Below are 116,927 nucleotides of genomic sequence, written 5' to 3' on the forward strand. Positions count from 1 at the left end.
ATGTGTGTGGTAGATGAAGGGAGTGTTTCAGGGCATGGCTACACTACACTGCAGCTACAGAGGGGGCTTTTCCATTGCTATAGTAAATCCAGCCCCTGGAGAAGCAGTAACTAGAGCAATGGAAGAATTCTTCTGTCTGTCTAGCTGCCTCTAGGGTAGGAGTTAGGTGGACCTAATCATCCTGCCCAGCTGTGGTGTGACATTTTTCACACCCCCTGAGCAATTTAGCTAGGTCGACCTAAATTTTAATGTAGACCAACCCTCTTTGCAGCAGCCAGAGGGAAGGGCTCCCAACCCAGTCCAGCCCCCACACTGATTGGCATGGCTGAAAGGTGGCCAAGCCCCGAAGGCAGGGCTGGGGAGAGACTGGACTCAAGCAGGGGAAGCGTGTGTGTCAGAGAGCGGGGGGTTGCCTCTTGCCCGTATTCCCAGGCTCTGAGGGGCCCCATAGGGCTGAGGGAGGCAACGACCGCCCCCGAACTACAACTCCCATGATGCTCCTGCGTCCTGTGTCAGCAGCTGCGTGGTTCCCATGGTGACCAGGAGTTGGGCCCGAGGTCAGAGCGCCCCCAGACCCCCGGCGGCCCCTGAGCAGCGATGCCCAAACCCAGGTAACTAGGCGGCGGCGGCGGCCGCGTTACTCCCCCCAGGACCCCCGGTACAGGCTGGGGGCTCGGCGCCTCTGTATCCATTCAGCCGCTGCCTCCCCTTCCGTCCAGCACCTTCTGCCCCGCGCTGTGAGGGGCTGGGTCCTCGCCGCCAGCCTCCCCCCCGCGCTATTCCTGCCCGCGGCAGAGCCGGGAGGCTCGCACCGCTCGGGGTGGGGGGCTGGTTGCAGGGAGACCCCCTCTGCGCCCGTCCCCTCTGGGCGCCCAGCTGGCACCCCCCGGGCAGGTTGGTGCTTTGCAGGTACAGAGATGGAGCCGCCGCCGGGCCCCTCCCGTCCGGCGAGAGGGGCTGTGACAGCGGTGGGATGGAGGGAGGCTTCTGGGAGCTTGTTTTCTCCGCCAGCAGGCTCAGGAAGACACAGCGGGCCAGTGAAATCCGAGTGAAGAGGCTCTGCCCTCACGGCCCACATTTTCAAAGCGAACAGCGTGGGGGTCCCGGCGTGGGACGGGTACTCAGCACTTCCTGAAACGCAGGCTGCTTTAGGGCAGTTTAGGACAGACCCTCAGAAATCGTTAATCTTTTGAAAATGTAGGCCCGTGAGCCTTTCACAGATGTTAAGGTCACCATCATCACCCTGTGCGGCCAGCTTCCATGTAAAGGCCCAATGGGGAAGTGCCCTGACCCCAGACTTCATACTTTGTGGTAGGAACTGCTGGAACACCTGGAGGACTTTGAGGAAACCCAAACTTCAGCATTATATGTAGACAGACTGCCACAGTTGCTTTTGGAAGTGTCTTCAATTACTTAGTGTAGGGATATGTCTGCACAGCTGTGACCAGGCTAGCTTTCTTGAGCTACCTTGAATCCAGCTAGTGCAGGGAGCTGACTGTGCAGCACAGGCTTCAGAGTGGGCTAGCAAACTTGGGCTTATACTGCCTATGTTGCACTGTCTTCACTGCTGTTGTTACATTAGCTTGATTCAAGCTAGCGTGGGTAGACGGGCCTGTGCACAACTTGTCCTGTTGGGATCCAGGAAGTGGACGGGGGTCCAGGAAGTTTCTGCCGACCCACTGCTAAAGGACCTCCCCCCAGCCTAAGGGGAGGATCCACAGGTCCGGGATACCAAATAAGTGCGTGGGAAAACTAAGGCGATAACAGGAACGGGAGTGTGGTCACAGGGCTAAACGAAGGGAACTAGACGGGGACACCGAGCAGAGAACCCCGGACAGTGCCCTCGGAGGTGACAAGGGAGCCAGCGGACGCTGCCCAGAGAAACTCTGCCTGGATGCGTGAACGGATTGAGGAACGGAAATAGGCCCCACAGTTGCAGGAAACCCCGTCGACTAACCTCCTCTCCCTGGTTTTGTAGATGGCCATTTTGGCCAGGGCTAGAAGGAGGCTGACAAGGAGGTCCCACGACTTCGTGGGGCCATGGATAGGGAGTGCATAGATGAGAAGGTGAGGGGAAAAGTGCAACCAAAAATGTAATAGTATATCCAAGAGGAGCCGGAATAGGAGCTGTAACCTGGCGCACTCCAGTTACACGTGCACCAGGGTCTCCCTCACGCCGCAAAAGGGGCAGGGGTCTAGGAGGGGAATGAACCGCACCAAGTACACGCCCGTGCTCACGGCTCCGTGAAGGATCCGCCAGCTGACGTCCCTGGTGGGCCTCAGAACCAGGGTCGAATATAGGCTGGCCCACTGGGTGTGCACAACTTGTGCTTGACAGACATACCCTTCGTGCACTTACTACTGACATTGGACGTTACAAAACATTAGTGAAATGGTACATGTTGCATTGGAACACATAGGTTGTTTCTCTGACAATTAAAGATTTTGCTATTAAACTGTCTTAAAATTGCTTCCAAAATGAGAAAATTTATCTCCTAAAAGTATGAGATTTTGGAGGTCTAGAATTTGCTATCATGCCTCTCTGGTCCACAGATTTATTTGTGATTTCTAAGGGGAGGTTCCATACTGAAGCATAACTAGTTCTGATCAAGGATGTATTAATATGCAGAGGGAATGTATTATTCAAAATCTTCACTTGTCCTTTCAAACCTTAGTGGGAAATATGTATAGGTTCTATGAAGACATCTTATTTTGTTTTCTCTATTAGTGATACTCTGTGGGATATTGCTAAAGCTGAAGTGGAGAAAAAAGAAAATCTTGAAGGCAATGGAGATGGAGTGGAAGTTTGGGAAAAATCACTACTCTTTATGGGAAACAAAAATGGGGTAACACTGATATTATGCTTTATTTTACGTGATTACTGTGCTTTCCTTGAAAAGATTGTATCCCACTGAAAACATCTGAAGAGTATATGCAATACCATATCCATTTCAGAAACAAGAAATCTTCCCCAATATGAATCTGTGCAGAGGGCTGGCGTTCATGTGCAGAACAATTAGAAATGTTCATACTATTTACTCCTGAGGGCATTCTGCACCAAAAAATTTCAAATTCTGTGCACAATATTTTAAAATTCTGCAAGTTATATTTGTCAATAAATAAATGCAGAGGCTCCAGCATGGCAGGGGGGAGCACAGGCCACTGACTTGTGGAAGGTGGGAGATCACCCTGCAGCCTCCCAACTCCCGGGACATGACTTGGCGGTGAGGCTGCACCCGACCCTGACACAGCACAAGGCCTGGGCTTTCCCCAGAAGCACCCTCGGTCCCTGCCCCTCTGCACTAGGTCTGGGGCAGACAGCTCAACCACGCAGGATCCAAGTGTGGAGGGGCTCAGCTTAGGGGGATCCAGGTTGTTAGGGGGCTTATTCCTTCACCCACTTACTTCCCTGGTCCTTCTCGCATGAACAGAGAGCAACAATACCCGAAGTCCAAAGGTGCAAACAATTCGATGTTTATTGGGGTGAACTTCCAGCAAGCATGATTCCAGTTTCCTTCCTTAGTATCCTCCTTTCCAGCTCTGACACCACAGAGCCTTACACCTGTGTCCCTGTTCCCATTCCTACCCTTAGCCAAACATGATTCCAACTTCCTTACTCCCATTCCCTGTTCCCATTTCCCCCTTTAGCAAAACATGATTGCAATTTCCTTACCCCCATTCCCTGTTCCCATCTCCCACACCCACACCCACACCCCCTCACTTCCTCATTGACTACAGATTATATAGTAAAACTTGAGTTCCGCTTAGCTATACCTTAACCAATCATTTTCCTGAAATTTAACTAACCAATCCTAACATATTGTAACATGATTATGTAACCAATTATATCCCACCACCTTAATTAGTTTACACCCAGCAAAATTAATTATACAGCAGACGGGAACAATCACAGAACCAGACAGAGATTATACAGACAAACAATAGCAAAGTGGGTACTATAATGACAAAACAATACAGAAGTGAGGATTTCACATCCCAGTATTGATAAGTGAGTTCTTGCCAGACAGGATGCTATCAAACTAAGTTTCCTTTTACATTTTCTAGGCACTTCCCTTTCTCTGGAGGTGATAGGAATAGAGTCCTGTCCTGATAGTGCCTAACAGCCCAATAGCACCTTATTTCAGTGTGACTAGTTTGGAATGTGAGGATGTGACCGTTCGCTTCCCAGCTTATGGCTGCCTCTGCTGCTTAGCCAAAGGCCTGAGCCTAAGCACAGGGCCACAAACTGTCACAGTAAGAGAAGGCCCTTACACCGGCAGACAGTGATTTTGATTCTTTCTTTTATACCTCTATAACTAGCCAAGCGATAAGAATACACCTAAATTCTTAGAGTATAGGCCTTTACAGACAGACCTGAATATCCATATCCTAACACAGGTGTGTGGTGAGAAGATTCTGTGTGATACAATCTGGGTGCAGGCAGCTCAGTGGGGGGTCTAGGTGTGGGGGGATCTGGATGCACAGAGACTCATTGGGGGGTTCCACGTGCAGGGGCAATGGGACTCTGTAGGGGCTTCCAGGTGAAGGTGGTTGGGGCTCAGTGGAGGGGTCTGATTGTGGGAGGCTCAGTGGGGAGGGGTCTGGGTGCTGGAGGAGTGGGGCTTGGTGGGGTGGAGGTCTGGGTGCAGGTAGTTGGGAGCTAGTGGTGTGGGAGTCTGGATGTGGGGGCTCAGGGTTGTGCAGGGGGTGGGGCATCGGTGGAGGGTTGAGTGTAGGAAGCTCAGGGGGTGGTCTGGGTGCAGGGGTCCAGAGGCAGGGGCTCTAGGTGCCGTGTGCCCCACTCCTCCAGCACCTAGATGCAGGGGTTGAGGTGCAGTGGGGTGGGGTTCGAGTATGGAGGGATAGGGGGGTTCTGAATGTACCCGGTGTGGCTTGGCAGCTGTGTCTGGGTAATGGAGGTCCGGATGCACAGGAGTTGGGTGGATAGGGGAGCAGCTCTCAGTACAGTGACCCTGATCCGCACAGTTGAGAAGCGATGGGGGCAGGAAGCAGGGGAGGATGCTGAGATTCCTGGGGGAGGTTTCTGGGGGTGAGTCTGACAAAGCCCCAGACACTCCTTACAGGGGAAAAGGCCTGTTCTCTCCTGCCACAGCCCAGCCGGGACTAGAAGGTGATACCAGCTCAGGGTAGGAGCCACTGGCTTTGGTGTCCCCAGCCTCGGGGTGATTTATCTCTGCCAGCTGCTCCGGGTGCCTGAAATAATGTATCTGCTCTTCTAGGGAGTGGTGCATGACTGCTCTTGCAGCTTCCCTTTGCTTCCGTGTCAGAAAGTCATTTTTCTGTGGGAAAGCAAAGAAATCTGCGGGGGCCATGAATTCTGCGCACACGCAGTGGCACAGAATTCCCCCAGAAGTATCTGTTCTATGCCTTTTTGTTCTGTCAGAAGCTCACTTTTGTGCTAGAAATAAGCCAGACTTCAACCATTCTTCTTCATCAGTTAATTAACATAGCAGGTGTAGTTTCATTTAAAAAAACAAACAAACCAAAAAACAGCAGACAGAAATACAGTCCTACTTTTTAGCTCCTGAAATCTGGTCATATAACACATTCATGCAAAGGTTTTATTGAACACACCATGTTAATTAGTAAAAGTCTAACTCCGTTGCATTGGTAATCAGTATTATAACTCAAAAAGTGTTGCATCCAACATAGTGGAATTCTATGTTGCTCTTCATCTTGTCAGATAAAGAGGAACGGATCACAGCACTAAAAAATTAATGGTAACTTAGGTACAAGTAATCATGACTTGATCACATTTATAATGTGCAATAAAGTCCAGACCAATAATATATACATAGAGCTTTAAAAGGGCCAATTTCACAAAGCCAGAAACAATCATGAGCCAAATCAGCCAGGAGAACTTAATCCGAAAAATGTGAAAGATAATTGGGAATTGTTTAAGAACACATTCCTATGTGCCCCAAAAGCTACAGTCAAGAAAGGCTACATTAGTTAAAAAAACAACCTGGGTTTAGAGGGAAAGAGAAGGTAGCTATAAAAATTGTAAAAACAAATGGAAGAAAGGGGAAGTTGATAGTAATGAATATAAATCAGAAGCTAGGACTTGAGGAAAATTGATACGAGAAGCAAAGGGATGTATGGAAAAAAATCTATGGCCGGCATAGTTAAGGACAATAAGGAGTTTTTTAAGTATACTAGGAATAAAAAGAATCCTAACAAAGGTATTGGTCCATTACTCAATGGAAATGGTAGAATTATAAATAATAATGGAAAAAAGGCAAAAGTGTTCAATAAATATTTTTGTTCTGTATTTGGGAAAAGACAGATTATGTAGTTATGTAGATTATGTAGTTAAAAGAACTGGCTGAGGTCACTGGGCCATTAATGCTGCTTTTCAATAAGTCTTTGAACACTGGGGAAGTCCTAGAAGACTGGAAGAAAGCTAATGGTGTGCCAGTATGTAGAAGCCCGTGTCCATCCTTCCCCATCAGGCCCAGGGGGAGATCATTGCTTCCACATTTCTATAAGGCAGCCTTAAAGGGGAATTAGCAGCCTAGGGGCTCAGGCCCTCAGGCACGGTGGAGTGCCAAGCAGTCTAACACCTGATGTCCTGACTCAGGCAGATGACAGACAAATGCAGACCTCTTGGCCCAAGGTGGGTAGTTAGTCACCCCAGGGGTGGGATGGCCATAGGAGGGTAGGAGGACTCAGGCCCACTCTACTTCACTAGGTCCCACCCCAGGGCCCTGTCAGTGGCAGAGGGCTCCACAACCAGACTACTGTCTGGTTTCCTTGGGCTACTTCCTACAAAATCCTCACCATATACCTTCATCTCGTGGGGTTCCTCCATCTTCCCAGGGTACATTGCCAGCGCCAATCAAAGTAGCTCTTCAGCATCCTTATCGGTTGGCAGTCCCTTGGAGTCCTCGGTGCTCCAGAGATCCCTCTTGGCTGCAGGCCCCAGCAGTGGGCAGGAAGCGTCTGTCTCCTTTGCAGGCTCCAGCCCCACTGAGCTGCAGGGCCCGCCTTTTAAACTTCCTGTCCCACCTCTCTGCTTCCGACAGGGTGGGAATGGCTTATCTGGCTCTGCCCCCAGGGACTGGGTTGTGGTTCCTCCCCGTCAGGCCCAGAGGGAGGCCACGCCCCTTTGCTATACAATATTTTAAAGGGTAAATGGGATGCCCAATAATTATAAGCCTGTCAGTCTGATATCGACCCTGGGCAAGATAATGGAGTGACTGATATGGGACTCAATTAATAAAGAATTAAAGGAGGGTAATATAATTAATACCAATCAACAAGGGTTTATGGAAAATAGATCCTGTCAAACTAACTTGATGATTTTTTTTTTTGGATGAGATTACAAATTTGGTTTGTTTTTTTGGATGAGATTACAAGTTTGATAAAGGTAACAGTGATGATGTAGTATACTTAGACTTATGTAAGGCATATGACTTGATACCTCATGACATTTTGTTTAAAAAACTAGAAAGATATAAAATTAATATGGCACACCTTAAATGGATAACAAACTGACTAACTGGTGGATCTCAAAATGTAATTGTAAATGGGAAATCATTGTTGATCAGGTGTGTTTCCAGTGGGGTCCTGCAGGGATCAGTTTTTGATCCCTACACTATTAAACATTTTTATTAGTGACCTGGAAAAAGACACAAAATCATCCCTGATAAAGTTTGCAGATCACATAAAAATTGGGGAAGTGGTAAATAATGAAGAGGAACGTTCACTTATACAGAGTGAACTGGGTCACTTGGAAGCTGGGCACAAGCAAACAATGTATGTTTCAATACAGCTAAAGGTACACATCTAAGAATAAAGCATGTAGGCCATACTTATGGGATTGGGGCTCTATCCTGGGAAGCAGTAAATTTGAAAAAGATTTGGGGGTTATGGTGGATAATCATCTGAACATGGGCTGCCAGTGTGATGCTGTGGCTAAAAGACCTAATGCGATCTTTAGATGCCTGAAGAGGGCAATCTTGAGTAAGAGTAGAGAGACTATTTTACCTCTCTGTACTTGGCACTGGTGTGACCACCGCTGTAATAATATATTGAGTTCTGGTGTCCATAATTCAAGAAGGATGTTCATAAATTGTGGAAGGTTCAGAAAAGAGGCAAGAGAATGAATGATTAAAAGGATTAGAAAACATGCCTTACAGTAATGGACTCAGGAAACTCAGTTTATTTAGCTTAACAAAGAGAAGGCTAAGGGGTGACTTGATCAGTCTATAAGTATTTATATGTGGAACAAATATTTAATAATAGGCTCTTCAATCTAGCAGAGAAAGGAATAATACAGTCCAATGGCTGAAAGTTGAAGCTAGACAAATTCAGTCTGGAAATGAGGCGTCCCTTTTTAACAGTGAGAGTAATTAACCATTGGAACAATTTACCAAGGGTTGTGGTGGATTCTCCATCACCAACAATTTGTAAAGCAAGATTGGATCTTTTTCTAAAAGATATGCTCTAAGAATTATTTTGGAGACATTTCATGGCCTGTGTTATATGGGAGGCCAGACTAAATTTTCACAATCACCCCTTCTGGAATTTGTGAAACTATATAGGCCCTGGGATCCTGATAAAACTTATGTCCACGTTTAATTTTATTCATTTTTGTAGTCTCTATGACTCCAGTGGGATATAAATTTAAGCATGTAAATAAGTGTTTGGAGAATCAGAGTCTTAGACTGGATACTGGAGTTCATAACATTGATCCACTGTCTCTTATGCTTACTCAATGGCTTCTCCTCTCTCTCCCCACTTTTTTCTTGATAACTATTTGTTGTAAATGTAAATAAGTCAGAACCTGCCTTTTTATCTTTGTAAGTGAATTGAAGCATATATGTAAGTGTTTCACTATTACTGCGGAGAAGCATGGCATTGCAACATGTAATCTTCTATAAGCATTAAGAATAGATAAATGGGTTTTGCAGATTTATAAAAAAATGGTTTCTGAAATTCCAATGTGTGATTACAAATAGGGAAGAAACTTTACAAGTGCTAGGACCTTTTTAAAATTAGACTGACCTAACTTGGAATCTGAATCCGAATAGTGCAGAAACATGCCGTTTTACTGTGTTATTTAATGCATTCTTTTTACTTCTATCTCAATTATGATTTACACATATTCACTGGAAACCAATCATTAGATTAACTTGTTATTAGCAATTAACAACAGTTAAACAGTTTAATACAGTTGGCCAGACTGATCACTAATGTATTGTCTGATTTTAGGTATCCTGTTGGTATTACTGTGTTTGTCATATCCAGCAATTTATTATAATTATATTAATAGCAGTGTAGCTACATTCTGATAGAAAGTAGGCACTTAACTTTCTAGTAATCAGACTACAAATGACTGCATAAGTTTACAGTTTTCAGATGCATTCTTTTAATCATTCCAATAATAAAGCATTACATTATATACAATTATATAACTTTTATGCTTTAATGACATTACAATAGTCTTCTTCATTGTTTTTAATTTCCAGGGAAAGACTACTATTATATTGAGGTGTCTTGACAGGTATGTGTTAAATTTTGAAAAGTATTTTGCATCTCTGGGAGTAATATCAACAATATTTTTTTTGTCGTCTTACAGAGAATATTATGTTCCAGTAAAACAAAATCATTGTGTAAAATTATGGATGGCAAGTAGATTAAATTTTCTCGCTAATGACCTGATGCATGATTTGTGAAGGGTTAATGATATCTAAATATCTATAATGTGTTAGTAAAACATTTTGGCATTTGGAGCCAGATTTCTAGAGTGCTGTCACTGGTAGTTTGAGTGCTCAGTCACAGTATGCGTGTGCACAGTTTTGAAAATTTGGTCCTCTGTGTCCTTTTGATATCCATTAAGGAACTGTCTGTCTGTCTTGAGTTGTTCTCTTTATGTTCCTGTTTTCTCAATATAAATTCTCTACTGTTTGGTTAATAAATTGAGTTGAGGTAATAGTAAAAGTTATTGTATGTGAATTAAATTCAGAAGATCTTGAAAGAATATACGCAGGTGACATATACTGTATCTTCATTGGATAGGGATGAAATTCCAAAACCAACGTTAGCCTTGGAATATACTTTTGGAAGAAGAGCAAAAGGTCATAACAGAGTGAGTACATGGCAAAAGTACTATAATATATTTGTTGTATCACTCATTCGTTAGTAAAACCTAAGTAGTGACTTTCTCTTTTAACTCAACAATCATCTGCGAGACAGAAAGTATTTCAGTTTGAATTTTATTCAATTTACTTCCATTTTCAGAATGCTTGGCTAGCTTTCATTTTGCATGTAGATGTGGATCAATATGAAAATTGAAATGTGGATAAGGAACTGGTTAAAGGGGAGACTACAACGGGTCACACAGAAAGGTGAACTGTCAGGCTGGAAGGAGGTTACTAGTGTAGTTCCTCAGGGATTGGTTTTGGGACCAATCTTATTTAATCTTTTTATTACTGACCGTGGCACAAAAAGCGGGAATGTGCTAATAAAGTTTGCAGGTGACACAAAGCTGGGAGGTATTGCCAATACAGAGAAGGACCGGGATATCATACAGGAAGATCTGGATGACCTTTTAAACTGGAGTAATAGTAATAGGCTGAAATGTAATAGTGAAAAGTGCAAGGTCATGCATTTAGGGATTGATAACAAGAATTTTTGTTATAACCTGGGGACGCATCACTTGGAAGTAACAGAGGAGGAGAAGGACCTCGGAGTATTGGTTAATCACAGGATGACTATGAGCTGCCAATGTGATATGGCTGTGAAAAAAATTAATTCAGTCTTGGGATGCATCAGGCAAGGTATTTCCAGTAGAGATAAGGAGGTGTTAGTACCATTATACAAAGCACTGGTGAGACCTCATCTGGAATATTGTGTGCAGTTCTGGTCTCCCATGTTTAAGAAAGATGAATTCAAACTGGAACAGGTACAGAGAAGGGCTACTAGGATGATCCGAGGAAGGGAAAAACCTGTCTTATGAAAGTAGACTCAAGGAGTTTGGCTTGTTTTAGCCTAACCAAAAGAAGGCTGAGGGGAGATATGATTGCTCTCTATAAATATATCAGAGGGATAAATACCATGGAGGGCGAAGAATTATTTAAGCTCAGTACCAATGTGGACACAAGAACAAATGGATATAAAGTGGCCATCAGGAAGTTTAGACTTGAAATTAGATGCAGGTTTCTAACCATCAGAGGAGTGAAGTTCTGGAACAGCCTTCCAAGGGAAGCAGTGGGGGCAAAAGACCTATCTGGCTTCAAGACTAAGCTTGATAAGTTTATGGAAGGGATAATATGATGGGATAGCCTAATTTTGGCAAGTGATCTTCAACTATTAGCAGTAGATATGCCCAATGGCCTGTGATGGGATGTTAGATGGGGTGGGATCTGAGTTACGACAGAGAATTCTTTCCTGGGTGTCTGGCTGGTGAGTCTTGCCCACATGCTTAGGGTTTAGCTGATCGCCATATTTGGGGTCGGGAAGGAATTTTCCTCCAGGGCAGATTGGCAGAGGCCCTGGGGGTTTTTCACCTTCCTCTGCAGTATGGGGCACGGGTCACTTGCAGGAGGATTCTCTGCTCCTTGAAGTCCTCAAATTTAACAAAAAACAAAACAAAACAAACACCTCCAACAACAACTTTGTCCTCATGGTTCTAAAGGTAATCTTAAAAATGTGAACTGAATTTAAACCAATGTAGTGGTATCTGACTATGGTCAGCCTGCAGCCATAACCAGGGGGGAAGTATGAACTGTTCTATCAGTCTTGGTGGGTGTCAACGCTGAAATCTAATGATAGTTCAAGTATCAAGGATGTTAACTATTTCATGCTGATTGTTTTAGCAGAAACACTGAGCTAATGTGCTTGTCCTTTATTGCATGACAGATTGACAGATAGTGGGACAATGGGGTAGCTAGTTGCTGTTGTGTTGTGGCCAATGTACCCTCTAATTTTTTCCGTCCATGTGTGGAATACATTTTGTTATGTGCACCAAGGTAATGTGCCGATGTGTGCCACCAGTAGAAACAAAAAGCCTAGATATAATATATATTTTTAAAAAGTTACCATAGGGTTAATTACTCCAGCCAGACAGGTTAGGCATTTTAGAACTCACTGCTCAAAGAATTAAATTTAAGTGTAAGAGAAATAAAAGTTATGAAATGCATAGACCAGTCAAAAACTAAAATAACACACTTTGAAAGAATAAAATTTACAGAGAATATATGTGCATTGCAGGAAGTTCCAAGAAATAACAACAACAACATTAATACAAGTATGTGTTGGGAGGTGAGTGTGAAAGACTGTATGTGTGTGACACACAGAGACTGTGAGTGTGTGTGTGAGAGAGAGAGAGAGAGACTGTCTCTGTGTGTGTGCTGGCTGCTGGGGAAGTCTCTAAGAGACACTGCACTGTCTCTTTAACGCACTCACTCAACCCCAGAAGGCTCATTCAGACCACAGCAGCTCTCCTGCTCCTGAGCTCTATCCCCACTCCCCTGCTCTGCGTAGATGGGATACATAGGGGGAGGGAGACACCCTGACATCAGAGCACACATACCCCGTTCTGCACAGCCAGTGAGGGGCGGGGCACCTGAACACACGCTGCCGGATGTGCGTGGCTCTGCTAACCAAGTGCGTAGCACTTGAATAACTCCTGGGCGGCTGCCCGACTGTGCAGCTTAGAGGGAACACAGGTCATGGGAGTGGGGACTAAGGAATTCAGGACCCTCTTTGAAATGTTAAGGCACCTTATAGACTTGATTCTCCATTGAAGTGTATTTTTAGTTATTTTCACCATACAAAGTGGGTTTAAATCACTCCTATAGTGTTTTAAAGTCATTTTATACTTACTTGAGACTGGTGTAAATGAATGTGCATGGTACAAGGGCAACAGGGAATCAGGTTTTATGTGCTTAAAAGTCCTATGTGCTTCTAACCATTCAATTTCCTCCTCACACAGGTGTACACATCTCCTCCTATTCACCACCTAAGGTGTTCAGCTGTCTTTGATCCTTCCATGCCACTCTGGTCTTTATGTGCTTAAAGTAGTAGGGAGGGGAGGGAGAAGAAAACTGGGCATGGCAGGGAGGAAAGAAAGTTTTGGTTGGGGGGGCAGGATATCTATGCTGCATAAATAGGGACTTGTCTATATGGGAAGTTAGTACGGAATAAGCTAGGATGTGAATTTAAAGTCAAGTAGCTACTCCACACTAACTCCCTCGATAGACAAGCCCTAAGAGATTGGGGCCACATAATTAACTTCTAATTTGCCACATCACTTATGGGACACACCTCATGTGCTATGCTGTGCTCTTGTACTGTACTCATTGCACATAAGGGACCTGTCTGTTGCCATTGTTACAACAATTGGAAACTTCTGATGGTGTTACATGGAAATATAAATTTCTAATGCTAAGAAACTGTTTTGCAGCCAAAAGACATTGCACATTTTTGGGAACTAGGTGGTGGAACCTCATTATTGGACTTGATTCATATACCAATAACTAATGACAACATAAGGTAAGTGGTAAAGAACCTTACAATGTTAGAGTTAATTTTGCTTAAATGAAAACTGAGATTAAATCTCTGGCCATTTTGTTGTGGAGAAATCTTCCAAAATGTAAACTGTTTACTAGGTTTGAAAGTTTTTATCAGAGTGGTTTTTCCTAAAAATCAGTTGTGCCGCTGTAGCACTTCTGTATAGACACTACCTTTGCTGACAGGTGGGGATCTCCCATTGGTGTAGGTAATCCACTCACCCAGGAGTCAGTAGCTAGGTTGACCTAGCGCTGTCTACACCAGGGGTTAGGTCAGCTTAACTACACTGCTCAGGGGTTGACTTAACTTTTTAGTGTAGACTAGGCCTAAGAGAACAGCATGTTAGAGTGGGAGAGAAAGGTGCACCTCACTGAGGGAGGAGAGAGAAATCAATCATGGGGAGAGAAAAACAGGACCTTAATGAAGGAGAAGATGCAGTAGTGTAGACCTCATAGAGCTAAGGAAGAGGAAGAGGAAAAACGATATGAGGTCCCTGTGCAGCTTGAAAGAGGATGAGAGATGAAGTTTCTGAGAGAGGCAGGGGACAGATACTGGAATACAGGGGAGAGCAGAGGGAAGATAATGGGGGGGAAATGGATCAGAAAAAATGGACTAAGGGCAGCAAGAAGAGGCAATGTAGAGTGGAAGAGAATAAATGACTGAGGAGAAAACAGATATAGCTTTTCATATAAAGAACAAGAGAAGAGTAAGGAGACAGGATTATAAAAGAGAAAACAATAGGAGAAAAAAGAAAGGGGAATAGAATGATTTGGAGATGGAAAGAGAAAAATGATTAAATGAAAGAAGGGAAAACAGCAATAAAAGACTTTTTGGGTTAGTAAGTTTTATTTAGTGTTTTTATGTTCTGATATTTTATTGCTTTATTCCATTGGCAGATGTCCCATATCTTCAGTTTTTGTAGAAAGCAATGGGATGGCTTGGTATTTGAGCACTTACTGTCTGTATATTATTGTACTGGCTACTCTGAATTCTGTCATTGCATAATGAGAAAAAATATTTTAAAAATACTGCTGTGGCCTCTGGGAGCCTAGTTGCTCCTGAAGACCTTTGGCTACTTTGGAGAATTATCATTTGAATTTTTTTCAAACATTGCCCCCAATGCATGGACTCCAGCATTAACTGCTGAACTCCACTTCTTCTGGAATGGAGGAGGCTGGTAGCCCCCTGAAGATCCTCTTCCCCTGTCTTTACGGTAAATGAATCTTTTAATTTGGATGACCCAAGGCCTAAAGAATCTTCTCTCTGCCCCTCCTAAGCCTGGCCCTGTCAATAAGACAACATTACAATGCACCAGTGCAGTTGTCATAGTTTGCAAAGACAATATTTTCATTTTGTTTCATCACCAGCACAAATACTTTTTCAGTGGTTTTTGTGTCCACCTGTAATAAAGAAGCTTGTTTATTTTAAACTACCTTCAACTAGATCTAGTTTAGCCAAGACACTTTCCATTAGATTTTTCATAGCATTACTTGGTGAAATTAGAGATTTATCTTGCTCTGTAGCTCCTCTGATTTCCTTCCAATCTGGAATCCACATAGTTAAACATGATGTTCCTATAGAGCAGGGATGGCCTACCTGTGGCTCCGGAGCCACATGCGGCTCTTCAGAAGTTAATCTCCGGCACTTTGCATAGGCACCGACTCCAGGGCTAGAGCTACAGGCACCAAATTTCCAATGTGCCAGGGGGTGCTTACTGCTCAACCCCTGGCTCTGCCACAGACCCTGCCCCCCTTCACCCCTTCCCTCCCCCTTTCCCTGAGCCTACTGTGCCGTCGTTGCTTCCCCCTCCCCCCAGAGTCTCCTGCATGCCACGAAACAGTTGATCCGGAGGTGCGGGGAGGGAGGGGGAGGCACTGATTGGCAGGGCTGCTGGTGGGTGGGATGTGCAGGAAGGGAGGGGGAGGCACTGATTGGCAGGGCTGCCAGTGGGTGGGAGGCGCAGGGAGGGGGAGCGGATGGGGGACTGCTGACATATTACTGTGGTTCTTTAGCAATGTACATTGGTAAATTCTGGCTCCTTCTCAGGCTCAGGTTGGCCACCCCTGCTATAGAGCCTGGTTAAAACCAGCAGTCAGTCCTCTGCTATTAGTGGCATTCTGTTTCAGACACGTGTTTCCAGTGTTCTGTGTTTCACTGGATTTTAATAATCTCTTCCTCTCAGGGCCGACCTTCAACCAATGCAACCTTTTAGTATGTATAGGGTTCCATTCTTCCAAGGATCATTAACCTCACATCTCCTGGTCTACCACCCAGAGCATCATCCTCAGTTTGTCATCTGAGGTCCCTTCTAACTGGCACAAGCCATGGCACAGAATAAATCTCCTTACTACCTTCTTCTACTTCCTGGTTGGAAGGTTGCACTTTGGTTACTCTTCTGATTTTCTGGGACATACAGGTGATCACTAAAAGTCAGGAACCTTCATAAGCAGGAGTTTGATATAAATTAAAGAGGGATTTCAGATAGGCAAGAGATAACTGGGGTGAATGAAGAGATTATGTTGAAATGCCTTGTCATACAACAGGCAGGAGCAAAATGAGTCACTGACACTTGCAGGTTCTACTTGTCTTCAAACAAAATTTCCAGAAATAAAGTTCAACAATAAAGCACCCACAAATAAGTGGTGAGGAGTGGAAAAATCAAAGGTTCAGAAATTCAGCTACAAAGACAATTTAAACGTTTCAGCAGAGTTCAGAGTATGCTTAAGGGCCATCGCTTGTTCTGCAACCTTTAATATAAGCTTCCTCTCTGGTTGTTTTTTTCACATTTGTTTTCAGCAATTTTACTGAGGGAAAAATGTTGTTTACGAAAAATGTAATGGTCTTATGTACCAATGATGAAACTGAGTAAGAACTCTTCTGTTCCCTTCTCCCCCCACTCCCTTTTTATAGGACTTTTGCTATAATTCTTGTTTTGGACCTTTCCAAACCTAATGAACTGTGGCCAACCATGGACAGTCTCCTACAGGTCACCAGGAACCATGTGGATAAAATTATAACTAAACTGGGAAAGACAAATCCTAAAGTAGCTACTGAAATTAAACAGAGGATGTGGAACAATATGCCGAAGGATCACCCAGTAAGAATCTTCTAGTATTTTCTGCAGATGTCATCGGCCTTTATATAGTTAAGGATAATACTTGTGAAAATCATAAATAACTCTTTTAGATTTTTATGCATGACTGAATATCCATTTTATGTAGATGAACCTGTTCACTGGAAAATTATAGCAATTTTAATAAAAATTCAGTAAGAGCAGAAACAAGGAAAGACAGTTTCTTATATCTTCTTCATAGACATCTAATGTGATTGTTATGGCATGTTACACCAATCACAAGAAACAGAGTTTTAGAGTAGCAGTTTGATATTGATTTTATTATCTTTTTTTTAAAATGAAGATGAAAACTAGAATGTACAGAAGAAGTCATCTGGCAAGAGACTAGATGATGGTACAAATTTAAGCAGAGTATAGTTATAACAGCCTTCAACACGACTATATACTTTGCATTTATTCAAGTGTCTATCACAAACTCAGTGCCTTTTGATAATCTGACAACTAATTAAATTATAAAGTTTCAGAGATGTTAACACCAGACCCTTAAATGCAATTGCTAATGTAATCTCTTGAAGAAGCTAAAATAGATTGTGGGAAATACAGCCGAAAACGTGTATGTGTATACAACGTGCATTCAAGTTGTACAAATGTTATGTGTATGCAATTCCTAAACAAATATTCTACAGTTCAGACTCTGAATATAAATTCTGCTACAGTAATTTATGTAACACAATATGATAAAGAAAATGCTAATAAGGCTCCAAAAAGTGAAAAGCAAAGATATATTAAGTAAGAAAGCAAATGCATACAATGCTTAGCAGCTTTGTTTACAGTGTATGGTCCCAATACTGTAGCCCTTACTCATGTGAGCAATCCCATTCACCTCAATGTTTGTAAAGGTTTGCAGGATTAGATTCAATAATATGACTTTCTTAAGGACTTCCAAGGTTGATATTCAACTTTTTTAGAAAAGGTAGTTTCTGAAAATAACATATTACATTTAAAATGCAGCTGGCTACAACCCATGATCACAAACATACTGATGCCCCAGTTGCCAGAGATGTTAGAATGCAGGTTTTTTCAACACCTTAAAAGCACAGACTCGTCCTTTAGCTCAAATGGTAATAACTGCATCAGTTGTCAGTAAGAAACAGGCTTTTTATCCTTGTGGAGGCCGGCCTCTAAAGGGGACATGATCACACATGCTAAACTAGTGTATTAATTAAACCCCTGAATACAGAAAGTAGGGCAAACATCTTACTAATCACTTCACATACAACTATTATTTTTCAAATGTATATCAACTCAATTCAAAAGCAGACTTGTTTGTGGGGTAAACAAGGTTTGTCTCCTAGAATGGAGGAAGCACAGGGCAGATTAGAGATTGGGTTCATATAGGGTTTCTACTGGGGGAATGATCATGGGCATTTCACTGGAAGGAACAGGATTGAACAAGGAGTTTTAGAGTGGGAATGGGAGAGCATGAATGCATCGGGAGAATCTCTTAAAAATAAAAAGGCTGAGGGGTATGCATTAAGTACTTTCTTGGTGGCAGTGAGGAAAATCAGACAAGTAGAGTTCAAGAGCACTAGTCCCTGTATGTAATTTGTTGTCCTGAATTAATTTTTAGTTTCTCTTCTAATTAAGGAAACTGTAATGCTTCCCCAACCCCTGGGGTTCACACATCAAATTTTAAGTAAATGTAAAGCCTAGCGAAATGTGTTGGCTTGACAAAGCTAATGAACGAAGTACCCTCTATTTTCCCCCACAAAGTACTGGATAGGCAACAGTTCAAGTTTTCCCCTAATACACTGATACTTTGCCTTAACCCTTAGTTGGAGGAACCTTCACTAAAGCAGAGAAGTTAGTTCACTCTTTAGGATCATTTTTTCCTTATTCAGTAAGTTGGAAAGGCCAAGAAGGTTGCCATGCCAGTTTCAGCCAGCTGTGATGCAGCCATCTGTCCACTAGAAACTGACCATCTCATTTAACATAGATCACTGAAGTTTTGTCAGATGGTAATAGCTTTAAGTAACTACCAACCTGGACCTGATGTAAGCCAATTACCTACAGGTATAAAACTACTTAGCCTGTTACTCATCCCCTAAGCCGTCTACTTAATCCTATTTTATTGAGCACATAGTACTTGCATGTTAATAATTTTCTGAAAAAATGTCAAATAAATAATATATGCACCTCTTAGCTAGGTTTCTGTTTATATTTCAGATTTTTAAATTTCACATTTTTAAATCTCAAGTTTTTTCAAAAAGTATACTGTACATCATACACTTGACCTTCATCAGGATCCTAGATAAGCCCTTCTGTTAGCTTCAGTGAATCATAAAAGGTTACGGCTGGAAGAGACCTCAGGAGGTCATCTAGTCCAAGCCCCTGCTCAAAGCAGGACCAATCCCCACCTAATCATCCCAGCCAGGGCTTTGTCAAGCCTGACCTTAAAAACATCTAAGGAAGGGGATTCCACCACCTCCCATTCAAGTACTTCACCACCCTCATAGTGAAAAAGTTTTTCCTAATATACAACCTAAACCTCCCCCACTGCAACTTGAGACCATTACTCCTTGTTCTGTCATCTGCCACCACTGAAAACAGTCTAGATCCATCCTCTCTTTGGAACCCCCCTTCAGGTAGTTGAAGGCTGCTATCAAATCCCCACTCACTCTTCTCTTCTGCAGACTAAATAAGCCCAGTTCCCTCAGCCTCTCCTCATAAGTCATGTGCCCCAGCCCCTGATCATTTTCGTTGCCCTTCGCTGGGTCTCTCTCCAGTTTGTCCACATTCTTTCTATAGTGGGGGTCCCAAAACTGCATGCAATACTCCAGATGTGGCCTCAACAGTGCCGAACAGAGGGGAATAATCACTTTCCTCGATCTGCTGGCAATGCTCCTACTAATGCAGCCCAATATGCCGTTAGCCTTCTTGGCAACGAGGGCAACAGTTGACTCATATCCAGCTTCTCGTCCACGGTAATCCCCAGGTCCTCCTCTGCAGAACTGCTGCTTAGCCAGTTGGTCCTCAGCCTGTACCAGTGCCTGGGATTCTTCTGTCCTAAGTGCAGGACTCTGCACTTGTCTTTGTTCATAGAATATCAGGGTTGGAAGGGACCTTGGGAGGTCATCTAGTCCAACCCCCTGATCAAAGCAGGACCAATCCCCAATTTTTGCCCCAGATCCCTAAATGGCCCCCTCAAGGGTTGAACTCACAACCCTGGGTTTAGCAGGCCAATGCTCAAACCACTGAGCTATCCCTCCCCCTTATCAGATTTCTTTTGGCCCAATCCTCCAATTTGTCTAGGTCACTCTGGACCCTATTCCTACCCTCCAGCATATCTACCTCTCCCCCAGTTTAGTGTCATCCACGAACTTGCTGAGAGTGCAATCCATCCCATCATCCAGATCATTAATGAAGATGTTGATCAAAACCAGCCCTGGACCAACTCCTGGGGCACTCCGCTTGATACCGGCTGCCAACTAGACATCGATCCCTACCCGGTGAGCCCGGTGATCTAGCCAGCTTTCTATCCACCTTGTAGTCCATTCATCCAATCCATACTTCTTTAACTTGCTGTCAAGAATACTGTGGGAGACCATATCAAAAGCTTTGCTAAAGTTAACGTATATCACATCCACCACTTTCCCCATATCCACAGAGTCAGTTATCTCACCATAGAAGGCAATCAGGTTGGTCAGGCATGACTTGCCCTTGGTAAATCCATGTTGACTGACCCTGATCACCTTCCTCTCCTCCAAGTGCTTCAAATGGATTCCTTGAGGTCCTGCTTCATGATTTTTCCAGGGACCGAGGTGAAGTTGACCGGTCTGTAGTTCCCCAGATTCTCCTTCCTTTTTTTTAAAAAAAAAATAGGCAAATATAGTGCCCTTTTCCAATCGTACGGGACCTCCCCCGATCGCCAGGAGTTTTCAAAGATAATGGCCAATGGCTCTTCACTCAGATCAGCCAACTCCTTCAGCACCCTTGAATGCATTAGATTCGGCCCCTTGGACTGGTGCATGTCCAGCTTTTCTAAATAGTCCTTAACCTGTTCTTTCACCACTGAGGGCTGCTCACCTCCTCCCCATACTGTGCTGCCCAGTGCAGCAGTCTGGGAGCTGACCTTCTCAGTGAAGACCAAGGCAAAAAAAGCATTGAGTACTTCAGCTTTTTCCACATCATCTGTCACTAGGTTGCCTCCTCCATTCATTAAGGGTCCCATGCTTTCCCTGACCACCTTCTTGTTGCTAACATACCTGGAGAAACCCTTCTTGTTACTCTTCACATCCCTTACTAGCAGCAACTCCAATTGTGCTTAGGCCTTCCTGATTACACCCCTGCATGCTTGAGTAATATTTTTATACTCCTCCCTAGTCATCTGTCCAAGTTTCCACTTCTTGTAAGCTTCCTTTTGTGTTAAGCTCACTGAAGATTTCTCTGTTAAGCCAAGCTCGTCGCCTGCCATATTTGCTATTCTTTCTGCACATCCAGATGGTTTGTTTCTGTGCCCTCAGTAAGGCTTCTTTAAAATACTGCCAGCTCTCCTGGACTCCTCTCCCCCTCATATTAACCTCCCAGGAGATCCTGCCTATCAGTTCCCTGAGGGAGTCAAGGTCTGCTTTTCTGAAGTCCAGGGTCCGTATTCTACTGCTCTCCTTTTTTCCTTTTGTCAGGATCCTGAACTCGACCATCTCATGGTTACTGTTGCCCAGGTTGCCAGCCACTTCTACTTCTCCTACCAGTTCTTCCTGTTTGTGAGCAGCAGGTCAAGAGGAGCACAGACTCTAGCTGGTTCCTCCAGCACTTGCACCAGGAAGTTGTCCCCAACACTCTCCAAAAAATTAATTTCTTCCCTATTCAGCACTCTGCTTGGTATTGAGGGGGCCACATTAATTATGGCTCCTTGATCCCATGCTGGCCCAGCCCTGGTGCTTCTCTAATTTATACTCTCTACCGTACTCCTTTCCTTCCTTCCATTTACATGCCCTCTGTGTTGGGTGGGAATGTCTGGTGCAGGAGCCATTTCCACCAGGTTTATGCCAGAAAGGAGTTCCCTTCCTCAAGAGGTGTTTTTTTTCCCCTCCTGGACATTTGTGGAGCGATTGCATTAGAAAATAATTATACTGCATAAACTTTTGTGTCTAAGATTTTGATGTCTTTTAAAAATCATTCTCATCCTGTTTTCTGGTGTTTAGCTGTTTTATTGTGCTTTTGTGACTTGTTTGAGGTTCTAAATATATTATGTTGTTTAACAGGATCATGAATTAATTGACCCTTTTCCAATCCCTCTGGTGATAATTGGAAGCAAATATGATATTTTTCATGTAAGTGATATTTTATATATATATATATTTTTTTTTCCATTTGGTTTTATTTATTTAGGTATAAAAATAATTAAGACATCTAGCCAAAGCTCTATGAGCCCTAACACATGATTAATAATGCAATAAAATTCCAGTAAAATGATCGTTAGAACAGGAACTCAGCCACCTACAGTAACTCCTTTTCATCCCTTCATCATTATGGGAAGCATACCCTCATCCTTCTCCAAAAACCTTTGCAAACACTTATCTTTTCTCGCATGCCTGGAAGATCGCCAGATTTGATCTGTTTCAGACAAAGGAGGGTAGCAAGTTCCAGAGTACTCCCAAAGAATGCCCTGTCTGACACAACCTCTTTTTTATAATAAGGGAAATCCAGCTTTGGTGTCCATGCTGACTGCAGTTGTGGCAGTATGGCAAGGGAGAGAGACGATCCCTCTGGTAGGTTGGTCGCCGATTTGGGGAGCTGGGGCAGCCTAGGCAACAAAATGAGTTATGCTCTCTTCTTAATTCTGCAATTTTAGTTTTAAACACTTGCTTACACAAAAAGAAAAGAAGGACTTGTGGCACCTTAGAGACTAACAAATTTATTTGAGCATAAGCTTTTGTGAACTACAGCTCACATCATCGGATGCATTCAGTGGAAAATACAGTGGGGAGATTTATATACGCAGAGAACATGAAACAATGGGTGTTACCATACACACTGTAAGGAGAGTGATCAGGTAAGGTGAGCTATTACCAGCCGGAGAGTGGTGGGGGGGGGGGAGGGACCTTTTGTAGTGATAACCAAGCTGGGCCATTTCCAGCAGTTGACAAGAACATCTGAGGAACAGCGGGGGGGAGGGGCGTAAACATGGGGAAATAGCTTTACTTTGTGTAATGACCCATCCATTCCCAGTCTTTATTCAAGCCTAAGTTAATTGTTTCCAGTTTGCAAATTAATTCCAATTCAGCAGTCTCTCATTGGAGTCTGTTTTTGAAGATTTTTTGTTGAAGAATTGCCACTTTTAGGTCTGTAATCAAGTAACCAAAGAGATTGAAGTGTTCTCTGAATGGTTTTTGAATGTTATAATTCTTGACATCTGATTTGTGTCCATTTATTCTTTTACATAGAGACTGTCCAGTGTACATAGCAGAGGGGCATTGCTGGCACATGATGGCATATATCATATTGGTAGATGTGCAGGTGGAGGATCCTCTGATAGTGTGGCTGATGTGATTAGGCCCTGTGATGGTGTCTCCTGAGTAGATATGTGGACACAGTTGGCAACGGGCTTTGTTGCAAGGATAGACTCCTGGGTTAGTGGTTCTGCTGTGTGGTGTGTGGTTGCTGGTGAGTATTTGCTTCCCGTTGGGGGGCTGTCTGTAAGCAAGGACTGGCCTGTCTCCCAAGATCTGTGAGAGTGATATGTCATCCTTCAGGATAGGTTGTAGATCCTTGATGATGCGTTGGAGAGGTTTTAGTTGGGGGCTAAAGTGATGGCTAGTGGCATTCTGTTATTTTCTTTGTTGGGCCTGTCCTGTAGTAGGTAACTTCCGGGTACTCTTCTGGCTCTGTCAATCTGTTTCTTCACTTCAGCAAGTCGGTATTGTAGTTGTAAGAATGCTTGATAGAGATCTTGTAGGTGTTTGTCTCTGTCTGAGGGGTTGGAGCAAATGCAGTGGCTGGACTTTACGAAAACTAGACAAGCCATTTACAACACACACTTTGCTTCTCTACAAAAGAAAAAGGACACTAAACTATCTAAACTACTACATGCCACAAGGGGCCACAAGTGGTTCCCTTAACCCACCCAGCAATATTGTTAATCTATCCAACTGTACTCTTAGCCCAGCAGAAGAATGTGTCCTATCTCGGGGCCTCTCCTTCTGCCCCTCCACCCCCACGAACATGATACAGTTCTGTGGTGACCTAGAATCCTATTTTCGACATCTCCGACTCAAGGAATATTTCCAACACACCTCTGAACAACATACTGGCACACAGAGACCTTCCTACCAACACTACAAAAAGAAGGATTCTGGGTGGACTCCTGAAGGTCGAAACAACAGACTGGACTTCTACATAGAGTGCTTCCGCCATCGTGCACGGGCTGAAATTGTGGAAAAGCAGCATCACTTGCCCCATAACCTCAGCCATGCAGAACACAATGCGATCCACAGCCTCAGAAACAACTCTGACATCATAATCAAATAGGCTGACAAAGGAGGTGCTGTCGTCATCATGAATAGGTCGGAATATGAACAAGAGGCTGCTAGGCAGCTCTCCAACACCACTTTCTACAAGCCATTACCCTCTGATCCCACTGAGGGCTACCAAAAGAAACTACACTATTTGCTCAAGAAACTCCCTGAAAAAGCACAAAAACAAATCCGCACAGACACACCCCTGGAACCCCGACCTGGGGTATTCTATCTGCTACCCAAGATCCATAAACCTAGAAATCCTGGACACCACATCATCTCAGGCATTGGCACCCTGACAGCAGGATTGTCTGGCTATGTAGACTCCCTCCTCAGGCCCTACACTACCAGCACTCCCAGCTATCTTCGAGACACCACTGACTTCCTGAGGAAACTACAATCCATCGGTGATCTTCCTGAAAACACCATCCTAACCACTATGGATGTAGAAGCCCTCTACACCAAAATTCCACACAAAGATGGACTACAAGCCGTCAGGAACAGTATCCCCAATAATGTCACGGCAAACCTGGTAACTTTGTCCTCACCCATAACTATTTCACATTTGGGGACAATGTATACCTTCAAATCAGCGGCACTGCTATGGGTACCTGCATGGCCCCACAGTATGCCAACATTTTTATGGCTGAGTTAGAACAACGCTTCCTCAGCTCTCTCCCCCTAATGCCCCCACTCTACTTGCACTACACTGATGACATCTTCATCATCTGGACCCATGGAAAAAAAGCCCTTGAGGAATGCCACGATGATTTCAACAATTTTCATCCCACCATCAACCTCAGCCTAGACCAGTCCACACGAGAGATCCACTTCCTGGACGCTACGGTGCTAATAAGCGATGGTCACATAAACACCACCCTATACTGGAAACATACTGACTGCTATGCCTACCTACATGCCTCCAGCTTTCATCCAGACCACACCACACGATCCATTGTCTACAGCCAAGCTCTACGATACAACCGCATTTGCTTCAACCCCTGAGACAGAGACAAACACCCCCCGCTGTTCCTCAGATGTTCTTGTCAACTGCTGGAAATGGCCCAGCTTGATTATCACTACAAAAGGTCCCCCCCCCCCGCAACTCTCCTGCTGGTAATAGCTCACCTTACCTGATCACTCTCCTTACAGTGTGTATGGTAACACCCATTGTTTCATGTTCTCTGCGTATATAAATCTCCCCACTGTATTTTCCACTGAATGCATCCGATGATGTGAGCTGTAGCTCACGAAAGCTTATGCTCAAATAAATTTGTTAGTCTCTAAGGTGCCACAAGTCCTTCTTTTCTTTTTGCGGATACAGACTAACACGGCTGCTACTCTGAAACTTGCTTACGCAGTCATTTATCATCTGATTTACAAAGGACAAGTAAGTGAGTGGTCACATCTTCTAATGCCTCTCTGTAAATTAACTGATAAGCAATGTCAAAGAGCATTGCAGTTGGTTCCCTCTGTTATTAAAAAAAAAAAAATTCAAGAAATGCACCGTTCATTTTCATGAAGCAATTGATCCTCCTGGGCCTGGACTGACATATTGTGACAGCTTCCATACTGAGTCCTTTAGCTGGCAGTACAATATACTGCTGTGTGACCAACTATTTGAGCTTTTTAATTCTTACTAGCAGTGTACTATGCATTCTTTCATACCCAGGTTTTGCTTTATTAAAAAAAAATCATGATTTTCTTGACTCAGTAAATGATTCAGAACATAATAGACACAGGATGAAATCCTGGTCCCTTTGAAGTCCAGGATGTTACCCACAGTTTTTCCAAGAAAGGTCATTATATGATCTTGTACATATACTGAACAGGCACAGTTACTGATTAAAAGGGGTGTGTGTGTGTGTGTGTGTGTGTATTTGTATGCACACACCTTAATTGGTATGACTGGTGGAGTTTAGAGGGTATACAGCCATAGGTCCAAAGACAGTCAAATATTGTGACGTAAAAAGAGAAGATTACCTTATAGTACGGCAATGTTGTTACTTTTTAAATTTTAAAGCAGGAGAGAACAATGACTCATTGGAAATTGAATACACATCCCCAGTTAAGAGGCTCTTTCAGGCAATAATTAAGCTTGAGCCTGGAGTAACAGATTGCCTGTAATAGGAGTCCTCTATAGAAAAATAAAAATTGTAACTACTCTTTTAAGTCACAATAGATGGTTATTGAATTCTGTATTGAGAGATAATTATATTATACAACTTTTCACTTAAAAATAAAAAGTGATAGCTAAACGCCTTCATTGTAGCATAACCATCTAATGCAGTTTATATTAAAAAAAATAATATTCTCAGTGTAAAAATGTTTTTTATATGTACTTCTTCAGGAGTTTGACTCTGAGATGAGGAAAATAATGTGCAAGACACTGAGATTTGTTTCGCATTATTACGGAGCATCACTAGTGGTTTGTATAGTCTTTTTTTGTTGGGGGAGGAGAGGAATGGGCACTATTTGTGAGATGAAACAATAACTAAAATAGATATATAAAACATTTAGATAAACATGATATGATTGGGACAAATCAGTAAGGCTCATGATGGCTTTCTCTATGAGTGAACCTGTTAATAGGGATGTTGGGGTCTGCAGAGGAAGTGTGGGGTATATCCAGTGAGTAAACCAGCTCTGAGAGTCCACCAGTCAGAATCCCTGCAGAGGACACGCAGGGGCTATGCCCCCCATCACAGAACATGGTATAAACAACCCCCAACAACATAGGTGTCCTACACCTTGCTGCAGTATTCCAAAAGAGGACGGCTTTCCCCATAGATTTTCTGTGCAAGGTCCTTTTACTGAAGCTTTATGTTAGGATGACACCATTTGTGCCTTCATATCTTGTCTCCTCTACCAGATATGTTAGAGTATTAAACTTCTTACACCCATAACTTTGGATCCTTTTAAGAGGTGATACAGATAAAAGGCATAGATCACTCTTCCATCAAGGGGATAATAACATTTTCTTAGCATAAATGGAAAACTTTATCTTGCTACTGGAATTGTTACAAATAAAATTCCTCATAGTGAATAAAATCACTCTGGTTAAAGGTAGTGAAAACCAAATTAACAAAATCTAGTTAATTTTGATGAGTTTCACTATTTTATTGTGCCATGTACTGTAGATACTCTGTGGTATTTATTAAGTAAATAGACTGGGCTACATGCTAGCTACTGCAGGAAAATTGGCTTAAATGAGTGTGCATACATGCTTCAAAAGTAATAGTCACAGTAGTTACAGCCCTATCTGAGAGACTAACAAATTTATTTGGGCATAAGCTTTCATGGGCTAAAACCCACTTCATCAGATGCATGGAGTGGAACATACAGTAGGGAGGTATAAATACACAGCATATGAAAAGATGGGAGTTGCCTTACCAAGTGGGGGGTCCGTGCTAACGAGCCAATTCAATTAAGGTGGAAGTGGGCTATTCTCAACAGTTGACAAGAAGGGGTTGTGGGGGACCTAGGGCTTGATCCCATTGAAGCCAATGGCAAAATTTCCATTCACTTTGATACTGCAGGTCGAGAGCCACAGAGAGTGCCTCTCAGGCCCTGTCTACCTAAGAAAGTTGTGCTAGTTTAGCTTAAGATGTGATTTTAAATTGATGTAGTTAAACTGGTACAAAAAGCTAGTGGACACTCACTCTTATTTAATTTTGCCAGTGACTTATTTTGGTTTAACTTAAATTGATTCCTAATTGACTTAATGTATAATGAAATAAACTTGGTTTAAACTGATATAAAAATGTCAGTACAGCCCTTTGGATTGATTTAGCATCACACCTTAAGGTAGGGTAGTGCAAACTTTCTCATGTAGCCAAGGCTTGAGAGCTGTACTTTAGGTCCTCCACAAGTGAAGTTTCAGTGAAGCATGGGGGAGTTCTCAGAAGGGCCATCATAGTGGCAGCCATCCTCCACTGTGTACCAGAGCTAGAGGGTAGGTTTTTGTTCTGGTTTATGGTGTGTGCATATCATAGAATCATAGAATATCAGGGTTGGAAGGGACCCCTGAAGGTCATCTAGTCCAACCCCCGGCTCGAAGCAGGACCAATTCCCAGTTAAATCATCCCAGCCAGGGCTTTGTCAAGCCTGACCTTAAAAACCTCTAAGGAAGGAGATTCTACCACCTCCCTAGGTAACGCATTCCAGTGTTTCACCACCCTCTTAGTGAAAAAGTTTTTCCTAATATCCAACCTAAACCTCCCCCACTGCAACTTGAGACCATTACTCCTTGTTCTGTCATCTGCTACCACTGAGAACAATCTAGATCCATCCTCTTTGCAACCTGCTTTCAGGTAGTTGAAAGCAGCTATCAAATCCCCCCTCATTCTTCTCTTCTGCAGGCTAAACAATCCCAGCTCCCTCAGCCTCTCCTCATAAGTCATGTGTTCTAGACCCCTAATCATTTTTGTTGCCCTTCGCTGGACTCAATTTATCCACATCCTTCTTGAAGTGTGGGGCCCAAAACTGGACACAGTACTCCAGATGAGGCCTCACCAATGTCGAATAGAGGGGAACGATCACGTCCAGAATTTGACCCTTAGGATTAGATTTCACTAAATTTAGAAGAATGTTAAGGTGTCCTCTAAGCCTCTGTGTGGCCTATGTCAGTTAAAAACATTTGACCCCCCTGCACTGGTGTCTGGGGACCAAATCCTCATCCTACTGAAATACGTGGCAGAAGTTTCTTTTTCACATGCTTGCACATGTCCGTTCCACTGTAGGTTTGTGTGTACCTTGTGCAGTTGTCAGACAAGTTTTTTCCCTCAGTGGTACTCGCTGGGGTGGCCACGGCATACTGGTATAAGGGGACAGAGCTGCCCTGACTCCCCCCCCACCCCTCCCCAGTACTTTCATACTGCCAGTGACAGTTGTCGGAGTGATCTCAGACTTGTTGGCATAAGCTTCCCTCATTCCTTTGCATATATACCTTGTTATTGTTAGGAGGTAGTTAGTTAAGTTTAAGTTAGTTTTAGCTAGTTTTAGCAACAGATTTTAGTCTTAGGTCTTTTTGGACTAGTTTTCATCTTTTGGTATTGATACCAAAATGATGCCACACTCACCAGGTTTTAAGTTCTGCCGCACATATGCTAAGCCTGTGCTGATCAGTGACCCACACCCAGCCATTTGAAATGTTTGGCAGAATCCTACATATGTGACAAATGTCAAGGTTTGTAAGGGATTTAAGCCCCACTCAAAGAAAGATAGAGTGGCAAGGCTCAAATGTTTGCTCATGGAGGCAGCACTTTGTCCCCTATAGGACTTGTTTCATGCAAAGAGTGCCCCAAGTACATCAGCCTTAGTACACATTGCAGTAGAGATGTCCGCAACTCCTCAGTCCCATTCAGTGATGTCAAAGAAAAGGCTTAGACGCTTCTCAGGCTCAGTACCTCAATTGGGCATGTCGGTGCCGAAGCCTAGTAGAGGCAGAGACTCTAAGACATTCAGGAGGGAGACTCTAAGATATGTTGGAGCAGTCTTCAGCTAAGAAGAAGGGATTGCCACCTTCAGAGCCTGTTCCAGGTCTGTTGAGGGCATCTCCTGAAAGATCTCTGTGGCAGACTATCAGTGATTGCCTCTCCCAACCACCCCAGAGTCGTATGCATCCCCAAGGGATCAGCTTAGCCTCTCAGTACCACCATCCCCAGTAGTACAAGAAGGTTTACAGTCGGTACTGATGCTTGCAGCACCTACCTCTCCATGTCAGGAACTCACAGTACCATTACCTTCCAAGTTTCCACAAAGGCTACTGCAGTCAAAGGGCAAGCCTCCAATGATATCTCCAGTACTACCATGCTCAGGCTCAGGCTACCTATCCCCAGTCCCAACTGTTTCTGACCCCCTAATGTCAGACATTTCAGATTCTTCCTCTTTGCACTTAGAGGTGCATTCCTCTGTGTCCCATCCAAGACAGAGGGCATATTGTCCATCTTAGAGTTGAGGACTGCAGATTACGCAACAGTCAAGCACTGGCCTCATCCTCTTAAGGGTGATGGGCTGGTCAAAGTTGGGACTGAGTCCCATATGAGAGTCTATTCTGGACACTGTGGGGCATCCCTCCTCTGGCTTGGACCTCCCTGTAACTTTCTCATTCTTTGTCATCAACACTGCTATGGGGATGTTGGCAGCAAGAGCATCATTATCTGGTTCCCAGTACCAAGATCGGTACCGAGCTTTCAGAATTTACTCAAGCGGCTTCCCCACCACAAGTCATGGAGTAGCCACCAACTCAGAATCTTGTGGTATCCTCTTCTTCATCTCCAGATGAGGCTGTTGAGGCAACAAGCGAGTCACTACCACCCAACGGCTCATCAAGATCTGTTGAGAAGAGTGGCTTCTGTTCTTGACATTCAGGCAGAAGAGATGTGTGAAAGCTCACACAAATTGGTGGAAATTCTGGAATCGACAGCCCCTGCCAGGGTGGCTCTGCTGATTAATGAAGCCACTTTGGAGCTGGTCAGGGCGCTGTGGCAGACACCATTCTCCTTACCTCCCACAGCAAAGTGAGTTTAAAGGAGGTACTATGTCCCTTGAAAGGGCCATGAGTATTTGTCCTCTCACCCTCTTCCTGTTCGTTAGCAGCTGCCTCTTGGTGGTGGCAGCTGCTAACAAACAGGAGAGACAAGGACATCAAACATCAATGCTGAAAAGCAAAGAGGTGAACAGACTACTGTTTAGACTCAAACTTTATTCTATAGGGAGTCTGAAGTTTAGGATTGAAAACCTACAGGCACTACTGAGCTGCTATGACTTCACCCTTTGGGAGAAAATTATAAAATTTAAAAATAAGCTACCAGATAACTGTAAGCAGGTATTCACAGTAATTGTGGATGAAGGCAAGCTGATTGTCCTGGAGAGCAATTCTGGCAGTTTGGATGGAGCAGATGTGGTGGCTCAAACCATGGCATCAGTTATTTCTGTGAGAAGATGTTCATGGTTACAGTCATGTGGGCTGCCTACAGAAGTCCAGCAGACCATCCAGAACCTCCCTTTCAAAGGTCCCTCTTTGTTTTCTGATAAGATGGACAATAAGCTCCATAGCTATAAAAAATTCAAGAGTGACATTAAAATCTCTTGGAATCTATACTCCTGTGACAAAGAGGAAACAGTTCCATCCTCATCAGCCATACAGACACCAAGGCTTTCCTCCCCAATCTCAAGATCCACTGAGGAGAAAGGGCAGGAGTTATAGGAGATTATATCCGTCACCCTCCTCTTCAGCATCAGTAGGCTCATCCCATCCAGCCACCTTGTCTAAACAGACATTTTGATGTGTTGATCAAGGACAGTGTACCAGTTATTGTAGTTCCAGCTGTTTCCCACCTTTTGTTTACAAATCACTTATCCCATTTCCTAAGTGCAGGCCCACATAACATTGGATCAGTGGGTCTGGGAAATGCCCTCCAGATCATTTCTACCCTTCCTCCCCACACCCCTTCCTCGTCCTTCTTAAGGGACCACTCTCACAAGATAGTCTTTCAGCAGGAGGTCCAGTCACTTCTTCAGGAAGGGGTCATAGAGTGAGTCCCATTGGGCCTCAGGGGGAAAGGCACTGCTACTCCCTGATCCTCAAAGCAAAAAAAGATCTCAGGCCTATTTTAGATCTAAAAATTGAACAAATTTCTGAAGAAAATAAAATTGCGCATGGTTATCCTAGCCTTGATTATTCCATCCCTGGAACAGGGTGATTAATACACTGCCCTTAGCTTAAAGAACACTTTACTTCACAACTGTTGGCAGTTCCTCAGATTTGTGCTGAATAGGTCCCTTTATCAGTTTACAGTGCTCCCATTTGGTCTCTTAGCTGCTTTTCGAGTGTTCATAAAGTGTACGGTGGTGGTGGCAGCACATCTACAAAGATCAGCAGTCCATTTGTTCCCGTACCTAGAGGACTGGTTGATTGGAGGTCAGCCCAAAGCTCAGGTGTTATCCAGTGTATCAACTGTCCTGTCCACATTTGATGCACTGGGGCTCCTAGTAAATTGGGACAAATCTATTTTAAAACCTGTACAGAGGATAGAGTTTATTGGCGTGGTCTTGAACTCCACAAAGGCCAAGACTTTGCTACCACAATCCAGGTTCGAAGCACTACGGGGCTTGGTGCTGCGATGGAAAACATATCGTCTCACCACAGCATGCAGCTGCCTCAGCCTCCTGGGTCGTATGGCAGCATGTACCCACATGGTTCAACTCACCAGGATGCATCTTAGAGAGCTTCAAACGTGGCTAGCATCATAGGGGACTCATAGGAGGTCCTTGCAGACTCAAGGTCTCTGGGCACCTTGGGATCTAATGGCTCATGTATTTGTCAGGGAGTTGCCGTGTGACTAGCCTGTTCAGTTTTCCTCCCACATTATAGTAGGAAAGAACTTGTTAATTCTAATGGATAACTCACTGTTTTTTTATATCAACAGACAGGGAGGAGTGATGTAGGATAAGTATAAAATTAAAGAATTAAAGTTATCTTAAGTTTGGCTAAGGAAATATATATGTGTTGTAAAGAAAGGCTCCGACTAGCAAGTAGAAGGGAGGACTAATAAGTGATAAGGCCAGAAAGAATAAAGTAGGGAGGATGTCTGGTTCAAAGAATAACTAATGATATAAGGGGAAGTTTCTAGAAAGAAGACCTCTGACCGATAGGGGTGACTGCAGATGGTTTTAAATTTTAAACAAAGAGACTCTCTCTTAAAATGAGCCAATACAGCCTGTAGTGGCTTGGAGTGGTTCATAGAATCATAGAATATCAGGGTTGGAAGGGACCCCAGAAGGTCATCTAGTCCAACCCCCTGCTCGAAGCAGGACCAATTCCCAGTTAAATCATCCCAGCCAGGGCTTTGTCAAGCCTGACCTTAAAAACCTCTAAGGAAGGAGATTCTACCACCTCCCTAGGTAACGCATTCCAGTGTTTCGCCACCCTCATAGTGAAAAAGTTTTTCCTAATATCAAATCTAAACCTCCCCCACTGCAACTTGTCCCTCCCTGTCTGTATCAGAGGGAGGCCACTCTGTCTCGCTATGACACCTAGCAGCTGAAAGCCGATCAATAGGGGAATTAGCATGGTCAGGCTCATGTCCCGTGGCTGGGCAGACAGCAAACAAACACAGGCTGTCTGGCCTAAGGTGGGTAGGCTGCCACCCCAGGGGTGGGGTTGGCAGGGGGTAGGGAGACCTGGGCTCACCCTATCCCACTGCGTCCCACCCAAGGGCCCTAACAGTAGCAGGGATCCTGCTGAAACATGCTGACTGTGGCTTCAGCAAAAGCAACTGGACCAATGTCTGGTTTCCCTAGGCTACTTCCTATCCCTAGCTGGTCGTATGGCTTCATCACCCTCGTGGTACTCAGCAGATGGCAGTTCCAGCAGCTCCTCGGGGTACTCACTGTGTGGCAGCACCTCCGGATATTTGCCAGGCAGCTGCTCCTCCGGATGTTCCTCCAGAGGCAGGGGTTGATACGTTCCAGTTCGTGGTACAGGAACCAGCAGCAAGGCAGCAGAGTCCAACTCCTTCCCTGGCTCTCCCTCAACTGAGCTGGAAGCCCCGCCTCCTATACTTCCTGTTCTGACTCTTTGCTTCACGTGCAAGGGGTGGGCCTGGCCTGGCCTGGCTCTGCCTATCAGGGGGCAGGGAGTAGTTCCTCTCTGTCTGCATAAGAGGGAGACCACTCTGCCTCACTAGACAGCCCTTCCACAACCCACACACCAGTGTTCAAGGCTATGCAATGGGAAAACTCTTGAACAGCAAGAAGGAGGGGAGGAAAGGCCTTGGGAATAAAGGAGGGTATAAATCTTATGTAGATTAAGACTGGAAATAAGAGTGAACGGTCTCAAATTGGTTTTTAACTGAAGTCAGCAATTGACAATGACATCAGTTGTTTGTTGAACGATATAAAAAGTAAACTCTTAAAGGGTTCATTGTTAATACCTGCCTGACCACATTGGAACCAACCAATACGGGTCTAAACATCCCTGGGTTTAGCCCATTTGTAAATAAATGTTTTGTTACTGTTTGGATGACTTCTAAGGAGGTTGTTGGTGGGTGACCGGGCTCAAAGAGGAGCAATCTATCAATAGCCTACATGAAGTCGGGAAGAGCTTGCCATGTGCTTGGGCAAACTCCAGATCCATTAAATTATTTGAAGCACCAGTCCTCAGAATTAGAAACTGAGCAGGGGAGCAGGGATCCCCTGAGAACTGGAGTAGGGCAGGAGAAAGGCCGCCTAAAGGATAGGAACAGGTCTGAAGCAAGGCTGGGAATAAGGCAGGCAGAGGAGAGATCGCAGCTGCAGGCATAAGCATTGAGCAGTCCTGGCAATGCCTCTTAGTCAGTCAGGCGATCTGGCCATGCAAAGGTTTCTGCTGCGGTGAGCTAGCTGTTTCCAGGCACAGCTACAGGCTATTTAGGCATGTTTAGAGCAATTGTATAAATATCATTTGGCCTTTGGATTTAGTAAAGGAATATGTGGTTAAATTAGGGTTTGGCAATTTCCCATATTAATATTAATCATTTCAAATATTATTAATAATTCCAATAAGCATGGTCGACTCAGCTATGCCAGGAGGCAATTCGCCTCTTGGACTTTTGGATAACCAATTGTGACGGGGCAAGGCCAGATGGCTATAGGAAAGTAGTGAGAAACAGATATGTAAGCCCCAGGCTAAACAAATCCCTGTTACCATGGTAACCAAATGGCAGTTGCTCCAGGTTAATCAAGATACCTGGGGCCAATTAAGTTCCTTCCAAAAAGCAGTGGAGACAGGCAGGTTGATTGGGACACCTGAAGCCAATCAGGGGCTAGTTAAACTAGTGAAACTAGTTAAAAGCCTCTCACTTAGTCAGGTGGGGGTGGGGTGTGTATCAGGAGCTGTAGAAATGGAGCAGTACAAACCTTATCAGGCATAAGAAAGGAGGCCCTGAGGTAAGGGTGACGAAGATATTGAGGAAGTGGGGGTGGCTGTGAGGAATGGCCCAGGGAATCGTACTCATCCAGTTTCCAAAAAGTCAGCTACCAAGAGCTACTACTATCAGGGTCCCTGGGCTGGAGCCTGGAGTAGAGGGCGGGCCTGGGCTCCCCCCTCCCCTCCCTGACTAATCATTGAGACTGGGAGACAACAGAGACTGTGTGAGGGAGGATAACTTCTCCCCACCTCCCTTGTTGGCTTATGATGAAAATGGCTCAGTAGGCTGCGACCCTTGCCTCTAGCGAGAAAAGGGCTACATGGAGGGTCACAGTGAGCCTCTGAGGCTAGCGTAATCTGCCAGGAAGCGTGGGACCCACTGAGACGAGGTCAGAGCTTTGTCACACAATTCAATAAATTTCAGCACTGCTTACCTTCCAAGGAAGTAGAACATGTTGGCAGATCAACAGAGCAGGAGCTTCTTCTGTCACCACAAGTGGTCTTTAGACCTGGACGTTGCCAGATCAATCTTCCAACTCTGAGGGACTCCTCAAGCGGACCTGTTTGCAACAAAGTCCAATAGAAAACGCCATCAGTTTTGTACCTGGGGAGGTCTCAGCCAGGTTCATTGACAGGTGCTTTTCTGCTACCCTGAAAGGATCACCCCACTTCCATATGTCTTCCCTCCAATTCAGAGTCAAACAAACCATGCTCGTCTCATCCCTTTAGCACCGGCATGGCCTCAACAGCAATTGTACTTGGCTCTATTGACCTTGTCAGGGTTCCTTCCCCACTCTGAACTCTGGGGTACAGATGTGGGGACCCGCATAAAAGACCCCCTAAGCTTATTTTTACCAGCTTAGGTTAAAAACTTTCCTAAGGCACAAATTCTGCCCTGTCCTTGAACAGTATGCTGCCACCACCAAGTGATTTAGACAAAGAACCAGGGAAAGGACCACTTGGAGTCCTATTCCCCCAAAATATTCCCCCAGGCCCTACACCCCCTTTCCTGGGGAAGGCTTGAGAATAATATCCTCACCAGTTGGTACGGGTGAACACAGACCCAAACCCTTGGATCTTAAGAACAATAAAAAATCAATCAGGTTCTTAAAAGAAGAATTTATTTTAAAGAAAAGGGAAAAGAATCACTTCTGTAAAATCAGGATGGTAAATCTTTACAGGGAAATCAGATTCAAAACACAGAGGATTCCTCTCTAGGCAAAACCTTAAAGTTACAAAAAACCGGGATAAACCTCCCCCTGGCAAAGGGAAAATTCACAAGTTGAAAACAAAAGGTAATCTAATGAACCTTGCCTTATTTACTTACTCTTTTTGTAATATCCGAGACTTGTACAGGATGGTTTATAGGAGAAGGAGTTTTTTGACCTGATGCTTCTCTGCTTTCCCCAGAGAACATACCAACAAAGCCTAGCCCGCCCCGCCCCGCCCCGCCCCTAAGATTTGAAAGTATCTTCTTTCCCCGTTGGTCCTTTTGGTCAGATGCCAACCAGGTTATTTGAGCTTCTTAACCCCTTACAGGTAAGGAGGAATTCTAGGCTACCCTTGTCTGTATGGTTAAGACAGACCTTGTCAATCAAGCCTCTGCTCTCTCTCCTGCTGGAGCTATATGTGATTTTTCAGGACCATAGTTGCCTGCTCCATCCCAACCTATGAGACCTCCACCTGATGGCGTAGATACTACATGGTTAATGCGTTTGGAGAAATCCTGTTTTAACGATGTCTAGGAATTGCTTCTCAATAGTAAAAAGAAAAGGAGTACTTGTGGCACCTCAAGGTGCCACAAGTACTCCTTTTCTTTTTGTGAATACAGACTAACACGGCTGTTACTATGAAACTTCTCAATAGTAGAAAATCCTCAGCTGGGGCACTTACCTGGCTAAGTGAAAGCACTTCTCCATTTGGTCCCGGCAGAAAGGCGTATTCCCAGAGCATGCACCGCTGAACCTCATGCTGGATTATCTCCTATACCTAAAAAATCAGAGATTGGCAGTTAGCTCTGTAAGAGTACATCTGGCAGCTATCATAGCCTTCCATATCTTGGTGTATAGTAGATCCCTTTTCTCCAACCCCGTTGCTATCCAGTTGCTGAAGGGTTTGATCAGATTGTACCTGCATGTGCAAGATCCTGTCTCTCTTTGGGATCTGAACTTGGTCCTAGCAAAGCTGATGGGACCACCATTAGAACCCTTTGAAATTTGCTCTCTGTTCAACCTCTTTCAATGTTGCCATTATCTCAGCCAGAGGGGTGGGTGAGTTGAGATACTTAGTGTCAGAGCCTCCCTATACAGTTTTCCATAAAGATCATGTTTATCTCTTCCCTCGCCCAAATTTTTTCACAAAAGTACTTTCTAATTTTCATGTTAAACAGGCAATCAGTTTGCCAACATTATTCCCAAAACCCCATGTGCATAGAGATGAGGAGAGACTTAACTTACTGGATGAGAGAGGCCTTAGCTTTCTACATGGAGCATACTAACTCGTTTAAATCTTCCATGCAGTTGTTCATTGCGGTTTCGGGCAAGGCTAAAGGCCAGCCAGTTTTCACTCAGAAAATCTCATCCTGGATCTCTTTGTGAATTTGTACATGCTACCAGTTGGCTAATATAGCCCCACCAGCTAGAGTATTGGCTCGTTCTACTAGAGCACAGACAACTTCAGCTGCTTTTTTGGTGCAAGAGCTGATCATAGACATAGTAAAGCAGCGACTTGGTCATAGCGCACATTTTTGCTTCTGATTATGCTATTTCCCATCAGTCCAGGGATGAAGCCAATTTCAGATGCATTGTCCTACAGTCACTGTTCAAAGAGACTCCAAGCCCACTTCCATGTTTGTCTGCTTATGAATCACCTACAGTGGAATAGACATGTGCAAGCACTCGAAGAAAAAATGGTTACCTAGATTTCTGTAACTGTTGTTCCTGGATATGTGTTGCACATGTGCATTCTATGGCCCCCCTTCCTTTCTCTCTCTATCGGAATCTATCTGGTATGAAGGAACTGCAAGGGTTGGAAGTGTCTCCACCCTCTTATACCAGCATATAGTGTCATATGGTGACAGAAGGGCTCTCAAGTTGTCCCGAGGGGTATCGCTGAGGGAAAAAGTTCTCCCAAATCTGTACATGAGGAAGGTGCACACCTACAGTTGAAAGAAAACATCTTGAAAAACAACAGTTACAGAGAGGTAGGTAACAGTTTCTTTTCTTCATTAGAATAGGATTTGGCCCTAGAAGATATAGGTTTGCTGTTGAAAAACAAGTCAGAAGCTGAGAGAGGATGCTGCTTGAAAAAGCATTTTAGGAACCCTCTTCCGAGTAATTTGTACTATCAAACCTTATCCTGCCACTGACTGTAAAACTGCTTTTTATCATATGATTTAAGTCCCAAGAGAACACGTTTGTAGTTGTTCGTTACATTACAGCTCTCCATGTTCATGGCATTCTGGACAATTTTCACTATAGTTGAAAGTTTTAATAATTCATTAGTCTTTTTTGCAAAAGGTCTGTCTCTCTTAGTTTAAACTGAATAAATCAAAAATGTGAGCCCATACGATATTACAGAATTCCATCTTCTGTTCTTTCTTGAATGTAGGTTTTCATTTTGTCTTTCTTGACATCTGTAGTCACTGACAAATACATTAGTCCTTTAAACAAAGTGGGGCAGATTTGTATGTCAAATACCAGTGTAAATTGGGAGTAACTCTAATGAAGCAATTAATTTGCACTACTGTAACTGAGGCCTGGTCCACACTAGGAATTTAAGTTATTATACCTACATCTCTCACGAGTGTGAAAAATCCAAACCCAAGAGACATAGCTATGCTGATCTAACCCCTGGTATAGATAGTGCTAGGTTGATGGAAGTATTTTACCAGCGACCTAGCTCCTGCCTCTCGAGGAGTTGGATTACCTAAATGAATAGGAGAATCCCTCCCATCGGTGTAGGTAACATCTACATTGAAGCACTATAGTGGTGAAGCGCTGCTGCTGTAGTATTTTTGGTATAGAGAAGCCCTGATGTTAGACTGTAGCCCAGTTTCTCTAGCTGTAATCCTCACTTGCACAAAACCTAATTTACGTTACAAATTTCTGTGAGGAAAGAGCATAACGTGCTTTATTCTTTAATTTCTTTCAGTTTACCAGCAAATCTGAGGCCCTCCTGCTGAAAGCCCGTGTTCTTATTAATCATTTGGCATTTGGCTTTGACAGAAGGTAACAACTACTCTCCCCTACTATTGACAGTTTTGCACAGAGTTTATTGTTGGCTATTTGTAAATGTCTTTTCAAAGCTAGGTTTTCAGCCTAAAAGTCATCAAAATATATTTTCTCCAAAGATACCATCTGTAGAAGATTATCACTCTTGAAGTCTTACTCTTGGGTCTTGGCAGCTTAACACAAGGCAGATGGAACTCCCTATGTTCTTAAGGATTTTTGGTCCCTAAAGAAAGTAGTAGTGGAGAGGACCACAAGCCACCACCAACCACCCTTGATCATGTTTTTTAGGTGTATTTGGAGCCAAATATAAAGCTTAGCTTTGGCCTATATAGTGTAACTATTTGACAATAGTTTGATTACTAATATGAACTTGGTTTGTTTGTTTTTTAATCTGTTTAGCAAATCCGTATCAGTGGATCAGAATAAACCATTGTTTATCCCAGCAGGATTGGATTCTCTAAATCAAATAGGTTGGTGAACTTCTTGTCCAACATTTTTATTGCTCAAATAGCTTATTAAAATGAGAGGAAACAAGTTTAAAACAGATAAAAAGAAATACTAATTTATACAAAATTGATTTAACCTGTGGAACTCAGTGCTACATTACATTATTGAGGCAAATAGCTTAGCAAACTTAAAAGAAAGGTTAAAATTTTATATTCCTAAGAATAGCCTCTGCAGTTACACTAGTTAAGATAAAAAATTTAAGGGCTTTTGGGCTTCATAATTCTAGTTGTGAATTGATAACTGGTTTGGGTCAAGAAGAAAATACCTTATTGTAAAGTCTTACACAGTTAATTTCATAATGGGGGACTTACACCTTCTTCAAGTTCATCTGCCACTTGTCACTGTTGAATACAGAATACTATACTAGAAGGATCATTGGCTTGACATGATATGGTAATTTCAGTATTGTTGGGACAACATGCTGATGTCCTTCTATATCATGCTGTGATCTTTAGGACCACCACCCGCCTCTGACAGTGATATTGGAAAACTACATGCACATACACCTGTGGATTTGTGGAAAAAAATATATGAGAAAACATTTCCACCTAAGGTATGTATTTTTATTTTTGCTTAACAGCTCCTTTCTTCATTCAGAACAGATGAGTAATGACTTCCATCTGTGGAATTCAGAGGCAGTCCAGTACTGTTGCTGGAAACTGCAGGACTAAAGGTCTGCCTTCAGCTCAGGCCATCAGAATTTCTGCTGCTGGCAGCAGAGCCAGTTTGCAGTTTGATTTCTCCTGAGCATTTTATTTATAACTTAATTTTTATTTGCTTTTGTGTAGTAGTGACTTAATTTCAACTTCCTCATTCCCTCTTCTCAGCTGAAGAATCAGTGGAACACTGAGGCTTTAATCCTCTCGTTTATCTGAAATAGCACTCCTCAAGTGGGCTTCCGTCTCCTCCCATCCCCCAGAAGTAGAGAAGCCCTGCAAGCATGACTCAAATTCAAGACATGCTATAGGCAGCTTTTCTGGAGCCTCCCAGGTTGCACTATGCCCTGCTGCCACAAGCCCTCCCTCTGCCACTGCTTCCTCCCCCATCGCTCCTCCACTGCAGGGTCAGGGGTTACTGTACGGGGAGCTTCTCCCCCTTCCGTCCAGCCTCCCTGCATCTGGACCTTCCATACCCACACACCCCTGCCAAGCCTTGCCCCATATACCCAGAACCCCCCTAGTTCTCCATACCCGAAGCTCACCCTATTGAACCTCAACCCCTGCATCTGGAGCTGCCCTGCACCCAGACCACCCTGCATTGAGCTCCCTGCACTCAGACCGCCACTCTAACGAGCCCCACCCCCCTGCACCACCTTGAGCCCCCACATCGAGAGCCCCCACATCATTGACTCCCAACTAGCGACACCCAGACCCCCACCCCACCAAGCCCCACTCCTCCAGCATCCAGACCCCTCCTCTGAGCCCCAACCACCTTCACCTGGAAGCCCCTACAGAGTCCCATTGCCCCTGCACCTGGCCCCCGCGCAACAACCCTTTGTGCATCCAGATCCCCGCACTGAGCCTCCTGCACTCAAATGTTCCCACACAGAATCTTCTCACCACATACCTAGATGACCCCGCACTGAGCCCCTCCATGCTTGGGTCCTGCCTGGTAGAGCCTGTCTGCCCCACACTTGGTGTGCCTGGCGCAGAGGGGCAGGGCGCCAGGGTGTTTCTGGGGCAGGCTCACGCCTTGTGCTGTGTCAGGGTCGGGTGCAGCCTCACCACTGAGTCTGTCTGGGGGCTGAGGGATGGGAAGGCTGATCTCCCTCCTTCGTACAACCAGTGGCCTGTGCTCCTCACTGCCTTGCTGAAGCCTTTGCATTTATTAATTAACAAATAAAACTTGCAAAATTTAAAAATATTGTGCAAGGATTTTTCTTGAGTCCTGGTGTTTGTGACAAGAACAGTGGCTCAGTAGCTACAAAAGCACCCATGTTCATACCCATGAATAGCAATCAGTCATCTCAGTAGATACCCTTTGCATCCAAACTTACAGGTGTGAGGCTTTTGGGGGAAATATAAAAAAAAATAGGGCCTCCCTACTTACTTACTAATTTTTTTGGCGCAGAATGCCCTCAGAAGTATCTTATATCTGTGAGGTCCTGTCCCATGAAGCAGCGTAATAAGAATTGTGCCTGTCTGGTTTTCAGTCCATGGACCCTTACTCTGTTAGGGAAAGAGGCTTAGAATCTGAAGGATGGGAATGGGTTTTTCTTCACCTTTCTATAGGCTGGCTCCTCATTAAAGCATATGATGCACTCTAGGAAGTGTGTACCCAAAATAGAGGTATAATAGGACTCAATTCCCCATGCAGCTTCACCATCATGGAATTACTGGGGGGAGAGAGGGGTAAATAAGTAATCTCCCATGTTCACAATAACTCCTCATTTAGTGATTTAAAACCCAGAATGGTACTCAGTCTCTCCTGAAGTACACAAATGGGTGCGGGTCATCCTGGGGAAGCAGGCAGGCTTCCATTCAGGCACCCAGTGCAATCTAGTGGGCTGTATCCACAACCAGGTATTTGTCCCAGTATCTCTCCTCAGTTAAATAGTATGAGATCAGGTTGAGTAGTATGCTACGTCCTTCCTATAAACAAGTAGGCAAAAACCTCTCCTAGGACAGGAAGACAATGACTCAAAAGGAACTCATTAATAACAATAATTGTAATAAATATCTTCCCCTTCAAGCAGAATGAGGTACATGTTTTTCCGTATTCACCTCCTTGTGAGGACACCTCATAAAATCTAGATGGGTACTTCTGGTTAAAATGAAGTGTTGAACTAAGACATAGTTCCCTTAGGAAGGGGACTTCCTTCCAAAAGATCCCATAGACCATAAGAGTGAGGAAAGTACAATGAAATTTCAAAACCTTAACTAGCCATTAAGGCCACAAGTATTCCCTGTATTTAAGAAGGAAAACCTAGCCAATGGCAAGCAAGTGGCTTGTCATCTAGGCACTTGCTTGAGTGCAAGAGGTCTTGGGTTCATATTCTGGTCAAGTCCTTGCAGTAGTATGCAAAATGTCTTTTATCTGGCAATTTTTCTTGGGCCCTGGTGTTTGCGACAAGAACAGTGGCTCAGTAGCTACAAAAGCACCCATGTTCATACCCATGAATAGCAATCAGTCATCCCTGCAGATACCCTTTGCATCCAGACTTGCAGGTGTGAGGCTTTTGGGGGGAAAATTAAAAAAAAATAGGGCCTCCCTGCTTTCTCAATTACTAACTCTCACTATCAAAGCCAGCATCACAATCTGTTAGTCGCTACCCATACCAAAGGTATTCAAGTAGAGACTAGTCTTCTACTAAAAATATATGGAGCGGAAACTTCCAATGAAGACTGGGCACACCTTCTTCCCAAATCAACAGAATTCTCAGCAAGGGGAAGACAAAATGATATTTGTGTATGAGAACTTACAATTCCCACACAAGGAATGTTACTTTTGATCTACCCTCTGCACCCAGAGTCCTAAGAAATGACTTGTAGTAGTCACAGCAAAGTTCAGATTGCAAGTATATTCGTTAACGGACAACATCCCAGTCAGTGCTCTGTCCAGAGAAACTGACTAACATAATTTACCAGATGGCGGAAAAGATTCAGACATACCAAGTGTTCAAAATCAAGAACTTTTGAGACCAGTGCAGAGAATCGTATTAGCCATTTCCTGGCAGCTGTCAACTATAGCCAGTTGTCTCCAGCAATTCGAATGGTTGGTGCCATGCATCAGAATTATGGGCCCATGAAGACATAGAACCTTACCAGATGCAGTGCAAAATTGTCATTCCCAGATGTCCCATTAGGGACAGGTAAATGCAAGTAACTTGCAGAAAGCTAACCCAACCACTCTATACCCTTGCATACTCACTACAGAAGCAAACTTCACAAGGTGGGGAGCAAATCTGGAAGACAAGATGACCCAGAGGTCATGGTCCCTCACTCAGGAAAAGGAAAACATCCAGTTCTGTTAAGTGCACACTTTGTGCTGTACAGTTTTCTAAATCTCACAGTACATATATTTTTAGGTTTCAGAGTAGCAGCCGTGTTAGTCTGTGTTCGCAAAAAGAAAAGGAGTACTTGTGGCACCGTAGAGACTAACCAATTTATTTGAGCATAAGCTTTCGGATCCGATGAAGTGAGCTTTAGCTCATGAAAGCTTATGCTCAAATAAATTGGTTTTTTTGCATATATTTTTAGTTTGCTTTAACAGGTCTGTCAGTGGTGTGTCTGAACACCAATATAGGAATGGCCATATGAGATCAATACCAGTGATCTGTCAAGTCCAGAATTCTGTCTCTGATTGTGGCCAATACCAGCTCTTTCTGAGGAAGGTGCAAGAAACCCTGTAGTGAACATTTATGGAATAATTTGTCCACGGTGGACATTTCCTCATTCATCATAATTAGAGGTTGGCTTGTGCTCTGAAGCATGAATGCTTATATCCATTCCAAAACCAGGAAGTAAGCAGTGAGCAGAGTTAATCTGAGGTGATAGAAAGAATGTCACAGGCAGAGAAGAATTTGCTATCTTTCATGACTGTTCGCATACAGGATCCAGAAAAGAGAGCTGAGGTTGTCTTCCATGGGCCCAGATAGTATGTTTGTTTGGTTTTTTTACTTGATAGACCACTAAGGAACCTCCATTGCACCTGCAGAAAAGACCAAACTGTTGGGGATGACTCTTGTGCCCTAAATACTAAGTTTGCTGCTTCGCAAATGAATATATTGCATTGAATTATGTGAGTGATGGATGATAAATGCTTATTTTTTTGCATGCATTTGAATGACCTGTATTATGTTCCTCAGACTCTTTAGTAAGTATTCTGTTAAAGCACTGAAAGTTCAACTTATGGTGTTTTTTATCCTTTTTTTCAAATTTCAGAGTACTAGAGATTTAAAAGATGTCAATGACCCTGCGCAGGATCCACAGTATGCTGAGTATGAAGTTGATGCAATGAGAGCTCAGAAGAATCAGGTACATTATTGTAAAAAGAAAAGGAGTACTTGTGGCACCTTAGAGACTAACCAATTTATTTGAGCATAAGCTTTCGTGAGCTACAGCTCACTTCATCAGATGCATACTGAAACCTGTACATTATTGTGTTGCTGCTCATGTTACTACAGTCAGCTGTCCCTACTCATCAGCATTTCTAAGGCAGTTAGTATGTATACTCATAGAATCTACATTTGGCTTTTGAGAACCAATTGAAACCATCTCACCCTCGTTGGTTGATCTTTCTCCTCTCTTCTCACTCTTGGAATCTGATCATGACCAGCACTTAGACATTGTCTAAAAGTCCTGTGTCTTATTGTTGGTTCAGACATGAACAGTTCATTCGCTACCTTCCGAGACCCCTCTTCAGGTTTGCTTCTAACAGTATTGTTATAAAAAAAAAAAAAAAAAACCCTTTTCTTTCAGCATAAGAGGCAGTAGAGTCTGTTCCCCTAGATCTGGGCTTCAATTCTACCATGTTTTGGAGAAATGAGGAAATTGGTTGCAAACATTTGGGTTCACTGATCCTCTTTTGCTGGGAAGGGTGTAATAAGGCAGGAAAATAAATTGTGCAAAAATTGTAAATCAAGACTGAGATGTTCAGTCTCATTTATGTTGGTTTGCCTTGCAATAATTCTCAGGAGGGAATAGGAATCCTGTCCTACAGCTATCTGTTTTCACTTCATGCTCTTTAGTACAAGATCAGGGGCTAATAAAGTTCTCTCCATCCACTAGTCTGATTAAAGACGAGCTTTGCTCATCCGTCTGATTGTGCACGTTTAACCAAGCTGACAGTACTCTGATTTTAAAAGGAGGGGTCTGCTGACATTGAAAAACTGGGCACTTTCTATGAGGGACCCTTGATTGCAGAAATGGTTCCTCGTTTGGTCCACCCAAGCCCAGTGAGGCGTTAGTTATAGAACACGGGCAAAAGAACCCTGGAAATGGTGTCGGGGTGTGAGAGTTCTACATTTTTTATTTTAAGTTGGTGTTTGTGAAGGGTTCTGGATTGATGGTCTTGGTGACTGAAGTTCTTGATTAACAGGAAAGGGAATTGGCAATATAAGTTTCTCCACTCTATCCTGACATTTTGCATAAGCCCTGAATTACAGGAACCACCTGTAGGTGTGAAAGGATAGGTTAGTCTGTTTCACGTTTATTCCTTAGCATCTCTGCTCTGTATGCCAACAAGTTTGCCATTTGGATTTGACGATGTAGAAACCTGTCCACTGGAAATTGGCCTGAGATTACCAAGCTCTCTTCCTGTAGGTAGAGCCTCATTGGAATTCCTTTTATTTTTTATACCTTTTTGTTTTATTACTCCTGCGGTGATAAAACATAATTCCGGAAAAGATTGTTTTTGGAAGGGGACCCTGGAGAGTGAGCCCACCCTACACTCATCCCACAGCAGTGGCACTTGTACCACAAGACTGGCCCCAGCTCCCCTCTGTGGACGCTGTGACTTGCACGTGCCTATCTTAGTAGCACTCTGACCCCATGTGCCAGGTCACAACGCTTAGGGAGCCAGGCCCAGTCTTGCAAGGCAGGAGCTGCAGGGTGAGTTTTTCATTCTTTTTCATTTTATATTGTGTTAGTTGACATTTGCGAAAAATGTGGGACTCTGCCTATAGGACACCAAACAGCCATCAGTGGTAATAAATTTTGGTTAACATGGGCTGGCTTTGTATCCTATTACCAATGTCCTGAGCCATCCAGTCCCACTCATTATTTAGGGTCTCTTAAACTTAGAAAGCTCAGGCCTTGTATAATATTTTCTACTTGGAGATGGGAGCACGTCACTTGTCATTGTAATTTTTTTATTTAGTACAATTTCACATTTTGATAGTGAAAATAATGTTTCATGCAGTTCTGTTTATTACTTTACAAGGACACACTATTGTTTAGATGGGTGAAGACTGTTTCACTCAGCTTTGGCACCTTCTTTTCACAAAACTAGATGAGGTTACTTGGTTTAAAGTAGGTTACTTTCGTTCAAACAAAGTTTTATAACAGTCATCTAAGATGGTAGATGTGGAAGACCTTTGAAAGGCTATGACTATAAAAGCCTAGCCATCATATTTTTTCCAGCAACCCCTCCTAAAATGAAAGGCACGTTTACAGAAATGCACTGCAACTAATCTAAAGTAATCCCACATTTATTGTAGCTAATTTAATCTTTTCGCATGCCAGTAAAGATGAGCCTAATGATTATATTAATACTGCTATCATAGTTATATAGTGTTTACGTTTGACCTAGGAATAACCTGTAAGTAAATATGCACACTGCAGACTACCTCAGGTATGCTAGGTTACTTAAGGCAATTAACCTGCAGTTACCTGTCCAAGAATGTCCATATAAATCACACTGTATGATATCAAAAATAAATGAGTTTAAAGAATTCCTTATGGACTATGAACTTACATATTATCTGTATTTAATTGTTAACCCAATACAGTTTTTGTATATGTCTGTTATGTTAACAGTTGTCTCAGAGATCATTGCATATCAAAGCAATTTTTAATCTATATGCTAATATGGAATTTATAGGGTAATTTCGTACTAAATATCTTTAGCTTACAATTATATTAAACTTGTTATTATAGATAGTATTTTTTATCTAGTAAAACAAGATACTGGTAGGTGTTGATTAAATCATACTGAAAATTATTTTTCTGGTTTTAAGGGAAAAAAGACTGGTTTTTAAAAGACTTCCATCTGTTTTTAAGGGTATTGGAAGTCAACACAGCTTCTTTTAGTGGTACTGTTACAAGAAAAATCGAGGCATTAAATGAGAAGTTTCATTCAAAAGAAAATTACTTTTAGTTAGCTGCAGCTGTTTCCTAAAATTTTCTATCTTTATGTTCAGTTATTATAAGATTATTGCTACATTTACACTGTTTTTATGAAAATAACCTTTTATGATGTTTGAATTTCATTTGATGTTAAATGCAGTAAGATAGCAGTATACAACTAAAAGAAAACAGTGCTCTGGCTACATTCAATTTTTAAATGTCTGAAGATTTCCCATAACTGTGTGAAAATGAGTACTGAAACCATTCCTATCTTAACAGCAAAATATTACATGCTGTAGGAGTCTAATTTTCTTTCTTAGATTCTGATATTCAATAAATTAAGGTATATCTTTTTAAATACAGAGAGAAACATTTATACAAAAATGTATTCTGTAAAACAATGCTTTGAGTTTCTCAGAGAGTCATTCAGATACTGTAGAATACATTTGTTTTTCAATTTAAATATACACTTTCATTTAAACACATTTATTTCAAATTATTTCATGTGCAATTTTGGACTTAGGGTGACAGTCTATTTAATTTTCCTTTAAAGCGTTGTACTAAGCCATTACAACAGAATTTAGCCGGGACCATGTCTGCCCTTGTGTTGGTACAGCACCTAGCATAATGAAACCCCATTCCTGGTCATGCTTCTTGGTTCTATTGTAATATAAATTATAGGTGACATGTAGCAAACCCTGTAGTTACAATTGCCCAACACTTCCAATTATAAGATGCTGTTTTCAGCTCTTTACAACTTCGCCAAATTTTAGCCATTCTGGCTGAAATTTGCTGTGGTGCGTGCCTGCCTCAGGCTGAGGGGTTTTTTTGGGGAAAGTTTCAGCAAGAATGGTTGAGAATAGACACTTCCCTGCTAGATTGGGGGGCACACCTGCACAACCAGCACTAGAAAGTGGACTGGTTCTCTATCCTCAACCTCCAGGACCCATATTTCCACATAATGATACGTCCCTCACACAGGTGGTTTCTGGCAACAGATCATTTCCAGGACAAAGTACTCCCTTTTGGACTATCCACTGCTCCATCAATGTTCTCAGAAGTTCTTGTGCGGTTTGCTGTTCACCTCTGCAGACAAGGGGTCATAATAGTCCCCTATTTCGATGATTGCTTACTCAAAGCTTCAACTTGAGAAGAAGCACTAAAAGCTATCCAAAAGACAGTAGCTCTCTTCACACATCTAGGTCTTCAAATAAACAAAACAAAAATCAACACACCTGTGCAGAGACAGGAGTTCATCAGGGCCTATTTCAACTCTCTGGAAGCTACAGCCTCACTGCCCCAATGCAGGTTTACTACTCTAGTCAATCTAATCACAACAATGCAAGCCAGCCCCCTGATATTGGCCAGGATCTGCCTCCAACTGTTAGGCCACGTCATCAACAACATTTGTCGTCAAATATGCCAGACTGCACATGTGATGCTTGCAAGGCTGGCTCAGGACAGTATATATTCCTCACAGACACAGCATAAACAAACATCTTATGATGCCAACCAAAGTTTATAAAAAAACTCTCTACATTGGTGGGCTCAACTAAACAGCGTTTGGGCAGGAGTCTCCTTCACACAGAACATTCCATCGATGATACTCCGAATGGATGCTTCCCTGCTAGATTGGGGAAGGGAGTGCACATCTGCACAACCACATGATCCGAGGCCACTGGTCCCCATTCGAATCCACACTACACATAAACCTGCTAGAGCTGTGGACAGTCCACAATGCATGCTCACACTTCCTAGCCATGATCAGGGACAAGGCCATAAAGGTTGTGACAGACAATGTCACTTGTATGTTTTATATAAACTGACAAGAGGGGGACAGTTACACTCCCTATGCACAGAAGCCGTGCTACTATGGACTTGGTGCATCAACCACAACATCGACATCTCAGCCTCCTACCTACCAGGATGCCAAAACACTACTTCAGATGCGCTGAATGGAAAATTCTCCCAGGACCATAAATGGGAAAGGAAAACCAGGATTCATAGAGCATATTCAAACTCTGGGGGTTCCCAATTATAGACCTCTTTGCAACAACCCAAAATGCCAAGTGGCCACTCTTGTGATCGAGAGCGGGATTGGCACCCCGCTCTCTAGGAGATGCTTTCCTCCTCAAATGGAATGCACCTCCACTGTATGCCTTTCCTCCTCTCCTCTCTGGGGTCATACAAAAGATCAGGCCCAACAACTCCAGAGTCCTCTAGATAGCCCCCATGTGGCCCAGACAAACTGTTCCTTACCTCTTGAAGTTGGCTATGTTCCCACCATGCACTCTTCCCCTTCTACCACATCTCCTGTCTCAGGATGTGGACCAGGTCCACCACCCAAAACTGGCAAGACTTCAGCTGAATGCATGGCTGCTCCATGACTCTGAGACAGTAAAATGACCAATTCAGAGGAGGTAAGGGACATTCTTTTAAACAGCAGGAGACCTACTACTCAACATACCTACATGCACAAATGTAAAAGATTCAATACATAGTGCCAAAATAGACAAATTATGGTGACTTTCCTCTCTTTTTTTCAATGGTACTGGACTATATATTGGAACTTAAGAAATCAGGTCTCTCCAAGAGCTCGAACAGAATACACCTCACAGCAATCACGGCTTTTCACCACAAAGTGGATGAGTTCTCAGTCTTTGCCTCCTGATCACTAACTGCTCTCTGAAAGGTCTTTGTGACCTTTACACCAAAATACGAGCCCCAACTCCATCATGGGACCTCAATCTGGTGCTGCGATGCCTTACAGGGTCCCCTTTTGAACCATTAGTTTTGTGGTCACTTCTCCAACTTTTGATGAAGACGGTCTTTCTTGTCACTATCACATCTGCCCAATGAGTAGGAGAATGGGGGGTCCTCATAGCACACCCCTCAGACACAACATTTTTCAAAAACAAAGTTACCCCTAGACCACATCCCAAGTTCTTACCTAATGTTGTTTTCTCATACCATCTGAATCAGCCCATTCGTCTCCCATTGTTCTTCCCACAACATCAGGGGAATAAATGAGAAACAACACTCCACACCCTGGACTTCCAATGAGCATTAGCATTTTACATTGGGAGGACAAAGACTTTCAGAAAATCATCAAAGTTATTTCCATCACAAAATGATCTAAGGGAGATGCTTTGTCTAAGCAGAGGCTGTCTAAATGGATCTCCTGCTCTATTGACTTTTGTTATCATCATCAACAGCTACAACCCCCACTGGGGACCCACACACACTCCACCCAAGCACACTCTTCCTCAATAGCCTTCCTCAATAATGTGCCCATTATGGACATCTGCAAAGCAGCAATCTGGGCATGAGTCCATACATTCTGACAGCATTATGCCGTAGAGCAGCACTTGTCATGAGATGCTCTATTCAGACCTACGGTTTTATCATCCACCACAACTGCAACTCCTGAAGCCCCTCCCTTCTACCTGTGCTATTTTCAATCAATTGGATTGGGAAAGGGATCTTGGAGATCAGCTAATCTGGCCAAATGATGGGGTTGCCTGCTATACCGAGTTTTGAGTTACCTCAGATAGAGGCCTGGGTATGTAGAAAGGGGTGATTTTTAAGTTTAGGGGACATAGTATTTCAAGTATTTCTGGCTGCCATAATTGGTAGTTGATCTTTAGGGAATCAGTAGTAGTCCAAGTGCAGCACACTAGGAAAGGGTAAAAGAGAAACCGATTCTGCTTCCTGCTGGAGCCAATCCGGAGAGTATTCATTTTAATTATGTTTATTTCTCCCTGAAGTAGAGACATAGTTTCTGCCATCTATTTAAATGGTTTGCTAACTGCATGATTAACGGGGCTAGGCTGATCTTGGCTATGTTTTTTAATGTCCTTAGGGAACATGATACCAAGATTTCTGAGATTTGTCTGTCATCTAATTAGCACTATAGAAAAGCCACTTCCAATTAAATCCAGTGAGATTTCATTGCTTCCAACTTATCCCAATTAATCTTGCAGCCAGAGAATTTACCAAAGTTATCTGTTGTTTGTGGAATATTTGGGATCGATTGATCCAGATTTTTAATATGTCATTTGCATATAGAAGGATTTTTGTTTCCTGAGTCCTTGATTTGATTCCTGGAATGACTTGGGGTGCCCTAATTAATATTGCAAGTGGTTCTAATGCTAGGTTGAATAAGAGAGGGGAGAGGAAGCATCCTTGTCTAGTTCATCGAAACAGATCAAAGATGGCTTGAGTACTGTACTGTTTCTTAGGATACAAGAGTTGGAATTGGAATATAACAGCTTTACCCATGAAATAAATGATTTCCCCAGACCAAATTTATCCAGGATAAAAAACAGATATTGCTAGTTCATTCTATTAAAGGCTTTCTCTTCACTGAGTGGAAATGATTGCATGGAAATTTCTAAAATGCTTATGAAATGCCATAACGCTAATTACCTGATGTGTGTTGTCTGAACTGTGGATTTTTTAAGAAGTCCCACCTGATGGGGTTAACCATATAACTTATTACATTTTCAAGCCTCTTAGCAAGCATTTTATATCAGTATTGATTAAAGAAATGGATCTAGCTGTTACACTTTTGTTCATCCTTACCTAGTTTAAGCAGTACAGTAATTAGGGCTTCCCTCATCATAGGAGGTAAGGTACCTTTCTTTAAAAGATATTCATAAATGTATAATGGCATAGGAGTTGGAGTTTCCTTGAAACTTTGGTAGAATTTTAGGGGTACGCCATCAGGGCCATGGGTCTTGCTCGGACTCATTTTCCCCATGGCCTTGATTAGTTCCTTTGATTGCAAGGGAGAGGCCATCCTGGGCTGTTGCTTTTCTGAGATTTGTGAGATTTAATAAAAGTACTCAGTTCTTCTGGGGCAGGTGGTGAATCATAATTGTATAGAGCCTGGTAGAATTTCAAAAATTGATCATTGATCTCTTTCTGATTAGTGATAACCTGCCCTTGTTCTGATTTAAGTGACGCTATTTGGGACCTTTGACCTCTCACTTTTGATCTGTATGTGAGAATTTTCTCCACTCTCTCCCCTGACTTGTGTGTTTATTTAAGCCTAAAAAGAGCAAATTCAGTTTGTGCAGAAGTAAGTCCATTTATTTCATACCAGCAATAATTAATTTTTATAGATTTTTTTTTTATTTGGAGGGGTAGCTTGTACATTCTAAATCCATAGCTTTAAGTTGTTCGGTTAATTCCAGGAACTGTCTACCTTCTGGGAAGAAAATGGTTTTGCCCCCAATAAAGGCTTTTAGTATATCCCGATCCACCCCTTGGGATACATCTAGTGTGTCACTTGCTTAGGGGGGAAAAAACAAATGTCTTCTGTGGCTTAGTTCTGAAAATGTTTATCTTTCAAATGAGTGGAGTTCAATCTCCATCTTTTACAAGTCCAGTTTGTCCGGGAGGGGAAAATTGTATTTTCACTGATGCATGATCATGATAGACTTGTTTTCATCGTTAAGCACTGAGTCTATCAGATTTGTAGAAATCAGGGAGAAATCTACTCATGAATAGATGGCTTTGGGTTTTTTAAATTAGGAAATTACATTAAATACATGTATTATGTGTATATGCATTATGAGTATGCATGCCAGATGTCCCGTTTTTATAAGGACAGTCCCGTTTTTTGGCGCCTAATACTCCCCACCCCTGTCTTGTTTTTTCACAGTTATTAGCTGGTCACCCTAACTGACAACAAGACAACAGATTTTAGTCATGTGATTACATACTGTTTTTTTCCCCAAGACCCCTCTGCCTCAGTGAATAGGTAGTTGCTCAATATTTCTTTTTATTGTCCTCATTCAGTGTGTAGCCTCATGCTTTATCTGCCACATACCAATCAAAGTGTAGAAGGCAGCATGGAAGAGGGCACAAGAGAACAGAGAGAAACCAAGGAAAATAGGCTTGGGAAAAGTATGAAAAGATGAGAGCAGATATGTAAACAGGAATATAATTGTGCATATTCTTGAAGGTAAAGACAAGAAGTTTGAATTTTACATGAAAGACAGGAGGAAACAAATGAAGGAGTTAAAAGAGAAGTGCATGATTGGAAGGACAGATGAGAAAATATTTTTGCAGCAGCAATTTTAAGATACTTTAAGATACAGAGAGCAAAGTTTGAAGAAGGAAGGCCAAAGTTGGAAGAAGAGTAGCTATCTGCAAGAGTGAAGATAATAAAGCAGCTAGGAGGTGTATTATGCTTTTATAACATGTTGTGTGTTTTGGTGTAGTAGTTTGGGGATTGGATAGCTCAAGTGATTGTAATGGGATATAGTGTCTTTCTAAATTCTGCCACATGTTTGTAGCTTGGGGCTATATGAGTGGTGGCTTAGGAGACAGGTAGGTCACGTGGGCAGTAGGAGTGTTGGTGGTCTTAAGACTGAATTTTACCCTAAAATAAAATTTGCCATTACATTTCTCATTATATTAACTTATTTTACTTTCTTGATTAAACACTAACATTTTAAGAAAGACCTTCTGACTATAAGAAAATGCAATGACTCAGGAGGAATACTAAAGACCTTTATTTTTATAAATTTGTTCCCTATTTTGTACATTTTTCTCTTTTTTTCATGTTGATTGAATGTTGTCTTACTGTGACATACTTCTGAAACACTGTTTCCGATTTTGTCTTGAACTTCTCTGATTATTGGGATAGTTGATAATTCTGCTATATGCTGGATTGTATTTTGTAATATATACTGGAATGTATATATTGTTTGCAGTTGTGTACTCAGTTTTGTATTTCCATTATATTGACTGACGTAGATTGCATTTTTATGGTCAGGGATACATATCATACATATACATACCATGTAAATACTCTATATATTGCTCCTTTCCTAAAAGGTCCCAAAATTCCAGGGAATCTCTCCTGAAATTCTTTTTCCATGTGGGCGTCATCAACTCCTGAGGGTGAGAGGTCTACCCAACCAGATTCTACTGCTTTCAGAATGCTCCATGAGCTGATGGTTCACTCCAGGTTGCAGAGATTATTCAGCATTGAAGAAATGCCACTGTCCATTACAGAGTCAGACAGAGCCTCCCTCATCTTCTGCTCAGTTGTCAGAGGTGAGAGCCCACAAAGAGCACTCATCACACAGTGACTGGAGATGCAAACCTTCATACTCAGCACTAAATAGGTCCAGCAAAGGAAGCAGCTAAAGGCCAAGAACGGTTCCACCAACGCTTTGGCAGTAAGAGGCCACCATAAGACCCTCACTCAACTTCTGAATGCCACTAATGAGGCTGGTATCGATGACCCTGGACTTAATTTTTTTTTTAATGTCAGGGACAAGGAGTTATTGGCAGTCCAGGTGGCACTGGAAAAATGGCATCACGTCCTGGAAGAAGCTTGATTCGCAGCCCAAATTCTCAAGGACCACATGAACCTAGAGTACCTCCAGTCAGCCAGCTCCCCCAATCAATGTCAGATCCACTGGTATCTCCTTTTTTGCCCAATTTGTCCTTTTGTTGTAATCTATCACTCGGGGGCTAGAAATGAGAAAGTAGATCCCCTGTCCTTCAAAGAGGAGGACCTTGAGCCTGGCAAGGAACTTCTCTCCACAATCTTTAAAGGGTCCAACTTTGTCAGTGGCTCAGTTGACAGCAATCTAATGTCATCCATCCATCCATTCTCAGCTGTCCCATGACTCCTTTGTGACCATGATCTGCCAGACCTGGATAACATAGATGCCCAGTCGGGCTCTTAACTCAGACTGCAGGATCACCTCTATCACAAGGATTGTATTTATATTCTGGCAGGTCAGCCTTGAGTCCAGTTCCTGAAACTATGTCATGACATGCTGCTCACTTGTTACTTTGGCAAATCCAAGATGCAGGACCTGATATTGCAGAGTTTCTGGTGGCCTGGCCTACAGGTATGCACCAAGGAGTATGTAAGGGCTTGTGATCTTTGGTCGTGAACCAAGAGCCCATGCTCAAAACCGCTTGGCCATCTCCAGCCTTTGCCCATTCCCCCTCTAGCCTGGCCTAATTAATATATAGACTTTATTTTGAAGTTGCCTTGCTATCATGAGTGCACAGTGATTCTAGTTGTGGTCGATCTCCCAAGCCAAACAGCACATTTTGTTCCATGCCACTGCATCCCTTCTGCCCCAGAAACAGCACACCTTTTTCTGTAGAATATCTTCCACAACTGTGGGCTACCAATTGGCATCGTGTCAGACTGATGCCCTCCGTTTTTGGTGGAAGATGCCACCATTTTTGGTGGAAGAGAATCCCTCTCCTAGTCTTCCTTCCACCTGCAGACTAATGGGCAAACAGAATAAGTCAACCAGATTCTAGAACAGTACCTATGTTGTTTCTTGAATTTCCAAAAGGGATGCCTGTTTTTCTCTGCTCCACTATGTGGAATTCACCTATAACAATGCAACCCATGCCTCAACCCAACAAAGTCCATTCTTGGCAACCTACATTTTCTTTCCTGGGTTTGATCCTGATGTACCCACAAATGCCTCAGTACATGCAGCTGCAGACTGGGCTGTCCACCTGGTCCAAGTACACCCAAAGCTCAAGGAGCAATTGAAATACACAAAGGAAACTTACAAACATCATGCTGACCAGGGTAGTTGGACTTCCCCCAGCCTAGCCGTGGGGTACAATGTCTGGCTGTCTACCTGGAACCTCACATTGGCCCGCCTGTCCATTGTGCCATGTCCACCCTCCAGCTCTGACATGGAGGCACAGCGGCACAGTCAGGCAGCTCAGCACGCTGCCCCATCCACATGCACCGCCCTCGCAGCTCCTGGAAGCAGCATCATGTTCCCCCTCCAGCTTCTACATGGAGGCGTGGTGCCCCATCTGCAGGCGCCGCTCCTGCAGCTCCCATTGGCCGCGGTTCCTGACCAATGGGAGCTGCAGAGCCGGTGCTTGGGGTGGGGACAGCGTGCAGAGCCCCCTGGCTGTCGCTATGCGTAGGAGGTGGGACATGCTGTTGCTTCCGGGAGCCATGCAGAGCCACAGCATGCGCAGAGCGGGACAAGCCTTCGACCCTGCTCCCCAGCTGGAGCACCCGAGCAGGGCAAGCCCTGACTCTGCTCCCCGGCGGGAGCTTGAGGGCCCGATTAAAAGGTCTGATGGGCCGGATGTGGACTGCGGGCCGTAGTTTGCCCACACTTAGTATAGGAACTAGAGAACGCCGGTGGCTGACCTGCCCCTTTAAGCCTGTGCCTATGGGGTGCTAGAGGGTGCAGCCCCAACAAACACTGCTTTTTAGAAAGTTTCCAGTCTCATGTGCATGGGGCACATATGCACTAAAAGTGGAATACATGTGAACAACACATCTCAAAGATCCAGTTACTATAGTGTAAATAACTGTTCTATTTACAAATTTGAAACAAAGATTCAATTTAAACTACTAGAACCCTTTTGACAAAAATGATCTCTGTTTTCATGGTAGCATCAGGCAGCAGGATGGAATAGTGAGAAGGCACACAGAAGTAGAAAAGCAGACTTTGTTTGAGCTGCCTCTGTGCTAACTGCATTGACAGGCTCCAGGATCCCAGCATTTAGCATGCAAACTGTAAAAAGTGGTGTGGCAAACAATAATTTAGATATCTTTCCTAATATTTTTTCTGCCTGTCCATTGGTGTAAAGATATGACGGAGAGTAACTTGCCAAGTATGCTCCAATCTAGGTTACTATACCAGATAGCCATATGTTTGAAACTCTCATCAGATAATCAGATACTTCCTTTTCTAATGTTGATTTTGTAAAATAGATTGGAACATCACTAATCTGCACAAAAAATCAGAGAAGATTAGGGTTGGAAGAGACCTCAGGAAGTTATCTAGTCCAACCCCCTACTCAAAGCAGGACCAACCCCAATTAAATCATCCCAGCCAGGGCTTTGTCAAGCTGGGCCTTAAAAACCTCTAAGGATGGAGATTCCACCAGCTCCCTAGGTAACCCATTCCAGTGCTTCACCACCCTCCTAGTGAAATAGTTTTTCCTGATATCCAACCTAGACCTCCCGCACTGCAACTTGAGACCATTGCTCCTTGTTCTGTCATCTGCCACCACTGAGAACAGCCAAGCTCCATCCTCTTTGGAACCCCCCTTCAGGTAGTTGAAGGCTCCTATTAAATATCCCCCCCCCCGCCACTTTTCTTTTCTGCAGAATAAATAAGCCCAGTTCCCTCAGCCTCTAAGTCCTGTGCCCCAGCCTCCTAATCATTTTCATTGCCCTCTGCTGGACTCTCTCCAATTTGTCCACATCTTTTCTGTAGTGGGGGGCCTAAAACTGGACACAATACTCCAGATATGGCCTCACCAGTGCCGAATAGAGGGGAATAATCACTTCCCTCGATCTGCTGGCAGTGCTCCCACTAATGCAGCTCAATATCTCATTAGTCTTCTTTGCAACAAGGGCACACTGTTGACTCTCATCCAGCTTCTTGTCCACTGTAACCCCAGGTCCTTTTCTGCAGAACTGCCACTTAGCCAGTCTGACCCCAGCCTGTAGCAGTGCGTGGGATTCTTCCGACCTAAGTGCAGGACTCTGTACTTGTACTTGTTGAGCCTCATCAGATTTCTTTTGGCCCAATCCTCCAATTTGTCTAGGTCGCTCTGGACCCTATCCCTGTCCTCCGGCATATGTACCTCTCCCCACAGCTTAGTGTCATCCATGAACTTGCTGAGGGTGCAATCCATCCCATCATCCAGATCATTAATGAAGTTGTTAAACAAAACTGGCCCCAGAACCGACCTCTGGCACCCTCTGCTTGATACCGGCTGCCAACTAGACATCGAGCTGTTGATCACTACCCATTGTGCCTGACGATCTAGCCAGCTTTCTGTCCACCTTATAGTCTATCCAATCCATATGTCTTTAACTTGCTGGCAAGAATACCGTGGGAGACTGTATCAAAAACTTTGCTAAAGTCAAGGTATATCACATCCTCCGCTTTCCCCATATCCACAGAGCCATTGGTGGAATCTTCTCACAACTCATCAAAGATTTAGTAGCAGATTCTGCACTGATGTATTTCATTAGTTTCACAAAATATTCTTTACATTTATTAAGTTTACTGTTAATTGTAGTTATAATTAGGTAAAGCTAAATATCTGTTGACAACAATATCGGAAGAGAGTATTTTTAAAATTTGTTCGCTTGCTAGTTTTCAAAACTGACTTACATTTGCAATGGGTCTCTTTGTCACTAGTGCAAATTAGCAAGGTTCTGTTGCATTAGTTTGGTTGTTATAATATTCCATGGGATTTTAATTCTTCATAATAGAAGAGGCATGTATTACCTAACAACATTTGAAGTTCTAAGACTTTTTCTTCACAGCAAAAATGGTGGTTTTTTTACATCAAGATAGGTAACTTGAGATAGTCATCTCTGTAAAATCCTAGTGCAGAAAAGCACTATAATTTTTACCTCAGTATAGTTATTCAAGGTCACCCCAGGTGTGGGGTATAGGATTGATCTCTTTGAAGGTCCTGCGGTACCCTGAATTTTCTGTTGCTGTACTTCCTGAATAGGTAGTGAGTGTCTAAATACTAGTGTTGTGCCATCATAATGGACACTTGTGTACGTGTGTTAGCTGTACTTAGAATTTTAAATTGCTAATAGCTTTTAAGTTTATATTGTAATGTTTGCTTGTATTCAAGGGACTTCTTCCAAATGTGCATCTTGAGGACTCCCATTAATTTATTTGGAAAGGTGCTTAGGTTATCATGAAATGTCTTATTACAGGGGCCTTAATACTTAACACTTGACTCTGAGATTTTTAATTTTTTAGCAAGCTGTATTTTGATATATCTGTATAAATAATATTTTACAGTTAACATCACTGTATTTTCCACTGAATGCATCCAGTGAAGTGAGCTGTAGCTCATGAAAGCTTATGCTCAAATAAATTTGTTAGTCTCTAAGGTGCCACAAGTACTCCTTTTCTTATCACTTTACTATTCACCTTGGCATGGTGACTAAACCAATAGACAGGGTCGCAGGGAGGCCCAGTTCCTTAAAGATACTTAGGTGTAGCTCCTCTTAATACAGACCCTTAGCCCATAGACAGCCTGCTGCCCAGTAGAATTTTCAGCCAAGGTACAGGGTTAAGGCAGCAGCTGAGAAGTAGGTTTGAAAATGTCAGTGGCACCTAAATTATAGACTTGGGTGCCTAAAGAGGGATTGAGGCACCTAAATACCTTGTACGGATCAGGGCCAATGTGCCTAAATGATAAATAGATCTGAACCATTGATTCTTAGAAGAATATGATTTAAAAAAACTGCAGTGATTAACTGAAGCAAATGGAGATCAAGTGACTTAACCAAGATCAGACACACAAAACAACACCTCCCTGAAAATCAGACACTATCTTCAGAATCTTTTTTCGGTGAGCAAATGGCAGCACCCCTTCTTACAAAACACTGTAAAATACTACTACAAACCTATTTTCCTGAAGATATTGGAAAATGCCTCAAACCTGAGGGAAAACGAAGGGTTTGGAGAATCTGCATCAGCCAGCATGCTGGCTCCCTTGATAATGAAAGATGCTGGCTTTGGTAAGTATGGAGAGAGAATTTTTCGTTGTGTGACTTTATCAGGTGTACAGATTAGTTAGGTTGTACTGAAATAACATTTGATTTAACCACTAAAAATAGCTTTAAATCTATATTAAAAGAAGATTCAAGACTCTGAGGTTGTACATTTTTCTCAAAAGGGGCATATATTTACTTCATATTTTATTTCCATATTCACTTTTTAGGAGAAATCTTCTCCATTCCTATATCGTTTTAGCTTATGCCTCCCATTATTCTCCACAAGCCTCATGACCATCATTTCTATTAAACGCAAACAAGTGTGGCTTTCATGTCAATTTGCCTGAATAATTCCTGTGAAATATCTATTATTTTATCTTGTCCATTCCATTAAAATCAAGATAGCACTCATATGACACTTGCTCAGTCCTCATACTAATCACTGGTTTGTGTTCACCTTTTCTTCTCTGATTTCCCACCCCATCCTCACAAGCTACTGGAACTCCCCTGCCGCCAGTCACATTTACAAGAGTTACTGAACTGTGGTTCCTGGAGACTGGCTCTGGAATTTGCAAAGGTTTCTAGCACTGTTGTTCTATCCCTTTGTCTGGTTTTAGAAAGGATGCCTGAAATCCAGTGCATCCTCTGTCTCTCTCTGCCTTATTTTGTTTTTCTTCTTAAAACATGATAAAGTAATGAGTCCTGATTATTAACAGGCCTGCTAGACTTAAAATACGTTCCCTTATTCACTTAAATGGAAGGGCTGGCTCTTCAGCAAATCAACATCTATTTCTTGAAGTTTATGGAGCTATGCCAGTTTAAATCACTTGAGAATCTTACTTGATGGCTGCCTTTAATAGACTGCCATACCAACTGCCCTTGCATGAATTCTTAAGCTATGACAAGAGCTTGCACAAAATTCTGTTTTGACTTGCAGCCCATTCAACCCCATTGATTGCAGTAGGATTGCATGGGAGGTAAGGCTCAATAGATTTTTGGTTCCTTATTGCTTGAGCATTTAGTTTCAGAAGAGATCCTGGTCAAGAAAGGGAAGCCATCACACTGACTTTCCTCCTTCAGTCTCCAAGCAGCTAGCCTCAGGTTAGAGTTGTAACATAAAACACAGATACAGTGTGTATTTCCTTGAAAATATAGCAGGAAGGTCTTTTTGGTAGCTAAAAACTAATACTAAAGTGGTTTGGTGAGTTATAACTGTGCTATGTCAAAATTTCATGTAAACTAATAAATGCAAATGGGAATTTCCAGCATAATTAATTTTATATGTATGGTATAGCTAAACATGCTACTCTAATGCAGTAGCAGGTGGATAACTGATCTTTGAAATTGCAAACAGTAGATAACGATAGACCTAAAATTATATGGCTGTAATTAGAATAATACAATCCTTTAGCTAACTTGGAGTCATGTTTATGTAAAGAAGACATAGTGACTTTTAAATAACTCTGCTCATAAATCTTTAAGAACTATGATGCCATACGGTACACATCACTGCATGAAACGAAAAGATAAAAACTGTTATCTGCTAATGTTTCTAAAGCTTTTTATATGCATCAAAATTCATAGTAATATTTTTGGATGGAATAAAGTCATGTAGGTCCATTTGTCTAACCGGCTATTGTTCTTTATGCTATAGTGGTGATTGCCTCTGAGTGCCTGCCTTTTTAATATCTTCACAGTAACAACTTTTACTGCTGTTCTTAATAATCTGTTCCTCAAAGCTTTTTTCCTAAAGACTTCCCAGTACTCACTGGGATTAACTTCTTCTGAAATGCTACATCTTTAGTTTTTGCTTATATTTACATTCAGATGTACACATCTCCTTCAACTAAAATATAGCTCATAAAGGGATTATTCAGAATAGCTGATTAAAAACAAATAAATGTAGAGGGAAGAATCTTCCTGTACATGTCAAATAAACCCTTTGTGATCTTTTAAGAAATGTTTCAGGCTACTACTTTCTGGCCAAAATTGAGCATACTAATGAAGAGGGAAATCTAGCTTCATCTCCCTGGCCACAGAGTTATCACTAGTAGAACAACTCATACAAGAGGGCCAAGGGCTTGATTTGGATGGAATGCACACCCCCCCGTGCAGCTCCAGCTTTGTAAAGGATCCTGATGAATTAGCATGGGTAACAGAGTGGATCCACAGTTTTGTGACTCAGCTGGTCCTCTGCCCCCCCACCCCCCCTCCCGGCCAATTGAAGTCTTTGGGGCTGTGGAGGGATTACTTCAGTCATGTGTTAAAGTAATCTCTGTGAAATGGCTTCCTTCCCCCATAGGAGTCTCATGGACAGTACCTTGTACAGAGTTCACTGCTTGGAATGGACAAAGTCCTGAATTTTGACCCATTGTGCATAAGAAACTATTTTTGCCATTGTAATCTAGGGCTCTGTGACACAAACAAAGCAATAAAGTTAAAGTATATTCAATATATAGCCGCAAATTTCCATGTTTCCATAGTGCTTCCAATTTGGGGCTTGGCCTGTCCTGGCCTGGCAAGTGAATAGCTAGGAGAGGAAATCACATCTAGATCTCTCTCCTGACAGCAACTTAGTCAGCCTCTAGTGCTAAACTTATTTAATTTTATTAAGATGTGATCAAAATTTCTTTGTGTACTATTTCAAAATTTGATAATGTATGATTTAGAAACATAGCTAGAAGCCTTAAACTGCATGTAGATTGGAAAGTTACAGCTGTATGCATTTTATTATTATTTTACTGGGAATGTTATGCTAAGTGTTTTGGTATGTGTTTGTGTTTTAGGAACTAGAACAATATAAGAAAAATGCCTCTAAATCCTGGAAAGAAATGGAGTTTGAATCTTGATTGAGATAAGTGTTTAGCTCTCACACTGATTTTAATTTTATGTCTTGTACATGTTAAGATCAATCATCATTTTTGAGTATTATACAAAGTAATTGAAACTGGTGTTTTATACAACTGGAAAAATATGTAATACCAAATTGCAAACATACAATAAACAGTTAATATAGCATGATTGCATTTATTATTAAATTATAAAAAACTTAGTACATGAATTTAACTATTAATTTATAACATCATGTGAACTGAAGGTGTTTTCTGGTGAGAAAATAAACCTGGATCCTCAGACTCAAGTAGATTTTGGAAAATTTAAAAAAGATTATTCGCATAGATGGGTTTAAATATGAAGAACGGGACTCTTAAGGCCATATGTTTTGTTGGTTTTTTTAAGTTCCTACATAAAATAGACATTTAAGGGCATAAACAGATTATTGCAAGCCTAGAGCTGTACCTGTGTACACAAAATATAATGTGTACAGAGTCAGATGTTTCCCAGTTTGCAGATACATATTTTACGTACTAATTAACCCATTAAACGATAAGTGCTATAAGAGAGAGACTTTCACACAAGCTGCCTGATATAATGTAGTTAAAACCAGGTTCTGTTAATCTTGTACAGGAGAACATTCCCAAAGACTATACCCATTCTGCATAGAGCTATGTTGTGGCTCCTGCTCACCAATAAGATTGAGTACTGTTACGATTTCTGGACAATGAGAACCGTTCTGCTACCCATCCTGGAAGTGATAGTTTGTTATGGTTGTCAAGTTTAATGCTCTAATTTAATGAAGGTGTTACACTATCAATAAATATAAGTCCCCACCCCTTCATACACACATTGTGGGATATTTGTGTGCATTAATAAAAGGAAATTTAGATTAATGGTAGAAAATTATTCTTAATGTTCAGTATCATAGTCTTCTAGTGCAATTAGAAAAGATGGAAATGTCATTGATAGAGAAAGTCAAACTTCGCATAAACCAGTACAGCTCAGCCTTTTGTCCATCAGCAGGATGAAATATTTTGAGAACCAAGCAATAGACTATTGAGGTACTGAGACAAGAGGTGGCCTATGAGCAGTATGTCATCTTACCACAAAAATGGACAGATGAACCACTGGGCTAGAGCACATAAGAAAATTCCTTGGTGAACTATCCTGAACTGGAAAGGGACTGGGCAGGATGATCTAACATGAATTTTTCCTTCTCTGAATGTTATAGTTTATTATGTGTAACATATTTGGTCACAGGTGCTGTGCAATTTCACAATTTCTGAGCTCAAATTTATGTACAGATTCACATATATTCACTTTAATTCATACTTGTAATATCTTAGTTTCACCCTTTGCATTAATAACTTGAAAACCGAAGAAAGTAAAGTCCTGTCATACAACCGAATTACCATGTCTATTACATTATGCTTTGATATTTTTAAATTATTTATTTTGGGACGGGGTGGGGAAGGTGAGGTACAGCTGTTAGAGGAAATATTGTTGTGCCCCTTGGTCATCAAGCTTGCAAGAATAATCCCTAACAAAGCAAATTACATTTGTTCCCATGTCTGCACCTCTTTATTAAGTGCACTTACAAATATGTTAAAATATTTTTATGAATTAAAAAAATACCCAAAATGTGTACTTCATAAACTGAAATTTTTAGTTAAGTGTTTTGTTCATAGTATTTAACATGTTGCTTCCAACATGAGTTAAAACTGTTAACTGAAAGGAAAAAGATATGAATAGTGTGGACGTAATTCACTCCTCACTTGCTATAATTTAGAAAAACAACAAAAAGATGGGTACTACTTTGCCCAAATAATGTTTTCAATTACTGCAAGGTTTGGTATATAGTACTGTATAGCCAGTTTAGAACTGCTAACATTTTTATTGCCTGACAATAATTATATCTCTTATTTTAAAACTCACAATTGCTAGAATGACAAGTGCAGGTAGGAAAGCATATAGCATTAAGAAATCTGTTGTGAATCTGGACATTGCATCAGGAAAGGTTGTCTCAATGAACTGAATGCCCTGCTGGAAAACACATGATGCGCCAACTCCAGAAGAAACATTGGAGCCACCTGCAAAAAAAAAAGTTTTGTATTATAGAGCATGCAGGCTGGTTACTGTAAGTGGTGCACTGATTTAAACATCTGGATTCCAACTTCTACTCTAACTCAATTTTATTTAATATACTTGGCCTTACAATTTATTTTAATATAACTTATATGTTCACAACTCCTTCCTGTTCCCCTGTGGGTCTGGAGGGCACTGTCCGTAGTGGAGAACAGTGTTGTTCCAGGAGATTCTGGGCAGAGGCTGTACAATTATTGTATGTTCAGAACTCAGCTCTGCAATGACTTATTGCTTCACCGTAGAAGCTTGAGAGCACGTTGGCAGATCTCTTGCGATACAAATACCACAGCTCATACAGCTGCTGCAATGGTTACTGTGGTCCTGAAACTGGAGTAATACCCACAGCGTGGCTGGGCAGGTAGATTTCCTTCCCTTACAGGCGTCCCAGGAGCTCCCCAGTGCCCATCCCAGCCAATCTTCTGTATATGGGAAATTGGGGCATTCTTCATGTTTCTGTGTCTAACCTGCATTGCATTTTCTGAAGAGAAGAATGAAGTGTCACTAGAACCTTCCATTTCACTCACACCAAATGGAAGATTTAAGGCCCATCAAATATGCTGTCTGCGAGGACCCATAAGCACTGGGAAGTGGTTTGACTTAGGCTTATTAATATTTATGAAATACTTTGAGATCCTTACATAAAAGTGCAAGGTATTATCCTCATTGTTGTGATGAATGCCTTTGACATCTTCAAGGTTGCGTTACTGCAATATGCTCTATATGGGACTACATTTTAGAACCATCCAAAATTGAAGCTAGCATATAATGTGTTAGTCCGCTTAGAGCATGTAGTATCTTGCCATGATCTGCCCTGTCTGTCTGCGGGTTTCAAGGAGATGTTAAAGGTGTTGATTTTCACTTATAAACAGGGTCCCATGTGTTCCATAGTTGGAGAATTTCACCCCTTGTAATGGGCCTCACTTAGGGTCCGGTTGGGAAGCATAGCCTAGTGGTCATATGTTGTATTTGTAAGTTGTATGGGGTGCTTAGAAAGGTGTAGGCAAGTACTCTTTGTTAGCATGTTTATAAATTTAAACATATATTTCATTAAATTGATTTACAAAGGGCTTAAGGGGGCTCAGTGAACACTTACCACATGTGAAGTTTAATCCATAAAATTCATTGACGGCAAGAACCTCACTGCTGTATTTTTGGAACGTAAGGTAACTTAGAACTTTAAAAGGTGTAGGCATGTTTTCTGTGTGCCTTGAACAAACAAAAACTAGTTAAATTGGGCTTCTGTTATTTCAAGAACCAATACTACCCAAATTTATAATAACTGCACTGCTCCTTTCAGCATCTTACAACAACATCTCACATTTTAGAGAGTGTTCTTAATTTGCCTGCACAATATTCAAGTACAAACTGTATTTGTGACAAATGTTGAAGGACCTATTAAGGAGACCAATGACCATTAACAGTGTCAGGATATACAGTAATGAATTGTTTGGGTATGGTTGCAATTAATTTTACAACTTATTTATATTCATGTTGCTGTGTCATAAAAAAAGCTAATAAAATGACAATGGAAGAACTATTAGGAGTGATCAGTGTTATCTGCATAACAAAAGTCTACCATGTGTATTCAATTCATTTCCTCTAAAGTAGACACAAAGTGAATATTAAGGCCTGGAGGACCACTAAAGATACTTGCAAAACAAAGAATTAATAACGTGAATCAAAACAGAGTCTTGAATCAGCTCAGTGTAACTGTACTCAGCAAATATATGCACTTCCTGTCTCTCATACAAAGATTCCAACCAACTCTTTATCATCCAACACAGCAAATGCAGCAGAAATGTCCAGCAATCCAAGACCCACTGGCAATATTGACTCTCTTCACAGACAATGAAGAGATTCACAGTCTTAATTAGCATTGTGTGTACTAAAAAACATGGTAAAAAAACCCACACATTCTCACTCAAAGAGATCAGTAAGGCACAGAACTACGGTGGTGGGAAATACTTTCACAACAAAACTACAACCCTTCACTAAATTTCGCAGTGACTAAAAGGGCACTGAAGAGAGTGTTAATGTAGTTTTACTTTGCAGAACAAGCTTTAGCTGAAATCTGTTTACAGGAGAAAAAGCACTGTCAAATATGGCACAGAGTGATACTTTTTTTGAGAACCACTTTATCAGGTGTAGCCATTCCAGTGAGGAAGTGGCTTTGGCATTAACTATCATTAGGCGTATTTCAGTTCTGTAGGAAAAGTCAGGATTGAGTGTGTCCCATGTATTTAGTACAAGGTTTAAAAGATCAGTGATTAGATAGTTGCCTTGCCAAAGACTACAGGTGCACTTTATCTAGTTGTTACCTTGTTGCGTACACACGCATAGACTCACCTTTAGCAACAGAGATTCTTGAGACTATTCTATAGTTACATTATTTTATCATTAAAACCACAATTATTTAGTAATACTTTTCCTTACCTTACAAGCCCAGTTCCAACGAGCACTCCTGCTACATTAAGTAGCAACACTCCACTGTTGACTACATTTGGATTTTGAACCACACCAAGCAAAACAAGTGTTAGTAGCTCACCAATTATATGAGGTACTAACACAACAGCAAAGAAACATCCAAATCTGGAAACATCAGGGTTCATTCCTACAGTCCTGTGCAAATACAGGCAAGAGAGCATTTTAAAATATAAAAATAAACATTATGGCATCAGACTTTTAAAAACATTCTCCCTTTTTGTACCCACAGGTGCACTAATATTTTGTCATTTAGTCATGGAGGTACAATCATGTAGTTGGATGTCTAAATAACATCAGTACTGTCTGCAGATAATTACAGATGGAATTTTGTACCACAGTATTTTATACAGGCACATTCTGGGTGCAAAAAAGGATGTTGGATTGGGGCCCTGCTTAAAATCAGGCTGTTATAGTCCTAAAGAAGAGTGTACACATCCTTAGTACCCTCTATTAAGGGGCATCTAAATTAATTTCCTCACTCCACAGAAGGAGTCTTAACCCCCTTCCTGCTCCTACTTCCTCTCCACGAAACAAAACATATCCTTATTTTTCTCACCCTTGCTCAACCCACCTGCTAACAAATCTGATCTCCTCATACTACCAGCTCCATCCTGGTTCTTCCCTAACTTGACCTCTCAATAAGGCCTCCATGGCCTTCCTGTGCGGCTGGCATGAAGGAGTGGTCAGGATAAGCAGCAAGAGATGGAGCACAGCTCAAGGTAAAAAAAGAGGCTTACAACAACAGATAAAGACAGTCTCTGCCTGAAAGAGTTTACAGTCTACAAAACAAGTATACTGTAGAGAAGACAGAGTGAGTCTTTGCAGTTGCTGGCTCTCAGAAGCTGTATAAGTTGCCTGCCATTGTTCCTGAAAAGGAAGTCTACCTCAGCAATGGTCACAGAATGTTTTCTACATCCCCCTTCTCAGGGAATCAGTTCACTGGGTAGGTGTAATGGGAATTGCAATAGGGGACAAAAATCTTAGTGGAGAGAAAGTTTTTTTATATATGTCAATCAAGGGGGAATTTTATTGGGGCACAGACTGACACAGGACCTCCCTGGCTGCCAGGTGTTTATTGTTTTGTTTTTTTAGGTCTATGCCAAAATGATAAGGAGAGGGACAACGTTGCCTGAAGGTGACTGCTTCCCTAAATACTAAGATGGAGTAAGCAGGAGACTAATCATGTGAGCAGGTCCCTCCAACTGACACTAGAAGCAGAAACTCTTCTCCTTTTTCTGTAAGGAAAGATTTTTTTCAAAATGTTTTTGTTTGCCAAAGTCCCCTCTATCTCTTCACTTGGGGGCTTGCAGTAATTTGAAATCCTCTGTAAAAAGGACTTAAGAAAATGATCTCCTCTCTGGAGTAACACCACCATTCCCTCTTGAGGAATTGAAGGGAAAAGGTGGCAGTTAGGCTGACGACTGAGCATGCATCAGGACACGTGGTGGACGTAGGTATATTTTGGTAGATCCAAGCTCTAGGTAATAGTGCCTTTCATCATTGTGTTCATTTTACTGTAGACCATAAAGTAACTGTAATTTTGCTATCAATTGTCACAGGAAAAATGACAGTACATTATCTTCAGTGTACCACACTCCCCATCCTTTATAACTTAGACAAGCAGACAGAATGATAAGGCTGAATAACCTTGGATAGAAATCTACCTAGTTACATATGTCTCAGGGCTTTTAATTACTTCATCGTTTCCCAAACTTTGTTCCGCGGAACACTGGTGTTCCGCTCAATCTGAATAGGTGTTCCGTGAAAGAATCTAGAATTTAATTTTGACTCTTGCACTTGATTTTTGTACTACTTTATACACGCTTTCCAGTCAGAAATTGTTAGTTCAAGTTATTTTAAATTGGTATTTTTGCTTTGTTTTATAAAATAAAATATATTTAAGCATAAATAATGCAATTTTTTATTTGAAAACCAAACAACTACAAAATAATATTATAAGTGTTTCGTAATAGGCTAAAAAGTGTTCCGTGGCCAAAAAAGTTTGGGAAACGCTGAATTACTTTATGTCTGATGTAAGCATCGTTACTTTCTTAGGAGCTATCACTAGCTTTATAAAGATTATCTAGAGACATTTAAGAGCCTTTTGTGTTGCTTAAAACTGGAAATTGCCTGCCTGTTTTTAGAACTTCAGATCTTTTTGTGAGATTGATTATAGTTAAAAAAAAATACATCATGGGATTTAAGGATTTAATAAATTTTTGGGGAAATGGAAAGCAATTAATAGAAACAATGATCACATAATCAAAAGATACAATTATTAGCTGTACTCTGCATTAACTTCTGCAAGAAACTCTGGAGAATTGAAGGGAGACTATGCCGCAGTAAGCAGCCACTCTCCCCAAAAACTCTCAGAATGCCAGCTTCAAACTGTTTGCACAGACAGGCTTCCACAGGATTGGAGGCTGTGGGCCTCTCTACCTTGTGCATGCCATGAAAATGATATAAGACCTAACCCTTCAGAACTTGCCAAATCCCTTAAATAATGAAGGGTGAGCAATACCTTAATCCTTGATTTCAGTGGGACCACTTGTTGAGTAAGAAACTATTCAATATGAGTGAGGATGGCAGAATTAGGCCTTAAATAAGTATATGAAGTTACCTTGAACACTCCAAATATTGAGGTTAGGGTATTTCCTATAAGAAGTACAAAGCAATACCGCAAATACTGAGATCATCTATTTGTCTTAGATTCACAGGTTTTTAAGGGCCAAAACAAGCCTTTTGTCTCATTTTTGTGTCGTTTATTAGAACATTTTCACCAAAATTCTAACTCACCGAGGCTATGTCTATACTACATAGCTTATGTCAGCATAGCTATGCTGTCATAAGTCCCTTGTGTGGATGCAGCATACACCGATAGGAGACATTTTTATGGTGATGTGGAAACATCACCTTCCTGAGTGACTGGTTTGCCAACAGCAGTGCTCTTATGTCAGCATAGCTGTGTCTGCACTAGGAGTTTTGTCGATACAGCTATGTCAGTCAAGGGTGTAGGTTTCTCTCACTCTGACCAGTGTAGCTATGCTGGCATAAGTTTTGAGTGTAGATAAGAGTTAGAGTAGGGTAAGTACTATATCATCCCTATGCCTTTTCTTTGCTTTTCTGATCTCTCTGAAAGGCAATATCTTAAAGCCTATTCCTGGAGGCCTGTTCTTGACACAGGAATTTAAGAGCACCATAATGAGAATATAGTTTTAAGAAGGTATAACTGTCTCAGTGCTTACCAGTATATAAAGGTGCTGAAAATCACCATACTGATGATGCTGAAGGGAAGGAAATGTAGTATGTATGCTAACAATATTTGCCACTTCTGATATAAGCCATCTTTGCTTTCTTGGTCACTGACAGCACGTAATGGAGGAACTGGAGTGGAAGGTACAATAGGAATTAAACCACCATTGACCAAAAGTACCATGCAGAAGTTGATGCTCGCAAAGCTTAGACAAGGCAACTTGACAACTCTTAGACTATTTCAGAAACACTTTGTTTGAACCCATCTGGTTGGCCATTGCATGTGAAAACCATGTTCACTAGTAGATCAGATAGTCTATACACAGAACCAGAGGTGGCCAGATGCGGCATGGGAGATACAAGCTTCATCTCTAGCAGGTAAGAATCTGACACCACTCATAATAACTGTCTTTGATGGTCAGTTTATGGAGATGTCCATCTTCTATGATGATGGGGGTCACATATTTGCCCTTGATTGAAAGAACAGTTTTCACCCTCCAAACAGAGGTATTGTTACTACATGGGAGGCCAAAATATGGCACTTGTGAAAGAAAGAACATTTGAAAATAACAATTCTCAGAAGTATAAGATACCAACATAATACTTTCAAGGATAAAAAAGTCTAATAAAGACTTCTACCCTTAATCACTGTTGAAGCCACCCATGTCATATGCCCTTTCAACCTTTCCATGCCCATAACTGTGATCTCAATTAACAGAGTGCAAATTTGCAGCTAGACTTTGTCCTACCTTTACACAGCCAGACAGAGGCATAGGAGGAAGTAAGGACTATTCCCCACTTGCATAACTCATATAAGAGCTGGCCAAAAATGCAGCCCCAGCACAGAGGCAGAAAGTGGACAAGGAAGGACAGGGATTAGTTGGAGCCCCAGTTCCATACTCCCTGCCACCTCAGCTAGGGGGCCATGCCAGGAGAGCATGCTATACTCTTTAAATAAGTGTAATAACTTACTTCACTCAGCACAATCAGGTTGCTCTGAGTTATATTGTCTTTGTCTGTGTCACTATACTGTACCTCCCATTGCTTCCCTGTGCGACATTGTGTAGCCCTTAAAATTAGCATTCTTAAAGGCCTTTTTCATAGTATATACTGTACTTGCTGCACATAATATGGAGGAACGAATAACTTACACAGGGCAACAGCATTGAGCATTCCTGTGTAAGGTGGAGCACTCACACACTGGTAAAGGAGTCCCACGCGATCTTGCAGTGCTCCTTTTAGAACATCACTCTTCAGTCTGAGAAGGAACAATGCTAAAAACAGGCCAAACAACAGATTCTGAAAAAGACGCATGGTTATGCCAATCTTATCTCTGGAGAAGTTTCTTGTTGTCCTCCTGAAATTGAAACAAAATCATTGTACTATTTTTGTTCGTTATGACTGATAATGTGTCCAGCTTTGAAAAAGAAACAAAGGCACTCTGCCCCAAAGAGGTTTCAATGTAAAAGGCAGCATAAGGAAAATGGTATGCACTGGGAAGCCCAGAGGAAGAAATAACGTATGTGCCTATATGCAAGGTGAATAAGATTATCCAAATAAGGTTATTAGAGAGCTTCAAAATTATTATTTTTTTAGAGTGAGTTCTTACCGTAAGAGAATCCATAGTTTGGAGACTGCACTGGGTGAGTCTTTGCTTTTGAATGGTATTGCTGGCAGGTCTTTCATGCGTTTTGTTCTTTCAATGGCCTCCAAAGTCTTGTGAAAGATCTCTGAATTTTTATAGGCAGATGTAATTATGTGAACTCTTCTGTAGGTTTCCAGTTCACGTTCTTTGCTTTGAGTGTCCACAGATGTCAGATCCACTGCAAATTTACTCAAGTGTTAAACTACAGACATTATCAAAGGTCTGATCATTTCCCCTTCCTACTGTCCTTTCACCAAAGTCTTTATAGAAAAATCTGGAGAAGGAGGAAAAATCTGCTGGAAACTGGGAACTTTTCACCTTGTGGAGATTCCTCTCCATTCTCTCAGTGTGGGGAATTCAGCCTCTGGGAATGTCATTTCTATGGAACCCTGACTCTGTGGAGTCCTAGATCCTGAAATGAATGGACTTGCCTTTCACTGGTAGAGCCTCTAAATTTGTTCCCCACTGACAAAGAACCATATTGCCATTGCCTATGCCCTAACTCAGGGGTGGCCAACCTGAGCCTGAGAAGGAGCCAGAATTTACCAATTGACATTGCCAAAGAGCCACAGTAATACGTCAGCAGCCCCCTCATAAGCTCCCCAACCCCACTCCCAGTGTCTCCTGCCCACTGGAAGCCCTGCCGATCAGCACCTCCCTCTCCCTCCCCGCACTTCCTGACCAGCTGTTTCGTGGCGTGCAGGAGGCTCGGGGGGGGGGCGGAGGGAAGGTGGAGCGAGGGCACGGCAGGCTCAGGGAAAGGGGGTGGGAAGGGGTGGAGTGGGGGCAGGGCCTGTGGCAGAGCCAGGGGCTAAGCAGTGAGCACCCTACAGCATATTGGAAAGTTGGCGCACGTAGCTCCAGCCCCGGAGTCAGTGCCTATACAAGGAGCCGCATATTAACTTCTGGTTGGCCACCCCTGCCCTAACTCCTGTTCAGGGAAAAGAAGGTGCTAATGCTGCTTAGGATGGATGGATGATCAGATTTCCACTCAGAAATCTACCAGGCTTTGAGGACTGCCCACCATCCAGAACAACTTCTCCTTGACTCCTACCCCTTCTCTACTATGAGATACTCCAACCTAACCCATGGAGCTTCATTTTGTGAAATATTGGTCTCGGGGGATAACATGCTACCAGAGTTACTTCTCTTCTCTCGCCAATGCAGTTTTGCCCTGTTGCACTGGTTTTTGCTCCCTCTTCTGGTGGAGGGGAACTTCCAATCTCAACAACCCCGCCCCCACCCATTTTAAAAATGTAAAATAGATGATGCTGGGCTGGTCAAATTACCCATTACTGTTCCAAGCCCCGTGTAAAGCAAAAATGATTTACTGCAGTGGAACTTACAGAAGATAAAAATTCTGCATAGCTGGATGCTCCATATTAATAAATTCACCTATAAGTTGGTCTTGCCACCAACAGCTGTTTCTTATTATTAGCAGATGAGAACCTTGGGTTCTGGTTGTCTTCCTTGTATGATCAAATGCTAATGCTGTGGAGTTTTGGAAAATCACATTTCTTTTGAAGCAAACAATCATCTAACTTGACCAATAGCATCAGAACCTAGATTAAAGTTCTCAGAAGCATGTGTTCTAACAGATCACTTACTTCTCTAAACCTGTTAAACTGGCTACATAAAGTGTTCATATTACACCTTCTCTTCATAAGTTTTGTTTTTTCAGTGTTGTGTATGCTTAAACTCTAAGGGTATGTCTACCCTGCAATTAGATACCTAAAGTTGACCCATGCAAGCTAACTCGCACTCGTGGGGCTCAGCCTATGGGGCTCTTTAATTGTAGTGTAGACGTCCAGGCTCAGACTGGAGCCCAGACTCTCTAGGACCCTGAAACGTTAGAGGGACTCAGAGCTCAGATTGCAGCCAGAGCCTGGCAGTCTACATCGCAATGAAACAGTCCTGTAGCCTAAGCCCCAGGAGCCTGAGTCAGCTGGAATGTGCTAGCTGCGGGTTTTTAATTGCAGTGTAGACATTCCCTAAAATGTTGTCAGATGGGAGTTAAACCATAACAAGGTGGGAGTTAAACCATAAAGTACTTTAAACTCCTTTGTCCAAGGAGTTTAAAGTACTTTACAAAAGATTAAGCTTCAGAGCACCTCTGTGAGGTAACTGAAATAAGCAATATTGTCCTCAGCTGTAGTGGTCAGTACTTCCAAAAATCAGGTCATATGTCTTTAAAGATGGGGATCCAACATTTAGTCACCCAAACCCAGAAGTAACATTGGAAAATTTGGCCCTAAGTGATTTACTTAAGGTCACACAGCAAGTCAATGCAATGTGAGAGTTTTAAAATCTAATCCCTGCACTAACCACTAGGCCCTGTAGTTAACATTCTGTTCTTTATTTACTGTCATGTTTGACAAATACCAAACATTGTACTTCGACTCCATAATCAATACAATCCATTCTATGAAACATAGAGCTTTATTTTCCTCTGACACTGGTGTAAATTAGGAGTAACAATAGTGAAAACTGACCTCAGGGATAACAGATTCAGACCCCCTGTTTATATAGTCAAAATGCACAGAAGCTACCAATTTTCAGAACACTTGTAATTCTTTGATCTAAACTTTTTTCTTTATTTTCACATTCAAAGGTTGACACTTGAAGAATGTAGCACTTTGTGTTTACTGAATGTTTTAAAATGTGAGTCTAAATCTCAGACTTGTGACTTTGAGACTATTCAAATTCATGATGACAAAATTATCCTTACTGTCATATTAGTATTTTCAGCTTTTTTCAATTCCAGCTTCACGTCTACAATCATTCTCTCTCCTAATTGAAGGCAGAATGCCACCAAAACAATAGAAAAATACTGTTTCCCTCTGAATGTACCATGCTTCTTCGTATAACGTCTTGGACATTTCTGGATTCACTAGTTAGCGTTCAAACAGCATCAGCAATCAGCCACCCAAATATACTAGATTAAAAGTATGGGTTCTTTGAGTATTTGTGCATGTACATCCTACTCTAGGTGCACATGTACCCCATACACACTAGAATAGAAATCTGAATTCCTTACTGACTTACATCCTGCACATCCTTGTGCTCTGCCCCCAAACCCAAGGGCAGAATGGCTGAAACCATTCCTTGGTTCCTTCTTATCACCAGTGGCATCAAAATGAAACTAGGCTGTGTCTGCTTCTTACCCCTTACCACATTCTTCAAGACTATCCTTACCTGGCTACTTAAGGGTTATTTCCACAGAAATCCATCCTTTTTTTTTCCCTTTAAAAATTTACTTAAACTTACTTTGTTTGGGTTTTTTTTAAAACAAATACTTATTTTCTCTCAACACTTTTTGCCACAACCACTTAAAATAGCAAATTCAAAGCCTTTGGGCTTCATTCTGCCCATCTTGTTACAGACTCATTCTCCTTACAGAGCATCATAGCTCTTTATTTCATCTCAACAAGAGCCATGAGCCTGACCATTGCTTTGATGGTCATTCTCCTCAGGAATGAGAAAAATCTAGAGACACGCATCTAAAATTATATCATCTGGAGGAGTTTATCAGAGGCACTTAGGACCCAGAAGAACAGGCATCAAGCTTCAAGATGGAACCGTCCACCTCTAAATCCTACACTGTCAGCACCCCCATCGACTGGAATATGACTCCCGAAGATGGAACTGGTAAGGAATCTGGCCCAGCACTGACAAGCCCAATAGAATTCATAGCATGCCAAAGATCAGCTTGGCACCAATGGCTGCTCCAGCACCGAAGACTGGTACTGTCTCCTCCATGCTGAGGCAAGGTAGATGAGAGCCCCAGACTAAGCATAGTTCCTGGCACTGGTCTTTCTCCCCTAAGAATAGGAAAGTTGAAAGGCCTAAGAAGAGCTGTTCACCTCTACTCTCCTCCCAGGGACTGAGCACAAAGTGCTCTTATGCTTCAGGGCAAGCGACAATGGTTTCAGCTTTAGGTCAGCTACCCTGGTTCCTGCCGATACCAATTCCTCAATGCCAGTCATCACGGTACTGATATTTGAGCCAGCACTGGCAACTGAGCCACTAGCTTCTCCCAAAGACTCATCATCATCATCTTCTCCTCCTCCTGACAAGGTGCCTCTTTTGGCTCTGGATTATTTCAGGACTTTTCAAGAGCTGCTGTCTCAAATTGCTGTCGCACTGAAACTGAAACCTCAGTGACTGATGAAAGGTCCATAACTTATTTGATATCTTCCATTCCTCCACTGTGGGCAGGTTGCCAATGCCTATAAATGAAGGCATCTTGGAGCCAGCTACAGATCTCTGGAAGACCACCACTACCCTTGCATCACTGCAAAACCAGCAGAAAAAAAATAAAGTTCCACGGAAAAGCTTTGAGAAGTTCTATACACATTCAATCCCTGACTCTTGGGTATATCTCTGTGGTTCATGAGAAACCACGCCTGCATGGTCTACCAACAGTTACTCCTGAAGTAAAGACCCCAAAAAGCTGTATCTCTTTGGAAGGAAAGCTTACTCCTGCACTTCATTCCAACTACACATACTGAATTACCATGCATTATTCATCAAGTATGATTTTTTGATGTGGGACAAAGTGTTTTCTTTTGTGAACAAGCTTCCTCCAGAAATCAGGGAGACATCAAAGGCCACTGAGAGGCAATGTAGCCTAGTAGCACTGGACTGGGACTCAGGGACCTACATTCTATTCCCAGCTCTGCCACTGGCCTGCTGGGTGACCTTGAGTAAGTCACTTTACCTCTCTGTGCCTCAATTTCCACATCTGTAAAATGGGGATAATGATACCGACCTTCCTTGTAAAGCACCCAGACCTATGAATGAAAAGTGCTATATAAGAGCTAGGGTATTTCTTATTATTACTATTATATCTTGTTATCACTATATTGGTGGAGGGATGCTCAGAACATTCGGAAAGGCATAACCTTCTCCACCCCTCTGCCTACAAAGACACTGACCATAGACGCATCAGGAACTGGTTGTGAGCTTCACCTGGACTACCTTCAGATACATGGGATATGGTCCCAGAAGGAGATGAGCCTCCCCGTAAACATCCTAGAACTCTGGAAAATCAGATTATCTGCAAACCATTCCTTATAGTTTTAAAGAATTCCACTGCACAGCTCTTCACAGACAACACATCTGCATTGTATTATATATTGTTCATCACCTCTATGCCAAGAGGAAATCAGATTATGGACATGGTCAACTCCATGGGATAACCCCAGTTGCTCTTCATCTTCCAGGAGTCAACAATAACATAGCAGACAATCTGTCACCAATGGTCTCTGAAGAGCAACATCCTCAGCCTGATATTTCAACAATAGGAAATCCCATTATAGACTCATTTGCCATCAAAGAGAGCACAAAGTGCCCAGGTTTTGCTCCAGGAGGAGCCTGAGCCCAGGATCCATGCAAGACACTTTTCTCATACCACAGAATCAAGTTCTGATGATATGTAAAGTCCAGAAGGACTGCAGCTATATCTGGCACTGCTTGATGTCCTGGTAATGATCCCTTATGGACATCTACTTTGCGATGTCCACAAAAACATCTTTTTTCCAGTATCCAGCCACAACAACTTCCTGAACCAATGCTTCTTCCCAGATGGCAATCTGATCCATGGTCTCAGCATGGCTCCAAGCAGCTGTGCAAGACATGTTGTTGGCTTCAGGAGTGCTATCACAATTGTATCCTGAGATCCATGAACAAATGGGGAACATCTGGCTCCATACCAGCTTCTTATGGGGGTGCGCGGTTGTGCTTGGAACTTGATCAGAGCAGGGAGGGCACACAGGTAACCGGACAGGTTAGTAATTGTCAACCTGCAAAGCACTGTGGGGTAGCCATTAAAAGCATGCAAAAAGTATTGTATAGCAGTTGGTCATGTGGATGCAAACAAATTCAATTTGGAGGAAACTGTGTCCACTTTGCAAGATGACTCCAGAGTTGGCGACATATGCAGAATTAGAGTGCAGTGATGGATTGTGTCATGTGTATGTAAGCATTTTCAAACCAGATTAACTTGAGTTGAGCCAGTTTAAAACCCCCATGTAGACAAGCCCTCCAGCTCTCTGAACTCTCATTCAGTTCAACTAAAATCTTCCTTGCAACAATTTCACTATGCCAACTTCCTAGCCAGTCATACTCAATTTTTCCCACTCTACTGTATCCAGCGCTGCTTCACACTTATCTGTCGATCTTAATATTGTCCTTTCAGGACTCATGGACCCTCCCCCTTTGAATGCCTTTCTGCTCTCTAAACCATTTCACTCTCAAAAGGGCTTTTTTGGTGGTCATTACATCAGTCAGTAGGGTCATGTAACTCCAAACTCTCCTGGCTGACCTTCCTTACACAGCATTCCGCAGAGATAAGGTGGTGCTGACATCTCACACTAAATTTATTTGCAAAGTTGTTTCAGACTTTCATTTAAATCAATCCATTAATCCCCTCATTTTCTTTACAAAACCTACTCCTACCCGTCAGAGAAGAAATTTCATACTTAGACATTTCAAGGGCCTTGCTATATTACTTGAATAGGACAAGCCCTTTTAGACAACCAATCTTTTTGTTTCCATAAGTAGCACTTCTAAAAGAGAATCCATATTTTTCCCAGAGAATGTCTAAATGGATTATGCCATGTATTCAGTCTGTTATTACATGGTTGATATACCTCTTCTGCCAAATATTTGACTATGGCTCAGGCTGCCTTTTCTGCATATTTCAGAAATATAACCATGTCTGAGATGTGCCAGGGTGCTACCTGGAGTAATCCCCTCACTTTTGTTAAACATTTTGTCCTTGATTTGGGCGCAAGATTGGATGCCAAATTTGGGAGGTCAGTGTTACAATCAGTGTTTAATTAGTGGCAACTAGGACTCCTTAGTTTTACCATCCAGACGGGGCATTGCTTGCCAGTCACCTAGAGTGGGGAGTGGGATGCACATGGACAATTTCTCAGAGAAAAAAACCCCAGCAACTTACTTCACAATAACTGTGGTTCTTCAAGATGCTGTCCTACAGTGTGGATCTCATGACCTGCCCTCCATACACACTTTTTTTTGGTGAGTCTTTCTTAAATTGATTTTCTGAATTAGCACTAGAACTGATGGGTGTTCGAGACTTCTCTGCCCTTTATATGCCGTTGGCCGGGGTGGGGCACAAGGACATGCAGGGCGCAAGTGCAGCCACACAAACACTGCAAATCAAAGATGCTAGTCTCATGTGCTTGGGGCACGTGCACCTAGAGTGGGATCCACACAGACAAAATGTTTTGAAGAACCATAATTACTGTGAGGTAAGTAAATGTTTTGTTTTAAATCAGCAATAAGAGCCAAATACTACATAATGCTGTGGAGCTTTATAGAGTCTCTGAGCATCTTCAACTTCCACTAAAGTCAATAGGAATCAAAGGCACTCCATACTTTGGAGAATCAAGTCTAATTTCCTAGGAGCAAAGGAGTATCATGAATCCAGAGGATCCCTGAACCTGGAACTCTGGTTGTGGAATTAGTGTGCCTTATTATTTCATATTGCTCTATTGCAATGCTATTGTGTATTTTCATTGTTCCCTTATCCAGAGTAAAGTTCACATCAGTTTGCTCTTTCTTTTCCGGCTCTAGTTTGCCTATCATTCAGGCATCTGAATGTTCTATATCCTACAGGTTAAAATAAGTACTGTACTAGATAAAAGCAGCATGTTTTCAAAACTGACCTAAACTATTTTGTTGCTAATCCCACAGTTACTTTTATTCTCAGATCTAAGACCAGTTGTTCTGTTGAATATGTTACATAATTTTATAGCACTGATCCCCTCAGAAGCAATGGAACAAACTAGCTCAGCACAATTACAAAGAACAGGAAGAATTAGAATGAGTTATGCTGGCATAACCTGTTTGCCTAGAATAAAATGCCAACATCTTTGCTAATATGAGTTGGATAAACTTACCATAAAAGTCAAAAGGATTTGATTGTTCAGGACAGGCGTAGCTGCAATCACTAAAAAATGTGATCATTTCTGAAGGGTCCCCACAGAAAACCAATTCTCCAAAACTCATGATGGCGATTTTGTCAAATAACTGGTTGGACAACACAACATATATTAATGAGATCAACTTACTACTAACAAGGAAAACATTAATATTGGAATAGTACTTTATAATTTGGTAAATAAAGGCCCTTTAGCAAGAAGTGTAGATTTGCCCTGTCATTACATTTCCTTATTGTATTTCTGCACTGCCAAATGTCTTTTTAATCATAAACTATTAGAACTGACCCTTCTTAAAGGTATTGGATCCTACCGGGTATGAAGAGAAAGGTGCAGTCTGAGCACAGGAATGGGAACCATGAACTCTTGACTTCTCAGTTTTGACACAGCCTTGCTTTGTGACCTTGGTCAAGTTGCTGACCCTCTCTGGGTCTCAGTAACCCCAATCTGTAAAATGGGTGCAAAAATACTAATCTGCCTCAGGAGGGTCAGACATACATGCTTACCACTTTCTGAAAGCCAGGTCCCTGTAAAGGTGTCTCAGGTTGGATACACAAAATCACCAGCCACTTTTAAAAAAATTGTCCATTAAGTACATTGTCTTTTTTAAAAAAATAAAGACAAACTGTGCCTCAACTTGTCACCCAGCTGTGCCTCAACCTATCTGTTATTAGTTGGTCAATTTCTTGCATTACAGAAGAAATGGGTTTTGGAGAGGAATTTGAAGGAATCTGGAGAGGAATTTGTTATAAGTTCAGAAAGACAGGAAGGAGGAAGGCATGAAGGCGGTTGTGGACAAATGAGCAGTTGAGGTTAGCATCAGTGGTACAGCAGAGGGATCAATGGGAAGTGTGACTAGAGCAGCAGAAAGGGGCAGAGCTTTAAGGACCTGGAAGGTGAGGACAAGCAGCTTGAATTTGATGCAGTCGAAAATGGGAACTAGTGTTGGGATTTGAAGATAGACTGTATTTAATTTTGTACTAAATAATTCTCATCTTCAAGAAAAACTGCATGGAGTGATGCTCAGTAAGAATCTATTATCATTTTAATATTCCTTACCCTGAAAAGTTCTGACCGTGGTTGATGAATTGTAATAATCACAATTCTGTCTTGGCGTGCAAGTTCCGAAAGCAACAAGACAATCTGATTTGCAGTCATGCAGTCCAGTCCTGTAGTTGGTTCATCAAGTAACATGACTTCTGTGAATATAACAGGGATAATTTCTGAAAACTCAGTTAAATGGTAAGCAAATTGTATAGTTTCTGTCCTTTATAGGTCATTCAATGCATGCTATAGAATTATCTCTAAAGTGTGACAGCCATGCAAACCTGTGTACACATTTATTTCTCTGGTCTGATCCTTCAGCCTTTACTTGGTTCAGTGGTCCATTTTCAACCACAGTGAATACAGAGTGCAAGATCAGGTCCTCTCTTTGATACTCAGAATTACAACTTGATCATTTTTTCATGTTGACTTTTTCTCAGTGAAGCTATCAAAATAGATTCAGTGTGTTTGTCAGCTTTTAGAATTAGCATTATAAAATGATGCTTTTAAGGATAGGATGCTACATAAAATTAGCTAAAAGTGTGTATTCTGCATGTACACAGTATACACAACTGTGCTTTATATAATGAACTATTTAAAATTATCCTGTAGTACAGTATGTAGTTCTGTACATGAACCAGTCTTATTAGTGCATTATTTTCTTTGTAATTTTAATGTGTATTTTATTATACATAAGAATTTGGGGGGTGGGAGATGGAGGAAGAGAGATACAGTCCTGGAAAATGAATTATTTTATTTTTTCCACAAAAGAGGTACAGCGTGGACAATTCCCACTCTGACCAGTCAACCAATTTTATTAATATCTATGACTGTTGTCATTGCACCAGAGTTCATACAGTGTATAATGTAGTGTACATCATTCATCAAGGGAAATTCAAATCTCATTTCATCACTGGCTGAATTAATGTAGCAAACTACAAATGTTGATTCTTTGAATTATTGCAACATAGGTATTATATTGCCCCTTTTAAGTTCCCAACAGAAATCATAAATTTCTTCACAAAAATGTTCAAGAAAGTAGTGGATACAGCATATCAGTGCTCTAAAAGTTGCATTAGCTAAGGTATGGGGTATGCTTCATTCACTGGCTGGTTACATTAACTTATGTATGAGCACGGCTATACTGCTAAATGGTTATTCCAACTGAATTGCAAATTTAAGTAATTGTCAAGGCAAGTAGAGTTTGGGTATAGGCTACTTTTTTGGCTCTGTTTTATATCCAAATAAATAAATATGAAGGACTAAGTAATAATAATAATATTTAGCACTTACATAGCACTTTGAAAACACAAAGTGCTGAGCAAACATTACAAAATTAATCCTTACAACTCCCCCCTAAAATAAGTACATTTTATTAGCTCTGTTTTACAGATGGGAAACAGAAGCACAGACAGTTGTAAAGGACTGAATTTAAGCATATGGTTAAACAATGCTTAAATCCCTAAGATCTATGCATGTGCTTAAACTTAACTATCAGGGTCTATGTGACTTGCCCAAGGCCACAGCATAGGTCAGTGACAAAACAGGAGTCTCAGCCTATGCTCTAGTCACTAGACATTTCTGCCTCTCTGCAGAGCTGATTGTGCAATGAGCCTGCATGTTGAAATCAATGGCAGTTTGGAATGTGGATCTGTGATAGAAGAAAAGTGCTATTATATTTTAAAATGTTATTTAGAGGTGGGTGGTGGGAGTGTGTGCAAAGTGACAGCATAATGAAAAGGACAAGGTATTTGTTTTATTCTGAAAAACTGTTCAGTACTCACTAGGATCTTGTAATAGCTGGGCTGCAATTGAAACGCGACGCCTCTCACCACCAGAAATTCCCCGCAAAATACTGCTTCCAATTACATTAGTAGCAACATGGCTGAGACTCAGCTCAGCCATAACAGCATCTACCTGCAAAATAGTTACAATTTAAAAAGACACAAATGGTTCATAAGATTCTAGACCCAGCAGTTCTCTGAGTGACATCTATTGTAAAATTGTTCATAATCTCTTTTTGCCTTTTTATCTGGTTTGGCTATTGTCTTCATGTCTGGCCACTTTGGACAGATATTCTTTTCCAAAATCAGAACAGGTAATCATCTTTGTCTAGAGGCCACTATCCTAGGCAACTTCTCACAAACAGCTTCATAGACTTCCATATCCCTGGCAGCAGCCATTTGCCCTCTTGCTAGAATGTTCTTCTACCAGACAGCTGGCTGTACCTGTATCTTGCCAGCTTTAGGGCACAAATAGAATTCATCTCCCCCCTCCCCCCAGAAAATTGTAAAAATGGCTTCCATTGCCAGCTCTATGAAATAAAGCACCTGGATGGGCACAAGTGACACTAAGAAATTAACAAAAAGAAAAGGAGTACTTGTGGCACCTTAGAGACTAACAAATTTATTTGAGCATAAGCTTTCATGAGCTACAGCTCACTAACACGGCTGCTACTCTGAAACTAAAGAAATTAACGACAGAGATAGACCTCTCCTTTTGGGTCTCCCAGTCCATTTTTCTTGTCTCTATTCAGATTGCTAGTTCAGTGGGGCTGTGTTTCTTCTGTGCATGGTGCAGGGCTGATCACTCTGTCAGGGGTTAACAAATAAATAATAACATCTTCAATTCCTCACAGTTAGCAGCAGTAAGTGAGGAGGATATAGAAGCTTTGTTCTTCTTCCAGGAGGGAAATGATGGAGTTCTAAATGTATGTAATGATGTAATGGTGCCCAGATACTATGGGGATGGCCACTTCAGGAGTTCTGAATTTGGTATCAAATTCAATCTCCCATGCAATAGCAACTGGTACTACTTCAGGAATGACAATTTCATTCCAAAGAGACAAGGCGGGTGAGAACATCTTTTATTGGACCAACTTCTGTTGGTGAGAGAGACAAGCCGTTGAGCTTACACAGAGCTCTTCTTCGGGTCTTCTTCTGTGTAAGCTCAAAAGCTTGTCTCTCTCACCAACAGAAGTTGGTCCAATAAAAGATGTTCTCACCCACCTTGTCTCTCTAATGTTCTGGAACTGATACAGCTGCAGCAACACTAATTTTGTTCCAACACATTCATTATTTCCCAAGATGGCAGCATGACACAGAATTGGCATTTAGGAGATCAGAGAGTTTTATTCCTGGCTCAGTTGCTGAACTCCTTTGTGATCCCAAGCAAGTCACTTCACTTGTGCATGCCTGTTTCCTCATCTGTAAAATAGGAATGATGATACTTGGCTTCCTTTGTAAAGCACTGTGAGATCTATAGATTAAAAGTGCCATTGATGAAAGGATAATGTGAGAGCATGAATTGAACTTGGGAATCCAAATCTGCTAAAAGGTAGTGTCTATAAAATTAGGGTATCTGATCTGCTGGACATATCTGAAAAGATTCCCCTGTTTGTCTCCGTGGAAGAATAGAACATACTGACCTTCTTTTTAATGAAGTCGCTGGAGTGCTTCTGAAGTGCGAGTAAAGCAGTGTAAGTCAAAGATTCTTGTACGGTGAGATAACCTAATAAGATATCATTCTAGAAAAGGAAAAGAACAACAGTATTGTAGTAACTCTGGGCGTGGTTCTGCTTTGACACACATTTCATACCAGCATAGTTCCATTGACTTCTGTAGAGTTACTCCTGATTTACAACAAGATTAGCGAAATCACAGTCAAGCCATATGATTCTATTATTATTATCACTACAACTTTGTAATAACAAAAAGGTCCATGCATATGAATTAAATTAAAAAACAACCTGTTGAACGTATGAGAAGCAGTCCTGAAATTGTTCTTTCTTCAGCTCATGCCCATTCATGTACACATCACCAAAGAAATTTCCTTTTTGTCTCAGTCTTCCTGATATTGCATCCAGCAGAGTTGTTTTTCCAGAGCCTGTTAGACAGTTTACAAAAATTTTCATTCAGATTAATTCTTACTTTTACTATAGCAGCACCTATAGGCCCCAATCAGAGGCCAGGACTCCATTGTTCTAGACACTGTGCACACGTCTAATGAAAAAATAGATATATATTTTATCACTAACAATGGTGTGAAAAAGCACGAATTCCCTTGAAATTCCATGAAAGTTAAATGGAGTGTTAGAGTCTGTGTAAATTTCTATTTATTTCTCATCACTTGTTAAGCACCCTCATTGTGCTTGATGCTATACAAAACATTGAGGACTACAATTCCTGTCCCATTTGTCCCTGTTTACAATCTAAACAGAAAGACAAAACAGATCAGACGAGGATGGAAGACCAGGACTGGTTCTGCCTCAGAGCATCAAGAGCACTTCTTCTTCTAGGAGAATTTTTATAGGAGACTAGTAGGTTTTGTGGGAGAAATAAGTTCTGAGGAGAAATGTAAATGAAGAGATTTCACCTTTGGTTCCAGGGGCAAGAGGGAATTCCAGGAATAAGGGGCAACATGGGAGAACTTATGAAGATGAGAGTGGGAGAAGGCCATGAAGGTAGCAGGGAGACAGGAAGGTTGAACAGAATAGTGAGGAAGAGGAGCAGTAGTAAGAGTCAAGAGCAGCGCTGTAGGTAGGGGCAGGTAGCTTGAACCACATTTGGAATGCAAGAGGAAGATAATGGGGGATTTGAGAGGGCCTAACTCCTGTGCAGCACATGGCCTATGCACCTTTTAAGTATCACTGGAAGCTCAAAAAAGAGTTTAAGTAGGACTTAAGTGATGAATAGGCCCTGTGCTGGTCCTCTGCACAAGGTTAAATTTCATCCAAGATGAAAAAAAGATGAAAAACATTAACCCAGGAAACCATACACATACACAGACCTGAAAAACTCTGGCAAGTTTGGAAGAAACCATATTGTGACACAGAGGCCCTTTGGAAAAAGATCCCCTGTTCTTTGCAAACAACTCATCTCAGGTCTGACAAACTCACTACACCAAACACATCTTGCAGGGTATTTATTTATAATGGGTAATGTAAGGTATCTACAGAAAGCTCGTAAATTATCAAGACTCATAATCATGTGAAATGTATGCATGGGTAATATTGAAGAAATAATATAACTATATTGAAAGGATGCTTTTTTGGTCTTGGATTAAAAGTTAGACACCAGGGGATGATTCATCACAGTGATGGATCATTCAAGCAGAATTGTCAACACTCCCTGGTTAGCTAGTGAGGTAAGGCGAGGCTCAGTTGTCTAGCCTTGCTTCCCAAGACTATCGATGGGACAACTGCAAACAATTGAAACAACTTGGAGGTGAAAAAGGACCATTATAACAGACAGAGGGATCACCCTATCTGTGAATAAAGACAAAAGACTGTTTCACCATAATACAGAGTGGGGGAAAGCACTCTGGATCCATTCACTGAGTAAACATCTTGTGGCGTGGGATGTTTTCATGAAAGTTTGGATCTTGGTTCCTGCAAAGCCAGCCAGCTCTACAACAGATTGAACTTTCAGGGGAAAACCTACTTTATTAGATAGGAAAGATAACTATTAATAAGCATAGGCCCAAGCTTGCGTTTTATGATTTCGTTTCATATTGTGACCATTCATTTCCATCACTATCTTGTTTCTAATTGATTCTTCATTGTTTCTTAAATAAACCTGTGGGGGCAGAGGATCTGGAGTTTCTGTGAGTAGCCAGTTTAGGGGCTGGATATCACAGGGGAATTCTTCAAAATGACTTGGAGACCAGGATGCACCTATTGTTAACATGCAAAGCAAAGACTGGGCTGGCATAGCCTGGAGGAGAGTGCTTGAATGGCTGAAAGGCTGGTGGTGTCAGGGCACTAACTCAAAGTTACCATGGGCAAGACCCTCTCTCACCAGAGGCAGGGAGAAACAAGGTGACTTACTGTCCCTGGTACCCTGAGAACCACCACACATATATTCTACTGAGACTGCGACTGAAAATGCCACCTTTTTAAAGAGTACAGGTTGATGGTGCCTATGTATGCATTGATACAGCTTTTCTTTTTCAGAAAGTCTTGATAGTCTGCAAGGGTTCCATTATTTAAAAATACAAATCTTTTGGCTAGATCCTTGACCCTGCTAAGGTCACTTGTGCAGTGCAAAGTGACCTTAAAGGCACCCTGCATGAGAATCTACAAGTAGTGTAAAGCCAGAATAGCTAGCTCCATACCAGCGTCCCTCTCAGCCCCTTCAGGGTAGGCAGTGGGAGGGGATATTCTGGTGTCAAGGTTGTGGAGACTTAGGGCAGTATGCTTCAGTAATCCTCACCAGTGTAATGCCCCCAAGAAGGCCATTCACTAGAGCCTGTTGACAATAATTGAAAAGTAAATCATTAATCTAAGTAAACCAGTGCTTATCCACATTGTGACCTTATTACAGAAGTGCCCACATTCAGAACAGTCTACGAAATTCATTTGGCATGATTTTTTTTAAAGTAGTATTGTTTTAGATTTGGAAGTTTTGAACTACTTACCAGAATTTCCCAAAATTGCCATAATCTGGCCACTCTCTATGTGAAATGAAACATCTTTGAGGATCTGCCGTGTGTATTTTTTATGATATGATGGGATATCCCACCAAAGTCCAACACGTTCTCTTTAAAAAAAAGAAGGTTGAAAAGGCTGAAATGTGGCATTTGAAAGAATTTAAAATAACATGTAAGAAACATTTCAAAAATTGGGCTTGTGCCCTTTTTTGCCGCTTTGATGTATAAAGAGGATCGGAAAAAAATAATTTCTAAAAGGTTTTTTTTCTGCTTGTTTTTTATCTTAGTAGAACCAGACTTAACCTTCCTGATCTAACCTGGTTTTGGTGGAGGACCAAGGGGAAATATAAGTAATATTTATTGTGAGCTCTTTAATTGTAAGGATGAGGGTGTTAGACCTTTAACAAAACCACTGAAATTAAATAGAAATTAACAAAAAAACAAAGTTTTAAACAGACTTGACTAAAAATCCCTTCCCCTTTTAATAGCTCATTTTGTTCCGTATTGGCTCTGTTGGCGTCCCTAGTTCACGAGCTCTCCAGTCATATCAGAGTCTTCCAGCCAAGACAGAAGCTTAAATGTCTAAAAACAAGCAAAAGAAATGAAACCACAACCCTTTCAGGCTTTCTTTATATATCCTTCGGAGACCTTCTTTAAAGAATCACTTATGAAATCTTCAGAAAGCAGAATCACTCCTTACTCTCAGGAAAATATAGTCTTAATTACAAGACAGAGAGGACCAAATTCATCCTTGGTGTCTCCCTTCACTGGACTAAGACTAAAGTCCATCATCTTCAAACTATATCCCTGTTACTATTATGCTATAAATTAAGGGAAGTCTTATCCCTGTGGTCTGAGGATTAGTGCTATTGCAGAGTCCCAGCTTACATTGCTGATCCTTACTAGCTTTACCTGACTGTGTAGGAGATTCCATGGACGCTGACACTGTTATGTGGAATCACAACAGACATCCTTTCTTCTGCTCTGGAACCCCAGCTGCTCCTTTCCATCTCGGTAGGCTGCATCATCCTCAGGCAGACTGGACACTTTACGTAAATCACCTTCTCAACCAGCTGGTAAGTCCGCTAATTCAAGTAAGTTGCTTGAATCACCAAGTTGCTACCTCATTAATGAAGAGGGTATAGCTTCACTCTGCCAGTAGTCCACAGGATCAGTCATGGACCCAGCCTTATTTCTACACCCAGGAAATTACTTGACAGAAAGCTGAGTAGCTCTCAGTTCACTTTTCCTTTCTTCTCCTTTCCAAGCACAGTTGACAGATTAGCCATAACTATTATCTGATTAACCTTTAGCCTGAGCTGTTACTATCCCAGAAAAGGAGAACATTACCCCATCTACAGAGACATGTAGACCAGAGAGACCCGGAGTGTCAGGAGAAACACCAGCTATATTCATGTAGAGGGGTCTTGGAAGGGGATCAAGCTCAAAACCAAGAGGAGAAGGATTTCCACAGTAAGCACAGTATTTAAAAACAGAAAAGAAAGTGGCAATACGGAGAGAAAGCTCCATCACAAATATGAAAGAAATGACTGAAAAAGTTCCATCGGAGCATGTCATTGGGAGCCAGGATACAGATCTGGATTTGTCGGTGAGTGGAGCTCATACAGAACTGAAGGGGAAACTCCTGCAGACAGTATTTAGCACTAGATATATGAAACAGCAAATTGGATTTGACGTATAGTGTCCTCCATCTGCATGTGAATGTGGAATGAAGGCAATATATAGCCCTTAGAGAAGCAACATGGGCTGGTGGTCAAGGCGCTTGATTGGGACACATGAAATCTGGGTTCTATTCTGGGTTTTGCCACAGACTTCCGGTGCAAACTTGTGTTTTAGTCCTCCCAGCTGTAAAGAAGGGATAATATAACTTCCACACCACACAAAGGAGTGCTGGGAGGATAAATGCATTAACATGCAAAAGGCACTCAGATATCAGTGGTAGGGGCCATATACATACTAAAATTAACTAAATGCATTTGCTGGGGAGTGTTACTATATAGAAAGTGACTTTAATATACTTTTCTGTTATGAGAAGCTGCTGTTTGAAATTGTTTTAGCAATTGTGGGTGGTTTCTGTATTGTTTCTATGAATAGTATGTGCCTTGATTTACGGGCTCAGTTTTGCAGTGCTATCTATCTGGACTCAAAGGGTTAAGTCAGACCTGATCTGAAGTTTGGCTGTATGCAGAAAGTGCAGACAGTTACTTTAGATAAGCCCAATCAACATATTCCAAAGATAATACATGTGTGAATTCCTTTGAAGCTTCACCTCCAACCAATGTCTGGCTCAGAATAGGGATAGATTGGAGGGGAATAAACCAGTCTGTCCAGATCATGGCAAATGAAGGGACGTGGAGAGGATAGTCTTGGGGGAGGTGGGGGAAATCAGGAATAAAGACTGGATGAAGACTGGGCCCATGGCTCAAAGGAAAAAGGAAGATTCTGGAAGAGGACAGGGAGTTAGAAGTAGGAACTGCAGGCATGCAGGTTCTCCCCCACTTAAGGCTGAAGACTGCCTGGGCTAAACAGGACCTGCTTAACTATGTAAGGAGAAGCTAAAAATAAAAATTTCAAAACTTCTTGTGCATTTTTGCTCAGAAATAGGACCAAGGTTGAATGAAATTGGGTCCATTTTCATTTTGAAAGTGGACATGTTTAAGTCCAGACAAAAAACAAACAAGCAAGCAAACAAATGAACAAAAAACTCACCACATATTCCTTTGAATTGCACTTTGAGTTTTTCACACCCCCGTAGTGCAGAGTAATTTTCCAGGTACTAGACAGAGGTAACTCATTTCAACTCTTTACATTTTGTGCTATAGTAACTAAATCAATTGTACTATTATTACACATTGAAAGCATTTCCCTTGCTGCCTCTCATTTTTTAAATGCTGTTTAGAGAGAGAGAAGTGAGTTGTAATTAATTTTCTAATAATTCCTATAGGCAAAGAGGAGATTCAGAGACAGTATTTTTTGCTCTGAAGAGGATAACAATCTGTATTTCACCTACAGTGGCAAATCAAATGTCCTAGAGGTCAGAGAGCTCAACTACCAGGTACAAGGTCTACTTTATCTTGCTAATGTATACAACAATTTCCTGCTTGTAACATTTAGACACTGTAAAAAGTAACGTGAGTTAAATTACATATAGCAACTGGGACCTTATCTTACAGTTGTTGTACACACAAACATCATTGAAGCCGTGGAAGTTTTGGGTACATGGTAAATACAGGATCAGGTCCTTGGCTGCATTTTAAATAGTGGGCTAGAAAGATCCTCAGTTGCAGCTGAGATATACTTCACACCGCTAAGGGGTGGGACAGCCACCTTAGTGTTCTCCTGATCTGGGCAGACTCAAGGCAGCTTGAAGTTACACCTAGATGACCAAAATCCAGGGGGCTACTGTGGCAGCTGGGGATCACCAGCGTGAAGGGTTATGTCTCCTTTCTCTCAGGAACATACCCTACGCTGGACAGAGAGTTGCAAAATACTAAATAGCTGCCGCAGACCTCACAAATCATGCCCGTTGATTTAACAAGAAGAAATTCAGTTTGCAAAGAGTTAATGCTTTGTGTATATTTGGTAAAGGGCAGGGCAGTATTTGCATTTTCAAACAGACAAATACACAGTATCTTTTATTTTAGAGAGACAGACAGATATTTGGTAATCAAACAGTTTGGCAATCAATCAATGATAAGAAAGAATATATGGAAACAATGCATGGTTGGCAAATGGAATTAGCTAAAACATAGTTTTGAGAATTTGCATCAGGTTGGTTGCAGCTATTTTCATGCATTTTCCACTTTGTAATATCTTAATTTTTTAAAAATATGTATTGCTACAGTATTGACTTTCTGAATGGAGGGCTTTTTTTTCTATTTATTTACATTAGGTTAACATGGCATCTCAGATTCCCTGGTATGAGAACCTAGCAGAGATGAAAATGCCTTGGATGTGGAACACAGGCGCAGATTCCCATGTGCCAGCAATCCAGAATCTGAACTTTAAAGTTCAAAGTGGCCAGATGCTAGCTATTATAGGAAGCTCTGGTAGGACTGAAAGCTTTACTGCATTGACCAAGCCTTTACAATAAAATATACAATAGATGACAACAGCACTACTGAATGCCAAAGGATATATAACCATCCAACAGAGAAACACTCCCTAGAAATATATGTTATACATCGCTGCAGTATGCTCATAAAAATATACAGTGGGCCCCCAGCAGAAGACAGTTAGATTTTGTTTGGGAAAGAATTTTTGTCATGATTTGTACATATGCTTGCCACACAGTTTCTTAAAGGATGGTTTTTCATCATTTGATTTTATGGGCCAGATTTCCTGGGTCTGCCTGGAACAATGCAAGGTGCCCGCAGTCCCTGCGCTGCTGGGAGTGAAGGGGCTTTGCACTGGCTGGCCCACCTCCAAAAGTGAGCGATCAACAGCTCTGACCAGAATACATAGCTACCCTGACCTCAGCCAGCGCTGAGCGTGTGCCATGGCAGTACTACCACCTTATGTCCACAGCCTGTCTTACTGCAGAGGTCAGTGGAATTTCCTCCATAATTCACCTGCTTCCTGGAGTTGTCTGGGTCTGAGATTTGCTTTCAAAACAAAGTTGTACCTTGGGAATCCTCCCTGATAAAAGAGCTTTGGATGGAACAATATTTTATTGCTGTGTATTTGTTAAGTAGCTTACAGGGAGCACAAACCCCATTCACCTAACTGGTCTTAAACAGTTTAAAAAAAAGTTTATTAACTATTTTATCAAATACTTTAGTGAGGTTGGTCAAAATTTCTGAGGGGTTTCACTTTATTGTTAGTAATCACTGTGTCAGTCACAAGTGGATTGATATATGGTTTGCAAATGGATGGATTTCTTTAAAAAAAACACCTACATAAAAACCCCTCAAATCATCAAGCAGGGAATTAATCTTCTAAAATGAAGAGCAGCAATACATGAAATAATAAAATAATAATAATTAATAATGAAGGAACTGTGGGCATGTTTACAAACTATATCGCACAACATGAGAGAACAAGACATTTGTTATTTCCAAATGTCATTTTGCTTCCATTATTTTAGTCTTGTTCCCCCTAAGTGTGAGCCAATATTGCATTGTTTAAAAACACCATATTTATTCATGTTCACAATTCATTCCACAAAGCAAGCTTATAATACAAATTTAGGCCAAGTCCTGCAATCAGATCCAGTAGTGTGGACCCTATGTCCATGCAGAACACCCTGAGGCCAATGGGACTACTCCTGTGCCTAAAGTTAAGCCTGTGTAAAAGGTGTTTTGCTGGATCAGGGACAGAATTCTCAAGTCACCACACGATCAAGACCATGGTGAGCCAAAAATATCTATAATTACATATGTGGTAAACTTCAGTTCATAACTTTGTTATGGGGGGGGGTAGGGTTGGGTTTTTAAGATTTCAGGCATTTTTGGAATTCAATTAGTGCCATTCCTTATGAGGCAGCAGTCTCGCTGGTAGTTCTCTAGCCCAGTGGCTCTCAACCTTTCCAGACTACTGTACAGTACTGCTTTTAGGAGTCTGATTTGTCTTGCGTACCCCCCAAGTTTCACTTCACCTAAAAACCACTTGCTTATAAAATCAGTCAGAAAAATACAACAGTATCACAGCACACTATTACTGAAAAATTGTTTACTTTTTAATTTTTTCCATATAATTATAAAATTAATCAATTGGAATATTCAGCATATAATATATAGAGCAATATAAACAAGTTTTTGCCCATATGAAATTTTAGTTTGTACTGACTTTTCCAGTGTCTTATGTAGCCTGTTGTAAAACTAGGCAAATATCTAGATGAGTTGATGTACTCTCTGGAAGACTTCTGCGTACCCCCCAGGGGAAAGCATACCCCTGGCTGAGAACCACTGCTCTAGCCTAAGAGCTCACATTATAACTTCTGAAGATGTCCTAAACCTTTGGCTCAAAACAAACAGTCAAACTTGAACTCAGGTCTCCTTCACAGGCTGTTCTCCTTCAGGGGTTCTGAAATAAGCTACAGAGAGGGCTTAGGATGGGGGTGAATATGGAGGCACATGAATGTGGCAAAAACATTTGCCTCATTTTTGTGACCAAATGGAACTGCTCTAGAATTTGACCCAGAGAGATTTTTAACTTTTTAAATTATGATTTTTCTAGCCTGTGGAAAAACATCCTTACTTGATGTGATAACCTGTCGAGATCACGGTGGCAAAATTAAGTCTGGCCAAATCATAATCAATGGACAACCCAGTACTCACCAGCTTGTTAAGAAATGCATTGCACATGTGCGGCAGGATGATCGACTACTACCCAGCCTAACTGTCAAAGAAACCTTATTATTCGTTGCAAAACTGCGGCTCCCGAAGACTTTTTCAGACTCACAAAGGGAAAAAAGGGTAATTAGAGCTGCTGGGGAAAAAATAAAGTTGTAAAAAATGCATTTGACATAATTATCCAAGTATGTTTGGGGTAAGAACAGCTAAATTGAACTGGGCATTTGTTGTGTAAGTCATAAAGTCTAAAGTTTGATTTGTCTATTTTTGCTTATAAATAGGTTTTAATTTTTTTTGCTCCCAGATAGAAGGCTGCAGTTGTTCCAAATGGCAATTTAGGGAAAGCTTTATGGGAGCTAAAATGAGAAATGAATTGCTGAATTTTTAGAAAATGTTGCCTCTGAGAAAGTCAAGGTTTGTTTTAAATGGCTATTGATCAGATAGCACAGTAATATTTGAATGACGATTAAAGACAAACGTAATTTTGGACTGTGCATTATACTTAATGATTAAACAACTAACCCTTGCTTTATCCTGGAACCACCAGGTGGAAGATGTTATAGCAGAACTGCGGTTACGACAGTGTGCAAACACAAGAGTAGGGAATGAATACATCCGAGGTGTGTCGGGGGGAGAAAGGCGAAGGGTAAGCATTGGAGTGCAGCTGCTGTGGAACCCTGGTGAGCATAAAGTCATTCATCTTAATTAAACCACAAAACCAGATGGGGGAGGAGGGGGTTTACATTAGTAAGGGAAATATTCCTTCCCCCTTCCCCCCCCCGGCTGCAGCAATTGTGCTTATTTACATTAAATACAAGCAAGGAATATTATTTACTTGGACATTAGTGGCTTTATTATGCAGTTTATTGAACTAATCTGCTCCCATTTAAGTCACCATAAGAATTTCTGTTAACTTCAGTGGCATCAGAATCAGAACCTATATCTTGTAATCTCTTTTCCAGTGTTATGTGCCCAGTCTTTCAAACGCCTGTGCACACTAGTAGTCCTGTTGACTTCAGCTGGGCTACTTGTGAGAGTAAAGATTATGTTAGTAACAATCTGTAGGATCAGGGTACTAGATGGTAATCTCAGTGCCTGTGGCTACACTAGGATTTTTCAGATTTGTAAATTACCCCAGGCAGTGAAAACTGCAATGCAGAGAAAACTCAGGCAGGCTCAGTTGTTCTTTACACCTGTTCTTACCAGCCAACATGGTTGTAATAAAGCCTAATCCATGTGTACACTGAAGTTTCTATCAGTACCCTTGCCTTCTTTAGGAAACATGGGTCTGAATATTCCCAGTGTAGATAAGGCTATTTTTTCCACAATTACAGGAAAGGCAAAAAAATGTTTTTCAGCATGTGCTGCTCAGGAAAAGAGGTATGTATTAATGCAAAACATTTTCTGTTTCCAGGAAAAGAAAAATTAAATACAGTTTTTTCCTTTTTAGCACTTCAAACTCTATATTTACTCATAATAAGCTCTTCAGGGCAGGAACCATGGTCCAGATCCTCAAAGGGTTTTAGGTGGGAGCTACATGCCTAAATATCTTTTAGGATCTAGGTCCATGATTTTGTGTGTGCCTGTACAGCACTTGATACTACTTGGGGCCACTCGGTGCTATGGTAATATAAATAGTGAATAATACCAGGTCTCAAAATGTTTGACATTATCTCACTTGAGTTTTCAACAACCAGTTGCAAAGAAACCTTCAGATAGAAAATATTAATGTAGAACTTATTTCTCCTCTCTTCACTTTCATGCTCCTATTTTTTTTTTATTTTATTTTTTATAACTTTGGCTCTCTGGTTTTGAGGCCTTTACACACCCTGACACTGTGTGACTCGATGCAAGTGGTCTGAACACATAGAATATGAGTAGAAGTATTACCCTAAACTCTAACCACACTGAATCTACCTCTCATGTAACATACACTAACTCCTCGTTTAATGTTGTAGTTAAGTTCCTGAAAAATGCAACTTTGAGAGAAATGATATTAAGCGAATCCAATTTCCCCATAAGAATTAATGTAAATAGGGGGGTTAGGTTCCAGGGAAATTTTTTTCACCAAACAAAAGACTATATTATATATATATGTACAGCATAAGTTTTAAACAATTTAATACTGTACACAACAGTGGTGATTGTGAAGCTTGGTTGAGGTGGTGGAGTCAGAGGGTGGAAGAGGGTGGGATATTTCCCAGGGAATGCCTTACTGCTAAAAGATGAACTAGCACTCGGCAGAGCCCTCAAGGGTTAACACGTTGTTAATGTAGCCTCACACTCTACAAGGCAGCACAAATGAAGGGAGGGGAGACAGCATGGCAGACAGAGACACACACCCTGTGTGTGGGAGAGAGAGATGAGCATTGTCCCTTTAAGTATGCTGACCGCACTCTAAGTACACTGCCTTTTTAAGTAGATCAGGAAATTGAGAAAGCAGCTGCAACCAGCAAGCTCCCTCCTTCCTGAGCCCTGTTGTCTGCCCCCCTCCCCCCCGCCCCGCTCAGTGGAGATGGGATAAGCAGGAGCAGGGAGGGGGACACCCTGACATTAGCCCCCGTCTTCCCCACACCCCTGCACAGCAAGCAGGAGGCTCCCGGGAGCAGCTCCAAGGCAGAGGGTAGGAGCAGCACACGGCAGTGGGGGGGGAACACCTGAACTGCCCAGCAATTGATAGCCTGCTGGGCGACTGCTGCACAGGGAACTTAGGGGAGCCGATAGGGGGGCTGCTGGTCCAGGCTGGTTCCAAGCCCCCACCAGCTAGCTCCAATGGGCTGTTCTTCCTGCAAGCGGTGAACAAAGCAGGCGGCTGCCAAACAACATTATAAGGGAGCATTGTGCAACTTTAAACGAGCGTGTTCCCTAATTGACCAGCAACGTAACAACAAAACAACGTTAACCAGGACGACTTTAAGTGACAAGTTATTGTACATGGAAAGATACAGAACTGACTACTGTTACGTTCTTGTTTCTATTATATAAAACTGGAGTTAGGAGAAAAACATTGGAAATTAAAATATGGGGCCTAAATCTACTCCCATTGAAAGTCAATGCCAATTCTTATTGATTTCTGTGGGAGCAGGATTGGGACTACAGAAAATGGTTTGGTAATGTGGAGAAAGAACTTTAGGAAGGGAATTTTCTCCTTGTTAAATAATATTTGATCTTGCTGCTTTAAAAAAAATCTTTAAAAATGTATAAATAAGATTTTACGTACTGGTACCATTTCACATGCAACACAAAATCAAACAATGCTTCCCATCATCGCCTTTTCTCTTTGACAGGAATACTGATACTTGATGAACCCACATCTGGACTAGATAGTTTTACTGCTCACAATCTTGTGATTACACTATCCAGGCTTGCCAGAGGAAACAGATTAGTTCTCCTTTCAGTTCACCAGCCCCGATCAGATATCTTCCAACTCTTCGATTTAGTTCTTCTGATGACCTCTGGAACTACCATCTATTCTGGAACAGCCCGGAGCATGGTCCAATATTTCACAGAAATAGGCTATCCCTGCCCAAAATTCAGCAATCCTGCAGATTTCTATGGTTAGTATCAAATGTGATTAAACAAATACAAATGGGGTGCATGAAATCATTTATTTTCATAAGCTTATGTAATGCACTGATTTTTATTGAATTACATGTGGATACTGTCCGATAGGTGACTTATAAACCAATGCTGTATCAGAGCTTTTGTTATTCTTTGCTGGAGTAACAGTTTAAAAATAAGCAGAACTGTATGGCAAAACCAACCTTAAGTAACTGTGTATGTGACAATCCATCCACCCCTGCAAAGTATGGCTCATGTTTGTACTTGCTTTGTTTCACACACGGTTAGTCCCACATTTTACATGCTCTGGAGCTTTCTGCACCTAGTACAAAGTAAGGGACCCAATCAGTTGCTCTTCTTCAGAGATCTCTTTACCTTCTGGTTTCCAGGGTGGGAAACTGGTTTCCTAAGGTAAGTAACTTCACTACTTCCTGGGCGGGGGAGCATTATGGGGGCTATAGGAGTTCCCTGTTGTCCCTGTTGTGGGATACTTGGCGGCGGGGGGAGCGAACTGCCAGTACTTTGTTCCTCTTGGCAAGGAAATCTGAAGTCACTGTCCCAGGTTCCTCCCTGGAGTTGCCAGTTTCTTGGAGGTGTTACTCCTGGCTTTGCCTGGCCCCTGCCCCAGTGGCTCAGAGGGCTATGTGCAGCTCAGGGAAAATCTTACCCTGCAGGACTCTGAGGCAGATGCTCAATCCTGTGGTCCCCAGTCGGCTGGGGCCCAGCGGACTTAGGCAGCCTTGCTGCAGGGTGACCCCTCTAGGTGTGTCTGGAGGTGTGCTGGGGGAGCTAGCTCCAGCACTCAGGGAAGGAAAGCTGCAGTCACCGGTAGAGGCCTGGACTTGGAGCACAATGAGGCTCTCCCCACCCCAGGGCTGCGCCCAGGGTGAACAGCACCTCCACCTGGGGAGACGCTGTCTCAGAGGCACTCTGGGAAGTCTCCCTGTCATTTGGCCTTCTCTAGGCAAGATCTTTGTGGTTAGTGTCCTTCAGGATGCTGACCACAGAGACGCTACCTTGAGTGTAGCCCTCCAAACACACTGGTGTCCACACATGCAGAACTATGGCTAGAGTGTCACTGGGCACGTCTCTAGTCCTCTCTCCTTGGCCACAAGGGCCTGTGAGTAGCAGCCAAACAGCAGCAGCCAGAACCCCCCTCCCATTAGCCTGGGGCAGCCTCCTTAGCTGGGCACCCGAAGTGTTCTCCAGCTGGTAGCAGCCAGATTCCCCAGCTCAGGTTCAGTAGCAGGGGCTGGAAGTAGGGTTGCAAACCCTCTGGGATTGTCCTGGAGTCTCCAGCAATTAAAGATGAGTCTTTAATTAAAGATTATGTCATTTGATGAAACCTCCAGGCATATGTCCAACCAAAATTGGAACTCTAGCTGGAAGACCAATTAGAACCTTCCATCTAGTCCAGGACAAGGAGTAACCAGACTTACCTGGCCACCAACCAGGGGTTTGCCAGAAGCAGTCAGGAGCACAACAATTCCTCTATTCCAGCAGCTCACTCCATGCGACGACCTTATTAGCCTTACACCAGGATATTTACTGCGAATTATTTAAATAATGGGTTGCATATTCATTAATATGCAACTAAGGGTTTGTATATTTGCTTAAATTCTCCAGATTTCTGATCCGTCAGCCTTAATGTGTATGGAGAAATGGAGTGTCTGAAGGATTCCAGCCCTTCTACTTGGGGGAAAATGGTGCTATAGCGGAGAAAAAAATAGTGTTTTAGTGGAGATTTTTCAAAAGCTTGTCTTTCATCCTGTCCTGTGTACAGGACACACTGGAGATATTTTGTGCTACTTGTCTCAGATCTGAATACTGTAAATTAGCTGATCACATCCTAAAGTGAGAGATCACATCCTAAATGTAATGTATTGTGTCTTCGTTCATGGAATAATCTGTTTAGACTGCCTGTGGACTCATGGAACAATCATGGTCAAATTAGCAGTTTATCTGCTCCTTGCCCTGAGCCTTGATTATCTGTTTATGCAGTGTAATTTATCATTCTGTAAACCATAGCTGGCCAAGCTTGTATACCCCTATGCTCAACTTGATTGTTGAACTATGATTGTTTGGGCATTTGGATGTGATGGGATGGGATAACATTTGAACACTGCATCTGATCAATTCCAAAATTTTAGCAAATGTTCTATGTATCAATGGGCAGAACCCTATTGATTTGGGGGAAAATTGGAAAACTGGAAGGAAGAAATGGGGACACACAGAGTCCTGATAGCTGGTTAGCAGACTTGTCCCCTTCAACCACCCCTGTAATTGTCTATAGAGCAAAGAACCTGTTGATGGCAGCCACTAACATATATCTCCCCATCTCAGTTTAAAATTTTGACACCCTGAATGACTTAGCTCCCAGACAGGTAAATAAATAAATAAGGATGGTTGAGGGGCAAGGGAGAAAAGGAGCACACACAGAATCCTGGTGGAGAAGAGAATGGGGGACCTTTATACGGGAGGAAGGGAGGCACATGGAGCCCTTGAAATGGGGAAGAAGAGGGTACAGTGGTAGAGGGGGAGGGAGCTGTTGGGGACACTCAGAGCCCCTGTATGTGACAAATAGGGCATGCAAGGGCAGACTAAGCCCTCTAGCCACTAGCCTGCATTCCCAAACTAGAAAAAAAAGTATTTATACCATAATAGTAAAATATAATGTTGTAGTGTCAACCTGAAAAGCATCCACTTTTTCCTTCAGCAATTTGATAATGTTAATTCAGGATTTGCATGTTGTCTATAGAAAACTTAGGGAACACACTGCAGATACTGAAGTAATGGTATTGAGTTATGTAGAGCAATTGACAAACATTTTAAGAGTGACCACTGTCGCACCATATCATACATATGTGCTATAATTAGGTAGGTTCTATTGACGATGAAATTTATTACTAGCAATACATATATGAGTAAATTATCATATCTTAGGTATGTAGACCCATATCAGATAATGTCTTGCAGTTGATTTGACCAGCATTGATAACCGGAGCAAAGAGAAGGAGATGGAAAGTCAGAAAAGGGCAAGGTCACTTGCCACCTTGTTCTGGGAGAAGGTCAAAGATTTTGATGATTTCTTATGGAAAGCTAATGAAGGAGACTGTGTGACAACTGTTTACAGTGAACAAAGGTAAAATAATAATGTTATTTATAAAAAGAACGTGATATGCTTGATCTGAAACAGTTTCTGAAATTGAGCTACTCCCGTTTTTCTCTCTCTTTGCTTTTGAACAGTTCCCTTTTCACTCCAGAAGAGGTGATTAACATGCATTCCCATTCAACTGATCAGTTACCAGGTGGCTTAAAGCAGTTTACTGTATTATTCAGGTAATCTTATTTTGAAAAGAAACTGATGTCTTGCAGGAATAACATTTAAAAGTGCAAAGGAAATGAATGTTAAGAGAGAAGCATGAAGGGCAAGCTGAACATAGGCTGAAAGTCTGGAGAAAGCTGGTCATGGGTTTGTGTCACACTGGAATGTAGCAGTTGTTATATCAGATCTGACCATACGTCCATCCCATATCCTGCCACTCTTACTTCATTCTTCAGAGAAAGGCAGCCACACCTTTCCTTGATAAATCTAGCCAACTGCACCATGCTCCCCCAAGCAAGGGGATTCAAGAAATTTCATCAACTCATTTTGACTAAGACATCATGAGGCATGAGATTTGTTTATCCTTATTTTAGCATGATTGTTACTGGTGGTGGCTGCTGTAGTTGGCTGTGACATTCACTAGTACTTTCACAATTACTCAAAAAATTTTAATTAATTGGCTTAATGTGTCTGGAGTACCACTACTATCTGTTGGGTCAGTGGTGGGCAAACTTTTTGGCCCAAGGGCCACATTGGGGAATAGAAACTGTATGGCGGGCCATGAATGCTCACAAAATTGGGGTTGGGGTTGGGGGTGGGGCTGGGGATGAGGCGTTTGGGGTGTAGGAGGGTGCTTTGGGCTGGGACTGAGTGGTTTGGAGGGTGGGAGGGGGATCAGGGCTGGGGCAGGGGCACAGGTTCTGGATGGGGTGCAGGCTCTGGGGTGGGGCTGGGGATGAGAGGTTTGGGATGCAGGAGGCTGCTGGGATCAAGGGGTTTGGAGAGCAGGAGGGGGATCAGGGCTGGGGCAGGGAGTTGGGGCTTGGGAAGCTTAGGGGGTGCAGGTTCTGAGCTGCACTTACCTCAAGCGGCTCCTGGAAGCAGTGGCATGTCCCTTCTCCAGCTCCTATGCGGAGGTGCTGCCAGGCGGGTCTGCACTTTGCCCCATCTGCAGGCACTGCCCCTGCAGCTCCCATTGGAACGCGTAGAAGCTGGAGCGAGGCCATGCTGCAGCTTCCGGGAGCCTCGTTTTTACAGCCCCTGACCCTCGGCTGGAGCGGGGCCAAGCTGCGTGGTGTGGCTCACGGGGCGGATTCAGCCTGAGGGCCATAGTTTGCCCACCTCTGTGCTGGATCATGCCAGAATTATTTAACGGTGTTTCATTTATCTGTAAACAGGGATTCTGCTTTAGCTCACACGATTGGATCTATATTTTGGAGCTGGAGGATCTGATTTCTATCCCCACTTCTACCATGAATTTCCCAATGACCATGCTATCTAGAATGATGAAACATGAAGTGCTAGCTGGCCAGAGATTTGTTACAATAGTTTTGATTTGTACTATACATGTTCCTGTCTAAAAGGCCAAATTCTCGTCCCATCTGAAGTCAATGTGGTTCCATATGTGTCAATGATAAGAGAATCAGGCCAAATTATTTAAATGTAGTTTAACTGGCATTATTAGCTATTATAGTGTCTTACAGTCAGTGTTGTTGTTTTTCTTAGTCGTCAAATCTCCAGTGACTTCAGAGATCTTTCAACGTTATTAATCCATGGATCTGAGGCCCTTCTAATGTCATTATTAATTGGATTCTTATACTATGGTCATGAGAAAACCAAGCTATCTATTCAGGACACAGTAGCACTGTTGTTTATGATAGGTGCACTAATCCCCTTCACAGTGCTTTTGGATGTTATTGCAAAATGTAAGTGTCTGTCAGTTTTAGTGATAATGCTTTAAGACAATCAAACAAAATAATACTTAAATTGCTAATGAAAAATGTATTGACTATGGGCAGTTCTAGCATGAAATATACCTGTCTGTTTCTGTTTTATACTGTAGGTCATTCAGAAAGAGCTATGCTTTATCATGATTTAGAAGATGGGATGTATACTGTTACTCCCTACTTCTTTGCTAAGGTAATTGGTTTCAGCTGTCAAGAAAAGTGTATATCTGGTTTTAACATGAAAAGTAAAAGCCTTGTGTGTGGGTGATGAAATTTTGTTCAGACTTCACACTTATCATGCCTGTCATCTAAAGCAGTCATCATGCTTCCCAAACATTTATTAACTAATTAATTAAGCCTCACAATGCTCTTAAAGCATCTGTCTCCATAAACCATGAGCCTGGTCCTAAGTCAGAAAGTAGTCAAGGTCCAAGAGGATTCTTTCACTGGCTACTCTTAGACTGCTGGGACAAGGGGATTTGTAAGTCTCACTGGGTGGGATAGGGCAGGAGATGGAAAAGCCTTTGGTCAGATCAAACTAGGGGAGTTATTCTCTGTTGTCTAACCAATGAGCTGTCAGACTGCAGGGGCTGTCACACTTGCCCCCTTTAAGGAAAATGAGCCCTTTTGTGTTGTTGGAGGTGCAGGTGTAATCTTCCACCATTCACTGGCCAGTCCCACAAGTAGACAAATGGTAAAAGTGGATCTTTGACTAAAGAGGGCTGTGGCTTATCATTGCCCTCTGTGCTAATGGGTGAGAGAACAAGGTCAGCATTACCATTTAGGCAATCAAGGTAGAGATGTTTGTTTTCAATGGGCAATAGTTGTTTCATAGGAAACAGACATCATTGAAGGGCAAGCACCATCACTTTCACTTCGGGTTGTCCCTGGTTGAGGTGGTGGGGCAAAGTCCAGTGACTCAAGTGTATAATTTAGAGAGCGTGGCTAGAAATCAGACTGGATGATTGCTTTCACAATGCGTCTTTGACTTGGTGTTCAGCAAGGGATACATTTTTAAAGGGGTGTCACCGTGGCATAAATTTGTGGTTGCAATTATTTGTGACCCAGTTTTGCTGTTAGTCATGTCTGAACACAAATGGCATTTATATGATTTCCAGATGCTGGACAGCGGAAGTGTTTTATTATTTGTTCCCTCAAGAGCTTCTATCCATAGTTTTGGCTCCCAAAGTGGTTTTTAAAAAAAATTGTCTCTAAAATAACAAGCCTGGAGCTGGTTCTGAAGCACAACTTGGTGCCAACTTTGGGAATACTGAAAAGGAAATGTGTTGTTTTGGATAGTTTTACATACCTTTTTTTCTGCATACCTCATTGTTGAAGTGCTGTTGTGAGTTTAGTAACATGAAGAGACGCGTGTTACAGAAGAATCTTTGTAAATGCTGCAGTCTGACGCAAAATAGCAATGCTAGGTGTACATGCATCCATTAGACACCTTCTCATCACTTTGACTGAGAAGTATGTAGCATAAAAAAGTGACATAGAATGTGGCAATTTCATCTTTCACCTTTGAGGGCCAAATTTTGTTTGACCCAATAGTGATTGGAGAAAACCACCATATTAAATGTATGGAGCACAACTGTTTCCGAAAAAAACATTACAAAGATACTTTTTAAAATATGCTTTGTTATTGCCAGAGCTGAGGCTAACCCCTTCCTTTAGGAAAGCTCTGCTCGCCACAGCATCTGTAATTTAGGTTTCCATTCCCAAACAAGATTTAAAACCCCCATGAGTGGTTCTGGGGAAAAAAATATTCTTTGTAGTTCATAGACAACACAGTTTTCACAATGAAATTATATCAATTTTTTATGAATCGTAGCAGTAGAGGTATACTATTAAGTGACCTTCAAGTACACTCCTACTTAACTCCCATGGGTGAGTTACATATGCCTTTTATTACTTATGTATGAAATATTTAATATTTTTGTTTTCCAATGGATTAACTCAGTGATTCTCAAACTGTGGGTCGGGAGCAGCAAAGTGGGTCGCCAGGGCTGGCTTAGACTTGCTGGGGCCCAGGCTTGAAGCTGAAGCCTGAGTGCCACCACCTGGGGCTGAAGGTGAAGCCCGTGGGAGTCGGGGCTCAGGTTCAGGCCCCCAGCCTGGGACTGAAGCCCTTGGGCTTTGGCTTTGCCCCCCCCCCCCCCCACCCCAGGGCAGGAGGACTCAGGTGGGCTCAGATTTCAGTCCCCCCTCCTGGGGTCATGTAGTAATTTTTGTTGTCAGAAAGGGGTCACGGTGCAATGAAGTTTGAGAACCCCTGGATTAACTAGTTTGCAAAACGTGCTGCCCCAACTGTAGGCAAAAACGAGGAAGAAGGGACAAATGATCTTCCTAGTGGATGATTTGAAGTGTACTCATCGTAAAGATTCAACAGAATTTGAACTAAAATACATTTGCAGAGACTCATTAGTGGCATTATTGCCATCAGGTTTATGAGCTTTTATGGGAAATGTCTTAGATTCCCAGAAACTGACAAACTGTAAGAAAACAAGGCATATAATCCTTAACAAGAAGCCTGTCAGTTTTAGGTTTTAGTTATAGAAAATGTCACAACTAGAAATAGAAGGAAAATTAGCTAGGATCCTCCTTTTTCTGTTTTTTTTTAGTGTGTCACTGACGAAAGGTGATCACATTTTAATAGGTTATTTCCTGCAAAATATTAAAAAATACATATATTAATATGAGAAAGTTCAGTGGTTTTTTTCCTGTTAACAGATTTTGGGGGAGCTCCCAGAACACTGTGCTTTTGTAATAATTTATGGAGTTCCTATCTACTGGCTGACAAATCTCAATCCTGAACCAGAACATTTCCTCCTTAACTTCCTGGCAGTCTGGCTTGTGGTTTTCTGTGCCCGAGCAATGGCACTATGGATGGCAGCACTGCTCCCAACACTGCAGTTGTCAGCCTTCTTTGGCAATGTGCTTTTCACAACCTTCTTCCTGAGTGGTGGTTTCGTGGTAAGCCTAGAAAGCCTGTGGCTAGGTAAGACTGGCAAGTGCAGTCATAACTGACAACTACTTACAGCTTTTGTAAATCATAGGCAATGTTTTTGAGGCATTATGGCCTAGTGGATAGAATACTGGACAGGAACTCAGGTAACCTGGGTTCTAATCACAACTCTTCTGTTGTCTTATAGGGTGGTGTTGGATAATACAGTTTGTCACTATGGGCCTCAGTTTCCCTATCCATCTATAAAATGGGAATAATATCTACAATGTTTTGAGATCTATGGATAAAAAGCACTATTTAAGAATGTATTATATGTACTGTACATTATTTTTGTTCTTTTCTAGGGTTTGTAAATATATAACTAATTCAAAGATGAGTACAAAACCTGTCTCACTGAAAAATTCAAATTACACTCAAGGCTACATTATAAGTGTAATTCAGAAAGCCTTTAACACAGAATTTAGCACCGTCATGTAACAGATAGCAACAGAATATGAGTTGCTTTGCTACTGTAGTATTTGAAGTGTAAAGTTAAATATTTAAAGAAAAGAAATTTAGGCTAAAAACTTAAATGAAAAATAGTTTAAAAAAATCAACATTATTTTTACTGATAATGCTTATTTAGTTTTAGCTCGAGTTGTACAATGAATATAGATGTCTCAATTGTACTGGTTTCAGAGTAGCAGTTTATGGTCAGTTTTAGTCAATATCAGGTTCTCAAAGCACAAGGACAGAACTCCAATGTCTGAACGACATAATAAGCATTTGTTAGAGTGCAATTTAAATAAAGCTTTATTGGAATATTTTCAAAAATCACGGAGACCTTTCTATTAGTTTTACATTTTGTAAAGTCTTGTTTGTTTTTAAAACAAAACTTAAAATTTTAGTCAGATTTGACCTGAGTCTGTCCTCTTTTATATTTTATTACTGGAACAAAGTGGCTCTGTAAAATATATAAAATAAAAACAAACCAACAAATCAAAAAACCTTATAGCAGCTGGGGATGTGCAAAAAGCCTTCCAGAAGAGCTACAGTCCTTTTTTTGCCATCCTCAATTCTTCATCCAGTTTTGGGTATCACATTTCTATGCATATTTAATTTGTGTGGACAAACGAATCAAAGACTTAGCTGATATGAGGATGTTGATTCCTACAACCTACATAGACATGGCGTTAGATATAATAGGTTCATTTTGTGTGTTTATATTAAGACAGATTCCTCCCTTTCTTTCTCCACCCCTCCTACCGTCTTTTCCAGTTCCATTTTGGATTTCTAAAATATCTTTTGTCAGATGGAGTTATGAAAGCCTGATGCAAATTCAGTTCACTGAACTCACATACCAAATGACCGTTGGAAATGCTACCTTTCAAATCCCAGGGAAACTTGTAAGTCAGTCTCCCAGAGAGATTTTTATATTTGATAAATAATTTGAGGAATAGCTCCGAAGGCATTTGTTACTGTAGTTGACTAAATGATATATGCCTTGATTCTGCAAAGCCCTCTCAGGGCGGGCTTCTGCTCATTGACTCTGCTAAATTGGAGCCGCAGTGCACACCGTCTGACCTTGGGCATAAGCCTGAGCTGCATCACCACCATGGGTTGGCCGGATTATACGCCTGCTCCCTTTCCCTGCCAACTCGCTATCTGATCCCCTACAGAGGCAAAGTGGGAAATGAAGTGGTCAGAGTTTGACAGAGCCATATTAAATTAGTCCCATCCCAGCATACAGGAGGGAAGGAAAGAGACTGTTTCCCCCTCTACTAGGGAACCTTCAAAGCGTGCTTGAAGCAGTACGAAAGGATGGGTGCAAGAATAAGGTTGAGAGCCACTGGTGTAGCGATTGAATGTCTTGGCATTTCATTTTTGGAATGCCTGTTACTGTAGATGCTGAATGGAACGAGTCTGGTGGTCTCTCTTTGGTCCTCCAATGGATGTGTGTTCATATACTGAAGACACCAGATCATACAGCACAAATGGCAGCCTCTGCTTGAGGCAGGTCCATGCAGCGGCAGATTTGTGTCACAATATTTACATGGTGCCTTGCTATCTGGGGAGGGGGAAAATGAAATAGATTTTTAAAGAGCAAATAAAGCAATAATTCCCTTCACAAACCTCAGCTACACATTTGTTGGAAAACAACGTTTAGAAATAGAGCTGTGTTCCTCCTAATGATACACTTGTTGAGAGATGTGACAAAGCTGATCCTGCTGTAATTGAAAATAAGAACATAAAAGCCACCAGGGGCAAGGCAGGAAGAGGAGCAAAACTAAGGAGATGTGACACTTTGCACATACATTTTAAAGAGGTTTTTAATTACTATTTTGTGATGTTTGTGCTTACAGGTAATTCAGGCTATGAATCTGGACTCGTATCCTCTCTATGCAAGCTACCTCATCCTCGTCGGTATTATTAGTGGTTTCATGGTTTTATACTACTTATCTCTGAGGTTTATCAAGCAGAAATCAAATCAAAATTGGTAACAGGTAAAAATGAAGTAAAATATTAGCGCTAGTGGGTGGTAGGTTATTGTGACTCTTGTAAAACACCTGTCCACTCCCTCCCCACAAAAGGGATCTCACCTTTTATACTTCACAATGTCCATATATTTTATTAATACCCTACAGCAAAGATATACCGTAAAAAATCATTCTTTTAATATCACATTGTTTTATGTAAACCACTGGATGGCAGCAGAATACAGATAGTTGAAAGCCAGCTTCAGAATCTTTGACTCTGTGCTGTAAGTGGTAAATAAAAAAAAAAAAAAAACCTACTAAAAATTGTGCCTTCAACATTTTTTCCTTTTGACATCATCATTATATAGGTGACAAGATGCATGTCACTCAGATCTATGTTTTAGTTCAAGAATATGGGGCAGATCCTCAGCTGCTGTAAACCAGTGTAGCTCCCTTGACTTAAATGCACTTACACCAATTTACACCAACTGAGGACCTGGCCCATAGTTTCTGAATATTGATCATATACTTAATTTGGAGACTCAGAGTAACAGTATAATGAAAATAATGATCTACATTTTTCAACATCTCTCACCCACAAAGATCCCAGTATATACACTATATATAAATCACTTCACTCAGTGCAAGAGAGCAGAGAGAGAATGGTAACTTTGTAACAAAGCCATTTAGGACAGGAGATTAAGCGTATGATTTCATTGAAGCTACGGAAGCATTTTATGTAGGCAGAAGGTAATGATCCAAACCAGAGAGTTAGAATTCCAGTGTAAAGGAGTTAAAAATAACTCAGAACAATTGTTCAATGTTTCAGAGATTCTGCATTTGTATTTTATTTGCATGTTGTTGATGCAGTTTTGTGGACTGTATGGATGATTCCTTGTTACAACTCAACGTGTCACTATGTATTATACTGCCATTGTCTATAGTTGACAATATTAATAAACTGTCATTACAAAAAAACAAACCAACAATGATCATCCCCCCGCATGCAGTCAGTCAGTGTTTTAGCAGTTTACTAAGTCTGTATCCTCACATTCTTGGTGCTGAATACTCCCGGCCTGCTTTTTTTATTTATTTATTTTTTTAAACAGGTTGATGGTGCATTCAAAGAATGCCTGTAGTTGTGCATCTAGTTACACGCTTACATGTAACGCACGCAAGGTTATGCAATGACCATGACTGCTCACACAGATTAGACACAGTGTGTGCAAGTGGCTGCACTTAGCAGTTTCCACGTGAAATTATCTCTTTTCCCTGTGCAGTCATACTAAGTGCATGTATCAATTAGATTTTAACTTTGTTCAAAAAACAGGACATGATTTGGATGCATTCCTAAATATCTGTACGTTTATAAATCTCGTGTTCTCATTTCAATCATTGTAATACTTCAGTTCTTGGAAAACATACTTTAATTAGTTATAATGCAGTGGACATGATATAAATACACTTTTTTTTAAAAAAGGGAACATCTCAAAAAATAATTTAAAAAAGAAATACCAAACACTGTTTCATTAGTTCCGTTCAATGAATGGGGCTGTCACTGGGGGTTGCACTGTAATCAACTCCCGGACAAAGCCCAGCCTGATGAGGTAAAGTAGAACTGAATGAACCAGATTCACCATTAGACAGAAGTAGGAATTCAAAACATGTCAAGGTTCTTTTTTGGTGAGTTCTACCATTTTTTTTTTTAGTTTTCTTGTTAAAAAAAACAAATAGCCCTCTACTCCCCATTATTGCTTCTGCGGTTACCTTTGCTCTTGAAAAACATGACCAGAACTTACCCTAGTGCCATATTGAAAATGTCAGATTTCTACTGCTTTCTAATGGCAAAGCCAGTTCTTTCAGTCCTACTCAGCATCATTAAATTGTCAGTATGGCAGCTTCCTGTTTGATTCTTAATTATTCCTTTTTATTATATTTAAGACACTTAATTTTTTTAAAGTGGTTTACTCTTCTTGGTAATGATCTGTTGTGATTAGAATCTCTTTTATATTACATTGAAATTTTAAGGGTGTATATTGGTACTTCTATTCTAAACCTCTATTCCTAAGGTATTTAGAGGATTAAATTCTAGGCTGACTCTCTGTTGTGAATTCACTTTGATGTTTAATAAAAAAAGGAGAGAGACAATGGGAGAAATTAAAGACAATAAGGGACAGCTCTGAATTTTAGGGGCATATTGTCATGAACAAAAATCCTCAGGCATCTAGATAAGAATATACCCATAGCCTTAACTTTGAATTTCCTTCCTTTTGTGAAATTAGGCAGGCTGTTGACATTATTTAAACAGTCTTTTTCATTTTAAATTCCACCCTCTTAACAGTATGTATGGGGACCAAGCGGTGTGAGTGTTTTAGCGGTAGTGTTATGACAAGGGTAGATGTATACATAATGGGACTCGAATCGTGAGCCTAGGAACAGCTGCCTTATGGCATGTTGGGGGAGAGCGATCACAGGAGGTAGCCAGCATGTATGTTTACATTAAAAAGGCTCACATTCTATATACTACAATTACATATGATCAGATCTTGTTCCCCTCCAGAAATGGGACCTTAATGCCTGGAGATACTAAAAGGGGGAAATAGTCTGTGACCATTGTTATAGACCACAGGGCCCTCTCCCCCCGCCCCCCCAAAAGTAGTCTTGAACTGGCAGCACTTAACTTTAATTGCTAGCGATCCCACACCCTGAATCTGTGCCCAGAAGAGAGGAAAGGACAGGAGGGGAAAAGGTGGGTGGATGACATACAGCTTGGCCTTACTGGCCCTGTGGAAATCAAAGTGGAAAGATCGTACAGCACTAGAATGAATTATTTTTCTTGTAGGTACCCTCTGTTGTGCTGTTACCCCATGAGCAGGGATCTGGTGGGGGCATAAAGCCTCTATTGCAGATACCCCACAGGGTTTGTGAGTGTCTCTTGTGGCCTGTACAGTGCGGGAAGAGGGGTGGGAAACATTCACTTCCCCCCTAACTTTAATGTGCAATTGGGAAACCTCCTGCAGATTCCATCTTTCACCACCATCCAGCAGGATTTATTATAGGATGGGTAATGGGACCCAGGGTGGCTTTCATTGCATGGGGTAGTGAATATATGGGTAGCTACACTGTAGCTTGTATCCTGTTCTATAAGGCATTAAACTCACTGTACATTAACTGAGGGAATAACTTTCTAAAAAAGCTGAATTACATTTGGCTTAGGTAGATCAAGGGCAACATCCATGCAATGGATTTCAAATCTGATAAGTCTGTTCTTCCTCTATGCACAGAATTCCCTATCTGGCCCTCCTCATAGTATTCAGGTACCTCCTAATTTAATTACAAGAATGATCAACAAGCAAAACTTCCACTGATGTCATTGGGAGTTATACACATACATGTGCAGAGTACAATATCAGAGTCAAGATCCAGCCTGTGAATCTGGGAGCAGATTATGCTCAAGCTACATTTCTATATGCAGGACTGTCTACTATGAAATCTCCCACTGCATCAACTAACTGTCCAGGATAAGCAGAGAATGTGCATCTAATTATTTGAGCCCTTTATTGTCTTTAACGTCCTTTGCCATTTAACTCTAGCTGTACACAAGTGGACAGGTTTCACATGTCATGGTGGTGCTGGAGAAAGATGGAAAAATGTCTTGCGATGTCATAAAAAAGCAATATAGTGCATTCTGAAAAATGCATGTGACAGACCTAATTTAATTCTCAGCCCCCACCCCACAATTTTAGTAACTTAGAAAAACTTCATGTAACACAAGTGATGTATATTATATGTAGTGTAAGGGCTGTGATCCCATTTGTAATACACTATGTATGACTACAATGGCTCTTCTTAATCCATTCATGGCTTTGAAACTTGTGAAGCCAGCTTTTACTTTAGCACCTACAGATTGGACATTGCTATTATTCCAAAACTCTTTCCAGGGATTTGCCTGCTTATCTTCCCCCCACCCTCCAATCTATTCTATTCCCCCCACCCTCCAATCTGTTCTTTCACAACACTCATAACTGTGGTACCAGAGCACCATTTATTAATTTATATTTCCTGATTAAAGCACCCACTTGTTAAATGCAGGCTTTGAATATCTCCATATCACTGACAGTGTCTGAAATGACATAACATGTAAAGTGGCTCCCAGTGAGACATTTTGCAGACACTGGAATTGGCCAGTGGACGAGCTAATTGCAAACTGCTTTCATGTTTCAATTTAGACCACACTGTATCAGACACAACAACTCAGGGTGTGAGAGTTTCAAGAAGCATGGCACAAAATACATGGAGCACCAATAACTGACTATAAACAAAATAGATATCAAAGCCTAGAAGCAAGGAAGCTTTGTTAATTAAAAGGACACTTAAAATATCTTGTATGAAATTTTCCTGTGTTGTTACAAGCACCATCTAAGATCAGTATCACTGAAAGAAATTTTATTTTTTGTTTACTTCGTGTATTTGACAGAATTTCTGTAGCAGTTTTCCCTGTTTTTGTGGATCTTTCACATAGCAACTGGGGAAGGCAAACATTTTTTTAAAAATAGAGAAGTGTGATTTTCAGCAATTTTGAGACTTGGGGCAGAGACAGTCCTTCAAACTACTTTTAACTCATTTGATTTCAAGTTGACAGTCGCTTTAATAAAGGTCTATAATAAATGCCACACCATATTTATGCACTGTGAAAAATGCTTAAGTATTAATGGTGCTAACTCAGTCAATTTAAAAAAAAAAAAAGCCATCAATTTCTCAGTTTATTAAGAAGCTTAAATAGTTTCTTGCAGATGGCAGCCTTTATGCAGTGCACTATAGAAAGAAAATTAAAGGTGCTTATTGGGCCACGTGTAGTGGAGATGACAAACCTTTCAGGCTTCAGCCATAGTGATTCCTTTAGACTGCAGTAGACCAGAAACAATAAAACACATGCAGCTGTGACATGCTGTATTTTTGTTTTTTACCTGAAAGCCAAAGATAAACAGTTCATACAGCATTAGTAGCTATTCATTAAGGCAATAACCTTTAAGCAATCGGTTGAGGTTTGGGTTTTTTTTTTAATCCCTTTCAAGGCCTAACTAGCTTTAAAAAAGTCTATCTTTCTTGCATGAACATAAATTTCTATTATATCTTAATAGTTTAATTTGTGTGTGATTATTTCAAATTGCAGTTTGGCTCCCTATTTAATAATATAGCCTTAAATGTAGTTGCCTACAAAGCAAAGCTCTTCATCTGTGTGGATTTCACCAATAAATACAACTCTTACATATTTACTTTGGGCTGCAGCTCAGCTTGAAGTTATTTGACTTGCATGTTCACAGCACATTTCAGATTTCTGTTCCTCCTTCTGACAAAATACTGAACTTTAACAGATTTTACAAAAAATGTATCTATGTATATGCATATAAGATTTCCCCAGCACACACATACTCTTATGCACCTTTAGCTGCTTTTATCTCATCTCACCAAAGCCATTCCTACCATCGTGATTTGCACCTTGAATATTTGCTTGAATAAGAGTTAATTCACTTCAGCATCCTTTGTGCCTCATTTGTGCTTTCACTTTCCACAGATTTTCTTGTGAATGAGTTTACTGGCAGGAATGTTCAGGGAATCAACAGAAGAATAGAAATCTGATTCTAAGGGTTATACTCGTCCAATGAGGAAACAGAAACAATGCCACATGACCAAGAGAGCTCAAACGTTATGCAGAGAAGACTCTCAATGACTTGCTTATGAACAATCCACAGATGAAGACTTAATCATTGAAGTTATTAGGTGAAAATAAATGCATGAAAATTGTAAAACCATGGCAATTCACAAATAAATACAGGCTAAACTAACTGAACAAATTATCTACTATGAATTATTTGCTATGCTCTTTTCTAATGTCTGTGCTAGCATTATCTGATAAGATAGTTGCTACCTCGGCTGGCCCAATGCCTGACAGCAATATCCAGTATGCTCATTACATGCCAGCCACTTTAGGGCTTGGTCTGTAGCATTCCTCAAGTCACTACTTTTGTTCTCCACGATACTGTGTTTGGGGGGGGAGGGGGGGAGGGAATGTTTTCTAAGCTATTTATAGTTTGATCTAAAATCAATAGTATTCCATGCTTCATCTGGGGGAGAGTCCTGAAGCAAAAATATATAACCTTTGTGTGACCAGTTCAGCCTCAGCATGGACTATATAAACAAGAGAGCAGTGAGTAGGAGTTGGGACCTGATTTTACCTCTATACAAAGCACTGGTAAGACTGATGCTGGAATACTGCATCCCATTCTCGTGTCCACAAGTCTATGGTATACTAGAGGAGAGGCAAGAGGATGTCGCGTGTTCTAGTCTAAAGTTGGATCTTCCAGCTAGAAATGCAAGCCATGGTGCCAAAACCAATGACCTAGAGAAAGTGAGAGCCATTAAAACCATAATCACTTAAGGTTTCCTTTTTGTAGCTTAAAATGATCACTTTTAGTAATATACTGTACTCTGAAAAATAAGCAGCCATTTCATTAATGGTGTTATCAGCTAGTCCATAGAAATATATAAAATTTAAGCAGCTGTTTGGAAGGCCTTCTAAAGCCCAATAGCATGACAACCAGGCTAGAGACAGAGAACAGGCAGTACATAAACAAACTTTGAAACACATGGCATTTGCTGTTCTAATTAAGAGCCATATGATTGCTCGTCTGTTATACAAGACAATAATCAGATTCAGGAGAGGATAATTCATGAGCTCAAAAGCATGGCAGTCATCACCACAAGGGAATCAGATCATTGCTGAGAAAAGAAAAGAGCTAATTATATTGTTTCTCTTATAATTATGTTTAATATAATAAATAATCAAATAAAAAAGTAATAAAAATACACTTCTTAAATTCCTAACTGTACCAGCCCAAGTCGAGGCCTCCGACTGAGCTCTGCGGGGGAATTTGAGGCCACTTGGAATGATTAAGAAAGCCAACATTTCACACCATTTGTTTTATTCTGAGCAAAATGACAGTGGCCTTTTGAATCACAGAATATTATAACCATTCCCCTGCCTCCAGAATGAACAAAGCGTCCCCTTCTTGTAATCATTTGCTGTGGCTAAGTATTTGGCTAAGTATTATCTTTATTGAGAAAAGCACATTTCTGATTAAAGTAGGTCTCAATACTGTCAAACGTTTTGGATGTACATGGCTTAGACTTTTCCTTTTAAAAAACAGAATAAAATGAAAGGATATGAATATTTAGCTTTGTGCATTTCATAGGGAATTCATCAATGCTTCCATATTGTAAGGGTACATTATTGCTGCTTTGTAATATGTTCAGTGCCAGAAGCATGATACATTACCACTGAAAACATTAATGTGCATGACTAACAATAGTAAAGCTATAAATTACCATCATTTTTATGCCCCCTGCTGCTAGCAGTACAACACAGTTTTTCAACCTTGTTTTCATTTGCTGAGTGTAGACAAATTTATCATGTTATTGGTGTCTGCTAGAAAGACATACAAATGCAGACATCGTATTTCCAGGCATGAGATACTGTGCTCCCTGAAGTATTTATAATATAGACACAAAGACTATGATTGTCATTAAAAAAATATAGAGAAAGGAACAACTACAGTTAATTTTTATGTTTCTAATGTCTTAATGTATATTTGACTATTAAACCAAAGCTGTTAATTGTTTGACAACGGAATGTAACAATCAAGTGTAACATGAAATATTGCTAGTGATCTTGCTATGAACATCATAATATTTGCAGTATTGACTAGGTCAATAAAATCACAAAGGAAATAAAAAACCTCGCGTAAGTAAAGCTTGCAGATGTACAGCTCATAAGGGAGTGCAGCGCAGTGAGCAGACATTTCTAATCATATTGTGAGTTTTTACTGTATCCATTACGCTATGTTAAAAAAAATGCTATTTTTAAAAAACTGATAATGACTTTAGATAGCTGAAGATTTAAAATTAAGCTAACCTCAGTATTTGAGGTATTCAAGGTATTTTCCATAGTACACATTGGGAATCACAAGGCAATACCACAGATACGAAGGGTAATCCTATTTATTTTAGGCTAAATTGGCTAGTTTTTCAGAGTATGTGCTTTCTCAATAATATATCTGGAAACAAATTATTTTTATCTCTACAACTTGAAAAAGAAAGTTAAATGTCAGCAATTCCCTACATAAATCATGCAACAGCACAGCTAAAGGGTGTTCCAAGGTCAGCTGCTGACCTTAAAACTAATCTGAGTTATGTTTCTTGTACCTTATTATTATAGCTGCTTTGTAACATTTGCAATGCCAAAAGCATGATAAACAGCTATAAGAAGGTATTTTATTAGAGTTGTTCTAAAATCTGAGAGGCTGAGCCTGGAACAGATTTCCTGTGTGACCTTAGGAAAGTCACTTAATCTCCGTCCCGCAGTTACCCATCTGTAAAACAGTACAATACTATTAATAATAATACTGTCCTCATTCATAGGCTCTTTGGAAGATATATATATTAACGATTGAGAATTGCTCAGTTACTACAGTAATAAGGCCTACATAAGTACCACTGAATTAACAGTTGTACCTAACAGTACTAACCAAGGTGGAGCCCTATTGTACTAAGTGCTGTATAGATACATTCACTCTTAACTGCTTTTGATACTTACAGCAAACACTGGAGGAAACCAAGCTTCAATTCTTAATTATCTTA

General features: G+C 41.6%; 3 protein-coding genes across 4 annotated transcripts; 2 read left to right on the forward strand and 1 right to left on the reverse strand.

Moving 5' to 3' along the window:
• Positions 1 to 418: 418 nt before the first annotated feature.
• Positions 419 to 63,094, forward strand: DYNC2LI1 (dynein cytoplasmic 2 light intermediate chain 1). 2 transcript variants are annotated; one of them, XM_048843012.2, is made up of 14 exons: positions 419 to 611; positions 2,729 to 2,846; positions 9,495 to 9,529; positions 10,045 to 10,114; positions 13,433 to 13,521; positions 16,450 to 16,636; positions 21,877 to 21,945; positions 26,480 to 26,557; positions 39,194 to 39,270; positions 39,673 to 39,743; positions 40,236 to 40,333; positions 44,664 to 44,756; positions 60,003 to 60,102; positions 62,865 to 63,094. In XM_048843012.2, exons 1-14 carry the CDS (start codon positions 598 to 600, stop codon positions 62,879 to 62,881), a joined length of 1,116 nt encoding a protein of 371 aa, XP_048698969.1. In that variant the 5' UTR covers positions 419 to 597; the 3' UTR covers positions 62,882 to 63,094. The 2 variants fall into 2 exon arrangements, with proteins under 2 accessions (XP_048698969.1, XP_048698970.1); XM_048843013.2 differs by lacking the exon at positions 60,003 to 60,102 and having other exon boundaries at positions 434 to 611.
• Positions 63,095 to 64,661: 1,567 nt separating this feature from the next.
• Positions 64,662 to 88,907, reverse strand: ABCG5 (ATP binding cassette subfamily G member 5). Its single transcript, XM_048843380.2, has 13 exons — positions 88,792 to 88,907; positions 87,868 to 87,989; positions 85,199 to 85,335; positions 84,878 to 84,976; positions 83,235 to 83,367; positions 81,466 to 81,605; positions 80,368 to 80,497; positions 72,404 to 72,617; positions 71,946 to 72,151; positions 70,788 to 70,926; positions 67,492 to 67,677; positions 66,152 to 66,264; positions 64,662 to 65,003 (listed from the first exon to the last, which is right to left on the reverse strand). Exons 1-13 carry the CDS (start codon positions 88,905 to 88,907, stop codon positions 64,807 to 64,809), a joined length of 1,932 nt encoding a protein of 643 aa, XP_048699337.2. The 3' UTR covers positions 64,662 to 64,806.
• ABCG8 (ATP binding cassette subfamily G member 8) lies at positions 88,844 to 114,085 on the forward strand. Its single transcript, XM_048843010.2, has 15 exons — positions 88,844 to 88,955; positions 89,193 to 89,488; positions 90,845 to 90,955; positions 91,793 to 91,949; positions 94,078 to 94,316; positions 94,741 to 94,873; positions 97,481 to 97,750; positions 100,731 to 100,896; positions 101,001 to 101,093; positions 102,586 to 102,785; positions 102,923 to 102,999; positions 105,540 to 105,807; positions 107,032 to 107,159; positions 108,117 to 108,257; positions 113,806 to 114,085. The coding sequence occupies exons 2-14, from the start codon at positions 89,417 to 89,419 to the stop codon at positions 108,252 to 108,254; spliced, it is 2,052 nt and encodes a 683-aa protein (XP_048698967.2). The 5' UTR covers positions 88,844 to 88,955; positions 89,193 to 89,416; the 3' UTR covers positions 108,255 to 108,257; positions 113,806 to 114,085.
• Positions 114,086 to 116,927: the final 2,842 nt, after the last annotated feature.

The sequence above is a fragment of the Caretta caretta genome, chromosome 3, assembly GCF_965140235.1.
Source record: "Caretta caretta isolate rCarCar2 chromosome 3, rCarCar1.hap1, whole genome shotgun sequence".
NCBI lineage: Eukaryota > Metazoa > Chordata > Testudines > Cheloniidae > Caretta > Caretta caretta.

Bases quoted from the DNA above. Each gene is read 5' to 3' on its own strand.
- DYNC2LI1 (XM_048843012.2), top strand. The intron at 26,558-39,193 runs GTTTGTATAGTC...AATTTCTTTCAG, and splicing joins ATTACGGAGCATCACTAGTG to TTTACCAGCAAATCTGAGGC. The intron at 40,334-44,663 runs GTATGTATTTTT...TTCAAATTTCAG, and splicing joins AGAAAACATTTCCACCTAAG to AGTACTAGAGATTTAAAAGA.
- ABCG5 (XM_048843380.2), bottom strand. From the start codon at position 88,907: ATGATGCAGCCTACCGAGATGGAAAGGAGCAGCTGGGGTTCCAGAGCA. The intron at 83,368-84,877 runs GTCAGTATGTTC...ACTATTTTGCAG, and splicing joins GCGACTTCATTAAAAAGAAG to GTAGATGCTGTTATGGCTGA. The intron at 67,678-70,787 runs GTAAGCACTGAG...GTATTTGCACAG, and splicing joins TTCAGCACCTTTATATACTG to GACTGTAGGAATGAACCCTG.
- ABCG8 (XM_048843010.2), top strand. From the start codon at position 89,417: ATGAAAGAAATGACTGAAAAAGTTCCATCGGAGCATGTCATTGGGAGC. The intron at 90,956-91,792 runs GTACAAGGTCTA...TATTTACATTAG, and splicing joins TCAGAGAGCTCAACTACCAG to GTTAACATGGCATCTCAGAT. The intron at 91,950-94,077 runs GTAGGACTGAAA...TGATTTTTCTAG, and splicing joins AGCTATTATAGGAAGCTCTG to CCTGTGGAAAAACATCCTTA.